General features: G+C 42.3%; 8 protein-coding genes and 3 pseudogenes across 15 annotated transcripts; 9 read left to right on the forward strand and 2 right to left on the reverse strand.

Annotated features, from left to right (window-relative positions):
• The first annotated feature begins 10,227 nt into the window (after positions 1-10,227).
• On the forward strand, positions 10,228-12,670 carry LOC143315106 (4-galactosyl-N-acetylglucosaminide 3-alpha-L-fucosyltransferase 9-like). The gene is made up of 2 exons (XM_076722581.1): positions 10,228-10,375; positions 11,438-12,670. The coding sequence occupies exon 2, from the start codon at positions 11,445-11,447 to the stop codon at positions 12,606-12,608; it is 1,164 nt and encodes a 387-aa protein (XP_076578696.1). The 5' UTR covers positions 10,228-10,375; positions 11,438-11,444; the 3' UTR covers positions 12,609-12,670.
• A 1,424-nt stretch (positions 12,671-14,094) lies between these two features.
• On the forward strand, positions 14,095-18,973 carry LOC143314963 (4-galactosyl-N-acetylglucosaminide 3-alpha-L-fucosyltransferase 9-like). 5 transcript variants are annotated; one of them, XM_076722331.1, is made up of 3 exons: positions 14,095-14,214; positions 16,916-16,979; positions 17,102-18,973. In XM_076722331.1, exon 3 carries the CDS (start codon positions 17,109-17,111, stop codon positions 18,276-18,278), a length of 1,170 nt encoding a protein of 389 aa, XP_076578446.1. In that variant the 5' UTR covers positions 14,095-14,214; positions 16,916-16,979; positions 17,102-17,108; the 3' UTR covers positions 18,279-18,973. The 5 variants fall into 5 exon arrangements, with proteins under 5 accessions (XP_076578446.1, XP_076578445.1, XP_076578447.1 ...); XM_076722329.1 differs by lacking the exon at positions 14,095-14,214 and adding an exon at positions 15,018-15,208; XM_076722330.1 differs by lacking the exon at positions 16,916-16,979.
• Positions 18,974-20,935: 1,962 nt separating this feature from the next.
• On the reverse strand, positions 20,936-23,817 carry LOC143315085 (N-acetyllactosaminide beta-1,3-N-acetylglucosaminyltransferase 3 pseudogene; annotated as a pseudogene). Its single transcript, XR_013075862.1, has 2 exons — positions 23,736-23,817; positions 20,936-22,079 (listed from the first exon to the last, which is right to left on the reverse strand). The product of XR_013075862.1 is annotated as an N-acetyllactosaminide beta-1,3-N-acetylglucosaminyltransferase 3 pseudogene (transcript).
• A 2,688-nt stretch (positions 23,818-26,505) lies between these two features.
• On the reverse strand, positions 26,506-31,349 carry LOC143315253 (N-acetyllactosaminide beta-1,3-N-acetylglucosaminyltransferase 3 pseudogene; annotated as a pseudogene). The gene is made up of 3 exons (XR_013075871.1): positions 30,978-31,349; positions 29,160-29,349; positions 26,506-27,655 (listed from the first exon to the last, which is right to left on the reverse strand). The product of XR_013075871.1 is annotated as an N-acetyllactosaminide beta-1,3-N-acetylglucosaminyltransferase 3 pseudogene (transcript).
• Positions 31,350-32,521: 1,172 nt separating this feature from the next.
• Positions 32,522-34,904, forward strand: LOC143315107 (4-galactosyl-N-acetylglucosaminide 3-alpha-L-fucosyltransferase 9-like; annotated as a pseudogene). Its single transcript, XR_013075863.1, has 2 exons — positions 32,522-32,603; positions 33,937-34,904. The product of XR_013075863.1 is annotated as a 4-galactosyl-N-acetylglucosaminide 3-alpha-L-fucosyltransferase 9-like (transcript).
• Positions 34,905-35,035: 131 nt separating this feature from the next.
• Positions 35,036-40,152, forward strand: LOC143315108 (4-galactosyl-N-acetylglucosaminide 3-alpha-L-fucosyltransferase 9-like). The gene is made up of 2 exons (XM_076722582.1): positions 35,036-35,525; positions 38,080-40,152. Exon 2 carries the CDS (start codon positions 38,087-38,089, stop codon positions 39,248-39,250), a length of 1,164 nt encoding a protein of 387 aa, XP_076578697.1. The 5' UTR covers positions 35,036-35,525; positions 38,080-38,086; the 3' UTR covers positions 39,251-40,152.
• An 837-nt stretch (positions 40,153-40,989) lies between these two features.
• LOC143314982 (4-galactosyl-N-acetylglucosaminide 3-alpha-L-fucosyltransferase 9-like) lies at positions 40,990-44,684 on the forward strand. Its single transcript, XM_076722358.1, has 2 exons — positions 40,990-41,212; positions 43,076-44,684. Exon 2 carries the CDS (start codon positions 43,083-43,085, stop codon positions 44,244-44,246), a length of 1,164 nt encoding a protein of 387 aa, XP_076578473.1. The 5' UTR covers positions 40,990-41,212; positions 43,076-43,082; the 3' UTR covers positions 44,247-44,684.
• Positions 44,685-51,411: 6,727 nt separating this feature from the next.
• On the forward strand, positions 51,412-55,876 carry LOC143314707 (N-acetyllactosaminide beta-1,3-N-acetylglucosaminyltransferase 3-like). The gene is made up of 2 exons (XM_076721772.1): positions 51,412-51,652; positions 54,161-55,876. Exon 2 carries the CDS (start codon positions 54,171-54,173, stop codon positions 55,323-55,325), a length of 1,155 nt encoding a protein of 384 aa, XP_076577887.1. The 5' UTR covers positions 51,412-51,652; positions 54,161-54,170; the 3' UTR covers positions 55,326-55,876.
• Positions 55,877-61,862: 5,986 nt separating this feature from the next.
• LOC143314633 (4-galactosyl-N-acetylglucosaminide 3-alpha-L-fucosyltransferase 9-like) lies at positions 61,863-69,775 on the forward strand. The gene is made up of 2 exons (XM_076721673.1): positions 61,863-62,095; positions 65,791-69,775. Exon 2 carries the CDS (start codon positions 65,798-65,800, stop codon positions 66,962-66,964), a length of 1,167 nt encoding a protein of 388 aa, XP_076577788.1. The 5' UTR covers positions 61,863-62,095; positions 65,791-65,797; the 3' UTR covers positions 66,965-69,775.
• Positions 69,776-70,378: 603 nt separating this feature from the next.
• Positions 70,379-77,620, forward strand: tcp11l2 (t-complex 11, testis-specific-like 2). The gene is made up of 10 exons (XM_076722601.1): positions 70,379-70,506; positions 73,236-73,416; positions 73,710-73,842; positions 74,396-74,516; positions 74,809-75,032; positions 75,166-75,302; positions 75,459-75,634; positions 75,716-75,897; positions 75,999-76,171; positions 76,309-77,620. Exons 2-10 carry the CDS (start codon positions 73,248-73,250, stop codon positions 76,569-76,571), a joined length of 1,578 nt encoding a protein of 525 aa, XP_076578716.1. The 5' UTR covers positions 70,379-70,506; positions 73,236-73,247; the 3' UTR covers positions 76,572-77,620.
• Positions 77,621-78,883: 1,263 nt separating this feature from the next.
• apaf1 (apoptotic peptidase activating factor 1) lies at positions 78,884-120,607 on the forward strand. The gene is made up of 27 exons (XM_076722564.1): positions 78,884-79,038; positions 79,599-79,780; positions 80,270-80,459; positions 80,580-80,777; positions 80,953-81,142; positions 81,476-81,588; positions 81,706-81,837; positions 81,991-82,229; positions 82,348-82,515; positions 83,213-83,344; positions 83,463-83,576; positions 84,275-84,459; positions 84,611-84,737; positions 85,035-85,160; positions 85,270-85,410; positions 85,529-85,654; positions 86,103-86,249; positions 87,249-87,377; positions 87,585-87,710; positions 88,899-89,018; positions 89,193-89,318; positions 94,732-94,857; positions 96,760-96,891; positions 97,309-97,434; positions 99,164-99,289; positions 101,128-101,274; positions 118,741-120,607. Exons 2-27 carry the CDS (start codon positions 79,637-79,639, stop codon positions 118,885-118,887), a joined length of 3,777 nt encoding a protein of 1,258 aa, XP_076578679.1. The 5' UTR covers positions 78,884-79,038; positions 79,599-79,636; the 3' UTR covers positions 118,888-120,607.
• The last annotated feature ends 1,137 nt before the right edge of the window (positions 120,608-121,744 follow it).

Genomic DNA, 121,744 nt, shown 5'->3' on the forward strand with positions numbered 1-121,744 from the left:
CAGTACTTGGTAAAATATACCGTGAGAGCTGAGAAACGAATCATTCTCAGCGTCTGTGTCAAGACTGACAGCTGCAAAAAAAAAAAAAAAAAAAAGTCAGGACTCATTATCTTCATGAGCTTGATGAGTTATATTTTATTTATATTTCCCACAACCAAAGTATAAAGTGTATAGATTATAAGACCATTTTTCTTCACCTGAACATAAAACTTGAGCAAACAGTGTTTTCTTCCTGCGCTGTGATCACTGCTCTGAGACCAGTACACTTCAAGTCAGAAGTCACGTGACTGTGCTAGATATCACCACAATGAGGCCCCAGCTTGTGAAATGAGCACAGACATTTGAGTCTCACGCTCAGGGCTCAGAGAGGAAGGAAGTTCCTTGTCAGTGTGGCATTTACAAGAATACACAGTCAGAAAAAGTTCTGCACTGTTTTTCTGACAACAGTGTTTTTGTACTTCAAGGTGAGATTGTTGCTCTGTGTTTCTTAGTATGATATAAAGTAATCAGTGTTATCAATAGTTATTTAAAGTCAAACTGATATTTTCCCAAACCTAACCACATAGTTTTGATGCCTAAACATCATCAAACTGTAACCGTCACCTGAAATGTCAGCAAGCGTCATTGTAGGCGACGCAAATCATGACATAGACACTGGCCCGCCATAGACTGGTAGGTGTATTACATGCTTTGGCAGGTATACCGTGTTGGTGAGTATTAGTGATAAGGTAGCTTAGAACATAGAATGGCTCATAGCACACCATTTCCTCATAACTGGACACCACAGTTCACTGTCATATCAGATGCTCTGTCTATAAAAAATGGATCTATTGTCTCTCCACAGGTGAGCCATATCCTCCTCAAACTGCCAGGGGACTTCCCCTTCCCATTCAGCAACATAGTGTTGTTGGTTTAGACTGCTTTTGTGCACATTCTACAACGTTGACATCAAGTCCCTCACTTACGACATTTTCACAGAGAGCGAGTGAAGAGAATGAGTGTGGTTAAACATGGAGTCACCTGGAAACACAGCTTCAACCCCGCATCTTAATCCAACTAGACATGCAATTATCTGCTCGATGCAGATATTCCTGTGCCTCATGGGTATCTGGTGACAGCGACATCTGAAGATGGGAGTTTCAAATTGCCAGCAAAGGACAAGCTGGTCTGCTGGATTGTGAGCAACTGGAATTCACAGTTTAAGAGAGTTCAGTTCTACAATGAAATGAAAAAATCATGTTGAGATTCAGACTTATGGAAACGCATTTGGGCAAGATCTCAGTGAAGAAGACGATTCAAATTAAATCAAAATAATTTCTGATGGTAAATTCTACATATTAGTGTCACATTCAAGGTGGGAAGAGAAAAATGGTTCAAGAGAGACACTTCATGAATTAATTAAGATGGAATGAGATTTGAATGCTGGAGACACAAATAAAGTTTCCTTCCAAGAGAGGGCAAACTACTGATTTAACACAGTCTTGCAGCTCAATTATTACTGAATTTGATTGGTGAGTTGTACATGGAATTTGATGCTGTGTAATGGAGCAGCCCATGTCACAGACTACAGCAGTACATTTCTGCCAAGCACATCATTAAATAAAGAGTTTAACAAATCCCAAAAATCTTGTGTACAAATGTGTCACTGTCTCCATTAACATATCAAAAATCTACATCAAAAACCTATTTTTGTTGTATTATCAAAATATCTACATAGAAAGATAAAATGAGATAAGATAAGATGAGATAGACTTTATCCCACAATGGGGGAAAAATTCACATGTTAGAGCAGCAACAAGACAGAGTGCAAGAAGACAGAGGACAAGAAGACAAGAAAATATTGCACAGGTGTTATATACCCTGTGGTAATTTACAATATATACACTATGTAGAAAGATGTATTTTAAGGTGTAAATATTTCCATTTGTTATAACACACACACATAAGATAAGATAAGATAAGATTTTCCTTTATTAGTCCCAGTGTGGGGAAATTTCCAGTATTACAGCAGCAAAGTGGATAGAGGGCATCAGTAAAAAGACATTAAATAGTAAACAAGCAATATAAACAATATAAACAAGGAATATTGAAAAATATGAACAATTTAAACAAGGGGAAACATATATATACATATATACATGGATATGTACATATACATATATATGTACATAAATACATGTATTCGTGTGTACACACACACAGATGTATATTTGTGTATGTAACCCACTTCCTCTGCGTGCCTGCCAGATGATTTGTTGTGATTTGTCGTGGGGTGTTGTACAGGGGGAAAGAGACACCAGACAAAGGGTTCAGGACTGTGGTCGAGACCTTGGCTGCTTATTGCTTGCTTCACAGGAAAAAAAAAAATCCTCGTCTCTGTGACTTACAACACCTTATAGGGCATGGAAAAGTAAAGTTTCAACATGGCGGCCTTTAACCCACCCAGAAAAAAATGCAACATTGAACAAACAAATAATGCATAATTGAAACTAAAATAATTAATACTACCCTGTACTTTACACTAAACCCATGCTGAACTGTAGCATGATGCGTAAACATACAGAACAAATAACCAATTTCACAGAGTGGGTGGTTTTATAGATATAATTCATTGTAATGCAGGCCGCCATTAATACTGCTTACCTTACAGGGTATGGAAAAGTAAACTCTGAGAATGGCGTCCAATTTTCGCCGCTACGGTGTCCTGCAAGGAACACAATGCAGGAATTGTTAAATGTGCCTTGGGATATTAAGTGCAACAGTGACACCTTGCGACTCATTCAAGCTACTGCCTAACATATATATACACGTATATATACACGTATACATATATATATGTATGTATCTGTGTGTTTGTGTGTGTGTGTGTGTGTGTGTGTGTGTGTGTGTGTGTATGCGTATACACACACACACTGATCCGGATACGTACATATATATATGTGTGTATTCGTGTGTGTGTGTGTGTGTGTGTGTGTGTATATATATATATATATATATATATGGATGGCCTACTTATTAAGCTGTTCAAGAGCTATGGCTACACAGATCCATCGGCTTAACACTGGGACCATTATATCCTACTATGATCATCACCTTTCCCATCAGGTGCAGGAAGGTTCTGGGGGATCCAGCTATGGGGGTGATCTTTAAACAGCGTCCTCATGCACCTCCTCCATTATAATGGAGCAGGCAGATGCTTCAGGCAGAGCTTTAGCATCCTTTTGGGTTGTTAGATGCCATCTGTGGCTGTCCTAGTCTCAACTCCAGCAAAGAGATTGGGACTGAAATTGATGGTGGACCCTTCACCTATGCTTGGACCAGATGCAGCTAAGTTGTAGCAGGCATTATCCTGAAAACTGGCTGGTGTGAGAGATCTCATAGAAACAATGTCGCCATCACGTGGTCCTGTTCTTAAAGCACATTCAAGGCCTGGTTCTACATTTGACAGATAAAAAGAGAAAGCTCCAGCCTTCTCAGACGACAACATTTCTGGGCATGGTTCTGGACTCCAGGAAGATGGCCATTGTTCTAACTCCAGAGAGGCAGCAGGCCTTCAAAGCCTGCCTTGGTTGCATCCAGCTGCATTCTCGGATCACTTGAGGGCTCTGTCTTCCTCTCATGGGCCTAACAGCAGCCATGGCACAAGTAGTATCTTTCACTCTGCTGTACATGTACATGGATGGTACATGTCCAAAGGTGCCTCCTGAGATTGCGCCTTTGTCCACAGGGGTCCCACCAGACCAAGGGGGGAGTGGTTTGTCAGGGACTTTAAGGGGCCCATAGACAGCAGCCTTCTGCAACAGGCAGGGGGAATAGGCTTCCCCATCCTATTTAAGATGGCAAACAAATTGTGGCAGTGCGCTCACCCCCTCATCTGTTTACTCAGACCTGTATATGTGCCAGGGCTGTTTAACACAGCAGTGGACATCATGTCAGAAGGGGGTCTAAACCCAGGATAGTGAAGAATCCATCCCCAGGTGGTCAAGGAGATTTGGCATTGCTTCACCAGAGTGGAAATTGACTTGTTTGCTTCCAGACCATTGCCATATTGTCCACTCCACTTCTCCCTGAGGAATGGCAATCTACCTCTGTGGTGGGATTCTCTGGTAAACCCATGGCCCCAAGGTCTGCTCTACACCTTCCCTCCTTTCACTTTTGTCCAGCTTCTTCTCTGAAGGATTCAGGTGGACGAGATGAGGTAGGTTATGGTGGCTTGTCCATGGGAGCTCCCGCTTTGGAGATACCTGGTGTCTCAGGCGAGTGGTGGACCAAGAGGACATCCCAGGACAGCTGGCCTTCTTAACCAGTCTGGTACATCTCTTTCTGTCAGCAGTCCCGATGGCACTACCTCAGCAGACAAAGTAAAAAAAAAGTCCTCAGAAGTGCCCCCTGCACTCCTGAGAACTGAGATCTGAGTCTCTTCAGCAAATACAGTCTGCTCTGGCCTTTCTTACATAATGCATTTGTATTGTCAGTCCATTCCATTCTATTAGTGTTCAGGTAAACACCCAGCTACTTATAAGATTCCGCTTTTTCTATGTCCATTCCCTGGATTTTCAGTGGTGTAGGAGAGTGTTTGCACCTACGGAAGTCCACCACCAGCTTTTTGGTTTTCCCTGCATTGATCTGGAGGCTTTGGCACCAGTCCTCAAATTCCAGGATCAGTTATTGTACTCCCTGATGTCCCCATCTGTGATGAGTCATCAGAGAACTTTTGCAGTTGGTAATTAGTTCAATTCTGAGTGAAATCTGCAATGTAGAAGGTGAAGTGTAAGGGAGCCTGGACTGTTCCCTGTGGGGACCCCCATACTGCAAACAACCATGTCAAACTCATAGTCCTGTATCCTTGAGCTTGTACTGTTACTGACAAAGTAGTCTGGCAGAGTAATGTTAAAATGCATGCGCAGGGTGGACTTCCGGTATGGCGGTGCACTAGGTGGATGGTGATCTCACTCTTCCGTAAAATTCTGATGAATTTCCTACATTAAGCTAAACTATTTGACACAGGATAGCATAACAACTTAGCTTCCGTTGGCAGTAGGTGCTAATGTAAACAGTGCCAGTGAAAACATCTCCATTATCAAGGCTTTTTCTGGTCTCGCTCATGGTTCACCTATCCTGCCTGATTCAGTATCTTATGCCTCGATAGTGATTAAGGATGAATACTTGCTGCATTTCTATGGGAGTTAATGTTACTTGTGTTATGTTAAGTTAACTAGCGTTTACTTCATTGCTTTACTGGTTAGTATAACAACTTAGCGTCCAGTGGCAGTTGGAGCTAATGTAAACAATGCTTGTGAAGACGTTAATTTTGCCGATAATCAGTAATGTGCAAGTTTCTCTGTTTCAGCATAAGACGCCCGACTCGGGAATAGCTATCGGGTCTCATAGTTGCACTTAAAGAAAGCTTTATTTCTAATAATTGCTTACAACATTATTTAATTTCACTTAATGTATGAAGATCACCAGAGCTCATTGTCATTCTTAAATAATCTTAATTTCCCCAAATTAGAGGAGTGTGAGGGGTCAACGTTGGGGGCAAGCTTGACAGTAGAGGAATTTTTGGCAGTAATAAAATGCATGAAATCTGGAAAAGCAGACTGGACTGCCCATAGATATCTATAAAAAATTTGAATCAAAAATTGGAACACCCCTTTTGGAAATGTTTTTAAAATCCCTTCAGAATGGGATACTTCCTCCCTCCCTGAGAGGTGCTCTGATTACTCTTCTCCCGAAACCGGGTAAATCTAACAATAAGTGTGAAAATATGAGACCGATCAGCCTCCTGAATTTGGATTTGAAGATTCTTTGTAAAATTCTGGCAAAAAGACTTGAACCTGTACTACCAGGTCAAATAATGGTAGATCAAAATGGTTTTATGACTGGACATCATGGCTTTCATAATGTGAGAAGGGTCCTGAACATGTTACATACCCTGAGAGGAGCATCGGACACAGCTTTCTTAGCATTAGATGCTGAGAAGACCTTTGATAGGGTGGAGTGGACTTTTGTACAATGATCCCTATGCAGAAATTATCACAAAGAACAATATTTCAAAATCGATAAAAATTAAAAGAGGTTGTAGACAGGGTTTCCCACTGTCCCCTTTATTTTTCATAATTGCAATTGAACCATTTTGCCATTGCCATGAGAGGACATAGTGCAATCACAGGTATAGGTATCGGAAATTTTGACCATCAATTAGCTCTTTATGTTGATGATGTTATTTTGTTTCTGAGAAATTTAGATAAGTCTATTCCATCCCTCTTGAACCTAATTAAAAAATCAAAAATCAAAATCCTCCATAATGCTTCTCAACTCAAGGGAGTGGTTGGATCCACCCACTCATGTTCGCCATTTTAGAATAGTGAATTCCCTTACTTACCTGGGTATTCAAATTGTTCTTAAACTGGAAAATTTAGTAAAAGCTAACTACCGCCCAATGGTGGCATCTATTTCCAAATCAGTCCGGTCTTCCTATCTCTCTGATCGGTAGAATTAATATACTTAACATTCTCCCCAAACTTTTATATATTTCAGATATCCCCCTGCCGCCTCCTTCAGACTTTTCCCCAGAAAGAAAAAAATTTTCAATAACTTTCTACAATAACTTACTCCCTAAATCTCCTATTCCCCACTTATCTATACTCAGATGTACCTAAAAAAAAACTCAAAATATTGTGTTCTAATCCTATAGTTAAAAGCATGATTGGAGTCTGGCAAGAAGTTGGGAAATACTTGAATGACCCCTCCTCCCTTTCTTATTTCAAACCAATCTGGGGCAACAATTTCTTCAGATCAAGAAGAGCCGATGTGGGTTTCAAATTGTGGGCAGATAGAGGGGTAATAAAAGTAAAAGATATTTATGGTAACAATGGGAATATTTAACTTTTGAGGAGTTAATTAGAAAATATAACATCCCCCGCAAACATTTTTTTTAAATATCTTCAGCTAAGGAGTTTCATCAAAACAAAACAAACCCACTATATGTTTTGCCCTCCATTAACTATGCTGGAGAAAATTTTTACAAAAAATCCTTTTGGAAAGGGCATCATCTCTGAATTTCATGATTTACTGAAAGACTTCTCTCCTGATTCTTCTGAGTTTCAATTTAATGCATGGAAAACAGATTTACAGGAGGAACTATCATTGGAATACTAATACTAATACTCGCCTAAGACTCCTACAATATAATTGGTTAATGAGGGTGTATATTACTCCAGAAAAATTAAATAAATTTAATTCGAATATTCCAGACACCTTCAATAGATGTGGGGTAAATAAGAGTATTTTATTTCACTGCCTCTGGCAATGTCCAAGAGTGAGGGAGTTTGGGGAGGAGGTTAGACTGTCTGTACAAGAGATTCTCTCAATTAGATTAGAACTGGATCCTAGACTCTTTTTGCTAGGTCTTTACTCAGAGGGACATAGGATAAAGTGCGATTAAAAAATATTTATAAACATGTGATCTCTACAAACAAAAAGGACAATGGCCTTATCATGGAAAAACTTTGGTAAACCCGCTATGGCTGTGTGGTTTAGGGAACTAACTTCATGTTTACCTCTGGAAAAAAAATTCTTACACTCTTAAGGACAGACAGGAGGTATTCCAAAATGTACTGGGTCGTTTCATCAATTATATGAAGGACAACGATTTGTCGCGCCTGACGGACGGGCCTGGAACAGTATAGGTGCACCTTCTGCACGATTCAGTTCTTTCTTCCCCTGTTCTCTGGACTGTATAATAATGTATCTTCTCTGGACTCATGACTATGTGCCTTCATTGAGGAGGCCCGTTGACCGCTATGTGTTTGTTTCATTTTGTTGGTACTGTTGTATGGACCAAGTGTGTATAGCATGAAAAAAATTGACCTGATGATGCATGTTTGTACACATTTGCATCGTTTGCACACTTCTCCATTGTTATTTGTTCTTGTATGTCTTTTTATATATTGAAAATTCAATAAAGATACTGTTTTTAAAAATGCATGTGCAGTTTTTCCATCAAAAAAAAGTTAATCCACTGGGTCTTGACATCCTGAGATGGTGGGAGTAGATGAGGATTTTTGTGAAGGTTCTTGCAGCCAACAATAGAGAAACTGGCTGCTGGGCAGATGTTTTACATGCATAGAAAAGCAATGTACTATGTTACGTTGTATGACTCAATACATATGAAATACTTACATGTTCCTACTTATGCTGTTGAGAAATACTCTCCAGTTCAGACAGAACTGATGTTGTAGTAGCATCTAGGTTAAATTCTGCCATTTTTGTTTTTGAACGAACAGTCATGCTGTCACCCAATCTGAACCATACCTGCTCGTAGCTACTGGCAGTTCTCAGAGAATGAGGATTGATCTGAGTGGAAGGTGGAAATTCTGTTCTGTGTCGTATTTCTTCCTGCACTAGTCAATGACAGGATTTACCTGGGTAATGTTTCCTTTTTTTTTTACTGTATATGCATGAGTGAGCACCTTGCACAGCTGGTTTTAATTCTGGCATAGCTCACATCATTTTGAATTTTGCGGACATTTCATAACTTTTGGTATTCGTTATGCTTTACATTAATGTTGAAATTGTAGGAATCTGCAGTTTTCCCCTCATTTCCTGTTGTGTGTTTGTGTTTCGCTCTGTCTCCTGCCTATCTCTCCCCTGTCTGTGTATGCCTTACTACAAGGCGTGGCCAACAGGTTTGGTCCGGCCTTCTCCTCCCCTAAGCACACCTGCTCACAATCAGATGATCAAGACTGTCCTGCTACCACAGCATATAAGCGCCAGTCTTTCCACCCAGTATTTGTCGAATTGTTAGATCATCTACATGGTAATGACTGAGACCTTCTGATGAATCACATAAGTATTTTTGATACCTTTTTTCCTGTCTGCCTTCCTGACTCGTGTTTGTTGTGCTCAGGTGCCTATCGTCGCAGTAGAAATCCACTTCAACATATTAACCAGTGACATACACATGCATACATATACACAAATATTTGCTTTCAATATACAAGGCCACAAGCTGCCTTTTCAAAGTCATCAGTGGCTATATCTTTGTACTTCTGTACTTTTGCACTATGTTCTTGTCTAATAACTCGATTGTTATCTCTGCTTTCCCTGGAAACCAGATGTTTTGAGCATGACCACACCTGTCTTAATTGCCTTGTCTTACTGTGGAACCACAGCTATTTACTCTGTCCATTTCCAAGAAAGAAAAGTCCACTGTGTTGGTTTTTTCTTCTAGTCGTTTGTTGACTGTATGCTGTCACCAAATTTAATTGGAAAGTTTGTGCAGTAAATGCAATAAAATATAGGACAGAAGGGTCTAAAGACACACAGCAGTTTATTATTATTATTACAACAGATTACAGATCCTGGAATTAATTGTTTGACTCTATTTAATTCAAAACCAAACAAAATCAATCCAGACAAATTATTGTATGATAAATCTAATACAGAATGAGACATCAAATTAGAGGATGCACACATCGCAGCCTTGTGTGAATGGCCATGTGATTCACTGACTGCGGAGTTTCGTTACCTGGTCAAGGGAGCTTTAAAAATAATTTGTACCTCTGATGTGGGTTTCATACACCAGTTTACCTTTTTTCACAGTGGTACTCACTTCTGATATCACCATTAAAAATGGAAAACATAGTAGTGCACATGATAATGCATTAGAGGAAAATACCCCTGTAAAACCATAAACACCAGATTAATTATTAAGTATATCTGAGTGGCCCAACACCAGCAACAGTTGAGAAAACTATTGACCTCAATTACTAGACATCAACTTTCAACATTGCAGTGCAGTTACTGCATATTAAGTACTTGGAAAAATGCCAGTGAGAGGTGAGAGAAGAATCATTCTGGACATCTGTGTCAAGACTGACAGCTGTAAAAAAAAGTCAGGACTCATTATCTTTATGAGCTTTATGTGTTATATTTTATTTATGTACATTGTATTTCCCAAAACCAAAGTACGAAGTGTACAGGTTGTAAGATTAGAAAATATAAGGTCACCTTTAAATGCACTCAAGATAATGTCTGTTGGAAGATTTTCATTCTTCGTGTCATGAACAGCATGTACACTTCATGCTATGAGCTGAACAAAAAAGTAGAGCAAACATCGCTTTCTTCCTGCACTGTGATCACTGCCGTGAGACCAGTACACATAAGTCAGAAGTCAGGTGACTATGCTAGACATCCTATCACCACAATGAGGTCCCGGCTTGTGAAATGAGGACGGACATTTGAGACTCATGCTCAGGGCTCAGAGAGAAAGTGAGAAGGAAGTTTTCATGTGAATGTGGGATTTTCAGGAATACACAGTCAGAAAAGGTTCTGCACTATTATTCTTACCACAGTGTTTTTCTTCTTCAAGGTGAGATTGCTGGTTTGTGTTTTTTATCATGATATAAGCTAATCAATGGCCTCTTATGATTGAAGAAATTGTTTTATCAGCCACTAATAGTGTGAAAGTTAAAGTACTGAGTATCATGCCTGAATTTTTAAACATCTCTTACCTTATCTTTTAATTGTTTGCTTCAGTCTCTGAAGTGTATCAAAGAGGGACTCCTCAGTTTATCTTATAATTCACAGGGAGACAGTACATATTCTTTTAATTATTCATCAGGTACAAACTTGGGCGCAAAGATTTTGCATCCAGCAAAAACTATAAATGGAAATTACTAACGATAACTAAAGACATAATAATAAAAGTGAAGGAAATTTACCATGACTATTTTTCACTGAAAACGGATGGTTTTTGGGTGGAGAATAAGCTTTTTTCTGTATGTTTCTATAACTTGGAGATGATAATTTATACTTCAAACTCATTGTTGTGAGTCTCTGTTTGCCTATTGGGTGGTTACACCCATTTATTTGTTCATGTCATTCTCGGCAACAGGAGCAAAAAACAAAAGATAACCCTGCCCTCCAGCTAAGTCTTTCAACATCAGCTTCAGCTTTAATATACGCTTTTTGTTAAGTAATTTGCTTTGCTATTTTTGCGGGTCTAAACATTCATTTTTGTGAGCTTATTACTTCACAACTTTTCTGTTCTACCTCTTTGACATTGCTTAAATCTTTTATGCATGTATTTATGTGTGTATGGACGGCACCAGTTTGAAAATTAGAGCTCCTGTTCCTTCTATGTAAATGATGGTGGTTAAGTATCCAGATAACCAGATGGACTTTTCTGTAGTCAGGTAAACAGGAAAACCTGTACTATAAGAAAGAGCCAATAGAATACCACTTTTATTGGACTTAAATTATGTACCTTTACAATGACTTTGCGATGTCAAATTACTTTTGGACTTGGAACTCAAACCTTGATGACTCTAATTGCAGTAAGTACCTGTGTTTAAAAGATTGGCTGATAACACAGTTCATTGTCATATCAAATGTTCTGTCTATAATCAATGGATTTATTCTCTCTCTGAAGGTGAACCATGTCCTTCTCAGCCTGCCAGTGGACCTCGCTGCGCCCATTTGTCATCAGCAGCTTGATAGTGTTGGGTTTTGGAGTTCTTTTCTACACGTACTACAAGCCTGACATCAAGTTCCCCTCTTTTGACATGTACATGGAGAGAGCCAATCATTCCTGTCCTACAGTTGTGTGCTCAGAGGAACCACAGATCCAGAAGTCAAACTGCTCCACAGAGCCGCACATTAACCCAGATCACAGTGACAACCAGAAGGTCCAGACTGCAGCAGTGGACACTGAGCCTGATACTATCGTATTGATCTGGATGTGGCCATTTGGCCACACGTTTGATCTCAGCTGTGATATTTATAATATCAAAAAATGCCACTTGACAGATGACAAGTCTCTGTACCATAAAGCCCACGGGGTTCTCTTCCACCACAGGAACATTAATCCAGCAAGTTTACCAAAAGAGCCACGTCCCTGGTTTCAGAAATGGGTGTGGTGGAACATGGAGTCACCTGCAAACTCAGCTCCAATCTCTGAGCTCAATCACTCATTCAACTTGACATGCAGTTATCGGCTGGATTCAAATATTCCTGTGACTTATGGGTATCTGGTGCCAATGACATCTGAAAATGAGAGTTTCAAATTGCCAGCAAAGGACAAGCTGGTCTGCTGGATTGTGAGCAACTGGAACCCGAACTATAAGAGAGTTCAGTTCTACAATGAATTGAGAAAACACGTCAAGGTTCATACTTATGGAAACGCATTTGGCCAACGTCTAAGTGATCAAGACTATGTAAAGATAGTTTCTAGCTGTAAATTCTATCTCTCCTTTGAAAACTCAGTTTACAAAGACTACATCACAGAGAAGTTATACAGACCTATGAGTTTAGGAACTGTGCCAGTAGTTCTGGGCCCTTCAAGACAAAATTATGAGGACCATATCCCAGGAGATTCTTTCATTCATGTCGATGACTTTTCCACGTCAAAGGAGCTGGCAGAGAGGCTAACTTACCTTGACCAAAACAATTCTGAGTACATCAGATACTTAAGCTGGACAAGCAGGTTTAAAGGGCAGTTATCTGCGTTTGGCAGAGAACATGCTTGCAAAACGTGTCGTTACTTACAAAACCATAGAGGGTACCAAGCTTTTCATGGTCTTAACAAATGGTACTGGGGTTAACTGAAAAAGAGCATTTGCCAAATTACATTTCAGTCTGGGATACTGACAATAATACTCTCAAAGCGGCACATAGACATCAGCAATTCACCTGAAGTGTTTATATTAAGAATTAGCGATGCAGCAATCTCACACTGAATTTCTTGAATCAAGAATTTAATTTCTCATTTACCTTCCACTTTGATTTTTGATCTAACTGGGTTTAAAGAGCCATCTTTGTGACATTTAAAAGCCTGGATTTAGAGTAAGTAAGTACCTTGCTTATATCCACTAATAGTACACCCCTATGGTATCCACCTGTTTTTGGACTTTATTCTTCGCAGGCAGCCAATAAACTGTATCTTATAGTGAATAATTTACCTACGAACTGCTGCAGTTTTCAGTGCTCTCTTAACATGCGTCCCTTTCTGTGGACAGACAGCTTATCTTGTTTCATTTTATGAGGAATGTTGATGAGTTTACAATATGGGAGAACGACATGAAGACAAGACGAAGGCTGTAGAGTTGGGAGAATTAATTTTTTCTGACACCTCACCTACTGTTTCGTGGAATCTGAAGGGCTCAGGATGTTCGGAAATGTTACAATTAAATATGTCAAATATGTCAGCAGAATCTTCAATGGGCATCCTCTTTCAAAGAGATTCCCACGGCTTCATCTTCGCCTCTGCAAGTTCTGACGAATAAACACCAACGAGAAGAAGAAGAAGAAGAAATTCTGTTCATTTTTCATTCCAGAAAATAAAATTGAAGATTTTTTTTGTGTGTAACTATATATAATCCTTACCCCAATATGAGCATTTGTCTGGCAGAAAATATCTAAAATTTCGTTTAATTTCTGAGATTGTAACTGATTCCACTTCTTAAGCTTTTCACTTTCAGTATTATGCACTCCAATATTTCAGATCGAGTCCAGTCATGTAAATATTCGGCTTGTCATCACACTTTCTGTCTGTCAAATGACACAGTTTTGGCTATTCAAAGACCTGAACAACACATTTTTATCCACAAAGAAGCATCCCCGAACGCACAGAGCTTTTCTGCTTCAAGTTGAGGTTGTTGCTGTTCCTTATCACAGTTTCAACTCTGCCTCAGTGACCTCTTACGATGGAAGAAGTTAAAGTTTTATCAACCTCTAATAGTTTGAGAGTTAATCCTGTTTGTGGGAAGTGTTAAACATTTATTGTTCACTGTACTGAACAAATCTGGGATTATTGTTCTTCTGCATGTGCATCCCTCTCCACACATCGGTCATTTTCTATGAATTTTTATTTTTTCATATTTTTATATCAGTGAAATTAAAGTCCAGTCATTTTTGCCTAAGTCTCTGGATGTGTGTCTCAGAGAGGGACTGGTCCGTTTTAATCAGAATTCACAGGTAAACGGAAACAGGAACGGTTTTCCTTTACGTTGACACGTGGAGCGGGTGTGCCGCGGAATGCATCTTTTTCCAGGCTTCACCTGCCGGGCAGGTCCGGCGTTTGGCTTTGTGTGTCACAAACAAGACAGGACACTGGGCTGTCGTTCTGGGATTGTGTCTTGAGTGTTTGACCCAGCACAGCGCCGTGAAACTGCAGCTTTTTTTCACCGAGTTTGTGTAACAGACCTGCGGGTAAGTAAAAATATAAAAATATACATCTGCATCTCCAGGAGAATATGTGAGGGATAAAGTTACTGAGGAACCAGCTGGTGAAATAAATGCCGACAGGGTGATCAACGGAACCTCTGTTCGATCCAGAGTTGAAGTTATTCAGTTTGGATGCTTATTGGAGTCGGCAGGGAGTAAATGTCAAGTCAGAAGGTCTGATTTTCCTTCTTTTTTCTCTTTTTTTTTTTTTTTAGCTTCAATCATTTTTCTGTCATTCAGGCCGCTTTTTCGATCTCTCGTCAGCTGTGATCAAAGGGCGCAGGTGACAGTAAGCAAAGGATAATAAGAGAAACTCTCAAAACCAAACTGCTCAGAAGCTAGAGCCATGTCCTATGTGCTAATTTAATTTAAAAGATAAATGGATGTGTTCTGACGGACACTTTTCGGCGAGATGCGCATCGGACGCAGCGCCTCACGTCGGCTTGGCGGAGCGCTTTTTCCCCCTGAGACTCCGGTTTTGGAGCGAGCGGTTGTGTGCCAGCCGCTAATTTCTGAGAAGATGAAAGTCACCTCATTGAGTCACCTGCTGCTTGGGAAGGAGATATTTCCTTCCATATCCTTTGTGAGGTGTGGTTCTACTTGTAAAACCAGTTCGATGGGTCAGACAATCCGGGTGGGTTTCCTGTTTCAACGATCGACCGCACCTGGCCATTGTTTATTCCTCTACCTGCCCCTGCTTTCTCTGAACCGGCCTCCACCTGACAACCGTGGCCCAGGACCTCCCACTCCCAGCAAATTTGCATCCCTCCTGCGGCCTGCATCACCGATGTTTTTCCGCATAGATGATCGGTTTCACGGTGTGCGTTTGGAAACGCAGGATCTGTTAACTAATACTGAATTAATTAACTACTATTTCAACCACAGGATCATGGACGGACTGGTTTAATTTGTTTTAATGCGCAGTGTAAGATCAAACAAAAGGTTTCTCCGCTGCGTCGCACTGCCTTGGTACAATGAGGTATTTATTTTAATCATTTTAAACAGGTAGATTTTTTGCACAGGTAACCGGCTATTATATTATATTATATTATATTATATTATATTATATTATATTATATTATATTATATTATATTGTATTGTGGTATATGATATATATACATTATATAATTGTATACTTTGTTATACTTTTAAACAATTGCGGTTAATCTATGTTTATACATTTAGTGTAAAATGAGATTTATTTTTCATGAATCCTGAGATGAGGACATTTCCTTTGAAGACAGGGAAGAGTGTAGGATGAGATTTATTTTTGTAAATACTTAATCGGAGGACCTTTAGTGTTGATTACCTTTAACATTATTTTGGTCCATATTCTTTTCACGCAGTGTTTAAGATTGTTCGAATTCAGCGGAGGGATACATCTCACACGAGGGATGATCTCTGAGTTTGAGGAGCGGTGCATCGTTGGTCTGAAGAAGTTGTACACGGTGGACATTAAAGTGCGCACGTTCCGACATAGAAGCCGTCTCCGTGCTATTTCTTACCCACGACCCGAAAGAGAGTTATTTAAGTAATAGCTGGGAGAGTCACACAAACTACCAGCATGACATTAGTTCATAGTTCAAGAACATTCCTTTCGATTAGTTTTATTCTCATCCTTGTTCTTCTTTATTGTATATATTTTATGTTAGCGTGTATGTTTAACCTGCTGCTGCAACAAAAAGAATTTCCCACACTGGGACCAATAAAGTTAAATCTAAGTCTAAAATAGTTCTGCGGCGTAGCAACCCGATGGCCAAGCGCGGCTTCCGTACTCTGTGCCGCACTAGGTGGGCGTTTTCCTATCGAGAAGATCCTTTGAGGGCCCTCCAACATCATGTCACACTAACCTCTGCGATGGCTGGATGATGATGATGATGGTGATGATGATGATGATGATGATGATGATGATGATGCCCACAGATGGTTTCCCAGGTTTGGGTTATTCAGTCTTGAGCGGAAAAGAACTGCTATAGGTCGTTTCTTTGCAGCTATATGATTGCTGGAGGTTGTCAGGCACATCAGCTGGTTCCACGTGGTACGTAAAGTACGTTTCCTTTTGTTTACTCTTCGCTTAACCTCTGCAAAATGCCTGAGGAGTTTACACACTCACCAGCATATTAAGTCGTCCTTGCAGGCTTTAGTTCTTGCAGAGCAGGAAGATGTAGTGTTTCCTCTTTTCAGCTGCATTTCACACAGCTTTAATTTCACTTCCGTGTATTTCACATTTGAAAGCAGGGAGCTGAAACACTGGTTGACAAATTGCTATAAAGTAATTATTAGTAAAGACCATTACCTCAGTGGCAGAAATAATTTGGCACCATAAAAAGAATGAAACACAAAGAATAACAGATTAAGGGCTGCTAAAAAAAAAAAAAAAAAAAAAAAGGCTTGTTTGTGCACTCAGTGGTCTAAACTGAGCTTGCCAGAGCCGGGTTGACAGGCTCAGCTTGTCATATGCAACTAAAGGAGGCCATGTGCGGTGTTACTTTCCTGTCATTAGTGACGGCTGCTCCCCAGCACACACCTCTTCAGAGTCATATGAAAGCCTTCTTGAACGTTATCCTTGTTCGTTTCACGCAGATACTGTTCTGTCCATACAGTAGAAACATCAAAGACATCTCATAGTCCCTTAATTTAGAAACAGGTCAATAAAATAACATGCAAAAATGGTATTTTTTCCAGACATCCAATCCTTAAATGTAGTGGCAATTTCCATGATAGCCAAACCTTGATGACTCTAATTGCAGTAAGTACCTGTGTTTAAAAACAATTGACCGATAACACACCACTTTTTACAACCAGACACCACAGTTCATTGCCATATCAAATGTTCTGTCTATAATCAATGGATTTATTCTCTCTCCAAAGGTGAGCCATGTCCTCTTCAGCCTGCCAGTGGACTTTTCTGCGCCCAGCTGTCTTCAGCACCCTGGTGGTTTCGTGTTTTGTGGTTCTTTTCTACACGTACTACAAGCCTGACATCAAGTTCCCCACTTTTGACGTTTACATGGAGAGAGCCAATCATTCCTGTCCTACAGTTGTGTGCGCAGAGGAACCACAGATCCAGAAGTCAAACTGCTCCACAGAGCTGCACATTAACCCGGATCACAGTGACACCCAGAAGGTCCAGACTGCAGCAGTGGACACTGAGCCTGATACTATATTACTGATCTGGATGTGGCCATTTGGCCGCAAGTTTGATGTCAGCTGCGATATTTATAACATCAAAAGATGCCAAGTGACAGATGACAAGTCTCTGTACCATAAAGCCCACGGGGTTCTCTTCCACCACAGGGACATTCATGGAAATCTAGAAAGTTTACCAAAAGAGCCACGTCCCTGGTTTCAGAAATGGGTGTGGTCAAATATGGAGTCACCTGCAAACTCAGCTCCAATCTCTGAGATTAATCACTTATTCAACTTGACATGCAATTATCGGCTTGATGCAGATATTCCTGTGCCTTATGGGTATCTGGTGCCAGTGACATCTGAAAATGAGAGTTTCAAATTGCCAGCAAAGGACAAGCTGGTCTGCTGGGTTGTGAGCAACTGGAATTCGCAGTTTAAGAGAGTTCAGTTCTACAATGAAATGAAAAATCATGTCGAGATTCATACTTATGGAAAAGCATTCGGTCAAGATCTCAGTGAACAGGACTATGTAAAGATAGTTTCTGGTTGTAAATTCTACCTCTCCTTTGAAAACTCAGTTTACAAAGACTACATCACAGAGAAGTTATACAGACCTATGAGTTTAGGAGCTATACCAATAGTTCTGGGCCCTTCAAGGCAACAATATGAGGACCATATTCCAAGAGATTCTTTCATTCATGTTGATGACTTTTCCACTCCAAAGGAGCTGGCAGAGAGGCTAACTTACCTTGACCAAAACAATTCTGAATACATGAGATACTTAAGCTGGACAAGCAGGTTTAAAGTAACAACATCTTGGTTTGGCAAAGAACATGCTTGCAAAACATGTCATTACTTGCAAAACCACAGACAGTACCAAGCTTTTCACGATCTTAACAAATGGTACTGGGGTTAACATGCTCAACAGTGCTCTTAGTCACATAGTGTTACTGTTTTCATTTCTTTGTGCATGAATGTTGCCACTCCAATACAATGGAGATGGAAGGAATGTAGTTTTCCTTGTTCATAGTGTTGAAACCTGACGTTTTTGCAGAGACGAGATGTCAAAACCTGTCTGCATGGCTAGAGATGAATGGAGGGAAGAGACTTTTTTTTTTTTTTGCCATCTGACCTTTACATACTGCAAACTGATAATTCATAGTACCAAAACTCATAATTAATGATGTTTTTTCATGTTTTCTGACTTTTTGTTGTGCATCATGCAAATCGGTAATTTGTTGTGCACAAACACATGGATAATCAATGTTTTTTTGTTGTTGTTGTTTTGTTTTTGTTTTTTTTTAAATTAAATTGGACCTAACTGAACCACTTAGCACTGATTTCAAATCAAAAATGTAATTTCATATGTAAAAATTTAAAACCCGGCGAACAACTTTTTACTTTTCATTAGGAAGTGTTTACATTAACAATCTGCAATGCAACAATTTCAAATGGACTGCCTTGAATCAATAGTTTAATTTCTGATTCATTTTTTGTTCGAAAATATATTCTAATGTCATTTGTTCATGTGATATTATACTGGAATCTGAATCACGATAACTGGATGAATGATGAACCTGATTTCTACAACTATTCAATGCAAGCAGCCAATAAAAAAAACTGAATCTAACAGTAATGTGTAAGTCAGTAATTTACCTGCTGACTACTGTCATTTTTTGGTACTTCCCTTAATATACTTGTTTTACTGTGGAAGCAGCATTTCCTCTTTCATATTAAGAGGACCGTTGATCGGTTTACCCCCCCCCCCCCTTCCTTATATGTTGTCTGCTATTTCAGTCTTCCCTGTCAGCTGTTACTAAGAGACGCAGGTGACGGGACGCAATAAACAGTAAGAGGTATTCGCAAAAACAAAGTGCTAATAAAGTGATTTCCTGTATTCCTTCAACAGGTCTAGATTAGTTCAAATAAATAATCTATAAATAACGGCCAGAATAGGTTACCTGGTCACGGACGCAACGCGTCGTAAGGGGGCGGGCCGGGATTTTTATGCTTGTCGGTTGTGGTTCCGTCTCAGCCTTGTGCGTAAAACCGGTTTGATGGCACATATGATCCGGCCGTTTTTCCAGTGTAAATGATCGACTTCACCTCGTCCATGCTTGTGCTATGGTAAAAAGTCCCTGTGTGTTTGTCCGTGACCCTCCTCCAACTTCCAGCGAATACGTTACTTATGAAGGATTTGGAAGCGTCAGCAATACCTGCACTGAATTACTTAACGAGATCGTTTTAACGACAGGATCATTTGTACACACCGATTAATTTTCACGTGAAATATATAAAAAAATAAAAATAAAAATAAAAATAAAAACCTCCCACAAGGTTGCGCTGTTTTTGTGCAATGAAGAATTTGTTTTAAAACAGATTTTACTCGTTTTTTTACACAGTTCTATGTAGTAATATAATAGTTCACGAAGTATCGATTTTATTAGTATTATCATCTAGCGGTACACAGAAAAATGACTCTAGCTTAGCGCCACTCTATCGTGTTTCCTGAAACATGTTACTTCTGCTTGCAGCCTGCATGACACAGAAATGATGAATTAAAAAAAAAAAAAAAAAAGAAAAGAAAAAAGAAAGAAAAGATGAGCGAGCAGAGCTTACTGACATAATGTTAACTCCCCGGTGTCTGATCCAAACTGGACATCCTCTGCTGTTTCAAACAGGGCTCTTTAAGATCTTGTCGGCATTCATTTCACCTGCTGGTTGCTCAGTAACTTCATCCCTCACATAAGCTGTAGATGTTCATTTACTCACAGGCCACAAGCTCGGTGAAAGTTTCACAGCGCCCTGCTGGCTCCAAAAACTGAAGACGCATCCCCGAAGCTCAACGTCTTCTTTCACCTGCGACTCGCACTGCCCTCCGCCGTCAGCACGCTGCAGGTGAAGCCAGGAAAAAGTCGCATTCCGCTCCACGTTACCGTAATAAACGTAGAGCCAACGCGTTATAGGATTTACCTCTATCTGTCAATTAGATTTCAAATTTGATCATTAACATTAACATTTCCTCACAGCCAATCTGGGCTTCTCAGATGCCACATAAGCCACAAGTATATGAGGTATGAGGGTGGGAAAAAAAAAAAATCTCACCTCTTTCGCCCCCTTGCTTCCAAATAGTATGTAGGTAAATGTTCAGTTTCCACAATGACCACAAGATGCGGTTCATTGGCTGTTTGCAAATGAGAAATTTCAAAAGGAGGACAGACTGTATCACAACAGAAGAGAACTGGAGCTTTATAGCAATAGTTCATAGTTCAAACTGTATTCATAATAACAGTCTGAATTCATATCACATGAAGAACTGAAATGAACCTTGAACTGAACTGACGTTTCAGATGACAGGGAATTCTCTCTCTCTCATATATATATATAAATATATATCAAAATGTAAATATAACAATCTCACAATAAACAATGTAACAATCACAATATTTTACGAAAAAAGTGGTTGAAAAACAGTTGAAACATTTTCTCACGATAGAATAAAGAAGATCACACTTGAGCGCAGGAGCAGACAACAAAGTGTCACCAAGCCCTTTAAGTTACTGTTTGGTCCTGCTAAAGCCTTTTCTCAGAGACACCACATTTCAGATCTGGATCATTTATTCTGTGCCAAATGAGATACATTTGGACTGGAAGGAATCTGTGTACCAGTAAAACTTCTTTATAATAGCAAGGGTCATATCCATCCATTGTTTTGGAGGGAATGTAAAGTCCTTCCATTTTCATTCCCATATGGGAAGCAGGGCCAAGTCCTGCTTTGGCCAGACTCATCCCCATGTAAACATCATCAATGGGAAGTATGGAAATGGACTGGGACTTATTGTATATGACTGAAGCTGTATAGCCAGACAACAGGATGCCCCCACCACTGCAGTAGGGGGGATATGAGTCTGATTCATGTACCTGAACTGGGATAAAATACTTGCTCTCTAATGATCTAATGGGCCCCACATTCTGGACCACATTGCCAGTAAAAAGGTGCTTGCTTCCATCATTATCCTTGAGGCCTTGGAGATACTCGACCATGTTGTCAGTGTTGGCAAAGACGTCGTCATCGCCGTTTAGCAGGAAGCGAGCGTTTGGACAGTTTCTTTCCATCCATTCCAGGAAGAGAATCTGCTTCAAGGTGAGGTTGTAGAATGTGTCAGTAAAGTCCCATTGGAGGATATCATTGTACTGACGCTGCTCCAGCTCCAGCAGTTTGTTCAGTCTCGTTTTCTCAAAACCAGAACCTGTTGTTCCTGTGATGAAGAGCCTTCGGATCCAAACACCATTGTGTTGTCGCTCGTCAGCCCAGGTTTTGCGCAGCACCTCTCTGCGGTCATAGTTTGCAGGAGAGCTTTTAATGACCAACAGCAGGAAGATTTCTGCTGATTTATCGGCTCCTCCACATTTGTCAGGAAGGTCCAGCAGCATGGGGAAATGGCGACAGTGTCTGTAGTACAGAAAGTCTTTTATAGAAGCAGGAAGAGAGCTGAAGCCTGTGGCGTTGGCAGCAGATCTATTTTGTTGACATCTTGGCCAGGAGTATACATAGGAGTTGTTTTTGGTGGGTTGTCTTGTTTCACTGCCATTCTTTCTCACAAATGCCTTACTGGTTTTGAGGTCAACAAAATCTTTACAGAGATAGAAGATCAACAGTCCAAGAGATGCTGAGAGCAATAAAATCATTGCTCTGATGTTTCTCATCCTCGAAACTCTATAGTGACAAAAACAAAAATACATTTTTGTTATTAAAACATCTCAGTATGACTTAAAGCTACTGATGAAACTAATTCGTTATTAATTGCATAGATAAATTAAGGTGAAGGATATCACTGCAGCCACAGTCACACCACAGCATCCTCCCAACCAGTAACAGTCCAACCTATCAATCCTGAGCAGGAGCACCTCCAACCTGTCCGCTGGTTAAAGAATTTGCTACCTGGATGTGTATCAGACTTTATTCACACTCCAGTTAAGCACCAGTCAGCTAATCTGAAGCGTGCTACCCACTGGCCTGCTTGCATCCGGCCCACAAGCTTCAGATTTGCATCCCATCCTGCATCAACCATACGAGCCAACCACATCCACCTGCTAGTCCCAGAGGTTCCACTGCTCAGCACAACAGTTGCTGTCTATTCAGGCCCTGGGTTGGCCACCACCAACCTTACTCCTGATTCAGCTGAAACGTTTTCTAGTGGTCCTTTTCACCAGTACTGAGAGGTCCTGCCTTCACCACCAGCCATTCCTGTCTGCTCATCTGCAATCCCCCCAAGATGTTCGAGTCTTACCGAGCTTTGATCCTCTCCACCCTCTAACTCGACTTGGGCTTTTTTTGAAGGGACGTCAGGGAGCCATCCTTTGACGGGGGAAGGGTGCTGTCATGTGTGTCAGTATTATTATAAAATGTATGTACTGTAACAACTTAATTTCTTCAGCGTGACGTCTTATCTTATCGAAATGTATTCATTCATTCCTTCATCTTCTATACCGACTAAATAAGTGAATTGATTATTAATTTCATTGTTAATTAAATTACATTAAATTCAAAATTACATTTAAATGCTTACAATGAAGCAACAATTCAAAAATGTGAGTAAAGAAAAAATACTCAAGATGTTTATAGTTTGAAGTGAAAGCTCCTCATAGTTCTGTCTTCAGCGGGCAAACCCATCTTCAAATTTCCTCAGAGAAATGTAGAAAAGACAAACCAAAACACACAGTTTCCAATCCGCTATAACCAGATTTAACCAAAACAGTTGCAGCCATGTTTTTTTTCTCAATCACATTCTATTTCTCGCTGCTATCCATCTGGTGGAAATAAAAACATCATGCTTCAGGAGCTACTTCGGAGATCTGTTAGACGGGAGAGGACGCAGGCAGTTGATCCGTGGCGCGTTTGGATGAAGATGCAGAATGTGACGGTGATGATGTTTTCCACGGTATAAACAAGTTACACCCAAACAATCTGGTGTATACAAAATCAAATAAGTCCTTGTACTTCTGAAAGAAAGAAACTGGTGCTGGTGGCATCTGAATGAATCTAAGCATCCACTCTGGATGACGCGTGCGTAATTGTGCGTCACTTAGAAGTGCGCACCACTTTATTAAAGAAGATGTCAGACTGGTTCTGCTGCCTTCAGATGGCTGTACATACATACATACATACATACATACATACATACATACATACATACATACATACATACGTGTGTGTGTGTGTGTGTGTGTGTGTGTGTGTGTGTGTGTGTGTGTGTATCTTTGTCAGCTTCAGCCTCTCTCTCTCTCTCTCTCTCTCTCTCTCTCTCTCACCTGGTTGTTTAGTAATTGTATCCTTCACATGTCCTACTGTAGCGTATAGATGTTAACTTACCCACAGACCACAAACTCGGTGAAGAAAATTCACAGAGTCCAAAAAGTGAAGACACAATCCCACAATGACAGGTCGCTGTCTTGTGTTGCCTGACTCGCACGGTTGCTTGTCGTAAAAGCGCTGCAGGTGTAGCCAGTGCAACTGCATTCCGTGTCCCTTCACGTGTTCAGCGCACAGCTAACTGAGCAGTCTCTCTCTGGCACAGCAAAAAATGGTAGACTTTTATTTCATCCATGTAAGTTATCAAGCTATAGCAATTTTAAAGAAGGCATTTTTTTTACCCCCTTCCTGTCTGTTGGCACTTTCCCAAATGGATAAACTGATCAACATTCCTCTTAATATAAAGCACAATGTGAGCTTTTACTCTTGTGGGAATTTTTTTTTTTTTTTTTTTTAATTTACCTATTTCGCAGTAAAAAGTCTGGTTTATTTGCCCTGTCAGTATGTCGTAAGTGTAGGAGGATTATGTAACATCTCACAATTGTCGTTCTTACAAAGACATTTGACACGGTCTTCTTTAGATCATCCACTACTGCAGTGATACATTTTGGATAAAAGAGGGCGCCACAGTACTGTATTCATACAGATTTTCTCCACATTTTCTCCCTGGCGTCCTTGTCCTGGAAGAAAATATTACAAACACAGACACACACACACACACACACACACACACACACACACACACACACATACAATTACTCACAAGACAAATTACCAGAGTGCATGAATTCAGTTTGCAGCTGCACAGACTGCTTCTTTTAAAAGGTGAAACAAGATTGAGCAACTGGATAATATTGTTCATCATGTTGTCTCAGAGGGAAGGTCTCACATGAACCAAAACTGCTGAAATATTCCCCCACACTGTCGACTTTCACCTACCAGACAACAAATGGGTTCATTCCCGTATCATCAATCGATCATCATCAACAGTTTCCCTAATTCACTATCCTACAAATACGAACTAAAATAGCGAGTACGATTTGGAAACGCTCGTCTTCCACTTGCACAGCTGTTTTGATTCAGAACCGCGTTATGTTTCAACTTGATGAGATTTCCAACAAAAATTTATATTAAACCACATCATATAAGTTGTTGGTTGTTAAGCTGTTACTCTGGTTGTAGTCAGTATCGTAAACATCACATTTCAGTCAGAAAGCTTTGTGAATTAATAACCAGCTATTGTCTCTGCCAAGCAGAGACAATAACACATAACGCTCCCTCATCAGTCATTGCTAAAGGAAAGGTCCACTCGCAGATACTCTGACACACTCTTTGCACTTCTATTTGCCCGAGTCATACCTGGACTGTGTGTCTACAGAAAGCCAACCACTTAACGGCTCTGTGGATAAAGGTGTGACAACCTAAACTTTATATGCTTAGCAGTACATTCTGCTCTGCCCAACGTCAGCCTGAGCAGAGGTTATTCTGAGGTTACTGAGGGTGTGTTACTGACATGGGCTTAATGTAAACTAGCTCCTTTACATCCATCACAAAGGCAAATTTTCCAGTCAAAATTTTCAGTTAGTGAAACAATGGGTCCTTTATGTCAGACAGATATAGACAAGTGCCGGCAGATTTAAGCAGCCGTTGCTAATAGTCAAGCTAATGTTAGCTCCATGAGTTTGAATAAACCCGTGCCACCAGACCAGACTTCTACATGTTTTCAGCTGAATCCTTTTTAAGTGAGAACCCTGTTAAAGGGTCTTATCTGGCTAAAAATACGATATTGTGCTAACAGACTGAGACTAAAGCTGACTGCCCAATAAAGAGCAGAAGACGCTAACTTTACCCGACATTCAGTGCACAGTGACTGCGCTTGCCTTGAACAAATCTTTCTTATTTGCATGCTGTAGACTGACCCTATGAACAAATGCTTCTTGGCCTTGGATGTAAAGGTAACTTGGAGGTACTTTAAGCTAGTAAGACATGCTAATGTTTGCAGTTCTGAACAAATTAAACATATTGTCAACTTTTCACTCTTTTGCTCTTGTATTTTTGCCTCTGGAAAGGCTAAAGAGGACAGACCCTGTAAACTTTCAAATGTTGCTCTTAATACAACCCCAAGCACACCGATTCAACATGTGGAGGAATCCAAAGCTTTGTCACCCTGCTGTGCCAAAGGTACAGACAAGGGAGGGCTTTGTTCTTAAACTGTGCTGACGTGGTTTTGGATGGATTGTTCTTTTATCAGCTGACGCACTGTCAACACAGGCCTTGATAAGATGTTGTTATGCATGGTTTATATTTGTGCGTAATTTGGCTTCGCCATTAGCAAAGTCATTAATGAATATTTTGTATTTAATGAAAAATAATGTAGAGAGATGCTCGTGTAGTCGGCCATCTCAGCAGCTCGGAGGAACTTTTAGTCTCTTTCGGTTGTTGGTGTTGTGGTTTACATTTTCTGACCTGAAAATTAAATGATTGCTTGCCACGACTCTCAGCAGCTCCGTTTCCAGTAGTAAGCAGCTGTTTTCAGTAATTAAGTTCTAACAAACAACTGTATGTTTCCTGCACAACAACACACACATCAGATAAAGCAGTAAAGAAATCTGGCAATAATTCCCCCACATGTGCTGTATGGATAAGTACATATAATCATTCATCAGTGCTCTGTATCCATAAGCTCAGATGTAGCCAACACTGAAGCTCTGACACCAGGCAAGTTTTGAAACCAAATTTTTAGTCAACAAAACAATGGATGAGGTAAACAAACAAGTCAGTCCTTTCATTCCAGTAAAAGCTGTTTAAAAAAAGTCTGTATTTGGTGCGGCTAGAACCATGCACGGAAGAAACCACATTTCAGATCTGGATCATTTATTCTGTGCCACAAACGATGCATTTGGACTGGAAGAAATCTGTGTACCAGTAAAACTTCTTTATAATAGCAAGGGTCATATTCATCTTGTGTGCTGGAATGAATACGCAGTCCTGAAATTCTCACACCCCAGTGGTAAAGAGGACGAAGTCCTGCTTTGGCCAGACACATCCCCATGTAAACATCATCAATGGGAAGCATGGAAATGGACGGGGACATACTGTATATGACCAAAGCTGTATAGCCAGACAAGAGGATGCCCCCACCACTGCAGTAGGGGGGATATGAGTCTGACTCATGTACCTGAACTGGGACAAAATACTTGCTCTCTAATGATCTAATGGGCCCCACATTCTGGATCAGATGGCCAATAAAAAGGTGCTTGCTTCCATCATTATATCTAAGGCCTTGGAGATACTCGACCATGTTGTCAGTGTTGGCAAAGACGTCGTCATCGCCGTTTAGCAGGAAGCGAGCGTTTGGACAGTTTCTTTCCATCCATTCCAGGAAGAGAATCTGCTTCAAGGTGAGGTTGTAGAATGTGTCAGTAAAGTCCCATTGGAGGATATCATTGTACTGACGCTGCTCCAGCTCCAGCAGTTTGTTCAGTCTCGTTTTCTCAAAACCAGAACCTGTTGTTCCTGTGATGAAGAGCCGTCGGATCCAAACACCATTGTGTCGTCGCTCGTCAGCCCAGGTTTTGCGCAGCACCTCTCTGCGGTCATAGTTTGCAGGAGAGCTTTTAATGACCAACAGCAGGAAGATTTCTGCTGATTTATCGGCTCCTCCACATTTGTCAGGAAGGTCCAGCAGCATGGGGAAATGGCGACAGTGTCTGTAGTACAGAAAGTCTTTTAGAGAATCAGGAAGAGAGCTGAAGCCTGTGGCGTTGGCAGCAGATGTATTCTGTTGACATCTTGGCCAGGAGTATACATAGGAGATGTTTTTGGTGGGGTGTCTTATTTGAATGTCACCCTTTCTCATATATGCATGAAGGCGATTGGTTTTGAGGTCAGTAAAATCTTGGCAGAGATAGAAGATCAACAGTCCAAGTGATGCTGAGAGCAATAACGTTTTTGCTCCGATGTTTCTCATCCTTGAAATTCTGTAGTGACAAAACAAAACAGGTTTTCTGATCAAAGCATCTCAGTATGACTTAAAGCTACTAATGAATCTAATTACTTATGAATTAATTAATTTCTAAAACTAAGATGAATAATTAATCAATTAAACTAAGATACATATGTTGCTCTGTTTCTGCTTGATGTGTCAGGATGCATTTTGGTCACAGGTAGCGCAGAATTTGATAAGATGATGTAATATCAGGGGTTGTTTGTGCTTATTTCAGTACACATTGAAACCTGGATGAAGATAAACAACACTTGTGAATACAATATGAAATGGTTCAAAAACAAATCTTGTCTATTTAAATATGAAGTCATTTTGGGGACTCGATATTTGCTGAAATTGAATTTCAGCAAATGTCTCCTCACGGTGCACTAGCTAAGGCGACCTCATAGTCTAAAGCACTGAAAGCATAATATTTTTCAGAAAATGTATCGATAATGATTCATTCATTGTCCACATTATGAATCTGCCTGTTGATTTGTTTCACCTTTCCCTCATTAGTCTTCCTTTCCGAGTGAATTTAAGTCTCTCTTTTCTCTCAGTCTGTGCCAGTTCATCTTTGTACTTTGTGTGTCATGGGTTCCAGTGGCAAGATGGTGCCTTCTAAACCTTGGCTAATTAACTCCCCTACCTGTGTGGATCACAGACGGACACCCCAGATTCACAGCTACAAGTTCAAGCCTCAACCCCTGGTTCCCAGTCTGCCAGCTTTCAGCTGGTTTGCCTTCAGCTTGTTTCCCAGGGATTAGCAATAGGCCAGATCTTATTCCTGAGCCAGCTAGCCACTGGCCTAGCCTTTATTTTCCTTTCCTGGTTGCCTGGCTTCCTGCCCAAGTCCACTTCTGACATTCACAGGAGACTCATTTCTTGCCTGTTTTTTGTTTTTTGTTTTTTTTTATGGATATAATTCAATTATATGCTGGTGGCATATGATTGAATTTTAGCGTCCACTCTGGATGAGGCGTGAGTAATTGCGCATTGCTTTGAAAATGCGCACCACTTCCTCAAACGAGATAGAATGATATACCGGCCCTGCTGCGTTCAGATGGCTATAGAAACGTAATTAACCATAAGGGATAAGAACCATAAGAACCAATAAGAACCATAAGACAGCTGTGGAGGACAGACACTGCTAAACACTTAATCTAATCCCAGTACAGACTCTAATTCATATGTTTTCGATTGGATATATTTGGCGAAATGCGTCAACGATATTGAACACCACTAAAATTATAAAATTAATTAATTAATTGTTTTTGTTTTTGTTTTTGTTTTTTTTAAAAAAAAAAAGGTCGCTGATATACTGGTGTGCATCACAAACAACCCCAGCTGAGATACTCCACACAGAAATAGCATTCAGCTCAGTCTTGTTCAGGCTGAGGGCCAAAGGAGGAATGTATGTCCTGTAACTCTGTATCAAACAGAACGGAACTAACTTTAACCCTCACATGTCCTGCTGTGGTCTGCAAATATTAACTTACCCAGTGACCACAAGCTCGGTGAAAAGGTTTCACGGCGCTGATTCCAAAAAGTGAAGACACAATCCCACAAGGACAACTCACTGTCTGGTGTTTTCTGCCTCACACAATCCTTTGTCGGACCTGCGCTCCTGGTGTAGCCAGTAAAGCTAGATTCCGCGCCACACCCGCTCCATGTCACCCGTGTAATGTTCTGCCAGACAAATGCTCATGTTGGGGTGAATTTTCTTCAGAGTGAGTTTTGGCAAATGTAGTTCTCATTAAAATTCCATTCAAAATAATACACTATGTTGCACAAAAAGAAAAGAAAAATGTTCAGGTCCGTTTTCGGTGATAAAAAAAAATGAGCAGAATTATTTCCTCTTCCCTTTGTTTGTTCATCAGAACTTGTAGCGGCAAAGATGGAAATTTTACAGACAACAACCACGGGAATCTATTTGAAAGAAGATGCTGATGCTGGAGGAGAGCCTTGAAGATTCTGCAGCCAGATTTGACATTTTTAAATATTTAATTGTAATATTTTCTAACAGCTGATCTCACCTCTTTGGCCATCTGTCTGGGGAATGACACTGTCCCAAACTGCATAAACGGATCAACATTCCTCTTAATATGATGCCTGATATGATTGATATGATGATGATTGTGTCCACAGTACAAGAAGCATAATTTACGGCGATCAGCAGGTAAATTAATAACTTCTACAAAAGATCAGATGCAGTTTATTGGCTGTTAGCAAAGGGTGAAGTCCATAAACAAGTAGAGAACAGGTACATCATAGATAGTAAACAAACCTGGTTCAACCTGAGATCATAATGTCAGTTGGACTTCCCAATATCACGTGAATTACTGGCATTCAATTTTAATTTCCAGTCAAGTAAGTATGAATCTTGATTTTTGTTCGTTTGTTTGTTTGTTTGTTTTTTGTCATTTCATTGCAGAACTGAACTCTATTGTAGTTCGGATTTTGGCACTGTCACCTTCTAGTAGATCTACATCTATTGTACATTTATGGGCTGTAGTGCATGCCCAAAAGTTTTACCGTGGTATTTGATTGACACTCAGTACAGGTCGTTCTGTTCGCCTGAATATAAAACATTACATCCGGTTATCTTGGTGGATTTTTTTTAACACTTTATATTGTTCGATACCAAATAACTCCGTCTCAGCTGAAGTACGAGGAGCTCCCGTATGCAAGCTGTTGCCCCCCACACATGCACACATAAATGCACGTATACATACTGTACATACATGCATAAAAGATTGGAACCCATGCCAAAAGGTAAAACAGAAAGACAATGAAGTAATAAGTGAAACCCTACAAAAAAAAAAAAAAATGTTTAGAGCAATTAATTAACAGACGTTGCAATACTCAGACAAATATGAAAACATGAGTAAGATTCTCCAAGTTCCACAAACATAAGCAATGGGCTTATTCTTCAGTCAGCATCCACCCAAAACATAAAGTTTTAGTGGTGCTGTGGTCAAAATGTCCTTCGTTTTTATTTCTTCATCTTTACTTATTGTCAGTATTTTTTCTTTAACCCTCAGTTGTTGGATGGTGTCCCCGTCCTCCTGTGAAGTTTGATCTGAACTGACGAGTCCCCCTCTGATACACCCATCTGGAGACTGAAAATTGAATTCAAAAATTCTGCTTTTGTTCAGATATACTCAGTGTTTAAGGTTTGACAGGAAGGTTTTTCCTTCAATATACTGTCAAATATCTTTTCAATTTTTAATGTACCATTAGAGGTGAATGTGGCTGTGAACATTTTCAGTAAACTGGTCTCTGGAATCCACATCAGAATGATGAACTAAGCTCACCTGGCCAGCTCGTCATTTCCCTGACAAGATCACAGGAACTTCCTGCTGTCCAGTCTGCACACCTGCTCCAACGGGCACATCTGCTATGCATCAACTCATCCATTCAGCAGTATATCAACTGCGGATCTGTCATCCGTCGTCCACCTGTTGCCCCAGAGCCACACAGATACGAACCATTTGTCCTTTAACCACTGTGCATTAACGCTCCAGGTGAAGACTGATGTCCTCTTCGTCACGCTGTGTTGCAGTGTTCACCTTCTACCAGCAGGTGGCGCCACAGGAGTACGAAGGCCAGCGAGAGTGTGCAGCGCGAGTAGACCTGTGGCTCTGCCGCGACCCAGGAGCCAAAGCGTTACTGATGTTACCTGTGAATTATGATCTAAACTGTTGAGTCTCTCTCTGATAAATGTTTATATCAGAAATGGAAGCGAAAAGCCTCAAAAAGCCTCTTTTAATGGAATCATTTAAAGTTGTTATATCAACTTCTAATAGTTTAAAATTTAAAGTACTGAGTATTGAGGAAATGAAGGGAGAGAAAGAAAAGTGATGACAAAAATGCCTATTCGATAAAAAGCTACTGAGAGCAAATACAGAGTCACAGTCGCGTGTGGATCAGAGCAGTGTTCAAACTGTCTGTCAAAGAGCAGTAAGAAACAGGATGTATTAATACCAAACGCGAGTGGCGCATTGTGACCAGACAACGGAACTGTCTGTCTGTCTGTCGACAACAGGGGAACTAAGCGAGAGATGTCAAAAATCTCTTGAGCACATCTGGTTTGCGTCGGTTTTGTGGTTAGGTGTCTGGGCTGTGTGTGCAGCTATGACAAAGAGAACTATGTGTCTGCAGAGTTACCTTATGAGTTAAAGGTGCATGACAAAGGTATACTGAGCTAGGTCAAAGTGTTATGGTGGAAACACAGAAAGGCACATTATGATCAACTGTCTAATAAGTGAAATAGTGATTTCCCATCCCAAGTATCGTTTCTGGGGGAAATGTTAAGCATCTCCTGCCACTGTAATAAACAAATCTGGGGTTGGTGTTTTTCTACAACCCTCAGTGTAATATTAGTGTCTGGATGGGTGTGTCAGAGAAGGACAGGTCAGTTAAGATCTCAATAGGTAGATGGAAAAGAAGCAGGTGTAACGGTTGAGTGGCAGAATGTTGCTGTGCTGGCTGAACCTGCTGCGTACCTGAGGGAAAAGCTTAACAAAAGGATGACCTTTCGTTTTGGGGTTGTTTCTTCAATTACTCAACTTATTCGTCGAGTTTGTGCGCCTGTTGGTATTATCATTTAACCAGGAAGTCTGTTTTGTGAGGATGACCAGTTACAGTTTTAACTAGAAATAGAGCAAAACACAAATATACAAATATCGAACGCACAAGGAAGACACACAACCCAGCTCGGATAAGGCAGCTGCTTTACATGGACTTTTTGCATGACTAAATTTATCCAAGTGGACTAGATTCTCTGCAGATTATTCCAAATCCAGGAAGCAAAGTAGGAGAAGGTTTTGTTTTTTTTTCTTAGATTAGTGCAAACAAATGAGGCCTGATAATGAAGGCAGCTGGTAGAGCGAAGGTGAAGACTCCTGCAGGTCTGCGGCAGGAAATGGCACAAATATGAGGTGAGTTTACCAGGTGCTCCTGTACACAGATATACAATCGGGCTGTCTGCGTAAAATTAGTAACGGCCAGCCTACCAAACCATAAAGGAACTAATGTGTGAAAACAAGCCTTACTTGGAAATTAAAACCATATCCTTAGATCGTTAGATTCGCAGTGCGTACTTTGAAATTAAAATTCAAAGTACGCACCAGCCAGATCCCGAAATTGAACGATGACAGACAAAAACAGTGAGGTGTTAGTCTTAGGACAAGCTCAGCAGCAGCTGTTTGACTTTAGTTAGCCGGTCATTTGCTGTGTACTAGAAGTTTCATTTAACAAAAAAATGTCAGACACGTCATGACTGATTTCTCTGTAAAAAGGCCGCGCATGCGAACGAGATGAAGCTGATGGCTTTTCAGAGAATTGTCTGACAGGTTTTACCCAAAGAACACCACGACACCACACGCTAACCAAAAACAAGAAAGAAGAAACACCTCCGCCCCTCCTCCGTGACTCGTCGAGGTCGTGCTGCATGACGTGGGCGGAGAGGCTCAGCTCGGTTTGCTGGTCGTATTTGCATGCATATTTGTGTCGTTGTGCAAACGGGAGGCCGCTGTGGTTTTTTTTTTTTCCCATGGCATTATTTGACGGTTGCGCTGTCCCAAACAACATGATAGTCTTGGATGTTAAGCTTGCTTGTTTGACACAGAAACGTTCGAATATCAAAATTATATTTCAATTGTCTGTGCTGGGTTAGATTAAGGGCGTACTAATATCTGTCCTCCACAGCTGCCTGTAGGATGTATGACAGGCTTCTCTTATGGTTAATAACACCTGTGCAACTATCTGAAGATAGCACTGATATGTCATTGTATCTCGTTTGAGGAAGTAGTGTGCATTTTCAAAACTATGTGCAATTACGCACGCATTATCCAGAGTGAACAGCGTCCAATCATGTGCCACCAGCACCCGTTTCTTGCAGAAATATGCAGGCTTCTTTGGTTTTGTATACACCAAACTAACAGTCGTTACTCTGCATCTTGATCCAATCCAAATCCAATCCATTGAATTATTGCTACACAGTTTTTGTGTTTTACCACCCTGGCTTGTGTTCAATCTCTTAAGCATGTTAGTAGAGTATGAGTGGAGGCTTGCAAATGAGAGCTCCTGTTACTTCTGCATGGAAGATATAGTAAAGTGTCAGACACCAAAAAATGTTAAAGAAAAAAAAACAGGTATTGTGTAGACAGGAAAGCAGAACAAAATGGTAAACCACATGACTGTGCAAGTAAACTACATAGTTTTACAATGACTGAATCAGATCTGACTGACTGATCTATTCTTTCTCCAAAGGTGAACCATGTCCTCTTCAGCCTGCCAGTGGACCTCTCTGCGCCCAGCTGTCTTCAGCACCCTGGTGGTTTCATGTTTTGTGGTTCTTTTCTACACGTGCTACACACCTGACATCAAGTTCCCCTCTTTTGACATTTACATGGAGAGAGCCAATCATTCCTGTCCTACAGTTGTGTGCGCAGAGGAACCACAGATCCAGAAGTCAAACTGCTCCACAGAGCTGCACATTAACCCGGATCACAGTGACACCCAGAAGGTCCAGACTGCAGCAGTGGACACTGAGCCTGATACTATCGTATTGATCTGGATGTGGCCATTTGGCCAAAGATTTGATCTCAGCTGTAATATTTTTAATATCAAATATGCCACTTGACAGATGACAAGTCTCTGTACCATAAAGCCCACCGGGTTCTCTTCCACCACTGGAACATTAATCTAACACATTTACCAAAAGAGCCACGTCCCTGGTTTCAGAAATGGGTGTGGTGGAACATGGAGTCACCTGCAAACTCAGATCCAATCTCTGAGGTTAATCATTTATTTAACTTCGGCTTGATGCAGATGTTCCTGTGACTTATGGATATCTGGTGCCAGTGACATCTGAAAATGAGAGTTTCAAATTGCCAGCAAAGGACAAGCTGGTCTGCTGGATTGTGAGCAACTGGAACCCGAATTATATGAGAGTTCAGTTCTACAATGAAATGAAAAAACACGTCAAGGTTCATACTTATGGAAACGCATTTGGCCAACGTCTAAGTGATCAAGACTATGTAAAGATAGTTTCTAGCTGTAAATTCTACCTCTCCTTTGAAAACTCAGTTTACAAAGACTACATCACAGAGAAGTTATACAGACCTATGAGTTTAGGAACTGTGCCAGTAGTTCTGGGCCCTTCAAGACAAAATTATGAGAACTATGTCCCAGGAGATTCTTTCATTCATGTTGATGACTTTTCTACTGCAAAGTAGGCGGACGTGTCGCTTTTAAAAAAACAAAAGAGGAAGGGGGGGGGGGGCGTGCATAAATTAAGAGTGTACTCATTTCGTTTTGTCTGGCAGAAATGTATCTAAAATTGTATTTTTAAACTGCAACACAAGCCTTAAACTTTCAGTATTATATACTCTAATATTTCAGATTAATCAAGCTGAAATTGTCGCTGTTTCTTATTACAGTTTCAGCTCTGCCTGAATGGCTGAACTCATTTAAAGTTGTCTTATCAGCCTCTAGTTTGACAGGTAGCGTGCTGAGTAAACCACTCCACACATCACTGTCATAATTTTATTCAGCGGTGATATGAATTATATAGTAGCCCGATAAGTGTTGCTTCAGGCTGTGGATAGGTGTGTCACAGAGACACTTGCCAGTTTACATCTTCATTTACAGGTAGACAGGGACAGGAACGCTTTGACCGCTTTGGCCGCTTTGAGACTCGGAATGTCGCTGTGCTGGCTGCACCTGCAGCGCAACTGCCACAAAGCCCCGTGTGTCATCAAGACAGCAAAACAGGAGTTTTCCGTTTGAGATTGTGTCTTCAGTTTTTGAGCACTGCCAAGCCTCAACCTTTTTCCACCGAGTTTGTGCGCCTTTGGGTAAGTTCGTTGGTTTTTATTCTCTCATTGAACCAGGAAGTCTCTTTTTCGAGGGTGACCAGTAAAGCAGAAATAAAACACAGCAGATGTCAAATAAAGCAGCTGCATTTCTTACTTACATGGACTTTAAAATGGCTTTAAATGTGTCCAAGGGGACTAGATCATGAACACGCAGTGTGCTCTGCAAATTATTCCAAGTCGAGGGAGCCAAGCAGCTGAAGGCTTTTGTCCCAGCTCAGTGCAAACCCATGAGACCTGCTCAGAAAGGCACCTGGCGGAGCGAAGCTGAAGACTGCCGGTGGTCTGCGTCAGGAGATTACTCGTATATGAGGAGAGTTTATCCGGTATGGCTTTGGACACAATAAACAAAAAAGAAACAAATTTGTCTGTATTTGAATTTGTCTCCGTAGATTTAGTGGTGGCCAGCCCACGTCACAATCCAAAATCAATCCAAAAGTCTGCGCGACACCTTTAAAAAAAAAAAAATAAATAAAAAAAAAAAATAAAATCTTAAGTTGAAAATAAAAACACATCCTTGGTTCCACTTTCTTCCACTGAGTCCCTAACCTGAGCATGTGTAGTGAGACTTAAAGCTGTTGAAAAGCTACCTGAAGCTCATCAGTGGTTTGGCTCAGAGAAGGGGTAACACAGTCGTCTGCGTAAAAGTACGATTTATCAACAAAAATGGAAATTTAGACCTAGGAAATGTGTAAAAAGTCTGATTGAAGAACATTTCTGAACCATTTCATGCCTTTTGTCAGTGTCATATTTAGCAATGGCTCAGAGCCACAAAGCAGCACAGTGTTGCTTCTTATACAGGGTTTTTACTGTAAACTGTCATGTAATAGTAGACAAACAGTGCCGTGGCATGCTCTACGGCCTGACTGGAGGCTGTTAATGTTGAAGTGTGATTTGCCAGAAATACTTCTGGCTGACAGTTGCACCTGAGCTTCAAGCATTATAGCAGCAATACAGAGTTTGCACACTGGGTGGTAATTAACATCACTACAAAATGACGTGTGCAGAGCATCGTTCATCAGCGGTGATCTCTCGAGTTGATTCTGGTTAGAGTGTCGAACAAATTTGAAGAAATCCAGTGTGGATCAGAGTCTTGAGCTCTGGTCGCTCATCTTTTCTTTTTTCTTTTTTCCTAAATTAACTTTTCATAATTTCACTGTCATTCAGGCTGCTATTTCAGTCTCTGCTGTCAGCTATGATCGAAGGACGCCGGTGACAGGAAGCAACAAGCTCTCTGGACCAAACTGTCATTAAGTAGTTTAATTTAACAAAAATAAACATTTTATCACCATTTTTATTGTAAAAGGGCCGTGCACACCTTGGTAAACAGAATCAGATGACAGACCTTTTTGTTTGTTTGTTTGTTGTTTTGTTTTGTTTTGTTTTGTTTTGTTTTGTTTTGTTTTGTTTTGTTTGTACAACGCACCTCCATGGCGCATACGCGTTTTTTTCTCTCCATGTTTACCTGCAACAGGTAAAACTGCATACGACTGTGTAACAATATCTGTTTTAAAATGATTAAATTACAGACCCCATTGTACCAGATGCAATGCAGCAGAACAACCTTGTGTTTCTTTACTCTGCAAATTAAAATAAATCCATCAAATCAATGTCTATCCATGATTATATAATCAAAACGATCTGGATTATTACGCTTCCAAAACCTGCAGAATCAACTGCATTATCACATGGAACAGCTCCATTCACACGCTGTGAGGCCGACCATCTCTGTGGAAAACTACTGCCGCCCGCAGGAGGAAGATCCGCTGCCGTGGTGTCAGTTTCGAGTGTGTGTCACAAAGACGCGTTCGTGGACAAGGGGTGCGTCTCACTGAACACCTAAACATGAATAAGGTGAAGCTGATAGCTGACAAAAATCGGCCGTATTATATGACCCATCTAACCGGTTTCACCCGGAGAACACGGCTGCCCCAAAGCCACACGCCTCACTGACTGTCCGCCCCGCCTCCGTCACTCGGGGCCGGGCCCTGCACATTTCGGCCGTGTGGAGAGGCTCTGCTGGTGGTGTCGGCCATGGGCTGGAAGGTGGAAGGCGTTATCTGAGGGCCCCAGGACACACCTGTCCAAAATCACGTGATCCCTGCTTGTCTCGTACAGAATCGTCAAAATATCCCGTCGAAAATATCTGCACAGTATGTATGGGGGGAAAACAGCTTGAGAGGGGAGAACATCTTGTACATAAGCGATAGAAGTACAGTATCAAATAATATAAAATGTAAAAGAGAAAAAAAAAAAGGGGGGGGGGAAGCCTGTAATAATCAGACCAAAATACCACATAAATCTGGCAATTTTTTGGGCATGCACTTAACAATTGAGGTGACAGTGCCACTAAAGTATACAGCTTAACAGTGACTTTGTGATATCAAATTACTTTTGGTCTTTTGAACTCAAAACTTAATAACTGTAATGACAGCAAATACCCGTGTTTAAATGATCGGCCAATAACCAGACACCACGGTTCATTGTCATATCAAATGTTCTGTCTATAATCAATGGATTTATTCTCTCTCTAAAGGTGAACCATGTCCTTCTCAGCCTGCCAGTGGACCTCGCTGCGCCCATTTGTCATCAGCAGCTTGATAGTGTTGGGTTTTGGAGTTCTTTTCTACACATACTACAAGCCTGACATCAAGTTCCCCTCTTTTGACATTTACATGGAGAGAGCCAATCATTCCTGTCCTACAGTTGTGTGTGCAGAGGAACCACAGATCCAGAAGTCAAACTGCTCCACAGAGCTGCACATTAACCCGGATCACAGTGACACCCAGAAGGTCCAGACTGCAGCAGTGGACACTGAGCCTGATACTATCGTATTGATCTGGATGTGGCCATTTGGCCAAAGATTTGATCTCAGCTGTGACATTTATAATATCAAAAAATGCCACTTGACAGAGGACAAGTCTCTGTACGATAAGGCCCACGGGGTTCTCTTCCACCACAGGGACATTAATCCAGCAAGTTTACCAAAAGAGCCACGTCCCTGGTTTCAGAAATGGGTGTGGTGGAACATGGAGTCACCTGCAAACTCAGCTCCAATCTCTGAGCTCAATCACTCATTCAACTTGACATGCAGTTATCGGCTGGATTCAAATATTCCTGTGACTTATGGGTATCTGGTGCCAGTGACATCTGAAAATGAGAGTTTCAAATTGCCAGCAAAGGACAAGCTGGTCTGCTGGATTGTGAGCAACTGGAACCCGAACTATAAGAGAGTTCAGTTCTTCAATGAATTGAAAAATCATGTCGAGATTCATACTTATGGAAACGCATTTGGCCAACGTCTAAGTGATCAAGACTATGTAAAGATAGTTTCTAGTTGTAAATTCTACCTCTCCTTTGAGAACTCAGTTTACAAAGACTACATCACAGAGAAGTTATACAGACCTATGAGTTTAGGAACTGTGCCAGTAGTTCTGGGCCCTTCAAGACAAAATTATGAGAACTATGTCCCAGGAGATTCTTTCATTCATGTCGATGACTTTTCCACTCCAAAGGAGCTGGCAGAGAGGCTAACTTACCTTGACCAAAACAATTCTGAGTACATCAGATACTTAAGCTGGACAAGCAGGTTTAAAGGGCAGTTATTTGCGTTTGGCAGAGAACATGCTTGCAAAACGTGTCGTTACTTACAAAACCACAAACGGTACCAAGCTTTTCATGATCTTAACAAATGGTACTGGGGTTAACTGAGAAAGAGCATTTGCCAAATTACATTTCAGTCTGGGATACTGACAATGATACTCTCAAAGCGGCACATAGACATCAGCAATACTGTTCAGATCACTCTCCATCAAAATTCTACACATTGAGTCTTTCATTTAATGAAGGTGTCATAATGCAGTCAACTGTGATATTTCTAAGAAGTGACACAGAGTCTGCAGTGAACGTGACCTTGAATTCTGTGGTTGTGCATGTAGTTTCACAGATCAGCAATTGCTTCATATTTCATACATTGGATATGATTTTAGATTATAACTTTTATAGTGTCTTCAATTATTAGAGAAGCATTTTGACACAAGAATCTGTGGCCTGTTCAAATATTATCTGAGGTTTAACTATGTTCACAAACACTCCTTGGAACAAAATGACATTGTTTTAATTGCTTTGTAAATACATTTCACAGCCGCTGCCAACTTCAGTGCAATGGGGGTGGATGGATGTTGTTTTCATTGTTGAATCATTACATGCTTCACAGATACATGACTCACAGCCTGCCTGCATGGCTCAAGATGACAAGGAAGATATAATATACTGTGTGTTTTGTAATCTGACCTGTCATTGTATATTTTGCAAATCACTAAGTCAATCAATAAGTAATTGTGCAATTAATTGAATGTATTTTCATTTTAAAATGAAGTGGGTTTTGTAATTATATTCAAATTGGACCAAATTGAACCACGTGACACTGATTTCAAAAATGTAATTTAACATGTAACGTGTGTAATTTAAAACACAGGGGATCTACTTTGCTATCACTTTATATACAAATTTATATTAACACTCAGCAATGCGTACAGAAGAATTTCTTGCATCAAGAATGTAATTTCTCATTTAATTTCAACTGATTTTTTTGAAATGAAATCAAATTTCAATGCTACTTGTTCATGTGATTGTATTACTAATTAAAACTGATTTTATGAACTCAACTTGTGCTCCAGTTTTGTCTCTATGGATGATGGACCTGTTCTCTATTTCTGGACTTTGTTCTTTGCTAACAGCCGATAAACATACATCTTACAGTCATCTAGAAGCTAGCAATTGTTGTAGTTTTTTGGTGCTCTTTTTATATATTTCCTTTACTTTGGACACACAGCATATTGTGCTTGATACTGAGAGGAATGTTGATCAGTTTGTCCATCAGGATAGTGTCAAAGAGGTGAGAGATTTCTACTTGTTTATATGGCATCTGAGAGGGCCGGATTGTCCGTTCAGAAACATTACAGTTAAATATTTAAATATGTAAAACACTTCAGAAGAAGAAGAAGAACTCTGATGTTTCAGGTCAATCAGTTAAAGCCATGGAAATATTGGGCTCGTCATCACACTTTCTGTCTGTCAAAGGAAATAGTTTTGGCCATTTAAAGATCTGAACAACCCATTTTTATCTCCGAACGCACAGAGTTTTTCAGCTTCAAGGTGAGATTGTTGCTGTTCCTTATCACAGTTTCAACTCTGCCTCAGTGGCCTCTTATAATGGAATAAGTTAAAGTTTTATCAACCTCTAATAGCTTGAAAGTAAATCATGTCTGGGAGAAATGTTAAACATCTCTTACCCACTGTGTTGAACAAAGCTGGGATTCGTGTTTTTCTGCGTGTGCAACCCTGTCCACACATCAATGCTTCTATTCAGTGATTATATCAATGAAATTAAAGTCCAATCATTTTTCTTCAGTCTCCGGATGGGTGTGTCAGAGAGGGACTGGTCAGTTAAAATCACAACTCAAAGGTAAACGGAAACAGTAACGCTTTGGATACATTGAACACGTGCAGCGGGTGTGCCGCAGAATGCACCTTTTCCCCGGTTTCACCTGCAACGCAGGTCCGGTCTGAATCACAACCACCAGGAGATTTTGTCTTCAGTGTTTGGACCCAGCACAGGGCCGTGGAACTTCAGCTTTTTCCACTGGGTTTGTGTAACAGACCTGCGGGTAAGTAAAAATATACATCTCCAGGAGAATATGTGAGGGATAAAGTTACTGAGGAACCAGCTGGTGAAATAAATGCCGACAGGGTGATGGAAGCCCTGTTTGGTCCTCAGTGTAAGATATTCATTTTGGATCAGAGTCAGCAGGGTGTTAACGTTGGATCAATAAGTTCTGATCTCTCATCTTTACTTGTTTTATTAACTTTTATTTCTCTGTCATTCAGACTGCTATTTCAGTCCCTGCTGTCAGCTATGATCATAGAACGCAGGTGACAGGAAGCAAAAATAATAAGAGAATCTGCCAGTAATAGTCATTTAAGAGTTTAAGTGGTAGTTTTAGCGCGTGCGTGCGTGTGTGTGATTGATAGATAGATAGATAGATAGATAGATGAGTCCTTTGAGCGCGTGGGAGCCGGGTTTCTTCAGACTGTGGATCCGCGTGGTTGCGTCCCACTCGTGTTTCCTGAGGAGATTTAAAGGTTGTAAGGAAAAGTAGTGATCGAGGAGGCGAAAGGAAAATGAATAGTGAGTGAAATCATCATCCACCCGCTGCTCCATCATCGGACGCTCTTTCCTTCCATGGCTCGCCCTTCGCGCAGTGGCTCCCCTTGTAAAAATCCAGATTGCTCATGTAATCCGTGTGTTTATCCATCGACCTCACCTTGTGCGTGCTTATGCCTACAGTAAAATATGCCCGTGGCCCTGTGAGTGTCTCTGTGACCCCACTCCCACCTGACACCGCGGCAGAGAACCTCCCACTCCCAACAAATTTGCATCCCTCCTTTGAGCTCCATCCACCTGCAGCTAATAATGCAGGGTTTGGAATAGTAGGGGTTATGAACTCGTAGCCAACTGAATTAATGAATTGTTAATGTTTTAATTACATGACCGTGGATACACATTGATCTGACTGATTTATTTCAATGTAAAGTGTAAAAACAACCACAGTGTTGCTCTACTGCGTCGCACTGCTTTGGTATTATGAAGTGTTTATTTTAACCATTTTTTGTAATCGCTTTTACTCTACTACGTGTACTCTTCACCTGTTGGTGGGCCGTGTAGCTGCATCAGAGACGAAAATAGACCAGCCGCGGTCGAGGAGAGCAACGCCATGCCCGTGCTTGGCGCACGGCTGTCCCGGTCACAGCGTCAGTTGACTCGAAAGGACGCGGCAGACGTGTTGCGTCCGTGTCTGTGCCGCGTGTGTTTCGGCCGCGTGCAGTGGCTCAGCGGGGTGTGTTGGTCATGTACACCAGTTGTGCAAACACCAAACACTATGGGCTCGTTGTTATTTTCATGGCTTATCCGACGGTTGCGCTCAGGAACACGCCTCTCCAAAGTCACACAAAGGCCATCTTAAATTTTAAGCTTGCTTCTTTCATACAAGGACTGCAGACACAGCACAAACATTACAGTTAAACTTCCAAAACAAATATTTGACCAGAGTTTGCTCTGGATCAGATTAAAGGCTTACCAGCATCTTCAGTGTGCCCTGTATGATGTGTGACAGCCTTGTATTATGGTTACATTTTCACAGCCCCCTGAGGGCAGCAGGACCGGTTTGACACGCTGTCTCCTTCGAAGAGTGGTGCTCATTTTCAAAGTGGTGCTCAATGTCTATTAGTCTTTGCAACGAGTAAGTACTATGGTCCAGTCAGTTAAACAGAAGAAGCGGCAATTAACGTGACAGTCCCAGTAAATGATATAGCTTAACAATGATTTTATGATATGAAATTACTTTTGGTCTTTTGAACTAAAACCTTGATGTATGTAATTGTAGTAATTACTTGTGTTTGGACAATTGGTCGATAACACACCACTCACAGACCTTCTGTCGATAATCAATGGATCTTATCTCTCTCTAAAGGTGAACCATGTCCTCCTCAACCTGCAAGTGGACGTCGCTGCGCCAATTTGTCTTCAGCACCCTGGTGGTTTCATGTTTTGTGGTTCTTTTCTACACATACTACAAGCCTGACATCAAGTTCCCCACTTTTGACGTTTACATGGAGAGAGCCAATCATTCCTGTCCTACAGTTGTGTGCGCAGAGGAACCACAGATCCAGAAGTCAAACTGCTCCACAGAGCTGCACATTAACCCAGATCACAGTGACACCCAGAAGGTCCAGACTGCAGCAGTGGACACTGAGCCTGATACTATCGTATTGATCTGGATGTGGCCATTTGGCCACACGTTTGATCTCAGCTGTAATATTTATAATATCAAAAAATGCCACTTGACAGTTAACAAGTCTCTGTACCATAAAGCCCACGGGGTTCTCTTCCACCACAGGAACATTAATCTAACACATTTACCAAAAGAGCCACGTCCCTGGTTTCAGAAATGGGTGTGGTGGAACATGGAGTCACCTGCAAACTCAGCTCCAATCTCTGAGCTCGATCACTCATTCAACTTGACATGCAGTTATCGGCTTGATGCAGATATTCCTGTGACTTATGGGTATCTGGTGCCAGTGACATCTGAAAATGAGAGTTTCAAATTGCCAGCAAAGGACAAGCTGGTCTGCTGGATTGTGAGCAACTGGAACCCGAACTATAAAAGAGTTCAGTTCTACAATGAAATGACAAAACACATCGAGGTTCATACTTATGGAAACGCATTTGACCAAGATCTCAGTGATCAAGACTATGTAAAGATAGTTTCTAGCTGTAAATTCTACCTCTCCTTTGAAAACTCAGTTTACAAAGACTACATCACAGAGAAGTTATACAGACCTATGAGTTTAGGAACTGTGCCAGTAGTTCTGGGCCCTTCAAGACAACAGTATGAGGACCATATCCCAGGAGATTCTTTCATTCATGTTGATGACTTTTCCACGCCAAAGGAGCTGGCAGAGAGGCTAACTTACCTTGACCAAAACAATTCTGAGTACATGAGATACTTAGGCTGGACAAGCAGGTTTAAAGTGAAAAGGTCTGCGTTTGGCAGAGAACATGCTTGCAGAACATGTCGTTACTTACAAAACCACAAACGGTACCAAGTTCTTCATGATCTTAACAAATGGTACTGGGGTTAACTGATAAAGAGCATTTGCCAAATTGCATTCTGAGTTCTGTGGTTGTGCATGTAGTTTCACAGATCAGTGAAACACGGTGCTTTATATTTCATATATTGTGCATATGTTGTGGATTACGGCTTCTATAATATCATCATTAAAGTTATTTTAGGACAATTCTGTATATTGTAAGGGACACAGAGTACGTTTGGTCACTATGATCTGTTACAAGGTTATTTACATATTTAAGGTTCACAAAGGTCATGTAGTGATAATGTTTCCATTGTTTTGTACATACTTTTTCCATGACTGCTGCAACCGCAGTACAAAGGAGGCAGGTGGTTTTCCATCACAGAAAATAAACCGCAAGAGTCTGAAGAAACAAGATTTGATGTTTTAGCTATTCATTTATTTATTTAGTAACAAATTTTCACATTTTGAAAGGAACTGAGATGAGAACTACATTCGTCCTCATTTGCTCTGAGCACAGTTGACCACAGTGGGAGCATTTGTCTGGCAGAAATATATCTAAAATGGCATTTTCAAGCCTCACAAGCCTCACGCTTTCAATATTATGCACTCTGATATTTCTGATCAACCATCAACTCGTGCAAATGTTTCTTTTGTGCTCAATATTGGAGTGTGCAATGTCATGTTTGCCTGCAAGGGCTGGCTCTGCTTCTGATGCAGTGTAAGTACACCCTCTGCTGGTGGTCCGCGAGACTGCTTTTAAGTTGCGGTTCACGAGGCTTGACTCTGTGGACACAATGAACTGGTTTCCCAACAAGAAAAGCTCACTTAAATTACAACATTGCACTGGAAAGACAGACTATTCATTGCAACAATAACACCGAAATGTGTAATTTAATTTATATTAATCCTTCAAAAAAAATATCGGAATAAATAAGATAAAACTTTATTGATCCCATGCCAGGAAAATGTACCTGTTACAGACAGCAAGAACAAAAAGGAGAGGTAGAATAAAAAGACATAAAAAGGATCAACTATATGTATGTATATTATATACAAAAGAGTATGAAGAATATTATTGCTTTGTGAAGAATGGCTCAGTTTCACAGTGGAAAATGTTGAATTGCACATGAGTGAGATATAAAAAATGATTTATTTTTTTTATTTTTTTTTTTTTGAGAAGTAATATAAATCTTTATTTACACAATAATGATGAGACTGTTTTTCTTTTTTTCTTTTAAAACTCTGAACTGCGGTTTTTCTTTTGCAGCATAGTCCCAGTTGCACTGAAATTGTCCCAGTTGGCCCAGAGATGGCGCTCACACCAAAATAATGACATCGGAGTCATCAACAAACAACTAAGAGCAGTTCTTACCAACAAAAAACACATTTCCAAATGGAGCTTCGTGATCAATAAGCAATATCTGTAATAAAAGACAGACAAAGAGTCGATTGTCACACTGTTAGATGTTTGCTCGTCGCATATAAACAAAGAATTGTGATCAGACAAATATTTGTTCTGCTCGTGGAACTGTCCGATGTTTGATGCAACAGATAACACAGCCTCCATGTTTACCCATAGACAGTGAACTCCAACAGACAGAGGCTTTCGCTGAACACATCTGCGCTTCATGGCAAAACCTGCTGAGCCAAGAAAGAAGACATGAAGCTCTGGAAGAGCTGTTGAAGAAAGAGGAGAGTCCAGAGCGGCCAGTCAGCATCAAGAGTCCGTCGACAATAAGTCCGTTACCTCTCAACAGTACAGGAAAGCTGAAACAAAAAAAAGCTTATATAAACACATTATGACTGAGCTGCCTCTCCCCAGATAATTGCTTGTTACTTGAGATGCTTTGGGAAGGAATTAATAGTTCAGTCTGTCTGAGTTTCCTCAAGCTCAGACAATGATGGGGCCATTGTGCCGCTTTGCCGTCAGCAGGCTGGCCCCTGAACAGACAGAGAGAGTCAAAGTTATCCCGCTGTTAGATAAAAATCCTGTAATCTGTATCCTCCTCTGCAGGCAAAGGGAGGTCGTTGGTCGCGCGCCGATCTTTTTCAGGATCCAAACGTGTCCAGTGAAGGCAAAACACTCATCCAGCGAGTTGGGGGACTGTTGCCGATGTCCCTTTTCCTTTCCTTTAGGCGAGAAATGCATTTTCTCACCGTCTCTGATCAATCAACACTTTGGTTTTCACAACTGGCTTTAATCCAAACTGGAATTTACATTCAAAATTTTTTCTGTCATGACTTAAGGACACACCCAGGGAATCCAGAGGAGATGTTGTGTGATAATGTTGGAGTTGAAGTGCAGCGGCCACTTTCCGCTCACAGGCTTCGTGACATGCAGTGGATGTTTTAGAAACAATAGTTCTTTGTCGATAGCTGACGACAAAGGATGACTTGTTTAGCAAGTAACACCAAAAATAACAAAGCAGTACGCCTTAAATTCTTACTTACCTCTTTAACTCTCACGCAGTGATGGCAAAGCCTATGATGCAATTATATAATAAGTATAATACTGTAATATTGATCTTGGACTATGAACTGAAATGACATCTTTAACTCGGCCCATTTCAATCTTAATAACCACATCATATATTCAGGTTTTATGAATATTACCTTCAGAGAACCTTTAGAGGATGGTCCCTGAGCCAACATATGACTGTCACCCAACAGACCAGGGTTCATCAAACCAAAAGTGGCACCACGATATGTTCACAGACCCGGGCAGGTAGTTTTTGATCCCTAAATCTAAAGTGGTTTTGGTGCTTAAACCCAACTGAGTCTGATATTGCCACGGATGTGTTTACACCGCCGTCAGCTCAAAGCCCGGTGCGTCTCACACAGCTTTAGGGTACCTTGTATTTTTGGCCTTAACATAGAATATTATAAAATTATTAATAATAAGAAGAATAAAAATAGGACAAACCCGCATCGTGTAAGTGGCAGAGTAGAAGAAATTTGGCCTCTGTGATCTGTCATCGGGTTATTTTATTTACCACAGCGACAGTCACCAAGGGTCTTTGTCATTTGATAATACAGTTTGAATTGCTTTGTACCCGTTCCGTTGCTGCTGACAACTCCAGTACAATGGATGGAGTTTTGTATTCATTTTCACTGAGCTGAAACACTACATGTTTTCACAGAGATTCATATCTCAGATCCTGCCCTGAAGATTAAGATTAAGATTAAGATTTATTATTTATTAATCCACACACACAACACACAACATGCACATGCCATGCGTTTGGTGAAATTGTTCCTCCGTCTTTGAGCCATCCTGGTAAGTCCTTCCTCCGCGGCAGACCAGGAGCGGTGGGCTGCCAGCCGACAGCGGCTGGGGACCGGTTCCTCTTTGTCACCATTCGGTCAGGTGGTGATCTTCTTGCATGTTTTTTAGTGGGTTTGTCTGCGGAGGGTACCCCACCTGACACTGATCTGATGTAATTTCATTTGTCAGTCAGAAGTACTTCCTCATTTAATTTCCTCTTTGATTGTTCTTGTCTTTGACATCAGACATTGCATTTTCAGCCATTTTTTAATATATCAGAAATTAATGCTGTTAAATCATCTGTACGTTAGCAACAATTAAATATCTTAAAATTTAAAATCTGGCAGCAGAATCAACTATCAATCATCAGCTATAATATTGGGCTTGTCAAGACACTTAAACATATGAACAACACGATTTTATCCTCAAAGAAGCATCCCATAATGCACAGTGCCTTTCTACCTCAAGGTGAGACTGTTGCTGTGTTTCTTCTTACAGTTTCAGCTCTGCCCCCAATGGCCTCATATGATGGAATCGTTTCCAATTATCTTATCAACCTCCAATTGAACGTTAGAAGTACCATCTTTACCAACAAAACTCCAGTGGGGAACCTTCAGGGCCTTCTACGCCTTCAGAGAAGGCCTTAAAGAATCTGGACCAAAAAATATAAGTATTAAATTATTATATATAATCTATCTAATTTAATTTAATATAATACATTTAATACATTTTCTCTAATCTATGTTCTGAAGTTAAATTTACTGTCAAGTTCACATCAGCAATGAAAGGGTTACTGTCCTGAAACATATTATCCAATCAGAATCGTCCGTCTCTATCAAAGCCCGGTTAGCTGGCTCATTAATTGGTTAGGACTTCATGAATCCAGGGGAAGGCCAAGCTATGTGTTTTGGTTTGGAGAGTGATGGGAAAATTGACCAATCATGGTTTGATTTTAAGTGGGCGGGACAAAAACAAAAGATCATAGGCCTTCCTGAAGTCCGAAAGGCGGGCAGAGTGGTGAGAGCGGTGAGAGACAATTAAATGGCGGAAGACGAGAAAGAAGTTGTGGCTAACTTGTTAGCATCGCCTTTTTCAAGGCGGCCTTTCACAGAAAAACTTCAAATAATAAAAAACGGAAGACCAACTCCAGAACTGGAATTTGACTCCATCTATGAGGACACGGTGCGCGAAGTCGGGGCTCCCAGCGGACGCAGGGCACGGAGAGTTGGAGACGTGCGCTCTGAAGCGCATCAAGACCCACGCCAGAAACAGTACTGGACAGGATCGCCTGGGAGCTTTGGCACTGATGTCCATAGAAAAAGGACTTCTTTTGGAGCTCAAGTCAAAGGACAAACTTTATGACGCTGCCATCACCCACTTCACAAAGAAAGACCGACGAATGGATTTCGTTTTCATGTAAGGTAGGCCTATGTTACAAGCCACCTTGATTATTATTTCAAGTGATTAATTCGGGCCAAGTGGACATTCAGTAATTTATATTTATTGCGGAGGTTGTCTGTAAAAAATCCAGCGCAATTTGCGCCTTTAATTCCTCTGCATTTAATTCAATATGTAAACTTATCAAACTTATCAGAAGTGTGTATTCATTGCGCCGTGCGTAATTGCGCATGGAGAGGTATTTGCACTTCAGTTCAACTTAAAAAAACCTCCAGCTACCAGCTTTGTGTAATTTTTGCTATATTGTGCATTTGAAATTGTATAATTTGACGATGCTCATGAATTTATTTGTCAATGTGTGTATGGCTTGCTGTGCGCCGTGATTTATAGCGCTGTCCATGGTGATGAAGCCTCGGTGTCGGTGTCACGTTCTGGGTTACCTCATTTTATATTTCCAGATTTTGGCTAATGTTTATTTAATGTAGCCTCCAGTTTTATGAAGGTACTGTTGAGAATGTTTCTTGTTGCGGAGAATGTTATTGATGTTATGGTCTATTTGTTTACATTCTTGTCATCGTTAATTAAAGGATTGCAGTTGCTGAACGCTTTCAATTCATCGTACTGTTTCTTTTTTTCCGCGATGATTTCTTTTCTTGGCAATGAGGGCTGAGGTGAAGGCCCAGCTGTAGTGCTCACGGTTCGCCACCGAACTGAATGAAACTGGATGGAGTTTTGAAAACTCCATCCAGTTTCATTCTCTGGAAGGGTGTGTCAGAGCATCACTCGTCAGTTTGGACAGCAGTTCACAGGCAGACACAACCACTAACGCTTTGGTCATACGATGGACACGTTACGTGAATGTGCGCCGGCATGCAGCTGTACTGGCTCCACCTGCAGCGCATGTTCGTGCGGGGCACTATTGTGTGAGTCACAGACAAAAGAAGACAGTGACATTTTGTTTTGGTGATTCTGTCATCAGCTGTCTTAACTGAACATGACAGCACCGGGTGAAGTGACTCAACTGGGTTAGTGCGTCATGCATATCAGTGGATCTGTGCAAATAAAGAATGTGGCTTGTGTTATTTTCCTGGAATTATTTGACGACTGCGTTCCAGCACACACCTCTCCAAACTCACACGAAAGCATCTTTGAATGTTAAGCTTGTTTGTTTCAGACAGATACTGTACTTTCCAGACAGTATGGTCAAAATATCCCATCTAAAACAACAAAAGTAATGTTTAAATCACAGTTTGTACTGGGTCAGATTAAGGGTTTACTAGTCTCATTCCTCCACAGCTGCCTGTATCATGTATGTATTTGTATTATGGTTACGTTTTTACAGCTATCTGAAGGCAGCAGGACCGGTTTGGCATTTTGTTTCGGTTCAGGAAGTGGTGCGCATTTTCAAAAGCAATGCGCAATTACGCACGCGTCATCCAGCGTGGATTCTTTAATTCAATCTTATGCCACCACCACCAGTTTATTTCAAAAGTCCACAGACTTCATGGGAGTTGTACAAACCCAACTGGCCGGCTGTAACTTGTACTTTATACAGTGGGAAACATCATCAGTCATCACTCTGCATCTTCATCCAAACACGCCATAGAGCAACTGCCAACGTCCTCACGTCTCCAAGCAGAAGCTCCTGAAGCATGACGTTTTATTATTAACAGAGAAACGGCTGTGATAAATACGGTATGGTGGAGCAGAAACATGTTGCTGTTGCTGATGTCAGTTGTTCATTTTGATCATCTGTTTGCAGGGAAAGGAGGGATATTAATATTGGTATTGGCATACGTTTTGGTCTGTATGTAAAACGAATTTTGTGTTCAATTCAGCCAAAGGCTTCTTCATCAGGAACAAAAACGACTTTTCAACCAACAAAAACTAAAGATTAAAATACAAATCCTGTTGATAATTAAAGATACAATAATAAAAGTGAGGGAAAGTTAGTGCCACTATTTGTATTGACCACAGCAGCACAGAACAGACCAGCATGTGACATAGAAAACAGTCAATAAAATGCCACAAAAAGTAGTGTTTTGGGGCCTTGCAGTTCATACTCCCTCCATGTCTCATGGCGCCACCCATCCTTTATGAAGCTCCTCCACCAAAGGAGTCCTGGAGCTGCCAATGTCCAGTCTCACAGAGTCAACACACTTTCTGTCTGTCAAAGGAAACAGTTTTGGTTATTCAAAGACCTGAACAACACATTTTCATCCACAAAGAAGCATCCCCTACGCACAGAGCTTTTCATCTTCAAGTTGAGGTTGTTGCTGTTTCTTATTACAATTTCAGCTCTGCCACAGTGACCTCGTACGATGGAATAAGTTAAAGATTTATCAACCTCTAATAGTTTGAGAGTTAATCCTGTCTGTGAGAAGTGTTAAACATCTCTTGCCCACGGTGCTGAACAAATCTGAGGTTCGTGTTTTTCTGCGTGTGCATCCCTCTCCACACATCACTGTCATGTTAGTCATATCAATGGAATTAAAGTCCTGGAATTTTTGCTGCAATCTTTGGATGGGTGTATCAGACATCCACTCGCCAATTCGACAATCATTCACAGGTAGACGGAAACGGCAATGACTACAGTGAACAGTAGGTGTGCCACAGAATGTATCTTTCTCCTGGCTCACCTGCAGCGCAGGTACGGCGTGGAGCTGTGTGAGTCACGGGGAAAAGCAGGACAGTGAGCTGTCGTTTTGGGATTGTGTCTTCAGTGGTTGGACCCAGCACATCGCCGTGAAACTTCATCTTTTGTCACCGAGTTTGCGTAACAGACCTGCGGGTAAGTAAAAATATACATGTACAGTAGAATAAAGTTGCTGAGGAACCAGCTGGAAATATAAATGAATATAACAGGGTGATGAAGAAGTGGAAGCCCTGTCGGATAAAATGGAGCTGATCTACAGTTTGGATTCTTATCAGAGTCCGCAGGGAGTTAACATAAGCTCCGAACGCTCATCTGTTCTTATTTCTAACTTTTATCATTTCTTTGTCACTCAGGCTGCTATTTCAATCTCTGCTGTCAGCGATGATCAAAGGAGTGGGTGACAGCACGTCTGTATTCGTTTAAATAATAATTACACGCTATTGACGACTTGTCTAGTTCTGGATTTTTGCGGGGTTTGTCTCCTCGGCGCACATGCAGCACTTGTCTCGTGCCTAACTGATAACAGCGGAGGCTTGTGTTGCGGCACAGACGCGGACAGCAGACAGACACAGCGGGGGGGGGGGGGGGGGGGGGTTTGAGCCCATGTTCTCCGTTAATTGAAAGAGCTTTGGTGCCTTACAGCCAGTTTGGATTTCTGTGGTCTCGGCTGAAAGCCAAGAGGAGATGGCGTGGCTCAGCTGGGTGTTTGTGTTGTCTGTCGATGACTCTGCAAATACTGCTGTGGTGTTACACATCAACAGCAGGTCGGTTATTTTCCTGGCGTTGTTTGATGGTTCAGACAAAACATAATAAATATCCCATCAAAAATGATATTCGAATTTGAGTCTGTACTGGGTGGGCTTGTCAGTATCTGTACATCAAAATATCAAGTACATTAAATTTGAAGGTCTATGATGGATTTGTTGTCTGTTGAGTGAAGGAGCAAAACTGGTGGCTACAGGTAGAAAGCTTAGTAAACCTATGCAGTCACGACACAGAGGCTGCAAGGATGCAAAATACCTTGCGGTCACACTTTTGTCAGGTCATCAAATTCAGTTACACAGGTGTATTTGTTTTCCATCTACGACCACGCAAGCAAAATATACGTTTGCAGCATCTACTGTCTCCATTCACTCTGGGCATAGTGGGAAAGACAGGTCCAAATCAGTGATATGTGAAAGAAACTTGCATGGCATGCCCTCACAGGCTGTGACACCACAAGCAGCTGGTAGGGAAAACAACTTGTGCAATTAGTAAAAGTGACAGCAGAAGTTGTTGTTTTCTGCTGTAACTTTCCCAATTACAACAAGTCACTTTGCTGGAATTGCAGGAAATGTCAAGCTTCAAGTAAGTGCAACCTCACAAAACTGGTTTGGGTTGGTATACTATGGAAATAAATCCAGTCAGAGAGTCCTTTGTTATCGGGAAACTTGTTGATTCCCTAAATACAAGCTGACCATACAGGTTTTGTGTGGGTGTGAACCTTTGTGTGCTCTGGAATAAACAAGTGAAGGAATGGTGTTGACTTAACATATAACCAAGTGTAAGATCCAGCAATTTTCCTGTACTGACGGCTGAAAGCTCAAATGCTGTTATCAAAAAGGATAATGTCACACTGCTGTGGTCCAGGATGCATGTCGTGTAGGAAATCTGACAAACTGTAGTCATTTCACTGCTTCCTGATTGAGCAGCAACTGAAAAGACAATGGATAGGGAAAATCCAGATGGGCATTGGGCCATATTTCAAGCTACAACAACATATTTAATAGCAAATTAGTTACTGTTGATCAATAGCTAGTGTTAGAGGAACCCCCTGCCCACCATCACACCAAATTTGGGATTAAACAAAGCATATATTGTGAAATTACAGTAGTTCATGTGCATGATCTCCCATTCGATCGGGCTTCCATCTGAAGGCAGCAGGACCGGTTTGACATTCTGTCTCGTTTTAGGAAGCAATGTGTATCTTCAAAGTCATGCACAACTAAGCATTCGTCATTTACAGTGGAAACTTAGGTTCAAGATTCAGGATATGCCACCAGCACCAGTTTATTTTAGTAGTCCACAGACTCCTTTGGTTTTGTACACACCAAACTGGTTGGCTACAACTTTCAACCAAGTTCATACAAAGTCTAAAATCAGTCGTCACTTGCCAGGGATCAACGGCTTGCATCCCTTCCTCTCTAACATTTGTCCTAAAAGAAGCTCCTTCATTTATGCATTATTTTCACTGATTGTATCTCGATCTGAGGCTTTCCTACTTATATACTCTGCACTATCTTTAGAGTGACCGGTGTAAGTGGTTACGATATCTGTCTTAAAAGAATACTGACATGTAACAATTCAGGCTAAGATCTCATGAAAGAAAGCCTTGTTCAGATAAAGCTCCAGAGCAAATTACCAAGAACTGAAAGTGAAGTGAAGTTGAAACAGGCTCACTTGATAGCTTAAAAAAAAAAAAAAAAAAAAAAGCATCTTTTACTTTTGGTTTGATCCACATACTCCTGACAAATTTTCTGGTTCTGGTTATTATTATGGTTATTCTGGTATTTTGCACTGGGCAGTTAGTGGTCAAATCAAATCATTCAAAGCTATACTGAGATGTTTTAATAAGGAAACTGTGTTTTGTTTTTGTCACTACAGAATTTCAAGGATGAGAAACATCGGAGCAAAAACGTTATTGCTGTCAGCATTTCTCGGTCTGTCGGTCTTCTATCTCTTTAACCAGTTTACTGACCCCAGAACCAGTCACCTGGACACATATATGAGAGAGAGTGACATTCAAACAAGAAAACCCACCAAAAACAACTCCTATGTATACTCCTGGCCAAGATGTCAACAAAATACATCTGCTGCCAACGCCACAGGCTTCAGCTCTCTTCCTGTTTCTATAAAAGACTTTCTGTACTACAGACACTGTCGCCATTTCCCCATGCTGCTGGACCTTCCTGACAAATGTGGAGGAGCCGATAAATCAGCAGAAATCTTCCTGTTGTTGGTCATTAAAAGCTCTCCTGCAAACTATGACCGCAGAGAGGTGCTGCGCAAAACCTGGGCTGACGAGCGACGACACAATGGTGTTTGGATCCGACGGCTCTTCATCTCAGGAACAACAGGTTCTGGTTTTGAGAAAGCGAGACTGAACAAACTGCTGGAGCTGGAGCAGCGTCAGTACAATGATATCCTCCAATGGGACTTTACTGACACATTCTACAACCTCACCTTGAAGCAGATTCTCTTCCTGGAATGGATGGAAAGAAACTGTCCAAACGCTCGCTTCCTGCTAAACGGCGATGACGACGTCTTTGCCAACACCAACAACATGGTCGAGTATCTCCAAGGCCTCAAGGATAATGATGGAAGCAAGCACCTTTTTATTGGCCATCTGATCCAGAATGTGGGGCCCATTAGAGAATCATGGAGCAAGTATTTTGTCCCAGTTCAGGTACAAGAGTCAGAGTCATATCCCCCCTACTGTGGTGGTGGGGGCTTCCTCTTGTCTGGCTATACAGCTTCGGTCATATACAGTATGTCCCAGTCCATTTCCATACTTCCTATTGATGATGTTTACATGGGGATGTGTCTGGCCAAAGCAGGACTTGGCCCTTCTTCCCATATGGGTGTGAAAACGGCAGGACTTTACATTCCCTCCAAAACAATGGATGGATATGACCCTTGCTATTATAAAGAAGTTTTACTGGTACACAGATTCCTTCCAGTCCAAATGTATCTCATGTGGCACAGAATAAATGATCCAGATCTGAAATGTGGTCCCTCTGAGAAAGGCTTTAGCAGGACCAAACAGTAATCTAAGTGCAAGTATGACCTTCTTCATTCTATCATGAGAAAAGATTTGAACTGTTTTTCTACCACAGAGGAAGTTTTTTATTCTTAAACCAAATGTTGGCAAGCAGTCAGCCACACACAAGAGTAGGGAGTGAAAGCTATTTTTATTTCTCTATCAGTGACATTATCTATTCTAAACTATTCTACCAGTGAGCAGCTTCCACTGGAACTCACATGTTTGTTGACCTCATCCATTTTTGGTGGCAAAAAATTTGGTTTCAATACTTTGTGTCAGAGTTTACATCACACTGACAATTGATTAACTACACATCTGTTATTTTATGGCTATGGCTATATTGATGAAGCCAAACTATGCACAAATATAAATCATGCTTAATAGCATCTTATCAAGGCCTGTGTTGACAGTGAGTTAGGTAATAAAAGAACAATATATCCAAAACAACGTCAGCGCAGTTTAAGAACAAACCCCTCCCATGTCGGTAGCTCATCAACCTTTGGCACAGCAGGCTGACAAAGCTTTGGATTCCTTCACATGTTGAACCGGTGTGCTTGAGGTTGTATTAAGAGCAACATTCAATCCACTGTGCACTGAATGTCGGGTAAAGTTAGCATCTTCTGCTCTTTAGCCTCAGTCTGTTAGCACACTATCGTGTGCTCATAATATTTAGCCAGATAAGACCCTTTAACAGGGTTCACACTTAAAAGGGATTCAGCTGAAAACATGTAGAAGTCTGGTCTAGTGGCAGGGTTTTATTCGAACTCATGGAGCTAACATTAGCTTGACTATTAGCAACAGCTGCTTAAATCTGCCAGCTGTCTGTCTGACATGAAGGACCCATTTCTTCAATAATTGAGAATTTTGAGTGGAAAATTTGCCTTTGTGACGGATGTTAAGTGAATATGTGCTGTGGGAGAACATAAAGCCAACAGTAGCTGGCCTAGCAAAGGGGGTAAAAAAAAAGTACATGTAGCTAACATTGTGCAAAGCAAACAACAATATCAGTATTTTAGTGATTTTATTTTAGTTTTTTTACAGTTTTGTTATTTCAGATTTAGCTTGTTTCCTGGGAGCCCATTCCAGTAACACACCCTCAATTACCTCAGAATAACCTCTGGTCAGGCTGACATTGGGCAGAGCAGAATGTGACTTCACAAGTCATCATGTACTATACTGCTAAGCATATAAAGTTTAGGCTGTCACACTTTTATCTGCAGAGCTATTAAGCAGTTTGCTTTAGACACACAGTCCAGTCATAACCCGAGCAAACAGAAGACCAAAGAGTGTATCAGAGTATCTGTGAGTGGACCTTTCCTTTAGCGATGATGATGAGGGAGTATGCATTTTATGTGTTTTTCTCTCAGCTTGGCAGAGACAATGGCTGGTTATTAATTCACAAAGCTTTCTGACTGCTGGCTGAATCTTGTTCATAGCACAAAACTGTGCCAAAATCAGTAACCACCAAAAGTTAGCATTAAATGCTTCTTAGATGGGTTAATTTGTTGATTGATCAGATATTTCCTGTGTTAGATAAATACAAGATTTAAAAGTATTTATACTGTATAAAGGCAAACATCTTGTTCACCTGTACGTCCATTGTATTTTTGAAACTTTTGAACAATACCCAGCTGTAGGTGTGAATGGTGCAGGGCTATAAGGTATACTGTGGTGTCCACGATATTACAGAAATTATCATTCAAAAACAGCTCCTCAGGGTTTCTTCAAACTAATGATGTAATGTGCTTAATCTTGTGCTTTAAATTAATAAGGAGTTAGTTTAATTTCATTTGAAGGGTTTTTTGTTTTTGTTTTTTTTAATATCCTGTACAACTTTATTTGTGTTGGAGCAATATTCTGAGAAAGAGTGCTGTTTTGTTTTCTTGTTTGTGCCTTACATCAGTGCTGCTCAATCAGATACCACAGTTAGAATTGTAAAAAGGTGTTTTGGAGGACTTAAAGGGACTGTACTATCAAATACTCTTGTAACAGCTGTACTCTTACAACACAGTTCGTACGCTGCGTAAATGTAAAAATGCATCAGTTTACTCGCTCTCTTCTATGCCAGCGAGATGTAACGGCGACCAGATTGGAGTGTGGGTTGACTGGGGTCAAGTGCTGTGGTGTGAGCTCTTCATGTAGATGCTGCGTGATTGAGGTCTGGGAGGGTGGGGGTTGGAAGGCAGCCTTGCGTGTGATTTGTAAGTCTGTTCTTGAAGAGGGTTGACAATTTATTAAAGAAGCAGCGGGAGCAGTAGAGGAGGATGGGTTGAACTATACTCCTGTAAAATAGTACAAAACATTTACTTTCATCGTAATTAGACATTATAAATATATTTCTTACTATGCATTATTGTGACCTTAAGTGACCTTAAGTTACCACCATGATGATAGCACTTACAGGGGTGGGCGGACACCAGTAAATTACAGAGGGCACAGGAAACCACCGGAAATGGAACAATAGTGTCATGACAGGCCAAAGTGAATTTTGATGTGAATGGCCTGAGACTGAAGCTCCATATTAGGTGTTAGAATATGTATAAATTATTGTGATTTCTGTTTCCGATTCAGTTCAAACCAGCTCGGCTTATTGTGCACTGTTTGAAAATTCACAATAAACCTATCACATCTGACTCTGTTGACTACTGGTAATTATTAACGTGTTTCTAAGTCATGTGAAGGAGTTCCTGAACGCGTCTGGCCCAGGTTAGAATTCCAGAACATGAACCTGGCTGAATTCAGAGGTCAAGATTAATATCCACCAATTTACAGATGAGGTTAAAAATTAATTTTAGTTGGAAATCTCATTAAATTCTAACATAACGTAGCGGGTGCAGAATCAAAACAAGCGTGCAGTTAGAAGAAGAGCGTGTCCAAATCATCCCTGATGTTTTTAGCTCATACATGTAGGACAGTGAATTTTGTAAACTGTCTTTTATTCTCAGGTATCGCCCTTCTTGTAATAGTCTATAGCTGCATTGTGTGATGACGTAGGAACTGAAGCCATTTGTTGTCTGGTTGGTGTGCAGAAAGTCTGCATGAATGCAGTACTGTGATGCCCTCTTGTGTCCAAAATATGTTACTGCAGCACTTAATAATAACTACCAGAAAGAAGAACGTGTCAGGTCAATGTCTTGATAATTGCCAGTCTTGTAAGAGGTTACATAATCCACACAGATAATTCACATGCAACGTACTGACAGGGCGAGTAAACTGCATCTTTACTGCAATATGGGTCAAATAAAACAACTTCTCACAAGAGTAAAAGCACTCAGTGAACATTTCAGGTGATGATACTAAACCAGTTACTAATGACACTAACAGCAGATGGTTGCTGAATATTTCATATGACTGTATTGCAGCAGTGATGGTCTGGGCGTGTGTGTACTGTGGATATTGGGAGCCCTCATGTGGAGAAACAATGTAACTTCAGAACTAAATGAGAACATGTTAAAGAAACAGACAAGTAGAAAACCCGAATGAATTAAGCCCATACTGTATGTTCCATTTCCAACCCCCATCAGACAGCCGAAGTCCAGCCCTGCCCATCCCAGGGTCTGTGGGGTCTCTGGGTTCAGGCCATTTTCTTTCAGCAGCTCTGCAGAATGCATTAGAAGGTGGCAACCAAACACAACGTGCAGAAGTAAGTAGACTCGAGGTTGTGGAGATAATGGAGATTGCATCAGACAGAGATCGTGTGCATGTGGACATGTGACCATGCATGTGAGAAGTTGAAGGGGGGATGCGGTGAACAGAATGAAGAAATCGTGACATATGTGTCAAGATAGGGAAGAGGTAGTCTGTCCTGCTGTTTTTATCAGAATGAGGTGCAACATTTAACAACTTTGTCAGGAAGCTGCAGACGCGTTCAAACCACAGTGGCTGAAGGCAGAGAAGCGCTGACTGGTCGCAACATGGTTTGTTTCACTCAGAGCAGGACGCGTCCGAAGTCTCCTCAACTGCGTCCCCCGCTTGCGTCTTTTGCGTGGGTCCCTCCCTCCGGCAACACATGCAGGGAGACGCAAGGGTGTTTTTTCCTCATCTCTCAAGCCTGTGACCCGGAAATCCATCTCAGCACGCCACTTTGAAGAACTCAAGTCTTGAAATGCGTCTGAAGGAGAGCGGAGCGAGGGGAGGGGAGATTTACCCGAGGAGCTCTGGCCGAGGACGCACGCACATGACCACTCCCTGGTAGAGCAGCGCCTCATTAGGCGCAGTTGTAGCCTCATTTCTTCAGGACAGCTCACCTTGATATCGCGTATGTTTTTTACCATTGCGTGGAGGCTACGCCCAATTCAGCTGCTACGATCGCGACTTAATGTTTGCAGGTGCAAACAGCTGCTGCCTTCAAATTCTGAATATCAACAAGAACATTCAGCGCTCATCTGCCGTATTTCATGGTGTCATGTAGTAGAGTTGCCCGTGATGTAGTCTGCAAATGTGTTTTTAAAATAATGGAGACGGTTGCAGTCGCGCTGCATTTTGGATCATTTTTTCGCTTTGTCATTTTTAAGAGGAACTGGTGATGAAACACTCACCCTTAGCGCGAGGGCTGAAGAGAAGGAGGAAGAAATCGAAAAAAAACAGAAATGTGTGTGTGTGTGTGTGTGTGTGTGTGTTAAATAAAGATGTGTGATATCTGTTCATTCTTGTCACATTAAGCCACACTGGGAGCTGAATTATAACTACATAAACTGTCATGAACAGGCTCCCAAAGTATAAGAAACCCATTTTAAAAGAGTATCAGCAATATACCCTGCCAGTGATTTTCTGCACAAAACATTTAAATTCGCTGTTGATCCACGTGTCTTTTGCTCCTCAGAGGCCAAAACTCTTGAACATCTATTTTTTAAATGTTCCATAATTGGTTATCTTTGAAAATGGACAACATACCCCCATTTACCTATGATATTATTTATTTTATGGACAACTTGGATGCAAGCATTTCTGACACTGTTAATCTTGTGATTATTATGGGTAAATATCATATTCATACTTGTAAATGGAATGGAAGCCTTCCCTCTCTTATGGTGAGTTATGTTAAGAAGAATCATAAGGCTGACAAAATATACACGTCTATTTCTCGGTCCTTGCTCCTTTGTGTCTCTTTTTGTTTAATTTACTTTTGCCTTTGTTTTTTGTTTATATCTGTTTTTCAATATGACTCCTCTTTTGTTTCATGGTTTTATTTGTTTGCTAATTTCCACCATTGATTGACTGATTCTTGCGTTCAAGTTTTGTATAATTGTCCCTATTTGCAAATAAATAAATAAATAAATAAATAAGTCATGAACACCGTTGATGAAGCTGCGCCACACGTCATGACCACAGAAGGGCGTCTCACGTTGTCCGACTCCTCCTCTCTCCTCTTGTGTCGTCTCCCGGTGAGAGGCTTCTCCAGGCGTGGAAGAGGAGCAGGAAGTAGGAGGAGCCTGGCTTGATCAAACTATATATGGATTAAGCTCAGGTGTGAGCCCTTTCACTACCTGCAGCTGAACCGCTGGCTGCTTACAGCTGTTTGAGTACAAATGTGTGTCTTTCTTGTTTATATTTGCACTTTCTTGCTGCGTGAGCTACTTATGTTAGAATGATTACACATTTGTTCATTCTTGTCACTTACACGGTGGCCAAAAACCTGCTCCCTTTGTTTATTGTGGGTAACCTATGCTGATTACAATTTCAGACACTCTGAACTCAGTTTGAACTCATGCAAAAAAAGCTCCAGGTTCGTTTATTTTGATGGATGACTGGGTGGACGATGAGCCTGTTCTACCTGGTTTTTTTTTTGTAAAAAGACAAACTGTATCTTACAGTCAATAATTTACCTGCTGACTGCTGCAGTTTTTGTCCTCTTTTAAGATACTTCCTTTACTGTGGACATGGAACATTTCTTTCACATTAACAGGAATATTGATCAGTTTATCCAGAGTCACTAACCAGCAAGGTGGCCAAAGTAGAATCTGTAAGTAGGATTTATATTTATTTCATTGAAGGATTATTTACATTCCTGAAAACTGAAGACCATTGACCCCAGTATGAGCATTTGTCTGGCAGAAATGTTTCTGAAATGGTCTTTCTAAAACTGGAAAAGATTCCACTTCTTAAGCCTTAAACGTGTAAACATTGGGACACAATATTAGGCTCGTCCGCACACTTTCTGTCTGTCAAAGGAAACAGTTTTGGCTATTTAAAGACAAGAACGACACCTTTTTATCCGCAGAGGCATCCCATAATGCACAGTTCTGTACTTCAAGGTGAGCTTGTGCGTCAATAACCTCTTATGGAGGAGTTTCAAGTAGTTTTATCAACCTCTAGGAGTTTGAAAGTAAATCATATCTGGGAGAGGTGTTAAACATCTCATGCCACTGTACAAATCTGGGTTCAAAGTTTTTTTCTGCGTGCGCAACCCCCTCCACGCATCAGTGTCATATTTCTATTGACCAATTATGTCAGTGAGGTTGAGGACCAACCATTCTGACTTCAGTCTCTGGATGGGTGTGTCACAGAGGGACGCTTCAGTTTGGGCAGTAACTCCCAGGTAAATGGAAACAGTACATCGTGTTGCCCTTACATTAAAGACGTAACGTGGAGCGGATGTGCCGCGGCATGCATCTTTTTCCTGGCTTCACCTGCAGCGCGCTGACGGCGGAGGGCTGTGCCATTACCAGGCGAAAGAAGACGCTGAGCTTCGTGGTTGTGTCTTCAGTTTCTGGAGCCAGCACGGCGCTGTGAAACTTTTTTTTTTTTTTCGCCGAGCTTGTGTATTGGACCTATGGGTAAGTTAGCATCTGCAGCTTACTGTTGGATATATGAGGGATAAAGATCATAAGCAAAGATCTGGCAAATGCCAACGGGGTGACCAAGACCCGGAAACCCCGTGTAATAGAAAGTAGCCGATAACAGTAGGACTATTTATGAAGCTCGTCGGGGATTAACTTAAGGTCAGCAGCCTTTGATCCTTCATCTTTTTTCTTTTTTTGAAAAATCACCATACTTTTATCATCTCCCTGTCATCCAGTCCACTATTTCAATCTCTGTCAGCTAGTATATTGTCAAAGGACGCAGGGGGGCAGGAAACTGAATAATAGAAACACTCAAAACCAATTTGCCTGAGCGCCAGTCATTTCCTGAAGACCGCCGGTTTTCGCAAAAAAGGCCACGAACACCTCGCGTAACGAAAATCTAAAAAAAGGGAGACCTATAAATGAGCAAAGGTTTATTTTTTTTCGTTTGTAGAGCGGAAGAAGGCGCATATCAGCAGTGACGCGCCGTTGGGTGTAGCCAGCCACTGATTAGAGGGGAGGGGGGTTATGTTGCAGCAGGCACGGAGAGACCCTGAACGGGGCTTGAGTCCAATGTCCTGCTGCTCGAACTGTGCCCTCATGGCTGCTGTTAACTGTGCTATTATCATTTTGCATTTCACACAATAAGGAGAAGGTACACAGTCACCAAAAAAGACGCATTTCCGAAGTTAAGCCGCTGCTCCTTGCAGTTCTCAGTCAGGCTGCGTAAGAGCCCAATTTGTACTGTAACATCCCAACATCTGCTGTGTAATTCCTCAGAGTTTGTGGTGCAGTTTTGTTGAATGAATCAGCACATATGAAATACATACCCATTCCTACTGGTGCCTAAATGTGGGTAGGTTATACAGCAGAGTAAAGAAGAAACAGTTGGGTATTTTAGAAAAAGAAGAAAAATGTATACTAGGCCTTTAAAGTCTTATCAACACTGGCTCTCTACAGGGGTCTGGTACCGGTAAACAAAGCAGTTGACAACAACTACCTCTTCAGTAGACTTAACATGGGCTATTTCTCTGTTATCTGATAGATTAAGTAAAATGAAAACAATGCTTTTGTGCTTTTTCTCAAGGCAGTTGTGACAATCATGTCTTACAGATGTGCCTTTGGCAGGCTAGCTACACCCAGACTCCAGGGATTTGTCTTCTCCTTCACTGTATTATTTGGAATACGACCAAGTTTATAAATGGGTCTATTCTTAGTTCGTCCGGCACAGCAGGAGCTCATGAGGGGCTGCAGTAGAAAACAAAGTTAACCTCCCTGAAGTGTGCAGCTATGGAAAATAACACAACACAGTAATCTAACGCGGAACAAACAGAGCTAAACTCGAATGTTAAATACGTCTTTATTGGCTTTCTTTCAGTTGCACAAGCAGAATGAGGCCTGCAGACAGTTATCAATAATCTCTTTGTCACCCGGTAATAGGACAGGACTTCAGGGGTGCAGGCTGGAGTATCAGCTGTTCTCTCGCTCTCACTCTTTAATTACAAAGCAGCAGTGAGCTTCGTGCTGTTTTCCCTTTCTCACTCTGTATTTACACATAAGCAACACGGCATGTGCTGTTCTTCCATTCCTAATTTATCATAACACATAAGCAGCAAGGCATGTGGGGTGGACTAAAATAGGTTTTGTGTGATCAGTGTGTGTCAGTGTGATCGCTGACCAGTGCTGGAAGAACTGGCAGGACAGCAGCCTAAGGAGGCTTCAACACAACTATGAATTAGAATGAACAGGTTTATTGAAACACTTGACACAATAACAGCATTTTAGAGTTTAGTTTTTAAAAAAAAAACAAAAAAAAACATTGAATTACCCAGAGTTCAGGATGTAGATCGATCATAGGGGCCAAATATGCCACACCGGGAAGTACCAAGTTAATACTTTCAGTTTTCTTCTTTCCAACTCGTTCTGTTGTGCAACAAAAACATGTTTTTTTCTGAATTCTTTAATCCATTAACACAAATAAAGCATGGCTTAACGGCATTAACATTTAACAGTAGTACAAATTTCGACTCAGTGATGACTCACATGCTTAAGCTAATAACATGCACATGTTATTAGCTTAAGCCTATGTCTTAAATAAATTAGCCTAGCGGCAAGGGAGCTTTTCCTGTAATCCCAGTTTAACAGTTTATTGTTTGTAGTTTTTCTCGCTCTCTGCAGAACACTGCGGGTGAATTTCAGCCTGCATGCATTTGTTTTAGCCTGTCATTGTTGAAACAGATTGCTTTCCATGCTCAGTGGTGACAGTTCGTTCAGGAGAAAGCTTTACATTTCTTTTCTGAAGTTTGAAACCAGACTTCTGTGCAGCATGGGCTAGGCCAACATACAGTATAGTTTTTTATTTTTATTTTAGATGACAATACGAGTTTTCCATAGCTGTGCACTGACAGGGGTTTGTTTTCTATGATGCCCGCTAGAAGCAGGTGTTCAAAACTATAGACTCATTTCTTGACTTGTTGGGGGGTTTTTGTGATTTTTTTTGTGACATTCAGCAGAGTCTTCTTGTAATATAATAATTTAGGCGTTGGGATAAGACAGCGTTCGAGAGGTGTCTCTAAGCTCAAATCCTGGTCTGACTCAGTAGAAAGTAAGCACTTACCATCACAATAGCAACCTCAAAGTGCACTCAAGTGTGCGCACACACACATTCATATCAGTTGATTAGATCATGGTGCTTACCAATCCCTTGACTGAAGTTTCTGCCACACCCACACACCTGTTCGATACTGCTCACTACATACAGCACAAATGGATTTAGAAACATTTCATCAGTTTTCACAGGAAGTAGTTTTAGCGCATTTTTTAGTCAGGAGTCATTTGGCAGTTAATTTCAGTTGGTGGGTTCTCACTCACTCACTAACTCACACACACGCACACACACACACACATAATAGTGTTTCCATCATCATTGCATCTGCTTACATTAATTTCCTGGAGACTTCCCCTAACTCTAATCATAGCCACCACTTGCCTATTGCTAAGCTTAACATAACCTGAAGCTTAACCTAACGCTGGCCTTAGCCTAACCCTAACCTTAAACCAAGTCTTTACTCAGCGGCAACCTCTGGGACCGAAAAAGAAAGTCAACATGCAGGTGCCAAAAACGAATCCACGAATGAGGCTTTTTACATGAGGCTGGCTTCAAAAGTGAGGCAATCCCCACAGACCTCCATATTAACTTTACAGCAGAAACAAACATGTTTACAGCCTGGAACAGAAGACGGTTTTGGTCTCTATAACTGATGCCCTTGTTCATGACAACTGGGCATGAATTTTTGTAAAACTCACTCATTTAAATAAGCATGAAGGTTTAAAGTTCTGCATAATTAAGGGCTTTGAGTGACAGCGAGCTGCTAGGTATCATTTAAATCACTTCAGAGGACATTGCATTGACTTACCATCATTTCCTGGAGACAGCCTATCCCAAACCATAACTGCTGCTTGCCTATCACCAGTGGTGGAAAGTACATTTTTGAGGTACTTGTGCTTTATGTGGCTATTGTAGTGGCAGTTAACATGGCAGTGTCAATAAATGTCTCTACAATGACATTGTGATATCAAAATTCTTTTCGAAACTTGACTACTCTAATTGCAGAAATTACCTGTGTTTAATACCTTTAGTACCTGTGTGTAATTTTCCCATAACACACCACTCTGTTTTCTCTCCAAAGGTGAGCCATGTTCTTTTCAGCCTGCCAGTGGACTTCTGTGCGCTCAGTTGTCTTCAGCAGCCTGGTGGTGTGGTGTTTTCTTGTTGTTTTCTTCACATACAACCTTTACTTCAAGTTCCCCACTTATGCCTTTTACATGGAGAGAGGCCGTCATTGCTGTCCTACAGCTGTGTGCGCAGAGGGAGCACAGATCCTGGACTCAAACTGCTCCACAGAGTTGCACATTAACTCACATCACAATGACACCCAGAGGGTCCAGACTGCAGCAGTGGATACTGAGCCTGATACCATTTTATTGATCTGGATGTGGCCATTTGGCCAAAAGTTCGATGTCAGCTGCAGTACTTTTAACATCACAAAGTGCCACTTGACAGACGACAAGTCTCTGTACCATAAAGCCCACGGGGTTCTCTTCCACCACAGGGACGTTTACAAAAATCCAGCAACCTTACCAAAAGAGCCACGTCCCTGCTTTCAGAAATGGGTGTGGTCAAATATGGAGTCACCTGCAAACTCAGCCCCAATCTCTGAGGTTAATCATTTATTCAACTTGACGTGCAGTTATCGGCTTGATGCAGATATTCCTGTGCCTTATGGATATCTGGTGCCAGTGACATCTGAAGATGAGAGTTTCAAATTGCCAGCAAAGGACAAGCTGGTCTGCTGGATTGTGAGCAACTGGAACCGGCGCTTTAAGAGAGTTCAGTTCTACAATACATTGAAAAACTACATCGAGATTCATACTTATGGAAACGCATTTGACCAAGATCTAAGTCAACAAGACTATGTAAAGATAGTTTCTAGTTGTAAATTCTACCTCTCCTTTGAAAACTCAGTTTACAAAGACTACATCACAGAGAAGTTATATGGACCTATGAGTTTAGGAACTGTACCAATAGTTCTGGGCCCTTCAAGACAAAATTATGAGGACCATATCCCAGGAGATTCTTTCATTCATGTTGATGACTTTTCTACTGCAAAGGAGCTCGCAGAGTGGCTACTTTACCTTGACCAAAATGATTCTGAGTACATTAAATACTTTAACTGGGCAAACAGGTTTAAAGTAATAGTGTCAGAGTTTGGCAGAGAACATGCTTGCAGAACTTGTAGTTACTTACAAAACCACAGAGGTTATGAAGCGTTTTGTGATCTTAACAAATGGTACTGGGGTTAACAGAACAAAAAGAGCATTTGCTAAAATACATTTCAGTCTGGGACGCTGACTGCCTGAATAGGAGTGACAATATTAAAAAAAAACCTTTACTTGTATAACACCTTTCATACAAGAAATGCAGCATGTGAGTGCTTCACAACAACACATGCACCAAGTGCTTCACATAAAAAAGACAGAATGACTCGATGAATAAAAACAGGGATAGAAAATGAATAAAACCCAGGCCTGTCAAGATTCAGGTCTTTAGCAGAAAAGTCATAGCTAGTTAAAGGCTAAACTGAAGAGATACGTTTTTAGCGTTCTTTTAAAAAATACTTAGCAAGCTGGTTTCCCTCATATCGATCAGTAAAAGTGTTCCAAAACTTTGGGGCGTAATAGACAAAGGCTGCATCCCGGATTTTCTCTCAGCGGTTTCTGGGAACCTCCAGTAAACCAGCAACAGATTATCGCTGTGTTCTTGAAGACAAATGGTGAACAAGGGAGTTAGCAATGTAGCTTGGTCCTAGTCCATTAAGGACTTTATATACAAGGAGGAGGACCATAAAATCAATTGTAAATGTTACAGTAAGCCAGTGCAGAGCAGCTAAAAGTGGACTAATGTGCCCTCTACACTTGGTTCTGCAGACTATTGAATGAGCTAAAATGTCTCAGTGTTTTTATCTTGATGAGGAGGAAGCGTGTCACAGTAACCTTGTCAGCTTGAGACAGGCATGAATCAGTCGTCTAACAAAGAGACAAAGAACAGCAATTCCTCCTGAATTGTCTGAATTTTCTACAAACATGCTGCCATCAGATATTTCTTACCTAACTAACCTTGGATCCAGTGGTTGTGCATGTAGTTTCACAGGTCAGCAGTTGCTTCACATTTCATATATTGTAGATATATTGTACATTATAACTTTTACACTATGCTTATTAAAGTTATTTTAGGACAAAGCTGCATTTTGTCAGGATCAAAGCAGAAGACATTGAGTCATTGCAATGTGTTACACTGTTATTTCACATGTCACTGACAAACACAAACACTCTTTGTCATATCATGATATTGTTTTCATTGCTTTGCAGATATCATTCCATGCCACTCCAAAACAATGGAGGCGGATGCATTGTTGTTTTCATGGTTCTTGGTGTTGAAACGTGTTTCTCAGAGACACATATCTCAAAACCTGTCTGCATGGCTAGAGATAACAAGAGGGAAGAGAGGTTGTATGTTCTTTATCTAAGCTTTAATTGTACGTTATGCAAATCATCATTAGTTGTGTAAAATGCATAAACAATTAAGTAGATGTACTTTCATTTTGAAATGAATTGGTTGTACATGTCTAGGTGGACCAAACCAAACCACCCGGTATTGATTTGATATCAAAAATGTAATGTCATGTGTCCTCATTTCATAATCAGCAGCAAGTTAAAGTGAATTTCTTGAATCAAGAATTTAATTTCTTATTTAATTTCCGCATCACATATTAATACTTTCATATGTCATAAATTGCAACTCAATAGTCTCAATTCTTGAGTGGAAAATACATTTTAATGCCAGTTGGTCATGTGATTTTATTTCAAGTTCAAACGGATATAAGGAACGAAATTTCAACTCATGCTGGAAAGTTCCAGATTGGTTTCTACTGTGATGGAATCTGAAGTAAGATGGATGGATGATGGACCTGTTCTCCACCCGTTGTGGGGTCAGCTATCTCAGGACTTTATTCTCTGCATGCAGCCAATAAACTGCCTCTTGTAATCATTGAAGAAGTCAATAATTGACCTACTGTCTGCTGGTTTTTGATAATCCCCTGACTACACATCCTTTCCTGTGGATACACAGCATATTGTGCTTGGAATATTGATTAGTTCATCCAGTCAGGGAGAATGCCACTTGCCGGCAAGGCCCCCCTCATATACTTTTCTGTTATATGCCATCTGAGGGGTCCTCATTGGCTGTTACGATATATGACAATTAAATATCTAAAAATCTCAATTATGGCACTAGAATCTTCAACAGGCTCTCCTCCAGCATCCTCCAGCATTTCCACTGTTGTCTATGCAATCTTCATCTGTGCCTTTGCAATGTCTGATAAATAAACAACAAAGAAGAAATTCTGTTAATTTTCCATCTCAGGAAATAGATCTCTAAAGTATAAAGAAACAGGCTTTTATGTTATGTTGATTTTCTCTCATTTATTTATTTATTTTTTGTAACACACTGTCATATTGTCGAGGGGATTTTATTGAGAAATAAATGCATGCCTAGTTCTGGAAACTCTAGTGACCACTGGCATAATAACCCTTATACTCTTCCGCCCTGTGAGACAGCAACCACATTATTTGCTGAAGTGAGATCAATGCTGTATCTGTCAGTTTCTGTGGCGATTTTAATTGTGCCAGCTGTGATGACCTATTTGCAGTGGCACACACAGGCACATTTTGGTGTTTTTGTGACTTGGAATGACATTGCATGAACTCACATTCATTCTTTAAACTTTACCATAACCATGCCTTAACCCAACCATAGGGATTTATCGTGAAAGATATGTCACAGCAAGAAAAGCACAAGTGTTAAATAATAACAAAATGATGACTGAATTATATTTAGCTGCTTCAATTTCAGGGTCATGGTATTGTGTATACTGATGCACTGTCATACTGTCAAGGCTCAATGGGATACTTGAATAGAATGGAGCCATCCTTAATATTATTAGTAACTGTTGTCTTTTTCCTACTATCAAAAGTTAAAATGTTTGTTGTGAAAAATACCTTTTGGCTTAACCATAACCACTCTAAGGGTCTAAAAGAGAGTTGTAGGCACTTAAACATCTTTGGACCATGATTTTGTCTTTTTTTTTTTTTTTTTTTTTCAATTACATGTATCCTATTTTTATTATTCATCCTTGTTTTATTGAAATTTTTCACAAATATTTACTTTTATATAAAATACTTCTGTTTTGTGGTAAAGAATTAAAGTTATTGTTATTGTCATTCTTCTTCTCTTTCTTTTTCTTCTTCCTATTATTATTATCATTATTACTATCATCACCATCATTACTATTATTTCCATTAATTACAAGTCTTAACCCTAAAATGATAACATAGAATATAATATAAAGTAGAATATAACCAAGCTTTGTTCTCATGATGTCCTCAATATGGTTCAGACACACACATACACTGAGGTCACATCCGTAAACAAAGACGATCCACGTGAAGCAGAGTGGAGCATACCATTTAAACCAAAGGTGGTACTGTGGATAATGTCGCATCATATCACCTTTCCCGTGCTAAATATGTGCATTTAGTTTTATGAGTACCCGTTTTAAACTTAAAACGTTAGTCAAAACACTTGAATCTTTATCATAAACCTTGTATTCGTCCTTACGTGGCCAGTGAGCACCCATATATATCAATGGTTTCGCCTGTTTGTTGTCAAAGACTGTTGGGGTAACGAAGGTCTTTAAACAGACAAGCCGTACGGGACGACGACGAATCTTCCTTTCAAAGCTGAGCTATTTCTGGTGTCAGTCTCCCTTTTCGGAGGCTTGAATGAGGTACAAGTCGCATTTGTCTCCTAGATTTCATTGTATTTGTAATTGTGAATCACTCGGCTGCCTCTGTCGGCAACTTTTACGTCCATTTGAGTTTGGCTTTTTGCTGCGAAGCGGAAACTTACATACAGTCGTCGAAGGCTCCAGCTAGCATGTCAGCGCTAATGTCGAAGGGTATCTGTACGTAGAATTAGTCAAGTTCATGATTTATATTCAGTTGTCATAGCTAGAGCGTTTGGTCGAGTAACAAAGAGTTCGGTGTTAACCCTGCTAACAGTGAGTTTGACAGCAATCTACAACCAACGTCCTCTGCAGTAAAATCGTAGGTCTGTATATGTTTGGGCTCTGGCGTGGACACTGAATTTTAATATACCGTTTTACATGTGTATGGAGTTGTTTTGGTCTGCTGCTCAGATCACGTGTAACCACCTCTGACGCTTGTGTGGATTTCTTTTTTTTTATCCATGTGCATAGCAATTTAACCAGACATTTTCCATGTAGGAATGAGAGACAGGAGGCTGCAGCCAATCACGAGAGTCCCCTTGTAGTTAGCCCAGCCTCCGCGAGCCACTGCTTTGTTTACATTATACTGCAGTCAAATCTGGATCCTAGAAGGCTGTCTTTGTTTCTTCAGGAGTTGCTGTAGCAGTATGGAGTCTATACCAGAAGACCTGTACAGGAAACGATATTTCCTCGATGCTTTTGCTCATATGACATTTATCCAGATATTCATGCAGACGTATTGTTATCAGCACATTGCATTCCAGTGCTGTACATCACAGTGTACAGTACATTTCAGATCAAAACATTATTCCAGATGTTTTTAGAAATCCAGTCTCTATACATGTATGTTTGGGTTTTTCATTCTGCTTTGGCTTTATGGGTTAGTTGCAACAACATACTGACTTTTATTTTGCCGAACATTCAGACTGCTTTAAGAGGATTTCTCATAGCGGAGCAGCAGATGACAGAGTAGACGTAATCCGTAATCAGTTTTCTGGACTGTCCTGCTCCCATCGCTGTGGATAATCTCTGAAAATTGGCCTGGTGCATTGCTGTGACCTAGCTGTCAAGTCTAGCAGATGATGTAATGAATGAGCAGGGGGTACATGGAAGTCACACACTCCCCACACCCCTCCACCCTCACCCCTCGAGCTATCTTTAAACCAAAAGAGCAGCGAGGGAGTGTGTATTCATTTTTGGCAGCAGATAACTGAGACCAGGGACAGGAACACCCAAGGGTCACACTGCCAGCACTGTATGTCTCAGATAATATTAGACGGGCACAGGCCTGCTTGATTAAAGGTGTTACAGTAATCCTGATACATTTCTGTGTGTTTTGTTTAACCAGTTGTGGTATGTTAAGAACATGTTCCAACAAGTTCCATGGCATTTCATGAAGTTTGAGTGCCTCAATTCATGCCATTTGGCTTTACTTTGTGTTTTCTCACTAACATTCCCTTCTTATTCTTATCGACACAGAAACAGGTGTAACTGGATCGTTTTGAAGGTGAAAAGTCATTCTGTTGTCCCATGTTGCCCTGGAAAAACAACTGATCTCAGATAGGCCTGGACGCTGTGTCCCTTCCTATCCTCAAGGAATACAAGCTATTGTTTAAACCTAGTTATGAAAGTGGATTCTGTTTGTGTCCTGACTTTTGATAATGTTGTTTACCCCCGTGGCAGTACTGAATCACCAGACAGTATTTTTCCAGTGGATTGCTTCATGCACCGTCAGTGAGTTTAATATTAAGATAATAAGATGTTGACATTCAGAACTGTGCAGCAAGGCAGCCGCCTCCATTCCCATGGAGACTGGCCTGCCAACTGTTTTATTGAGTGTGAGTGCCTGGTGTTTTTGTTACACACTGTTAACAGCCTTAGCAACAGAAACTAGTGCTGAAGTGAAAAATGAATGATCTGTCACTCACTGACAGTCACTTGCTCATACAAGCACTGATAAAACTAAGGTGAAGTTTGCTTAATTTGTTTTCTTGTCACTCAACTCTTTTTTTAATTAGAAATTACTTTTAAAAGATTTGGTAGCTGATAGTTTTGTTATTGGCAGCAAATCCCAGGAAAAGACTCTCAGCCCCAAGTCCATTTGTATGTTAAGAAGGGCGGAGGAATTCCCTAAAACAACTGGATGCTGTTTTAGCATTTAGCATTGAGACAGGAGTAAGTAGCACATATGTGTGGGACTATTTTCTTTTGCGGAACAATACATATTTGTTAAAGTGACTATTTGCAGCACCAGGATGGGTGTATGTGTGATTGACTCAAAATTAACTACAGAGCTTGTAGTCATGGAAAATGTTACCCAGTGCAACAGGCGGCACATTGAGTTGTTTTTAATAGTTTAACTGTGGCACTCAAATAAAAAGTTTCATCAGGCTTTGGCAACATGGACAATACTTGTTAGTTGGATTAAGTCATTGTGGGTTTGGGTCTTTTTGCTAAAAATTCTGAATTTCAGCAGATGTCAAATTTCGGGGATCTTTTAATGTTGTGGTAGCTCCTATTTGCCTTCTTGACAGCAGCATCCAAACAAAGGATAGAATGATAAACCTCCACTTAATGTGTACACCTGTTCCTGTGTTCCTGTGAAAGCAGGAAAATAGCCATCAGCTCGTGACTTGCTGAGTGTTAAACAAAGTGTAAGGAAATCCAGTGGCTTTCTGCCAAAGTTAGAGTCAGCAAGCTAAGGGTTATAACCAACTTCTCATGTGCAGCTGTGGTCCAAAATGCCTCTAAATGATGAGCGACCTGCCTCAACGTCCAGCGGCGAGGACCAAGGCAGTGATGTGGAGTCGTCGTCAGAGCGTTATGACAGCATGACGTCGACCAGCGACCTGGAGTGTTCCCGTGAAAGCTTCACTAGCGACGGCTCCAGCAAGCACTGCACTCCCTCATGTGAGTTTGCTCTGGGGACCGCCTCTGACTGTTTTCATGTCCGTGTCCATGATTGTCTTCCTGTGTCGGGAAAGGCTTTGTAGTCGCTTTGGCTACTTCACTTTGAAAAATCACATTCATAATGCTGTGTGGTTCACACTTTGAGTTTCAGAGCCTGAATGTTATCTGCATTCACATTCCACGAGTATCCACCCTCACCGCTGTTATCAACAGTTGAGTTTGTGTGCCCATTTTCTTTGTTTAAGTTCTTATTTGTCTAATTACAAACCTTGTTCCATGTTTGGTTACCACAGCAAGCCCGCCAATAGTCTTAACCCTGGATGAAGTCATGGAGACTGCCAGTGACCTGTTCAATCTCACCCTTGCCCATGAGATCAATGTGAACCGCGACTTCCACCTGGAACAACCCAGCCTACCTCAGAACTGGTATATATGAAAAGGATTTTGGGTCTCCATTTGCTCACACCCTGATCATGTTTTGTGGATTATCGGTGAACCTAAATACCAGAGAGAGCTGCTTATTGTGTGTCATGGACAGTGTTACTATGTCGACTGCAGAGTAGCCGTAAAAGGGGACTGGCAGTCGACACCGATATGTGAGTTTTCAAAGGAACACGAGACAGCGGAAATCCAAAGAGACACCATTAGGTGTGGCCAGACTGCAAGTGAATCAATTATTAAATAAGTTGAGGAGCATGGCTTCAAATATCATGACAGCCTCTAACAAACTGTATCAACAAAGGGGAACTGCTGTGACAGGTTTAGATTAACCAACAGCCAACAGACTCTGAATTGTAGTGGAGTACAAGAATAAAGCAGCAGAAAATTAAAATATTGAAGTTCCTCAGTACTTAAATACAGTTCTTGAATAAATGCACTTCCTTCTTTTTCACCAGCCAAAGCCCATTTAAAAAAATGACTGTTTTTCCCGACAGATAGTATATTCAGCCAAACTAAATCCCTCATTTCCTTTTTTTAGTGTCTGGAAGGTAGTGAAGGAAATGGTCCACAAGGCCTTCTGGAACATCCTGGAGTCTGAGCTGAACGATGACCCACCTGAGTACGGGCAAGCCATCATATTATTGGAGGATATTAGAGAGGTCAGTACACACAGTCTGATGTTTACATCTTCACTAGAAAGGACTTAAATGCTCTGACTGACATTTCCTCATGTTGATTTGCAGCACATTTTCATTATCCTCTGAAAATTTACTACGACTTTACTATTTTAACTATACTATCTGCTGCACAACAAATTGTCCCATTGGGGGACAAATCAAGTAACTTGAACTTAAACTTGAAATTTAAAGATCCTTTTATAGAAAAGCAAGAACAAATCAAGCAGCATCATGCAAATAATCCTTTTCCAAAATCATTTTCCCGTTTGCACAGATCTTGCTGTCATTCCTTAACCCGGGTGCCAATCGGATGAGGACCCAGATCATGGAGGTGCTGGACATAGACCTGATTCGTCAGCAGGCTGACAACGATGCTGTGGACATCCAGGGGCTTGCCTCTTACATCATCACCACCATGGGCAAGATCTGTGCACCAATCAGGGATGGTGACATCAAGAAGCTCCGCGAAAACCCAGATAACATAGTGACACTGTTCAAGTAAGTACACATTTACTAAAGGTAATTAAAAACATTTAGGTTTATTTCCAGAGATTGGATTCTGTCTATGAGAATACATGAACTGTTTTATTTAATCACAGCTGCACTTCACTTTTTTTTTTTTTTACATCAGAGAGATCTTCCGTGTGCTGGACCTGATGAAGGTCGACATGGTCAACCATTCAATAAAAAGTCTGAGGGTTGTGCTGCAGAGAGAGGGTGTGGAGTATGAGAGGGCAAAGTTTCAATGCATCCTGGACAAAACACCCAGTGAGTGCACAACAACACAACACGACTGTTAGAACATGTGTTATCTGCTGTGTAATAGCAAACATACTCAGGTTTGGTCAGATATTAGGTCACTACAACTTAATGAGTATTAAGAACAAACTCCTCAGTCGGTATTACTGTGATAAACGTCCTCAGATGGTTTGAACCACACCACCTCGTGGATCAAGTTAGCAGTGGAGGAGCTGCAGTCGGCCATCGTCCCCAAAGGTCAGGAGAATGGACAGCAAGCGGTGCTGGGGCCCTTTCAGATTCTCAACACTGCCTTCCTTCATATCCTGACATGGGACTTCAGTAAGAACCCACTGCCTGAGGTAAGACACATAGAAATCTCAGTAAGTGAATAAGTGAATTTCACAAATGCTGAACTATTATTTTTTTCGGTTCTGCTTTAGACCTGGGTGACTGATGAGATGCGTCTGCGAGAGATTCAGCAGCAGCTCCAGCAGTGCCAGATGGTGAACGAGGTGTTGCTCATTGTCCACAGCACCATCGGAGGGCCTGTCCAGGGTCTGTCATTCCTGTCCGACCGTCTGAAGAGGATGACCAGTGTGCTCTTGGATGGGATGCACAGCCCGTCAGTCCACTTTTTTTTATTATTCATCTTAAATCCACAATCTTTGTTCAACCACACAGCTGGTTATTTACTATCCGGAGCTCCTGTCTGCCTGTCTTTAGGAACTTTAACCTAGAAGAGGCACTAGAGGGCGTCAGCGCTCAGATCTGCTGCGAGCTCAACAAGTCTCTAACAGAGAGGGACTACCCTGCACTGACCCCAGCACTGCAGGCCATCCTTAGGGGCCAGATCTGCAGCATCACTCAGAAGGACAATTCCATCCGCATTCTTGTTGGTGAGAGAGTGAGCAGGAGCGACTGTGTGCTTAACTGAGCCTCGAGCTAAGCCTAGGATCTCAAGTTATTTTACTCAAACATAGAGTTTTGTGCCATTTTCTAACCTGTTTCCTTTATTCTCTTGATTCCTGTGCAGAGGATCGTGTGCAGCAGTACTTCAAGGTGCTCATCTCTGATCCCAAATCCCGGGTGGAACCTGAACAGATACCAGCCGGCCTGACAGCCATCAAACCTGAATTAGCATTGTTGGGAGCCGAGTTCATCTCCCTGGTCAAGTACAACAAGACTGTCTATGGACCTTTCTACGCGGATATCATCAGGAAGCTGGTGTTCAGCAACAACCCACCAGCAGCAAACCCTCCTCAGGACGCCGCTTGCGAAACCGTTCCCTCCAGTTAAAACCAAACTTTGGCTCATGCTGTCTATGGAGTCTTTTTGCTTCTAGGTATAGCTAAAGCCGAGGTACTACAGTAGCTAGGCTGTACTGCTGTTTGTTCGGGCAGTGTTCTCCAATAGTTGGAGTTACCTTCAGCAAAATATAAATGTAGTTTTTACCGCTACATTTAGCAGCGCTGCACTGCAGTGTAGGTACTGTGTGGTCGACATTTGATGTGACCTGCGTTCTTTGTGTCAAATGTTCTGAAATGTGCTCTCCTGTGAACATTTACAGCCTCAAACCGGAAGTTACAAGTGTTATAATGATCCCTTTCTGAACCCAGGAGTGATCCCTATATTATAAATATGTCTGCAGTCAAACTGTTATTTTGAAGGGAGTCCACGGAGGAGAAGGGCAAAACCGTAGTATGCTTAAAGGATACGGTAAGCTTTATGAAGCAAAGAGGAAGAAGCTTATATATTTAGAAAAATAGCAGAGATTATTTACGTATAACAAGTTATTTATCGCAGGCAACTATATAGTGTATCTACAGTTAACTATGACCACCTTTGAACATGTTACTGTAAAACACGAGATGTCCCTTTTCCCGCGAGATTAGTCCTTTTGATTGTTCTCCCTTAAACCTTTGTTACCAGCCAGAGAACTAAACTTTATGTATTCTGTTTAATCCACTGATATTACTATAGAGCAAAAAAATAGAGGTAGAAATAAAAAAAATAATTACAGAGAAAGGAAAAAAAAGGTTTCTGCATGAGTGTCTTTGTGTTGAGGTTAAGTCATTTTAGCTTTTACTTAAGTAATCTCTTGGCATATTTGTCACTTGTTCTATGTTCTTTACTTTCACTTACTCTCTGCGAGCCTAATACTTGATATGTTGATTTAGTCGCAATGTTTGTTACATTTTGAGCTACTGTTTTTGTTCCAGTATCTCTGTATTGGAAAGGTGCTGAAGTCAAAAGCGTGTCCTACATTTCCAGTGGACCCAATGATGCACAAAAGAAAAGTTATGTTCTTTACATGAAAGTTTACATGAATAAAACATCAAAAAGATGATGGACCTCTGCTGAATTACATGATATGTAAATTATACTGTATACTTTGGCCAATCGTGCTCCTGTAAATGCCTTTCCCTCCACATTGTCAGAGTCTGAAAGTATATCAAATATTTGTATTCACAATATTTTTAGAAATACAGCCGTATCGTTCCACTTGGTATCTTAAAAGTCATAAAACAACAAGTGTAGGCATGGTAATTTTTCTTCGTTATATAAGTTTTTGGCAGTTTTGGCTTTGTTAAATAGCAGAGCCAAGCTGTTGCTAAGGGCTGAGCCATGGCACATGAGGAACATGCTCCACCAGGTGAAATATATACATAAAAAGTGAGGTATATGTAGCTTCATAACATTAAAGCATAATACATCATATTAATGCAAAGGGATTATTTGTCTCTGGGGACCTTCAGATTTTTTAGAATACATGATTTTTTTGTCATGAACATCCCTGCAGATAATGTTGCTGAAGTTAGCAGGAAAGTTAGGATCAGCATCCTGGAAAAACATTTGAGATTTGCATCCTTACACATGAAATATGGACCAAGTTCATATCAGGTAAGATACGGTGGTGGAATTTGATTCACGGACTTCCTTGTCGAAATGTTTATTCAGAAATGACAGTGCCAGTGAGCTGATTTGTCCATAGGATTATGCAGTTAATCTATTTGTAGGTACTTATAATAGCATTATCAGCGCATCACTGCACTGTGGAATAAACAACATGCTCTCATCTCTTGCTGTCACTAGGCAGCAATGTTAACTTTAATTACAGTCCGGAGATCTTGATTCTGCGAGTTGCAAACACAAATAGAGACTCTGTTGACTTAACAAGCAGTGTGATGTTTAGTGGACTGAAAGCATTAAGACTGTGTAACGAATTTGGAGAAAAGTCCTATACACAACAGCTTTTATTCAAACTATGTACAAATGAATAACTGACAAAAGTCATGCGCATTTCTCCAACTTGTAACAGCACCGCATTAACAGCAACACATAATAGCTCTGTCCTGTACGTTTTTACCAGTCAAACTACGGCCATTCGAACAAAAAATTCCTTTGGGGACATTTTTAGTTATTATATGATTATTCTCATATTCGCCAAAATGTATTTAAATGATTTAACCCTTATTTCCGAGCGTAGACGCGCTCTTTGAAAGCAGCATCAGTTTGCCCAGTGACCGAATTCGTCAAATGCATGACCTCACCACTCACGTGGTTTAAATCTCGCCGCGCAATTGGCTGCTTGACACCGGGGTAGTTGTTTTTGTTCTGAATCAGGAAGCTCACTTTCAAAATTGGGCGTACAGTACAACACTAACAGGGAAATTAACTGTCTTGGGTTCCTTTAAACGTGGCTTTGCCTTACAACCATTTACGCTTCAACAAATAACGTCCTCGTTAAAGAAAAGAAGACATTGTAAGTATTCGGCGGCGGATACTTTGTTTGTTTCATTATCTGTTGCAGGTTGGGGTGACTGAACTTGTCCAGACAAGTGTTGAAATAAGCAGATGGTGATACGATGGAAGGTACTAGAAACTGTCAGAGGGAATTAATGATAAACGCTTCATTAACCAGGTCGCTACGCTGTCTAAACTTAGTCTGCATTATTTTAGAGCAAAATATTAATGGAAGGTGGTTAAACTTTGTAATATGTCAGTTCTGTATCGTTGACTTCTTCTGTGGTATTTTCACTTTCCGGATCTTCCTGTTCCCTTTTTTACATTTTGTATTTCCGGCACGTCGTTAGTTACAAGTGTACTGTTGTTTATTCTGGAGCTATTTTCATTGTTCATGCAGGGCTGCAACAAATATTGTCATTATGAATTTATCTGTCAATTATGTTCTGCTTATTTAGATTAAATGTAAAAGACATCACATAACAATCACATGTGGTTGCAAGGTTCAGGCGCCCACATACTTTTGGCCAGATACTGACGTCCATCACACTTCCCTCCATCTCCTCCATTGATTTGCAGTGCAACAGGAACCTGCATGGTTGGTGTGTTGTGCAGAGATGGCGCTGGAGGAATGGGCGCGGAGCTGTCTGCTGCGCTTTCGCCACAGACTGGAGCAGGACATCAAGCCGTCCTACCTGATGGACCACATGATCAGTGATGGCGTGCTGACTGTGGATGAGGAGGAGAGGATCCGGACCCAGGTGAGCCTCTGCTTCACGTGGGAGTGTCAAGGGGGAATAGTTTGTAATTTGGAACCAGTGTTACACAGTGTTTCCTTCAGTTTTGTGTCTCTTTTACCCTTTTACTTCAACTGACTCACACATATGCCACCAAATATTATCAAGGTGAAGCTTTTGTCCAGCTTTTTGTTCATGAGCTTTCATTTTATCAACCTATTTACGTAATCCTTTCCTCCTCTTGGACTTTGTCATTGGACATGTAGTGAGTCACCGTCCTCCTGATCTAATTTCTCTTTATTGCCACTTTAGCTTTTACGTCCAGGAATTCAAGATGTTCAAGACAAAACTCTCCTCACCATCCTTATCACTCACGGCTCCTTTCAGCCACCTTTCAGCAATTAACAGTCACTCTTTTTCAGATGTACATTTTTCAATTTTACTGTACTTACTCTGAATAGCAGCATGTAAAATGCACATTATGAAGCCTCTAATGTCACTTTCTGTCTCCAGCCCACCAGGAAGGATCAGGCTGTGGCCCTGCTGGAGCTGCTGCTGAGGAAGGACAACCGTGCCTACATCTCCTTCTACAATGCCCTGGTCAAGGAGACGTACGATGATTTGGCCAGTCTGCTTCACGTGGACCTACCGCACTTATCGGCCGATGCACACAAGAGCTCCTCTGACGACTGCACGCCTTATGGTGAGAAAGGTGACAGGCTGCCTGTCATTTTTAATTCACCAAAGTGTTATTTTGTGCACATGGAAGGTTGAAAACTGTCTCCTGTCCTCTCTGTCAATCCCTTTCCTCTTTGTCTAATAGTCCAGACAGTGCTCAGTGAAGGCGGCGTACCACAGAGGCCCGTGGTGTTTGTCAGCAGACCAGAACTTGTGAACCGGGTCAGGGAGAAGCTCTACTGGTTGCAGAAGGAGCCTGGCTGGGTCACAGTGTTCGGCATGGCTGGCTCGGGCAAATCCGTCCTGGCTGCTGAGGCCGTCAGACACCACGGACTCATCGAAGGTGAATAATCTTGGACTGGCTGTCACTATGTTATGTTGCTTTGAACCTGTCAAGCATGAAAGGAAAGAAAAAACATGGAGAAACTGTGAAAAATTTGTAATATTCCTGGACGTTTGGTAGCTTCTCGCCTCTCTGACTTCTGTCTCTTCCCTCCCCCGCCTCATGCGTCCATCAGAGTGCTTCCCCGGAGGGATCCACTGGCTGTCCATCGGCCAGCTGGACAAACCAGACTTGCTGGTTAAGATCCAGTCGTTGTGCTTCCGGCTGGAGCAGAGCCTGGACTCCCAGTCCCTCCACCGGCCCCCCAACTCTCTGGACGAGGCCAAGGAGCGTCTGCGCTTCCTCATGCTGCGCAGATATCCGAGGTTGCTATATGTTCAGATAAACATGATCTGCTTTGTGTTTCTCAGATGGATTGTGACTGTTTAAATGCTGCTGTCGGTTCAAGATACTAAACTGCAACGCAAAGCAAATGAGCTTGTTGATTGGACTATAAATACAAATACAGACATGTATATATATTGTTGTAGTGCTAATAACTGCAAGAAGACTAGATGATCCACTTTGTGTATAATTTACTCAACTGTGTCTACGTGCAGTGTAAATACACTCTAATGAGCTTAAAACTCTCATGTGTGTTAATCTTTTTCACCTTTTTCTTGTCTTTGAACACTTCTCTGTGTCTGTTTTGGCTTCAGAGCGCTGCTGATTTTGGATGACATCTGGGACAGCACAGTTCTCAAGGTGTTTGACATTCACTGTCGGATACTTCTGACCACCAGAAATAGAAGTCTTACCGACTCTGTCAGCGGTATGTGTCCTATTTTTTACTCCGCTCACTGTACACATGCAGTCTTCAGCACATTAAACCTGCTGTGAAAAATGGAAAAGACTGAAAATGTCCAATACCTGTGCTTTTATTTTGAAGGTGCTAAATATGAGGTGGAAGTGGCGAGTGGTCTGGATGAAAACAAAGGGCTGGAGATCCTCGCTCTGTACACTAAAACTAAAACTCACGCGCTTCCTGAGGAGGCTCGCAGCATCGTCAGAGAATGTAAAGGTCTGTACTTGTTTAACAATATAGATTACAAATACTGTTACACAATTTGGCTTATAGAGCTAAAATATTATTATAAAGGGGAGCAAAGACCTGAAGAAAACATGCCTCTTCGGAGGGTTCAAACATTTCTGCCTCTCTGTGCCGCCATCCCAGGCTCCCCTCTGGTTGTGTCCCTGATTGGGGCTCTTCTCAAAGAGAAACCCAATCGTTGGCGTTACTATCTCCGCCAGCTGCAGCAGAAGCAGTTCAAGCGTATAAGGAAGTCATCGTCTTACGACTACGACGCCCTCGATCAAGCCATGGCTGCCAGCATTGAAGTCCTGCCTGACGAGCATCGAGAGCTCTACAAGGACCTCACTGTGCTCGAGAAGGACATCAAAGTCCCTGCAAAGGTTTGGCTGCACATCAAGTCACATGGCCGTCTTCATTTATTTGCTCTCAACTGAGCCTGGAAAGAAATCCACTATGTCCCAGTACTTGGACAAATTCGAGTATTATTCTTTGTCCCAGGTGCTGTCTGTACTGTGGGACTTGGAGTCGGAGGAGGTGGAGGACATTCTCGAGGAGTTTGTCAACAAGTCTCTGCTTTTTGTGGACAGTCATAATAAACCCTACCTGTACTACCTCCATGACCTCCAGCTGGACTTCCTGGTGGAGCAGAATCGCACCCAGCTGGAGGTTAGTTTGAATGCAAGCTTACAAGACCTAAAACTGTTGGACTTCAATCTTTTTGTTAAGTGTCCATTAAGCAAGAGGCGTTAAAAGGTGAAACAGTGGTTTTACAGCAGCTGGCCTTGTAAAGGATTGACTGCTGTGTCTTTTATTTCTACTATACTTCATGCCAAAAGGCAGTTCAGCCGTTCAGGCTTTCAAACAGGAAGCTCCTCTTGCAGACAAACTCACTTTTAAGTTAAAGTGTTTAAATGACAAATGCTCATTTTAATAGCCAATTAAATGCCATTCATTCTGGTTTTGTTGGTCTTTCAGAATCTTCTAGCTGAGTTTAATTCTTTTAAGATAAGATAAGACTTTATTTACCCTATGGCAATAAAATTCAGTTGTCAACAGCAGCAGAATAAAAAAAAAGAAAGAAAAGAAACAGGAATAGAAAAGAAAAAAGATACAGAATAAAATCAACAATAGATAAAAACATCAAAATAAAAATCAACTGTATATATATTTATCACAGGACATGTTATATGCTGAACATATTAGCATGTTTTGCTCACGGTATCTCAAGCTAAATTTGGCTCTTTTTAACGAAATGTCTTTATTTCTTTGTTATTTTTTATTTAATTTCATCATGTATAAGTAAAGGTTGTGTGTGTGTGTGTGTGTGTGTGTGTGTGTGTGTGTGTGTGTGTGTGTTTTTCAGAGCCTTCACTCGAAGGTGGTGCATCAGTACCAGCAGCACTACAGAGATGGTCCTCCCACCTCCGGAGATGAGGAATGTCTCTACTGGATCAGATTCCTGACTTACCACATGGCCAAAGCCAACCTGTTGCAGGTAAACACTCTCGCTCAGCCAGTGCAGACACGAGGCCTAAGAAGGTCTTCTTTTTCCAGCGTCTGTCTGTCTTGTCCTTACTTGCTCACCATGCCTCCGTTGGTCTCTCTCCGTCTAGGATCTGTACTCGCTCATGTTTTCTCTGGAGTGGGTGAGCATCAAGGCCCGGATAATGGGCCCGGCTCCTCTCATCAGCGACTATGTGGAATATGGACCTATTCTGGACAAAGAGGTGAGCAGCCGACTAAACTTAACTGAAACGAAGCCAGCGCGGTGACTCTGTGTGTGAGCTGACTTTTGCCTCCTCAGCCGCAGCTGTAGAAGTTGTTGTCTTTTTTGCCCTTGCCCTCTCTGTGAAACTTTGTGAATTAAATTAACAGCGTTCCCCTCTATTATCTCATAAACATAAGTGCAGTGTCCTTCCATGTTTTTGCTGTCCCCTGTTCCCTTCCCAATTTCCATCAATACTAGAAGGCAGGTTTGGTAATTGGCAAATGGTTTATCGCACAGGAGCGGGGGAAAGCATGGGACTGCGGTGTGGAGCTCCCACACCTGTTTTACCAGGACCTGCATAATAAGAAGGCACTGGCAACAGCAATTAATGATTTTTATGCCAAAGTGACTTTTAATCTTCTGTCTAATGTGTGTGTCGTGATGCATGAAGATTCTATGAGTATTTTCCAACAATATTTATTTTATTTTTTTGTCCATGTAAGTTGCAAGTCTAAATTTGATTTATCGATGATATTTTGCGATTAGAATGGAAAATTGTGATGAGCAATGTGAGAAAAAGGAGCAAAATCAGGAAATTATTCAAATATTAAACTCCTTACTTTCCTCTGAGGAATAGTTGTGCCCTGATGATGATGGCCAGTCCCATGTCGTCTCTCTTTGGTGTAACATGCAGTGGACTTTCCTCTCTCCCTCCAGAACAGTGAAGTGCGCAGTCACTTCCAGGAGTTTCTGTCTCTGAACGGACACCAGCTGGAGCAGCGTCCTTTCCCCGACGTGGTGCAGCTCGCTCTGTCTCAGCCACAGACGTCGGAGGTCTACAAACAGGCTCTGCTGCAGGCAAAGGAGCGGGCCTCCGCAGGGAAACTCTACTTTAACTTGCTGTACGCAAGATTTCACTATGATGCTCTGATAATGAAGTTAAAACCAAGTGATGCATTGACCTTGTTGTGCATCTATCTATTGTAAAGTTTACAAAAATACAACGCAAACATGGTGACCATAGGCTGGCTGTCTTTCATTTGTGTCTTCCAGGAACAAGCTCAGTGTCGAGAGTCTGTCCCGTCTGGTGATCCACCCCCACCAGGGCTCCATCTACTCCGCCTGCTTCTCCCACGATGGGACAAAGATCGCCTCCAGTGGAGCCAGCAAGACACTCAAGGCATCAAAGCAGACTTCTTTCTTTGAGTGTATTTGTGTAGCTGTGTGTTTGTGTGGTTAAAACTATGAATGCCAAGTAGTTTCCATGGAGACCAAATACTGCAATACACAAAGGGCAAGCCACTTTTTTGTTATATGTTTAGAAAAAAAATGAAAGTGCAGCACTGTTGTCAGAGAGACTGCACCCACCTGAAGCACACTGCCTGCAGTGTTGTTTTAAATGCTTCTGTGATACAGTGCTTTTACTCAATGTACGTTCTGTTTCCTGCAACTGCTGTTGTCACGTCTTTGCTCTCAGGTGTTCAAAAGCTGCTCAGGTGAGAAGCTCACAGAGATCCAGGCCCACGATGACGAGGTGCTCTGCTGTGCCTTCTCCCCTGATGACCGTCTCCTAGCAACCTGCTCGAGTGACAGGAAGGTCAAGGTGAGCGGCGAAGTGTCTCCTCGCCTGTTGTGACCAACAACAAGCAAAACGCGCACAAAATCCAGCATTTTTAGTCTTTTTTTAGTCATGAAATTCTCCTGCCTCTTAGGTGTGGAACGTGGAGCGAGCCATGCTGCTGAGGGTCTTTGAGGATGAGCACGAAGAGCAGGTCAACCACTGTGAGTTCACCAACACGACGCGGCGCCTCCTGCTGGCCACCTGCTCCAACGACAAGCTCTTGAATGTCAAGGTGCGCGAGTGTTTGTTTTGCCTGTCTTGTGATGTGTGTATTGTAAGACTGAGGTAGCTGTATGTGGAGGACAGAAGTTTTCTGTCCCTCTCCTCAATGTGTTTATCTCTTTCTGCAGTTATGGAACCTCAACAAGCCGTCCTCCCAGAACACCATGTTTGGCCACTTTGAGCCAGTCAACCACTGCTGTTTCTCCCCTGATGACAGCTATGTGTCCACCTCCTCTAACGACGGTACCATAAAGGTGACCGCCATTAAACTAGATGCTTGTAAAGCGTCCCTTTCCTGAGGCAGTACACATCAGACTGTGCTTGATATATGTGTGTTGGATGCTAGGGGGATTTTGCCAGTAAAAGAGTGTACAGCTGTATACGGCACGCTGGTGGAATATGTGAATAAGAACTGCAGTTAAAAGATGGCTTTTCCCTTTTTCTTTCTTTAGTCAAGATTATCCAGAAAACCAATAAAAATGTCTTAATTATTATAGCGTATATAGATAGATAGATGGGTTTTGCTCAAGGGCACATTAGTGGTGGTAACGAGGTGGCAGCAAACTCAACATTGTACACACTGTACGTGTACACACACCTCATACATGTGTAGGTTTGTGTTGACAGATGCTTTGAAGCTACAGCGCCCGTATATCTGACAGCCTCCCCTCTGCGTCTTTGTGCGTTCCTGCATGTGTGCAGCTATTTCAGGTGTCGTCCGCCAACGAGTGGAAGACGATCGACGTGAGAAGCGTGTTCGCGGAGGGCGATGAAGAGGTCCTCGTCAAGTGCAGCACCTGGACCGCTGACGGCAAACGCGTCATATGTGCAGCCAGGAATGCTGTTCTGGTGAGCGTTTTGTTTGAAAGGGTATATTCATGGTTTGAGCACAGAGGCGAGAGGCAGGTGTTTGTTTGCTGTGTGTTGTTGTGTGCGGAGTGCTGAATGTGATAAAGAGGGCGTGAACACTTTGGATGTGGATCTGTCTTGTCTCACGTCTGTATAGATAAAAATCCAACACCACAGGGTTCTCTGCGTCCCCCCTGCCCTCGTTGCTGGTGTGTTGCTTCATTTAAGGAGACGAGAAAGAGAGGCGGTTTGTCCTCCACAGAGTCTAAAGAGCGTGTGTCCTGGTTGTAAATGAGAGCAGCCCTGAGCTTTCCAAAATCAGTCAGTCTTGTCCTGTAATCAGTCTGTCTGTGTCCTCTACGTCTTCATTCATTCGTATTCAGGGAAACAACCCAAACACCTCAGAGATGCCTGAGCTTGTTTCTGTGGCTTTGGGAGGAAAGATGAGACTGTAATGTTGCAAGTCTTAATCTTCAGGCACAAGATCATTTGTTTTATTTTATTATTTATTGATGCACAATACATATTGAATTTATCAGAGTCGGGACTGATCGATCCAATATCAGTTTTGGGTGCCGATACTGACGTAATTCACTATTCGGATATCGGACCGATGTTTTTGTAAATTATAAAAATGTTATAATGTAATTTTAAACTCAAAGCCAAAATCTAAAATCTACAAAAATATCCAGCAGAGTTAGACATGGAGGTGGACCTTGGACCGTGAACCTGCCTTAATGTAACATGAGGCGATCAAGTGAGAGTTGGCTGACTCAACATGTTGTCATTACACAGTTTGTCCACTAGAGGGCACTGACAAGTTTATTTTTCAGCTGTTGCGTGTGCATCTTTGTCACAATTCATTAATAACCAAATAAACTTTAGATCAGACTATATAGACTATAAAATTGTAAAGTTATTCCAGCTTTTTAAATGTGCCTTAAGTGAAAAAGCCATGTCGTGCCCTGAGTAGACTCATTCGTAGTCGCTGTTTCTCAGGTGTTTGACGTGGAGACATCGGACATGTTGTTGGAGATCCGGACGAATCGTCTGAGCACGGTGCAGTACTGTCACGCCTGCCCCACCAATAACCTGCTAGCCATCGCGTTCTCAAACTACGCCGTGGAGGTATGGTACATGCTAACAAACACGCAGTCATACTGTAAATTCAGTCCAGTGGTTCTCAAACTTTCTCTGCCATGCCACCCTCTTCTGACCCATTTTCTGTGTTGACTTCCTGTTGAAGTGCTATGTGAGACCGAGGGTGTCTAAAATTAAAAATGTGCTTAAGTATACTGGTGAGTGTACAGCAGTCCATGTGTGGTTGTGTTCCAGCTGTGGGACTTGGAGGCCAATAAGAAGGTTGCTGACTGCAGCGGTCACCTGAGTTGGGTCCAGCGTGTCCAGTTCTCTCCCGACGGCTCACAGCTGCTCTCCTGCTCCGACGACCAGACCGTCAGGGTAAGACCGACCGGGCGTGTGTGATGCGCTGTGTCTGACCAATTACCTGTTGTGACGGCGAAAATCAAAGTCATGCTAACATCGCTAGTCGATTTATTGCAGCTGTTTCCCTCCACCAGCTGCTAAGTTGCTTTGGCCACAGAGACCTTACCTACCTTCATTTTGTATCAGTAAAAGCACTGCATGATAATTGCTTTAGGCCACAGTCTGAAGTGAACTAACTGGAACTGGAACTCTATGCAGTTTTTGCCTTGACTTGCTTTTGGTTTTGTCTCTGTGAGGTTATGTAAACATGAGCTGTTAGCTGATTTACCCTGACTCATTGCTCCCTTAAACAAAGTAATATCTACTCTAAAAAGCCTGAAAACAAAACATTATATAAAATATCTCTGCAGTTTAGCCTTTTAGGATGGACTTTATGGCTTTACAGACATGGTTTTTATTCAGATAAATGGGATGCTGTCAATACACGGGCCTCATGAATCTAAATCATGAGCTAAAGCTTCAGGGGAGAATTCTGCTTGTACTTCTTTACTTTCTTTATTTAAACCAAGTTTCCAAACAAAAATGTGAATAAATAAAGGCATAAATAAAGGGCCATCCTGGAAAGGCCCAGTCGTTCACGAGCGAGGATGGAGCAAGGTTCACCTCTTTGTGATTGGATAAAGGAGATTACTACATGGGCTCAGGAACACTTCGTAAACAGTTTGTTTGCACTGAGGTTACATCCACCGCTGACAGCGACCGAAACCTTCCTTGACAGAGCAGCTAAAATGCAAATAATTTGGGAGAAAATGTGGGTTAGATGGACCAATTTCTGATGCATAAGAAGAAAAGTCCCACCTGACCCTGTAAATGTTCTTCCAGAGGATAGGAAACCATCTTGTGCTGCTTAGGCGTTCCATTACCAGTGTGTGTTTTTCAGCTGTTAGACCATCTGGAAATTCAGTTTGAAGTGCCAAACAAAAAAGAAAGAGACAGATACTGATGACTTATTTATCGCAACAGACAGGTTATTCCCAGTTTGTCTCTGCGGCGTGACAATGAAAAGGCAAGTGATTAATAAGCAAAATCGCTGACTATATAAACTTATTTGTAAACTAACAAGGTTTTCTCACCCAAGATCAGGAAAGCTTGAAGTTTCCATTATGTTCTACTCCAGCTGTTTCCCGTCTTGTCTTCTTGTAGTTGTGGGAGACAAAGAAGGTGCACACCTCCTCAGCCGTCTGCCTGAAACGAGACTCTGATGTTGTCTTCAGTGATGAAGAAATCCTGGTGTCAGCTGCAGACAACTGCAACAGACTGCAGGTGAGCCGGAGGGAGAACGAAGCGGGGAGGCTGGATGAGTGGATGAAAGGGCTGGTCGAGGCAGGAATGTGACGCTGGAGTGAATGCTTCCTTTGAATGTTGAATTCATGTGCAGACAGGTCTTGAGGGGAATATGTCAGGTTCTCATAGAGGTCAATGTGCGTGTGCTCGCAGGTTCGCGATGGCGGGACAGGATCAGTGCTGCTCCAGTCGGAGGTGAAGTCGTCCAGGATCCGGTGTACGTGTCTGTGCAGGGAGCCCCCTGCTGTGGTCCTGGGGCAGGAAGACGGCACTGTGCAGGTAGAAAACCCATTCAGACCTACAGCACACACTGCAGGTGTTTTTGTGCATATGTAAATACATATGAACTATTATTAGACTATATTAACACTGGTATATTATTGAATTATATTAGCTCAAACCCAACCACAAGCTTGTGTCATTATTTTCATCACTGATTAACCTGCTTTGCCTTCAAAATAATGAAAAACACATTTTCCCAGCGGTGATGTCTTTAAATTGCTCGTCTTGTTCAACTAACAGTCTGAACCCCAAAGGCGTTCAATTTATTATCATATAAGGTCAAGAAAAATGGCAAACCCTCACGCTGTTTTTTAAGTGGAAGCTGCAAACGTTTGGCTCAAATGATTATCAAGACAATCGCAGATTAATTTTCTGTCGATCAGTTAATGGATTACTCGACTCGTGGCTTCAGCTCTAATTGTGATTAATATATTTTAGCACTTAAAAAATTCAACAGATTAATTGTTGATAAAAATAATCCTTAATTGCAGCCCTTCCTCATTCCGTCGCTACACAGAATCACATTCCTTCAAGGAGTCTTGAGAAATGCGCTTGTTCACTTTGTTGCTCAGAGTTAGATGAGATGATCGATACCACCCTCATATCTGCAGTAAATAGGAAGCTACAGCCAGAAGATTTGCTCAGCTGAAATCCTCCTTCAGCACCTCTTAAGCCACTAATTAACTTGTATTGAACCCTTGAATTAATTTGCTTAATCCACACAAAACCAGAAATGTAAATTCTACATCTCGTGATTCCCTCTGGATCCTTGTCGATTGAGCCAGGCTAGCTGTTTCCCCCTGTTCTCAGTCTTTATGCTAAGCTAACCGCCTCAAAGCTCTGAAAGCAAATCAGCACACGCCCCAAAATTTCCAACTATTCCTTACATGAAAATGCACATTTCCACACGTTTGCTGCACATTTCCACACGGCACTCTCAGCTTGAGAAAATACAAGCTTTCATCTGTCCCCGATTCGTGCACTTTGTGTCTGTAAAGAGACAATCGAGCAGACGTTTTTAAAATACACTCTCGCTTTCTTGTACCTGTGTGTGTGTGTGTGTGCGTGGATGTGTCTTTGTGTGTATGCCTCTGCTCCGTGTTGTGTAGGAGGTGCTGTTCAGACCATGTTGAGTCATGAGATCTGACATTAGCGCTGTCGCCCTTTTTCTCTGCCCTGTCAGCTGTACGTCAGGTCAGCTCAAAACACCTTTCATCTCCCTCCGCCCCCTCACTGCCCTGCTTCTCCTCTCACCTGTCATTTGTATTCTCAGCACTCCTGCTCTATATCTCCATATTTAACATCTCTGTCACGCTACTTTTTTTTTTTAATTCCCCCTTTTCTTTTGTTTATCTCGGTCCCCCTTTTGTTCTGTCACTTCCCCGGCTCTCCTTGCTCCACTGCTCTTCGTCTTGATGATAAATTGTTGTTTGCGGGCAGAGAATGAGCTCCTCGTCTGCGTCGTGGCAGGTGTGTGTTTTCGCGTGTGAGCGCGTGTGTTTGTTGCATGCCATGCACATATCGCATCGGTAGAGGACGTCCCAGAAAGTTCCTGACCTATATTAAAACACGTACGTGCACACGGTCCCCTGACGTATCCGTGCTGCTGCCAGGCCAGCGCCCTACAGCAGAGAGCACCTGTAATTAATTAGAGGGTCCTACAGTAACATGAATACGGGGGTTAATGATATTAATTACAGCTCTTCTCTTGGCCCCAGAGATATGAGAGGAAAGGATCAGTGTAAGGACTCAAAGATGCACAGATGATTAGTGATCTGACTCTGAGAGAGAATGGAGAAAATGCCAATGAAGATGTATTTGAAGTTAGTACATCGCTCTCATTTTGAGAGGTCTAAACCAATAGCGATGCAGAGTTAGAGAGGCCTAACAATGCCAATACATAACTGGCTACCAACAGGCGATTACCGGCTGGTCGGGTCTGGAACTGCAGTACTTTTGTTGTCACAGCTCAAAGGTGATGCATGTCGTATTGAAAAAGGATACCCAGCCTATTACTGACCGGTGATCAGACGTCAGAGGCTTCCTGCAACATAAAGAGCTGTTAAATTACCTTCTGACAGGATTCATTCTGATCCTATGCAGCATCTCAGTTATTCTGTCAATACGGAGATCGCTCAGTGAATCACCTTTTTTTCTTTTTAAGACGCCTTGTTACCTAATTACTGTCATTGCCTTGTTGTTACCCACAACAGTTCACCCACAGTTGGATCGCTATGATTTGATGCTGTAAGCATTCTGCTGCCCTCCTGTGCTGTATTAGCATAATATCTTCTTGTTCAAGCAGTCCTTTAGGCTTATTAATTATATTTCGTGTTTTATCAGTGACAGTCAAACAGATTTAAGTAATTTTTAAAGTTTTTAAGCATAATTGGGTCCTTGAAGCTTTTGCTGCTGTAGTACCCGGAGCAAACACCAGAGGGAGCCCCCGTGTTTGCTGGAGGTGTTCCCGGTGCCCGTGACCACTGCAGTGGAAGGCATTCGTTCCCTTTTTCCCTCATTTGGAGTTATTCACAGGCAGTTTACTGGAGAAAAAAATGGTAATGATGCATCAACTTCAGCGTCAGTCAGACAAACCAGCTTTGCGCTTCTAATGTCAAGAATATCTAACTTCATGTACGATGTGCTGGCAAGGACGGAAAGTTTCTGTGTGTTTCCTGATGATGGAGGAAGCGCAGCTGTGTGTGTGTGTGTGTGTGTGTGTGTGTGTGTGTGTGTGTGTGTGTGTTCTGTGCCAGGCAGCAGGGATGAAGGCCAGTCAGGTACTGAGCACAGTTTGCCGCAGGATCCGACGATTGTTGACCTCCTTCAGGGGGTCGATGCTGGCTGTAGGGCAGCCTGCAGGTTTGGTGGGGAAGGAGTAACGTCCGTCTGTGTGTGTGTCTCTTTAAGAATCACACAAAACAACACACACAAGTACAGCAAGTGCACTGCATGTGTGTATGTATGTATACTTAAAAATGGCTTTTAATGAGGCAGATCATTGACTACAGGGAGGATCTTTCTGTTGATACTGTACGCATCAATAATGTCTGGTCTTATTAATCTGGACCATTTTCACCACTTTTATCAGTATTTCTTTTGGCGACTAATTTACTCCCTTGGTAAAGGTATTTAAGACAAGTGTTCTCCATCTTTCCTCTTTACATTAGCCAGCTTTTATATTTGTTTATTATTATTATTTTTTTTACCAAACAGCCTCAGGCCTTTTCCTGACTGCACCATCCCAGAAATCCTTGAGCAGGACGTGTAAAGCTCTCCAAAGCGTTCTCTCTCAGGCTTTGAAGGTTGCGTCTCAGTCCGTGGAGCTTGACAAACATGGTCGGCGTGCCCCGAGGCTTGTTCTGCTCAGGCGTTTCAACCTCCTCCTCTGAGATGTAAATATTTTAGTGCCTGGTTAAAATCTCAAGCGCTATGAGCCTTTCTTTTAGACTTTCAGAACTACAGGTGCTGATCTGGACTGGCGATAATGCTGCTCTTGATTTAACTTTATTAACTCAGCGGTCAAAGCATTTTCACGTAGGTTTCTGTGCTTCATTCCCTGTTTTTAAATCAGGTTGAATAAGTGAATGATTATCTATAGTTTTTTTGTTTGTGAGGTTAGCAAAGTTCGCAGAAAGGATGAATTTTAATATTTACTATGCAGCTGGATAGAATTACCTGGAGGATAATTAGTATAATGGAAGTGCCACAGAAGGATTTATAATTGCATTTGTAATCCATCCACATGTTTCATGTCATAATATGTTGATTAGTCTAATTTGTACTGTCATTGAGAAGTAGAAAAGTCGTTTTTAGTTATAAATCTTCTTTACAAAAGTGCTTTTTTTGTTGTACAAAGGCACGGCTTTGCTTTGAGCTAAATGCTACCATGCTGATGTTTAACAGGTATGATGGTTTGCATGTTCACCAGCTAAATTTAGCACTGTAGTGTTTGCTAATTAGCACTAAGCTGCAGTTGATGGTCATATAAATAATTTTACAGGTATTTTCACATAAATGAAGTCTCATTTAGTTCCAATAAGCCCTAGATGAAAAGTTAAGGGATAATCAAAGTTACTAAGATTCATCGAGTGGCTAACATGAATGTCCATGGAAATCCAGCCAATAACGGGCGAGATATTTCGGTCTGAGTGGCCACCATCTGTGGAGCCACACCACCAGTATGACAAAACATTTTCCTGGAACCCCATGAAGGTCTTTTGGACGTCTTTGGGCCGTCTAACTAGCAACCATTCGGCTGACCTTTTGAGGCCATTCACAAAATCTCATATTTCTCTCAAAACCAGCTTTGACGGCTCTGTGAAAGATTCCCATCTCAAGAGCTTATTACAGCGGGGATTTATGCAGCAGCAGCAGTTACTCCAAGTGAGAATTCATGACGACAGATTTTTTTCTTCCAGCTGGATCTTTTGAGCATCAAAGCTGTTTTGTTCTCTGACTCCCCCACTAATTTCTCCAGGGCTGTCAGAGCCCCAGCAGCCCTCCGTGGTCTTCACCGGACCGAACAGCCGTGCTGAAAACTCCCCACTTTTCCCAACGAGTCTGCCTTCTTTTTGATGTGCTTAGCACCATCACATCAGCAGTGGCACTTAAAAAAAAACGGGACTTTCTTTCTCAGAAATTTTGAGTAAACTTTCCGGGACGCTTTTCCTCTCTGAGTATATCTTGGCAGACATAGCTATCATTTGAGGCTTGCACAGATATTCTAGTCTCTGGGTGTGATCCTCGTGTGACTTCTTGGTACAGTAAAAACTCTCAGTGCACTGTATTCAAATCATTTCTTTGGGCCAAGTCCTATTTTTACACACAAGTATAACCATGTCATACAGTACTTTTTAGCCACACATCCTCTATGGAAGCCAACGTCAGTCTATCTTTCTGTCTTTGGTTCAGACTGAAATATCTCAGCAACTAGAAGATTTTGCACAGCATTCAAAGCACCCAGAGGGTGAAAATGATTCTCCTCTTGTACCAACATGAGATTTACATTTTTTGCCTTTAGTGAAATGTTTTAACCTGTTGGCTGACTTGACTTTTGGTGATCCTCTGACTTTTCCTCCTGAATTGCAGTAACTTTAGTGAGCCTTTGACTTTCAGTGTCGGGCCATCATTGGTCAAAATTTCTACCAGCTACCTGCAAAATTTATGACATTCCTATCAACCTCAGCTGCACGTTGTGTTTGATGCTATTTAGCAAATGCTAGCATGCTAACAAACTAAACTAAGATGATTAACGTGGCAAACAATATATACCTGATAAATATCAGCATGTTAGCATTGTTACCTTGAGGGTTAGAGCTGCTAGCATGACTGTTGACTCTTAGTCTTGTTGCTGTTGTGGGTTTTTGTATTAGCATTTGTGGTGATAACGCTTGTGTCTTCCTTCCAGGTGCTGGAGGTGCCCTCTGGGAAGCTCTTAGCCACTCTGCTGGGGCACACAAAGACGGTGCTGCACTGCCAGTTCAGCCAGAACGGCCAAACACTTATCACATCCTCCGAGGACACCACCATAAGGGTAGGCTAATCCTGTCTGCTCCCCCTCCCTCTCTCCCTGCCTGGTTCTCCTGTTGGTCTTTCTCCCATTCATCACCATCTCCCTAATCCTCCACCATCTCTTCTTGCCTAATTCATGGCATGTTCTTTCACCTCCTCTCACATCCGGCCTCCCGTTTTTCTTCTCTGCTATCGATTGTTCTTCTCCCCTCTTCCCCATTCCTCAACTTGACTAAAACTGCCTGCTCGGCTGAATCGCTCATCCTCAGTGTTCCAGGTCTCCTCGGTGCTTTCACCTTCCCCTACCTATTACACACTACCAGCATCTCTGTCGGCCCTCTTCACCTCTCCATTCTTCATCCCCCTCTTTTGTCTCCTCTCCTTCCTTTCCCCCTCTCCTCGCCTTCGGCTATGCCGCTCTCGATAGCTCTTTATCTCCCTCCCGCTCTTGAGTTTACTGTGTGCAACTATCTGTGTTTGTGTGTGACTATGAGTGTGTATTTCGGGCGTTACGGTCTGTCAACCCCCACCGTTCATGCTCTGTTGCTCATTTCCCCTTTCCTCCCCTCTCATCTCCTCCTCCTCCTCCTCCTCCTTCTCCTTCTTCTTCTTCTTCTCCTTCATCTTTTTCTCTTTGCTGACAGACCTGTCCACTGCAGTACTTCCTTCCCTCTCCGACAGCGCAGCACCTCGTTCCGTATTCATGCGGCTGCTGCTGATCCCATCACTATTCTCGGACCATCCGCCACTTATTCACAAGCTATTCAAATTCATGCTGTTTGACATGCACTCGCTTGGAAACGGTGGCGTGTATTTAGATGTTAATGCAGACGCAGAGTGAATGTAAAGAGACTTAATGACACTGATGTTAGCTGGTGAAGGATTGTAACCTCTGGACCAATGACAGGTTCTTTTCAGAAGGAGAAAAGGTGTGATGTCTGTCCTGCCCACATCTTTGGCCTCAGTTAAACTCCTGTCTCTGGTCCTTTACCTGCCTGCACGTTGTCATAAACAAGCACTCTGTAGACACACGTGCACATGTTTTAACCCCAGACGCAAATACAGAGCATCAGGTGAGATCAGAAACAGAAAATCAAACAAAATATTGTTGCGTACCTTACCATTGATGATGTTGTACAGTGTGCTCTAAAAGTTGCTGAAATATTACATCTCTGTATGAATTATGACGTCGACTGAGGCGGCGCTGCTGCCTCCCATCGGCCCCCGTCAGATGATTGGTGGATGCGACATGGCTCCGTCTTGTGCATTTAAAGGAAAATTCTGGTGTTTTTGAAGCTGGGTTTTGTTCTCTTAATTTGTGTCCATTCTGACCTCGGCTGCAAAGATTTGGGAAACACTAATATGGCCCAGCTTCAAATCTGAATCCAGTCAGAATGGACACAGTTATGAGACGACCTCTCACCTACAAAGTTAACTTCTTAAAAGAAAACTGTATTGGAGTGATTTTTGTACCTTCCCAAACTTGCTTTAACATTTTTTTTGTCATTGGAAGTACAGACGAGTTTGACTTTTCAATTCCAGCTGCAATGTCCAGCCTGAGCTTTAAGCTACTAAACCCTCACGGACTTAAATCGATGTCACAAGCATTATCAGAGTCACAGAGGGTGCAAGGGCTGTAAATGCTGCATGAGGGAAACTTCATATATTTCCTGCACATACTGAGGCATTTCAGTGACCAGCAGACTGTGAGGCTCAGAGTGGAATGCTATGGATTGTGGGTAATTCTCCCAGGAAAGTGCCGACTTGCATATTCATGGAAAGTTTGCACCCGCTGAGTTCACTTATCAGGAAACGCCCGTCAAAGTCTGTGAGTCAGTAAGAGTGGATATTGGAAGCTGAATTAAAATGGATTAGTGGCTAAAAGATTCATCTCCCCTGCTTGTCTCTCTGTTGCCCCCTGTAGGTGTGGAGGTGGCAGTCTGGGGAGTGTAAAGTACTGCAGGGTCACAAGGAACAAGTCAGATGCTTCTCGCTGCTCTCCGACTCGCTGGCCGACACAAGACTGCTGTCCTGGTCCTTCGACGGCACTGTCAAGGTGAAGCTCAAACACACGCACACTTTAACTGCGTCTCCACCCAGTTTCAGTCCCAGGAACTATGACCTGCAAAGATTAGGCGAACTAATCCGCTGACGCATGAAAGAACGACATCTGTTTATACACAGAATTTTTACCCACGACCGTAAAACAGCAGATGGAGTTCATCGTCGGTCCGTCTGTCGTATGCTCTCCTCTGTAACTCCGTGTTGATGTGCTGAAGCACAATGAGCAAAATACAAACTGGCTCCCAGGTGCAGACTTTTAAAAATGGTGGTGAGAAACGTGCAGCGCTGCGAGCCCCTCCCCTAAAGTCCCTTCTCGAAAAATTCACAACACTACAGACTCACAGTCCAGTTACCAGCAGCTTGAAATCAAATATGAAATAACCTCTCTCTTTTTTTTGCTCACTTCAAGATGTGGGACCTAGAAAGTGGCAAGAAGCTGCAGGACATCGAGGCTCATCGGGGAGCCATTCTGTCCTGTCATGTCTCGCCAGACGGATGCCTCTTCGCCACCACCTCTGCGGACAAGACTGTTAAGGTTCAACACATACACACACGCACACATACACATGGGATGAGACATATCTGTTTGTGCTGCCAGTAACGACGTGACCTATTACACATCAGCGTCTTCCCTCAAACCCCCTTCAGAAGTCATTACTTACAGCACATACACATGGACGCTTTGCTGTGGGTGATATCTGAGGCTAGAAGTTTCTCTGGAAGGGAGGTGAGGGACTTCAGAGATTAGCGTGCGGCAGATGGCCCCGAGCAGGTCAGTCTGTCCTCCTACACCCACATCCAGTGATCATTTAGTCTGACTGCAGCTCGTGGACCTGCCGACCCACCAGCCTGGCAGGCTGGCTGGCCCGCAACTGACCCACCTCCCTGTCTGGATGTACTTCTTGCCAGTTTGCGGTTTCCCGGCACCACTGCGCTCGACTTTGGCCTGACTTTGACTGACTCAGTGGGCTGGAGATGCAGTTGTAACCTTTTTCCGCAAGCAGCTCTAAAATCATCGCTTTTCCTGCTCGCTGTCCACAGGAAAGGGAACGCCACTGCACCGCACTTTGACACCGGCTCCCCCTTGGTGTCACTCATTTTTCTAGACCGTAAAGACCATACGTCTCTGTCCAGTATTCAACCACAGATGACAACTGGTGTGTCCAACACTGGTGTGTCCAGCACTAGACACAATACACAGCCGCTCTCTCGTGCATTTGTTTAAGCAGTTGAGCTCGAGCCACCGCCACCGAGTTTCACACGGGAATTTGGATTTAGTCGACACTTACTGTAGAGAACAGCCACTGGGTCGGCAGCCAACCTGGCTTCCATCAATGGATGGTAGTGAGAGAGAATGTGTGTTTTATGGATTTGGCAAAGATGATAATTGAGGTGTGTGTGTGTGCTGTGGGGCTGGTGAGCAGCCAGTCACATAGTCTTTGCTCTCCAGACCGAGTAGGGGCTTTGGTAGCTCAAAAACACACAAACACAAGTCCCCAGTCTCAGTCTATCCAGAGGTCAAACCAAAAGGCTCGGCCATGAGTGTTTGTCGAGAACCACAAAAAGGAGGATTCGCTCTCTTTCTGTCCCTCCATTTCCTCTTTCTCCTACTTCTTCTACTGACCTTCAGATGAATGGGACTTTGTGTGCAGACGTAGTCAGCCGGCTGCCAAACGAAGTGTCTAATTATGAGCCGTGTTATTTTCTGTGCGGCGCAGGATGTGACTGGGGTAAGGAAGGAACACGGAGAGAAGAGGTGGGAGGAAAGAGAGATCAGGGAGGAAGAGAAAGAGAACAAATGGATGAGAGACAGAGAGTAAAGAAGGGAAATCCAAACAAAGCGAGACAGAGAAAACAGGAGTGAGAGAGCGCTCATTACTGATGGAGCACTGTAACAACATTAGCTCTGTGTTTGGCACCATTATGTGTCCTCATAAGACCTTTTAACGGGTGATGATTGGTTTGAGCAACAGAAATAAACTTTTCTCTAATTATTATTCTGGTAAAAACTTCTGTGTTGATTTTTATAGTCACATTTCATCTACAGTATATCTCACCTGTGTGACAGAAACAGGTGGCTTCCTCTAAACGTTGAATGTGTGAGTGTTAGGCACTCACTTCATTCTGCAATATGACATCGAAGTAAATGCATCCAGTACATGCAAATTTTTGCAAATCAGACTGTGTAAAATCAGTTTTTGGCCATCATTTTGACTCACCTGATTGCTTTTCAGTCCTCCTGATGCATTGCTTTCTGCTCCTAGCTGTGGCACTGTGAGTCCTGGCACTGTGTCCACACACTGAGCGGCCACCAAGACTGTGTCCGAAGCTGCCGGTTCTCCTGGGACAGCAGACGCCTCGCGACCGGAGATGACAACGGAGAGATTCGGGTGGGTGTTCAAAACGTTCAGGGTTTTCTCAAAGGTGCAATGTGTGAGATATGGACAGAATTTTGAAGACGTAACATTGCTGATGTTATCTCAAAGATATCTTTGTGTTATGCTGCGGTGATTTCTACTGAGGTTAGCATGCTAGCCAGCTAGCTGCGGCCTGTCTTGTCTCTTAATACCGCTAGTAGTCTCTTAGTATAACTCAGGCATGTATGTGAGTGGCAAATTTGCAACGTTTCACAGGCTCTCTTAGCTTTTTAAGTCCAATAAATAAACAAAATAAGCTCTCAAAATGCCAAGAAGGGAAATATCCTTATATCTATTTCCCTTATTTTCTTAATATCGGGTGCTGAGTTAGGAATTCAGCCTCATTATGCTTGTTCTGCTGTCAACCTCAGCAAAGTACCTAAATGCAAAAAGGTGATGTGGAGAAGGCGGGAAGTAGAGCATTTCTTAGAGTTATGAGGAGAATGAGGTAGTTAAGAGAAAATTGGAGGGACGATGGAGATAAAGTACAGAGGCTGCAGATGAAAGGTGAGGAAAGACTTCCCGCTGAGCCTCCCGCCTCAAGATACTCACATCAGGGTGTCCATACACCAAGTGGCGTTATGGTACCGGTATGAGAAGTGATGACAATGCCTTAAACCATCTCATTTTCCGTGCATCACACAAAAAAACGCAATTACACCAGTCAACATTTATTCCTAAGATCCCCCCATAATTACATCTCATCACTCATTTAGATAAAGTGCTTACTAATGCATCATGATTGCTGCAGCGCGCAGAGGAGGGATGAGATGAAAGGAAGGAGGCAGGGCTCCATCTCAGATGACGGAGCAAGGAGATGGAGGAAGGGTGCAGGTTGTGTGAGGAGTTGGGATGAAGAGACCGGGAAGAGGAGGAGATGTCTGACAGTGGGAGGTGAAGGAGAGGCCTCGGGCTGCCAAATTGGATCCCCAAGGCTTTGGCATCTGCACCGCTCATACACAAACACACAGACTCACATGTGTAAATGAAAGTTTAGACTGTGAGAGAGGCAGAGAGGAAGATGTGGAGACGCCATCCAGCGCTGCTCAGCCTGCAGCCACGAACGGCAGCGTCGCGCCGGCCAACAAGGGGTTAATGCCCTCTGGTGGCCTCTGAGCTGAACCGCTCCATTATCCAAGAATGGGCGAATCCATCAGATCCAATTACATAAAGCACACTGAAATCTCACCCCTGTTTCTATGGAAACAAATGTGAGTCATTCTGCACAAAAGCACGCCAAGTGTTAAATATAGCTGTACGTGTGATGTGTCATTGTCAAATGTGAACAGTTGCATAACAGCTGCAATCGACATGATGTGGTGAACTGGCGGCAATAGAATCACAAGCCATCATTTCAGTACACACGTGGTGCATTGTGGGTAGTTTCTCATGTAGATTTGCACCGTGCATCTGTGCAAATCTTTTCATTTTCCGCCGTGTTTTCCATTTTATTGAGCTTGAAGGTTCATCTTGACAAGGTTGACACGTTTTCAGCTTCATCCCACGACCTTCACACACAGATGGTGTTTGTTCAGTTGTTTATCACGCGACCCGAGTCTGGAGCTTTACGCACATCCGACGCCTGAGACGGCCGCCTGTTATCACGTGATCAAAACTCAGACCATGTGATTAGAGCTTGCCCATCTCCGTGGCAACTGAGCAAACTCCGTCTGCTGATGCAGGCCGCAAAATGGAGCTGATCCGATGCTTGGAGTTCACCTACAGTGTAAAACATACAGTCTGTTAATCTGTGCGTGTTTTATTTGTAAGGTCTGCCATGCTTATTGTTTGTTTTTGCTCGGCTGTCACAGCTCTGGAGCGTCAAGGACGGCTCCTTGATGAAGATCTGCTCCCGGGACGGTAAAGACGGCATGGACTCACTGCACGGAGGCTGGGTGACGGACCTCCACTTCTCCCCAGACAACTCTCTTCTGGTCTCGACCGGCGGCTACATGAAGGTATGTGAGCACGTTGTTGTATGGACTCACAGGGAAGAAGAGGTCACAGTTTTTAGTTGTTGCAATCTGTCTACAGTCTATGGTTGGTGGCACCTAATCTACTTTTTTCTGGACATTTGGTGCCTTTTATTTTGTGCATCTGAGACCCAGAAGCTAGCAGGACGCCCTAAAATATTTACTTTTCAGGAACCGAATTGTTTTGTAGCCACAGATTTCTCATATTAAAGCATGTCGTGATACATTAGCTCCCAAAGTGGCAGTGATTTTTAAAAATAACCTGGTTAAAATATGACTGTTTTTTTGAAGCATTGCTTATATTCACTAAAGCAGATACAGCAAAAAAGACGGTTAGTTGGCACACAAATGCACCGTGTGCCTCTTCATGCCCGTGTTTAAAGTCGAGTGAACACATAAAGACTCACTCCTTCACTCCATTTGCTGTCCTCAACAGTAAATCCATGTGTGTGTGAGAGGGAGATTTGTTGATTCAGATGCGTTTCGGTAAAAAAGCAACACAAAAATGCCCCCCCGACATGCACCACTGTTACATTAGCTGGAGGAGCATTGCAGTGGCGCAGGTTTACATAAAGACACTCAATACCTGAGAGAATGATATCAATGCCTCCTTGTGACGTGACTGGAATAGTGTGTGTGTGTATTTGTGTGTGTGTGTGCAGCTTTGTCTTATTGCCTTTACTTTTACAAGAGATGGGGTCACAGAGCGGGCAGTCTCAGCTGCGCTCTGATTGGCTATTTGCTGGGCAATGATGTAATCCTCAAGGGAGAGAGAGCAGTTCTGATCGATGAGGCTTTATTTCTCAGATTACTCCTGATACTGTGTGCGGGGTTGTGGCGTGTGCGTGAAGACGTGCATGCGCGCCTTTGTGTATACCTTCTTGTGTGGGTCGATGTGGTTGCCACTGTTCGGGCTTTTTATAGACAGATGGCCAAAAACGCATCATCAGATTCCTGTTGACAAGATCATAAAACCTGGAAATGAGCTCAAGCATAACGAGGGCCCGAAATGTACTTTCTTTTACTCTTTTTATGCATTTTATCGCTTTCAGAATGAGACGATTTTCAGAAAACTCTTGAGCTGTCTGACCCATAATTTTTTTTCTCCAGGTAGACGCAGCACACGCAGTTTTAAGGGCCGAGTTAAAGCCCTCGGCAGGCTATTAAAAAGAAAGATGAGGTGCTAGAAAGAATACCAGGCGCTGGAGCATGACATCATATGTGGGAATTAAAGGTCTGAATTCACTGCCTCTCTAACAGGAGGGAGCAGAAGGTCATTGAATCAAGCAAACAAGCCAGCTGCTGAGGATGGAGATGGAAGGGGCCACTTTTGGCTGTATTCTAGATTTTGGATTATCTGCTAATAAAGATGGATGATATGGCAAAACATTTTATCACCATAATAATTCATGACAGTCGATATGTGTATACAGCACATTATATCATAGTATAAATGAAGCCAGTGTTTCTGCTGAGCTAGAAGCTTCAAGGAACAGCTCTGCGTTTTGGGAAATTGGCTCATTTTGCTGTCTCGCATGCTGTTTCTTCTTGGCTGACCACAGTCACTTCCTTTATTTATGCTAAGCTAAGGTAATCACTAGCTAGCCTCACCTTCTTTGTTAGAATACAGACAAGAGAGTGGTATCAGTCTTTGCAGCAAACTCCTGGCAAGAAAGCCAATAAGTATTTTTTCCCCAAATATACAACTATTCCTTTAAACGTTCCCCAGTATCGGATTCAGAATGTGGAAAAACAACCAGCTTTATGGGCTGCAAACATTTGCCACTGTAGTTTTTAGTACCTTTTGGTGTTTCTTTGCTATTTACATCTCTTGTTTATTTGTTTTTTGCAGTAGATTTCTGTCTGTTTTACCCTTTTTAAACCAAACCGTGGCAGCCTTTAAACTCCACTAACACAACCTTCAGTTTGTTTATGAGGGAGCGTCACACACAGGGCTGCTCTGCTCCATTGAATGCAGCGCTCATCATCTCCGTTTCCCGTTACGCCGTCATGACAGTCATAATTATTCCGGGAATCCGCTAACAGATCACTTCATTACTCTATTTCGCAGACTTTTTTTTCTGCTCTCGTGTTGGCTTGATGGATCAGCGTGTGGACGTGAGGAGCAGTGATGGATTATTATGCCTGTCTTAAAGGGTGAACCCCCCTGAGTCGCGAGCGTTGATTGATTTATCGTACTGCGTGTCGGCTGGACAGCTCTGAGAGGCCATCTTGTCTGTCATGCTAATTACCATGACAGAGTGTGTACCTCTTATGACAGATAATAAAGCCTGCAGAGTGAGGAAGCACGATGATAATCTCTCTGTCTATCTGTTTTAATGATTATTGCCAGGACACGTCTGTGTGCTCGTCTGTTTCGCAATCAGCAAATGTCCTGAAACTAAAACTTGGCAATTAAGCTCAGACACAGCACTTTAAACAGACTTGTCAGTAAGTAAGATGATATTTAAAAACCCTCTCATACCTTAGCCCAGCTGATATGACAACCAACACCGACTGGTACTTCCACATAAATATGAAGCGAGAACACCAGTGTGGTCAAATAAAATATTTACTGACATCTAAAAAAATCATGGACGGGTGTAATTATTTTTCTGTCAGTCTTGGAAAAGGCTTGGCAATCATCTGAACGTCTTCATGAGGGTATTTGGTTTGTATTTATCCTCAGCTGGTGTAAGGGAGCGATTTCATTATGGAGGATCAGTGGGATTGTATTAAATGTGCATTTGGATCATAGATGTAGACTGATTGATGTTGAAGTTTGGCTGGAGTACCATAAAGGCTCTGAACAGTGGCGCAGACTTTTTTTTGTTCTTAGTAGAAACTTCACCACATAACTTGATGATATAATAAAAACCCGTTTTCAAAATGAAGATGAAACATGAATATAGTGTTTATTATATGAACTAAGCTCCCATCGACTTCATATTCCTGCCACAGACTAATGACCAGAAAGCTTAAAGCTGCACTAATCAATATGTTGGGATTAACAGTGGATCAATAGACAGTGGAATGTGAAAGTTACCACCTGACGAGTTCCCCTCGGCTTTCCATTTTAGCATCTTTCAGCTCATTGTTGTAGTTTTACGGCCCAGGACGCAAAGTTAGCAACTATCTAGTAAAGATTGTGGAGCATTTAACAGCTAAAGAGTCAGATATTTCCCTCAGGAGCTGGTGGAGAGCAAAACAGAGTTAAAAGGAGAGTGAATATTGGGGTTGCATTGGTCAGGAGGTCAGAAACTCAGTGCTAATGCACCGGTTTGCTGACATGTTATCCATAAGATCTTTACAACCACAACAAAATGAATAACGCTTTAAAATGTTGACGTTTTCAGAGCGTGCTGTAGTGTTTGAGAGTTCCCCCGTTTAATATTTTCTGATGGCGGGAGGTGGAGGATTCAGGCCTAACTTTACTCAGCAGCGCAAATGAACAGTAACATGAAGCTCTAAGCTCCAGTGAATTGTTTTGCATATGCATTAGAACAAGCAAATCAGAAGACTGTGGCAAATCTGTTTCAGGGGCTATTTGTAAATCACAGCAAGATGAGATTAATTTGGATTATGTGTTAACAGAAACACAACCCCTTTAAGCATTAATTACTACAATGATTATTTCATTGATCACAATCTAGATCGAGTACTGCAGTCCTCTTTAAGCTCCCCTCACTAACTGCAGCATATGTTAATGCACAGCTCCTCGTTGCTGTGACAGTATTCCTTGAAGAGAGCCGTTGGAAGAATACATAAAAATAAGCGGCGCGGAGTGGAGAAGGCATGTTTTTCTTATCGTGATGTGATTCAGTGGAGAGTTTTCAGCTATCAGATCCTCTCTGATCGCAGCTCTGAACATCACAAGCCTTTTCCACAGACGGGCTCAGTGTGTCTGCTTTCGCTGCTGAACTGGATGATGTTGTTATTGGTCGGATAAGAGCAGGAGAAGTGACAGCGGGCGATGTCTCCCATGGTTCACCCGCAGTTGATGGGTTGATATGATGCAACGTGAGGCTTGTAGCATGAGGAGTCCTTATTGTTTGCCTCTTTCTATTTGTCTCTTCGGCTCCCCGTGTAGAGTGATGTTTTCTTGTATGTCTCAGTGGTTTGTTGCTCGTCCCTGTCAGCTCTCCTCCTTTAATCATCTCTCAAGATGCTTTTTCTTCTTTCTTTGTCTCTGCCTCTCATGTTCCCTCTGTTTTATCACTCCCTGCCTCTCTGAATGGTCGGGTGAATGGTGTGAGTGTAATTAAAAGCAGCGGGCTATTGTGCGGGGGTATATGTGCTTGTGCAATCCCCTGTTGTAGGTACTCATGTAGAGGGTTTAATTAAACATTTCTCATGCTTCTTATCTTTCCGCTTTACACAATAAAAAGCATAACATATGGGCTTGTTTCAGTGCATTTAGTTGTAAAATTGTAAGCGTACATGCCTGCGAGCAGATATGTGTGTGTGTGATGAAGTGGTGTGGTCCAGCCCTCTGAGAGAGGATGTTACATCCGACAACGACTCCCATCAGTCCTCCTTCCTTCTGCTCCAGGTCCTGCCAGAAAATGCTGTACCTGTCTCACACCTGGCCTTGTCACACACACACACACACACTCACACACTCTCCAAACGCCGGTGACCCAATCTGTCACAGTGCCATGAAGCAAGAGGGGAGGTGGCAGGTGTGAAAAGGCTCGTCGTCACACACGCTCCCAGCAGCCCAGAATAATTCACACCAAGTCATCATGTTGCAAACAAAACCTCAAAGCGCTCAACAAATTTCTTTCTATAAATATTGACAGAGATCTTCATAACTGTGCCTATTTTTATGCCATCAACGGTCTCTCAGATTTAAAAGCATCTTTACTGAGAGTGAGAACTGAGTGTCCTTATTTAGCCTTAATCGATATCTCTGGGTACTTTGAGCTTTGTCTATTTAACTAAGCCAGCTGTCAAAAGCCAGACCGATGTGCCACCTCATCAGCAGGGACCGCAGATCTGCTCTGTCCTGCTAATCCTCCTCCTCCAGTTTGATTGGACTCGCTGATGCAACCCTCACGCTGCTTATCGATTTCTAAACAAGGTCATTACCGGTGGGTTCGAATTTTGGGAGGGGAATTCTTTAACCATGCGGGAAAAACTCTTGATTTTGTTTGTTAACCTTGAACAAGATCCAAACCTCCTCTTTCCTGCTCAGTAAACTTGTTCATCCCGGGCATCTCTTTGCTTTAACTTATCATCACGTAAATGTTGACTGCACAATCTAATGGCTGTAGAATGACACCATTGGCGTTTGGATTGGTTTGCCATTAAAAAAGGTGACTTTCACTTGGAACTCTGGGTACAATCTCCTGGAAACACAAAGGAAACGCATCAACCGTAGTTAGCAGCTCGACTACTTGTTGATATGAAAATCAACGGAGGTAAAATGCCATCACCTTGTCTCTTGTGCAGTCTTCGTCTAAGACTGGGAATAATCTCAGTGAGACGGATCAGCTGTCGTTGGCTGTCTGAAAACTGGATGTACTATTTTAAGTTATTGAATCATTTTGGCAGTCGGTTTTTGAACTTCCTGCTCATTGTCGCCTCCTTCATGAGACGTCTACAGCGAAGATGTTGTGAGGAAGCCTGGCTGACTTACTTTTTCAGTGTAACTTGGAAAATGTGTGATACTGCTGTACGGAGCCTCCAGAGGGTTGAATGGTAGGAAAAAATACACGTTCTCACTGTTGTGGAAATATACTGGTCTCCACAGCAGCGTTGTGTCACCCGGAGGGGCAGCTCGTGCTTCATTTCAAAGCATTAAAGTACAAACGTGGTGTCAAATGCGTTGCTGGCTCTGTTTTCACTCTGTGTGTTTGTACTGTCAGCTGTGACCCGACAAGCTGATCGACACCACAGCAGCAGAGCACACTCAGAGTCTCCATCCATAAGCCACAGACGTTATTGAATATGTGTATGTATGTATTATTGAGTGTGCGTAGAGGGCGGGCACACCACATATAATGGAATGGACCAACTTGTTTGTTTAATGGCGTGTTGCAGTGTTTATTGGCGAGCTGCCGCCCTCAACTGTTGATCAATGTAGTGTCTTGACAGCCCTGACCTTTGGGGGTACAGAGGTAATGGAGGAAGCTGTTGTAGCTTATTAACTTCTAATTTTGTTCCACAAAATAGGAAACAGTTAAGAGACACAAGTCGATGGTCTCTAGAGTTAAGTGTATCAACGTATTGTCCCGAAAGCTAACAGGCGAGATAACAGCTAGCAAGCAAGCTAGGTCGGGGAGATGTTGTGACCATGATTGTGACTGACTAGCGGTAGCACGTTCCTGGCTGGTAAATGTATTCCCAGTTTGGCCACCAGTAGAGTGACAATGCTTCTCGCACTGCCTGCAGCTCTTCGTGCGACCGGGCCTTCAGAGTGTGAATCCTAACGACCTCATGCAGCTTGTATGCACAACACGCTTCTGTTACTGCCCTTCACAGTTGACAGGAGTGTGCATCATGAGCAGCATGGGTCCTCATGTGCATGCTAGCAGGGCTGTAACGGTTCGTGTATTCATACCCATTGATGCTCGTAAGGCGGAACCAAAGTTCACAAGATGGGAAACTTGCAGCCGTACGCAATTTGGGGACATTGCATAGACTTGCATTCATTTCCTGGAGACTTACCATAACCATAACTACTACTTATCTCACCCTAACCTAAACCTAACCTTACCCAAACCTTAACCCAAGTCTTCACCCTGAAAGTTAATGATTGAGGTAATGGCCGTTTTGTCCCCATAAGGAAGACGAATCCCCACAATGTGACAGATTTATGTGAGTAACACACACACACACACACATCTCCAAAGCGTGTATCCCCAGATGGATGGGAGTGTTTTCGATGACAGTTCTCCCCTGCCACCAGTGTTGTCAGACATCACTTATCAGTGAAGCCTGTGATGGAGGAGAAAGGGAGAAACACAATTTCACCTTATCTCACCTTCTTACACTCCCCTCGCTTTCATTCTCCATTTTCCTGTCCTCCAGCTCCCAGCAGACCAGCTCTCTCTGTGCTCTCCTCTAGTGTTCGCTCCCTGTTTCACGCCTTCATTTGTTTTGTGTTTTTTCTCTCCGCTGTCATTTTCTTTCTGTCCACTTCGGTGACCCTTGGCTTTAAAGCCGTTCTCCCTCTCTGGAGGCGAACGCTCACAAGCTTTTTCCATGTTTCTCTCTGTGATGCTGTTCTTAAGATAATACTTGCTTTGTACAGTAGGTTAGAGTAAAGCCATTTTAGGACTCCGGAGACTGCTTTCACCCATCAAGTCTGTCTCCTGATTTCTCAGCCTGAGCCATCATTATTAAGCGCACCCTAACGAGGCCTCGGCGGCTAATGAACTGCTGCAGCCAGCCATCACTCTAAGCGAGACTGAGGCAGGAAACGAGGGCGTGGAGACGTGATGAAATGAAGGAGTGAAGGTTGCGCTGACCTTCCCTCGAGAGGCATTTGATGGACGGAGAATCTGTCAAAGATTAAGAAACAGTTGCACAGCAGCGAGCCGTTCAGGACTGAGCGAGAAGGACAGAGTGGAGAGTGAGTGCAATCACTTCTCCGAGGGATGGATGGGGTATCAAGCAGTCAAGATTCTTGTATAATGAGATTGACTAAGCCATAAGTAAATGTGTCTCCATTCTCCCTCGCTGGCAAAGACCGCAGTGATTTCTCTCAAGGCTGAACATCAGTCAGTCCAAGTATTCATTAGTCTTTCTCAGACTAGAGTTATGTTACCCCCATCTGCCCCCATCTGAGGTCTTTTTATGTTTCAGAAGTCCTTAATATGACTTGTTGCTTATGTAATCCTCTTGATTTGAAGCGCCAACAAAGCAGGCGATCAGGAATCTTTTATTTTAGAAACCAAGCATGCCAGAGTCACTTTGTGATGTAGTGTCTGAACAAAGAACACAGAACAAAGGTCAGTCATTGTTTTAATTGGCTGCTTTTTCTTAATGCGTCAGCTGCAGTTTGAGGCTGCAGTGAGAAGCAGAACAGCTGTGAAGACCTGCGGGGCCCAAATATGTCTCGTTTTTTACATGGAATGCATCTTTATCCCATCAACTACTTTGATTTTTGGAAATGAACGCTTATTCTGAACTTCATGCCACGTTTCAAAGTGGGACAGGAGCAACAAAAGTCACACATGTTGTCCCATCCTAGTTGACATTTAGCAGCCACACCGACTGTATATTCATCCAGTGCTGCAAAAGCACCACTTTAGATTTGATGTTTTTTCCTCCTCCGCTCACAGTGAAGCTGCTGTTTGCACATACTTAAGCAGCAAAAGGCAACGTCACATGAGTACAGTTTCATGTGTAATCATTTATTAGTTCAAAGTTCCTCCCCACATAGAGAAAAGCCAGTTTTACACTCACAGATTTACACAGTCAGTCTTTCACCTCCGCTGCTCAAACTGTGTCAACACACTCGTACAGGCCTGATCCTCAGCAACACACACTCGCATTCAGGCCCGAGTGGTTTAAGAAACATCCCGACAAGCTTTTAAAGTCGGCTGTGCTGTGAAACTGCCACATTTTCTGACCGGGCTTGACTCGGCACAGCTCACCTTTCATTGCCGTGTCACAGTGTTTTCAGTGTGGCTGACTTTGAGTGCCGTCTATATCTTTTATCCCCTCGGGTGGAAGCGCCAGCCGGCTGCGCAGGACAGACCAGCAGGAGACGGTTTGACTCGTCCGATGCTGCAGCAGAGACAGATGAACTGCAGGGTCCGGTTTATTTCTTCACATGGACACAGGATGCTTTATGAATTATCTATCAATGGCTTTAGCTCCTTATTAACAGGGAGCTAGCCGACTTTCTTGTTATCTCTTTTTTTTAATGCTTCAGCACCACTTCGAACAAAATGTTATATTTCCAACAGCAGCGACAGACTTCCCTCAGAGGGTTCATTAACCTTTCAGCAGCACTTTTCTGTACATCGAGTCTTTTTCATTAGCGTGGCGACATAAACACCCTCTCGGCTATTATTGCTGCTGTATGTCGGTTAACAGGCTACTTGCACCCCCTTGGCTTTTCCTTTCATTTTGCACCCCCGCCTCCGTCACAATTGGTCCAGAGATGGAAACAACACATTTTGATGACTGTCACTTCTGAGAGGACTTGTATGTAAATGAGGCAGCGTAACAGGGCCACCGCGTTGGTTCAGGCAGCGTTCGCAGTTTTGATTTCATTCAGTGCTTTTCTTCCGTCGTGCTGTTTGAGAAGTAAGCGCCCCGCAGTGCTGCTCCGCCGTAGCAGCAGACCTGCCTCTAAAAATACCTACACACACTCCTTAGGATGCAAAACAGCTCCTGAACGTGCATTTATCTTTTTTCCTCAGAATCTATCGCTCTTTTTTTCATCGTTTTCCCTTTTTGTTAATCCAGACACTGTAAAAAATGCATTTTTTAACACACACACACACACACACACACGTGTTCTTCCCTGTGTGCTTGAAATGCAGCCTGAGTAGATATGCTTTCCTTAAGACCTTGAATCTCTGCTTTTGCATTCGCTTCCACACGAGACAAAAGCACGAGCGAGGAACTTTGAAAGAGTTAAGCTTGGAACGATCGTGGCCTGGTTTCCGTGCTCTTGTTGTCACGCTTGGGGTATAAACACAGGCTGGTGAAATATTTATCTGTCTCTAGGAGGCGGTTGTTTCCCCAGTGTTGCTCATTAAGCCGGGGTTAATTGTCTCTCTGGCTGGAAAAGAAGGCCTTTGTGTGTGCGAATCATACCGAGACGAAATGAGGCAGAGTGGAGATGGGAGATCTGTGATAGAGGGTGAGGTGGAGGGAGCTGGTGATGGTGTGTGCTTCGTAAAATGAGTGGACACACACACACACACACACTGACTCTCCCTTATTTATCTCTCTCCTTGTCTTTGCTTTAAGATTCTTCGTCATAAACTCTTTGTCTTGTTTTCTTGACTTCTTTTTCAGTCTTATTCTGTCCGTGAGGCCGTTTTCAGGCTGGATTCATTGACTTGGATCTCGACCTTCCACCCTTCATTGTTTACAGTTGTTCTGGACTCTGTTGCATTTGCAGACTTTCTTTAAATGAGTCCTGAAACAAGATTTACAAATGTGTGTACAGAAACTTGCTATTCACATATGCCAATCTTGAGTAATTTTACAGATAAATACAACCTTATTGAAATAAACACATCAGTATCATACATATATGCTTCAAGTTCAAGTAAATTCATCGAATAGCATTTGATTTTTGACAGAAATTTGCATCAATATGTCTGAAAGTGTTGGTGAAATTCAGAGCCTTTATTTACAGATTGCCAAATCTGTGTGCTCAGATCACCTGATGTGTGGATTCTGGGTCAGTTGCCAAGCAACAAGCAGAGACTCCAGGAAGTTAGTGGACCCGGCCAAGAAATAGTCTGGTCCACAACCACCTGTAAGAGAGCGAAATGACATTTTTACACTGTTTTTTGTGTTGATTAAACAAAGGAGCGGTTAGTGAATGTTAGAGATACTGGTATTTTGATTTTGTTAGCTTTGGACAGAGCTAGGCTAGCTGTTTCCCCCTGTTTCCAGTCTTTATGCTAAGCTAAGCTCACTGTCTGCTCGCTCCATCTGCGTATTCACCATACAGACCTGTGAGAGGTATCAATCTTCCCGTGGCAAGAAAGGGTCGATGGCATTGAGCTGAGTCTTGGACTGGTTGGCTAGCTCTCTCTGACCCAGCATGTTTCATGTGGATTAGCCTCAGTCAGCCTCTGAATGAACTCCTTATAGCTACAGAGGGAGCAGATCCCCTTCCACAGAGTCCAGCATGTTGCACCACCATGTTTCTACAGTAGCCCAGAAAGGACAAACCAAACAGTAGTTCTAGAGAGCAGCTTTCCCCGGTTTCGTGGTCACTGTAGGTCCTCCTACACGCTTTGAAAGGGAGGGGAGAGGGGTGTTGCAGTCTGCAACCTCACTGCTAGATGCTACTGAATCGTCCACACTGGACCTTTCAGTGCAGATGGAAAATGACTTGACTGAGACGGTCTCCAGAGCACCTGGTTCAGTGGTCCTCGAGCCGTTCTTCTCTTTTTCGTCCACATCAGGGTTCAAAGCGTTCATATTACCAGACTTCATATTGAGTAAACAGCTGGCGTGAACGAGCTCTTCCTCTGAGCTCATCACTTCCTCCTGTCTGTCACTCACATGATCTTTTTCCTGTTTTTATGATTCTTTTTCTTACTCCCCAGCCCCCCCCCCAATCTCTTTGTTATGTTTTCTTTTTATGGATCTATCTTGCTTTCTCTTTGTGCCGTAAGGACTGAAAGAAAAGAGACATGTGAGAGAAATAAGAATAAATGGAAAGAGTAAGAACCTCTCAGATCCAATGATATAACATCCCTGGTTCTCCTTCTATAATCCATATTAATTCCTGTTTCCTTGCCCCCTCCCCCCCCTTCCTGGCCACATCTGTGATAAAAGAGAGTTGCCAACGGAATTAAAGGAATACAGGTGAGAGAAAGTGAAGAAAGAAAGACAGTGTGTGAGGGAGAGATGTGTAGAGGATCGTCTGAACATCAATATTTCAGTGGATGGAACCTTGGATGAATAATTCAGCCTCGGTGTCACGCTGTTTCCCTCTCAGCAAGACTCTTGGCCTCGTCGCACACACACAAAAATCCCTCATTTTTTCTTCCTGAAATGGAGGTGGCCTTACAAAATCGCCTCAATCTAGTCCAGCTGGTGTCCCCTCTTTCTTTAATCTCCCTCCCCTCCTGCCTCCACCCATTGTGTGCATCCTGCCGGCTGTAGAGTCTTAATAATTTCTTTTAAAGTGTAGAAACTTCACCTATTCCCCCCGGACTCTGCATCAGAGCTATTTATGTAAGAGGAAGATGAATTGCTTCCCTCCACCCCTTCTGAAAGGCACAACTGTGCGCTAGCTCACACCTAAGAGTCGCTCCGGCCCTCACGAGAACACATGGACAGGTATTTCCGTTATGTAAGCGGCGCTGACTTTCCCACAGGTAGCCTGAATAAGCAGACCTATTTAGCTGGAGGAGGGCGAGCGGCGAGGGCCCGTCGGAGGAGATTCGGCGCTCGTCTGCTGTTCGCTGAAATGAATCAGGGTTACTTGCGTTCCTGGCTTCCCCAGATGTGATTTTGACCCGCGTGTGTGTGAGAGCGTGACACTGAGAGGGAGCTTATCTGAACATGCAGAACGCTGTGGCTCTGATGATAAGAGTTCGTTGGCGCGTCTTGTTTTCTTTCATCACGTTTCCAACAAAGCGGATGACATGTATGCACCCTCCACGCCGTACTTCTGCTCTCTGTTTACTCACGTCATTTCATTTAAGTCACTATTTATCGATGGTTGAGCTTATGGCCCACTGATGAAAGTATTGCAGTATTTATATATCTGCAGTACTACAAACTGGGCGTCGGTCTTGACAGTCTTGGAAGAAATAAGCTCATGCAAACCCCAACGTTTCCTGCTGCTGCAGCTTCACATTAAAAGCATTTAATTGGCCAAACCAAAAGGCCAATTATTGACTCGCAGTTTGTTTTGCTCCACCTTACCTGATCTGTCATGTCGCCGTCAGGCTCTTTGTAGCTATTTTAGCATTTTCTCTTTTTTTAATCATATTTTTGTCTGCTGCCTTTGTGTTATATTGGGAGATCCTTTGTTGATTGTTTGTTATGTTCATCACAGAACTGATCATTGTCACAAATCCGCTGACTTAACTCCAGCAGCCTCGGCACAGAAAGAAGCGAGGACGCCGCTCTGGATGGTTGGGAAATATCTCCGGCCCCCACGGTCGCACAGACGCACGCAGCGAACACGCCCGGGGGTATTGTCCTCTCAACGGCTCAGAAACACACACGTACTGTATAGTCATTTAGCGTCTAAGCGCATCGCTGGCTCTCCCATAAATCAGTGGTCCCACAGTGATGGCGTTGATATCAGCACATCAGCCATCTGCTCTGAGGATGCGGCCCCTCGGTGTCACACAGCAACACACAAAACACTGCAGCGTATTCCCATAAGAGAGAGAGAGCCCGTGTGGAAGGAGGCTGATTTGGTGTGTTTTTGTTGTTATGATAAATGTGTTTTTCTGCTCACTGCGTCTTTACGTTTTGAATCTGATTCAGCTCCTTTGTTTAATGCACCATCCTTTTCCTCCCCGTCTCCTTAGCTTGAATCGGACAAATCTGGCCGTTTCTCTGCTCCTCTGTCTGCTGCTCACGCAACAGCACAAACCCAGTCTAGCCTCATCACTGTCCTCGGGTGTAAATGATTCAACGTAGTGATTTTCTGGCCTTTTTTCCCCCCCTCCCCTCGCAGAAAATCCAGTCTGACTCTGAAGCTAACATCATTTTCACACTTTCTGTCTCCCTCCGTCCCACGACAGATCCGTCTGCCTCTGTTAAACATTTATCCTGCGCCGTTTCTCCACGCGTCGCATCTCTCTGCTAATCCTTTTTTTTCTAACCGGTTGGAGTTATGGAGTGTTTCCCACCTCTTATTTTCTCTTCCGTCACACACTTTCATCAATCGTCTGTTCCCCGTGTGTGTCGTGGGATTCGGTCCTGTTGTTCTTCGGCTCGGCTTGTACTCTCCCTCGTCTCAGTCTGTCTATTTATTTCTGTATTCACATATACGCGCGCGCGCGTGTGTGTGTGTATATGTGTGTGTGTACAGGCATCTGAGTATTGTTTCTTTGTTTGAGCTGTCAGTGTTTTGGCAGCCGGCAGCCATCTTTCCTTTTATTCCGATGCGAGTACGCTTTAACCAAGTGTCTCGTTCCCTCCTCTGATGTCTGCGGTGTGTATCCTTGTTTCACCCCGCCGCCCCTCTATCGATCCCACCTTTGTCTTATCTATCTTTCTTTATCCAGCCACACATCTCTCCCTCTGATGTTCTGTGTTATCAACCTCCACACCAAGACTGTCATCGCCGCCGTTTGTCTTTGCAAGGCCACCAAAACCACACACGGTGACATTTAGTGCCTAAAACTGAGGCTGATACGAGCTGTAGGTATCAGTCTGTGACCTTGGAAAGTTCTGTGCTCAGGCTTAAACCACAGTTTCTTTAGGTGCAGTGTCTGGAACCTATTCCATATAATCATCTGATTTAACTTGTCTGGGTTGACCTTTCCACACACAGTCAACCTAAAAATTGCGTAGGTCAAAGGGCCAATCATGAGCATTTTAGATGTGGACGTCAGATGTGGAAAAAGAGCAAAGCTTTTCACAATAAACTCTGCAAATACTGCTCCCACAGACCAGCAAGCAAAGTGATGCAGGAGCAACAAAAAGGAGATTATTTCATGGACTCAGGAACACTGTCAGTCAACACAGTTTGTTTGCTAATGACTGCAACCTTTGGAGGTTTTACAAGTTGGAGAAAGTAGACACAGTTAGCTCAATCAGTGACAATCAAGTGCTGATTTGAGCAGATCTGACACCAGCTGAAGTTTTTTATCCAGCAGTTAGACACATGTTTGACCCAGCCGTTCAGCTGGGATGTGTTTAATTAATGGTTGTGGTCAGACCAGGGGAAAGTCTGATCGCCAGGTTCTTTCCCAAATGTGTTTATATGTACTATTTGTCCGCTCGTAGAGGCAAAATACAACATGCCGAAACTGCTGCTGGAAACATAAATTATCGCTCTGCAGTTGTTTTGCATCTGTTTCTCACCCGGAGTCAATCGGAGAGCTCATGCGGTCCACCAGTCTTCAGAGGATTCTGTTAGATAGCGCACAAAACAGTGATTAATCATGCTCTGCCCTGCGATTCAGTCCATATGTTTCTAGAAACATGAAAATGAATTCGTTTGAGCCAATGTCATGTTCGCTCTCACATCATGTTTATCCTTTAGGGCAGCAGCAAATTACATACCAAGCTGTAATGTAGTGCTGTGATGTTCGAGCAAACATGACACAGATTGATCGCGACACTGTACACATACGGAGGTAAGCAGCGGATTTGTGCTAATAGCTGTTATGTAAAGCGGCCTTTACATTAGTTCCATCTGGTTTAATGTCTTGCTGTGTAACATGATTTCCTGTGTGATGACGGGATGATTCTAGGTGACGGGCCGGAGACGGGCACATGTATGAGGACAGAAGGCGTGATCCCTCTTTGCACAGTGAATCACTGATACCTGTGGGTTAGCCTGCAGTCACCTCAGGCCCTTTTTCAAACAGAACATCGGATCGGACCGGCGTAAATATGTCAAACCAGGAGAGGAGAGCTTTAAATAACTTCACTGTGACCCAGTCGTGGACCTAAATATAGAGTCAGACTTGACCCGTTCTGTTCACGTCAAACTGGTCCGACACCCGTCAAAAGCACCTGACGTCACACCCAATGTTTTATACAGGTGTACCTGGCCGCCGGGCTGCCGGTTGGAGCCTGAAAGTCAGTTCCTGCTCTCCTTTGAATGTCTGTTATCATCATTTATGACGTCACCACTCTAAAAACAGACAAAAATCCTTGAATAGAAAAAAAACAAGTACAGAGACTCATCAGATTGAGGCAGCCTCTCTCTGTCTGTAGTGGCCATTCTGTAGCTCAGTGTCCCGCTATCTGATTGGTTACACTCAGTGAGTAATAGCCTATCAACAGGCAGACGTGAGAGGGCAGCAGATGTAGCTGAAGTTGTAATAAATGCTCAACGTTGTGATCGATCGATTGTGGATTTAGAATTTGAATGTCGCTGTTACGAATGAAGGATGGCAAAGTCGCCGTGAAGCCTCTCCTCTTACAGTTAACCAGTGCATTTTCAGGCATGTGAGTGTGTGTGTGCATCTGCGTCTGTGTGTGTGTGAGTGAGTGTGTGTGCATCTGCGTCTGTGTGTGTGTGAGTGAGTGTGTGAGAGAGTGTGAGTGTGTGTTATGATGGTGGCTGTGGAGGAAGTCCAATCTCAGCAGAAGTATGGCCAACCCCCTGCAGCAACACAAATATACTGGGCCATTTTTCAGTGTCCACACACACACGCACACACACACACACACACACACACACACACACATACACACGCATGGTAAATTTATGGTATAGCATGGCAATCTGGGAAAAAAATGAAGAAAACCTAAAGGCATACAGTGTGTTTCAATATCATGAATATGCAAATGAGGCCCCCTTAATGCTGTTGAATGGTTTGTGTGATTAATGGACTGTTTTTGTGTGCGTGCGTGTGTGTGCGTGTGTGTTGGGATTGCGCTGTAAGCTAGGCATCTGTTGCCGCCACCTCTTCTGTTGCAGTCTGTCTGCCTGACTGTGGAGGGACTGAGGAGTTGGCCTGCTTTCTATCCCAAACGTGTACACACACACACACACACACACACATACTCGCAGAGCCACTAATGCTTTAGAGCAAAAACATACACCACTAAAGCTTCAACCTATTGATTTAATACATGTCATCTTTTATTCAGATGGATGCGGTGCAGTTTCGATGTGAAGTTATCAGGTTATTATTGTCAAAGTTGAATGCGCACGCACGCACGCACGCACACACACACACACACACAACACACATGCACGCACAGAGACTCGTACCAGACTGTAAATGATTGACTTGATGTGCCTTTGATGATTCATCCCAGTGAGATGAAGCTTGAATGGAAAATGTCAACTTTAAACCGAGATTAAACGGAATCACTCTGGAAAGCTGGTGGGGGGGTTTGTGTGTGTGTGTGTGTGTGTGCGTGCGTGTGCGTGTGTGCATCTTTGTCTCTGAGGGAGCCTGAGGGTGTGAGTGAGTTTGAGTCTGGTGATATTATGCTATTAAATTCACCGTGGTCTTCTTGGCAACCAGTCTAAAGCTCCCTGTCAGCCGTCTCTCTTCCTGCCTTTGTCTCAAGTTCTGATTCAGATAAAGCCGAGCGCAGACTGCCCGACTTTTGCCATTTGATTTTATCGTAGCGCAGCAGAAGCACAACAGCATCTTCAAACTTCACTTGTACGAATAACCATAAGGCTAAGACAAAAAGCCGGCTGAGCAGAACACACCCTCTGTGATTAAGTTCATGAGAATTACACACATTTTGTGCCTAAATCTGCTAAAGAAACTGCATCTTGGGAAATAGGCTTATTCACTTTCTTGCAGGGAGTTGCATGAGAGGATTAATGCCTCTTTCATGTCTGCATGGTAAATGTGAAGCTTGAGCCTGCAGCAGCTTAGCTTAGCATAAACGGGTGGAAACAGCTCCTCCAAAAGCTACCAAATCCAGCTACCTGCTCCCAGCCAGGAAATAACCAAATAACCAAACCACAACTTGTAGTTTTGACCCTTTTTTAAGACCCTTTTTTGTCACCTTTGGGCAGAGCCAGGCTAACTGTTTCCAGCCTTTGTGCTAAGCTAAGCATCACAGACAAGCTTGCTGAATTTTCTCTTCAATGGTCTCTCTGTCCTTCCCTCTCTGTCTGTCGACCAGTGGTGGGATGTGGAGAAAGGCGAGGCCCTGCAGACCTTCTATCCAACGGGAACCGCCTTGAAGAAGGTCCACGTCTCCTCCGACTTCTCCACCTTCGTCACCATTGACAACATCGGCATCCTCTACATCCTGCGGAGGGTGGTGTGATGTTACGAACACTGCTCCGAAAGACCGAAAACAGAAAGAAACAGACCACCATGATGTGAGACACACTACATCTTTCTTGCAAAAGCTGTGCTATTACAGACTGTATACAGAAGCAGACATGTTTCATTGCATTAAGGACTCTGGCAGAAGGCTGAGCTGCAAACAGCAGTATCCCATAACTACACACTTCTCAGATATGTTTACATTTCCACTGCTGACATGAGCCAACAGCATCACAGTGGAACAGTACAGATGCTCACTTTGAGCTCTGTAGGGTCAAATGGCCGATGCTCAAAGAGTCCAAAGAGTCCAATCTGTCTGTTTCTCACATGAACACAGAAGATGCAAATCTGTGTTTTTTCTAGATAAAAATTGCCTTTTTGAAAAACAAAAAACAAAAAAAAACAAAGAAAGATGCATTAAAAAGCAGCGAGTTCACTTAAAAAAGAAAACAGCGTTTGTGACGATCAGGTCTCCTCAGCGGATCTTTTGAATCATATCTGATAATAACATAAACAGGTTGAATGGATGTGATCTCGCATTGGTTCAAATGTGAATAGTAGATGTTGATCCATGTTGTTAGTGCTGAACATCATTGCATGTGATGTGAGAGGTTTTCTGCTGTATGTGATCGATATAAGCCGCGGTGCACGTCCGCTGATCCGTTAGAAGCCATGAAATGCGTTTGATTCGTCCGTGCTGTGACGTTTTTGAACTTTAATTTTACATGTTTGTGATTGAGGGTGAACCTTTTGGTTAGTATTAAGCATTCTGAGCCTTTTCTTTCCACTGCAGCCTTAGTCTGAACGGGATACTGTCGGCACCAGAGGGTTGTATGTTCAGTGAGCGTGACTTTCTCAATCCACCAGCATCGATAGAACTTCTGGTGCACTTTGATGAGCATTAAAAATTAACAGTTTCAGATTAAGTTTTAATGATTGAGCGTTTAAAATGGAGTCCAAAAACTTTTGAACGCCTGTGGGTCTGTTTGTACATCCGAGCTATTTGTACTTTTGAACTTAGATGAAAGGTAAATGTTTTCTACAAAAAAAATGCAAATGTGATTTATAATTTATATTCAAAATTTCCACTTGCTAATGTCAAAAGGTACTTTTTGTGCTTTATTAACTGCAACTTTTTTGATTTTGTACCAGGTCTTTTTAACTCTACGCCACTTTTTACATACATTTGTATCTGCATGTTGTTAAACTACTGAGCCTTTTCCTGTTCTGAGCACTTTGAAGCAGGACTTGCAATCTTTCATGGAGCTTTTGCTAATGTCGCTTTGTTCAGACACATAAAAACGGATCCTCGCTTTGATTTGACAACACAGATGAGCTCTTATTCCCAAGTATGTGACAGAGAGGCGAGCGTCCCCTCACCTGCTGTAATCCATCAAACCTGGTCACTGTGGTTGGGACGACACAGGTCCAGGAGGAGTAATAAGCACATAAAGAGAATAAATGAATAAAAGTGAGGATGCATTTCAACGTTTCTGATCAATGCTGTCGTCCTGTCCCTTCCACATTGTGCTCTTTGTGATTGGTGCTTTCATGTTGGCACGAATTCAATCAACAGGTGTCCTTCCAGCGAGGAGGTCTCTGTCTAGCAAAATTGCAGAAATATTGACGTCTGCTCGGGATGTATTGGTATTGTCATACGGTGTGGTGCAATGTGAGTGTAATTTATAAAGGATTAAACTACACATGCTATGATGAGGCCATGTGTCTGTCTTCATTTTGTTACCTGCCGTATTATCATCGTGATTTCCTTTTCGATGGTGATTCCATCTGTTTATTGACTGATGAATCAATCAGTCCTGTATTTCCTGTCCCCTCCAGTGTTTTAGCTGCTGACTCGACATCAGTCCACTCCAAATGTCTCCTCGTCACGGACGGAATTTATTCATGCCTGAAATGAAGTGAGGGAAAGTCATTCCTGATGTCGGGACAAATAATAACCAGCTGAACGGGATCCGTGAAACTTCCTTATGTGTTTGCATTTGGGCATAAAATGCTGTGTATTCAGTGACAGTAGGCGTTTTAGTAATATGGTTGTATGTTTCTTCAGCTCTGAGGTGGAGCAGATAAACAGTTTCAGGTTCCTGGGAATCAGCATCGCAGAGAGACATCACACATCTCCACGCCGGTAAAGAAATGATCGTATTTCTTGAAGAAACTTAAGAAATCAAAATTCTCGCCAAGCTCAACTTTTACAGGTGAGCAATGGAGGGTCAGGAGGGCTCTGCAGCGAGTGATTAAAACCACCAAGAACATCATCGGTACTCATCCACCAAGCATCAGTGAGGTGAGGTGCCTGTGCAGTGCCCAGAGGATACTCAAAGACAATACCCACCCCAGCAAACCCGTTCACCCTGCTGCCGTCTGGCAAGCAATTCAGGCCCCACCAGACTACAGAGCAGCTTCTGTCCTCAGGCTGCCTCAACTCATCCGCTGCACTCCACCATAAAAAATACTTGTCTTGTGTAGCATAGGTATATAATGATTGATAAAGCTCAAGTGTGATTCATGATAACTAATTAATTAAGCAGATTTGGGTGGGATGTGATGTTTAGCATCCATCCTAATCAGGGCTGTAAGCTTGAAATCACATATTGTGTACTGTGGAGTTTGAGGTTTCAAGGATGTGCAGAGACTTTACATTTGACATTGGTGGATTATTTTATTGTCTGCTACCAATCTTGTCTTTCTTAGACTCTGTATATTGCATTTTGACTATTTTTAGAGCAACAAATAAATAAATAAGTAAAAGATTTGATATTGCCACAAGAAGCTTATTCCTGGCAGTCAGCACAGGAAACAGGAAAGTGAAAACCACATATCTCTATTTATTTAGT

This window comes from Chaetodon auriga, chromosome 22 (assembly GCF_051107435.1).
Source record: "Chaetodon auriga isolate fChaAug3 chromosome 22, fChaAug3.hap1, whole genome shotgun sequence".
In the NCBI taxonomy this organism is placed as follows: domain Eukaryota; kingdom Metazoa; phylum Chordata; class Actinopteri; order Chaetodontiformes; family Chaetodontidae; genus Chaetodon; species Chaetodon auriga.

Bases quoted from the DNA above. Each gene is read 5' to 3' on its own strand.
- LOC143314633 (XM_076721673.1), top strand. From the start codon at position 65,798: ATGTTCTTTTCAGCCTGCCAGTGGACTTCTGTGCGCTCAGTTGTCTTC.
- LOC143315106 (XM_076722581.1), top strand. From the start codon at position 11,445: ATGTCCTTCTCAGCCTGCCAGTGGACCTCGCTGCGCCCATTTGTCATC.
- tcp11l2 (XM_076722601.1), top strand. From the start codon at position 73,248: ATGCCTCTAAATGATGAGCGACCTGCCTCAACGTCCAGCGGCGAGGAC. The intron at 75,033-75,165 runs GTAAGTACACAT...TTTTTACATCAG, and splicing joins AACATAGTGACACTGTTCAA to AGAGATCTTCCGTGTGCTGG. The intron at 75,898-75,998 runs GTCAGTCCACTT...GCCTGTCTTTAG, and splicing joins TTGGATGGGATGCACAGCCC to GAACTTTAACCTAGAAGAGG.
- LOC143314982 (XM_076722358.1), top strand. From the start codon at position 43,083: ATGTCCTCCTCAACCTGCAAGTGGACGTCGCTGCGCCAATTTGTCTTC.
- LOC143314963 (XM_076722331.1), top strand. From the start codon at position 17,109: ATGTCCTCTTCAGCCTGCCAGTGGACTTTTCTGCGCCCAGCTGTCTTC.
- LOC143315108 (XM_076722582.1), top strand. From the start codon at position 38,087: ATGTCCTTCTCAGCCTGCCAGTGGACCTCGCTGCGCCCATTTGTCATC.
- LOC143314707 (XM_076721772.1), top strand. From the start codon at position 54,171: ATGAGAAACATCGGAGCAAAAACGTTATTGCTGTCAGCATTTCTCGGT.
- apaf1 (XM_076722564.1), top strand. From the start codon at position 79,637: ATGGCGCTGGAGGAATGGGCGCGGAGCTGTCTGCTGCGCTTTCGCCAC. The intron at 83,345-83,462 runs GTAAACACTCTC...CTCTCCGTCTAG, and splicing joins CCAAAGCCAACCTGTTGCAG to GATCTGTACTCGCTCATGTT. The intron at 99,290-101,127 runs GTGGGTGTTCAA...CGGCTGTCACAG, and splicing joins ATGACAACGGAGAGATTCGG to CTCTGGAGCGTCAAGGACGG.